This window comes from Barbus barbus (genome assembly GCF_936440315.1).
Source record: "Barbus barbus genome assembly, chromosome: 34".
NCBI lineage: Eukaryota > Metazoa > Chordata > Actinopteri > Cypriniformes > Cyprinidae > Barbus > Barbus barbus.
In genome coordinates this window covers 4,109,000-4,242,601 of record NC_136762.1, presented here as the reverse complement: position 1 = coordinate 4,242,601, position 133,602 = coordinate 4,109,000, and the positions used below count along the sequence as shown (strand labels likewise).

General features: G+C 37.7%; 6 protein-coding genes and 1 long non-coding RNA gene across 10 annotated transcripts; 2 read left to right on the top strand and 5 right to left on the bottom strand.

Annotated features, from left to right (window-relative positions):
• The first annotated feature begins 13,083 nt into the window (after nucleotides 1-13,083).
• On the top strand, nucleotides 13,084-75,291 carry LOC306854349 (calsyntenin-2-like). The gene is made up of 17 exons (XM_079392284.1): nucleotides 13,084-13,326; nucleotides 24,673-24,795; nucleotides 31,975-32,170; nucleotides 34,143-34,351; nucleotides 34,430-34,579; nucleotides 40,901-41,086; nucleotides 42,069-42,326; nucleotides 43,586-43,707; nucleotides 53,732-53,894; nucleotides 61,272-61,438; nucleotides 62,797-62,945; nucleotides 66,102-66,304; nucleotides 67,746-67,916; nucleotides 67,999-68,141; nucleotides 68,223-68,337; nucleotides 71,912-72,093; nucleotides 74,556-75,291. Exons 1-17 carry the CDS (start codon nucleotides 13,257-13,259, stop codon nucleotides 74,724-74,726), a joined length of 2,778 nt encoding a protein of 925 aa, XP_079248410.1. The 5' UTR covers nucleotides 13,084-13,256; the 3' UTR covers nucleotides 74,727-75,291.
• LOC306854366 lies at nucleotides 24,101-44,969 on the bottom strand. Its single transcript, XR_013782828.1, has 3 exons — nucleotides 44,372-44,969; nucleotides 42,066-42,314; nucleotides 24,101-24,792 (listed from the first exon to the last, which is right to left on the bottom strand). It is a non-coding gene; the product is annotated as an uncharacterized lncRNA (long non-coding RNA).
• A 2,132-nt stretch (nucleotides 75,292-77,423) lies between the features above and the next one.
• On the bottom strand, nucleotides 77,424-86,795 carry LOC306854361 (SPRY domain-containing SOCS box protein 4-like). Of its 2 annotated transcripts, XM_079392298.1 has the most exons (5): nucleotides 86,555-86,795; nucleotides 82,787-82,853; nucleotides 82,557-82,575; nucleotides 79,483-80,338; nucleotides 77,424-78,161 (listed from the first exon to the last, which is right to left on the bottom strand). In XM_079392298.1, exons 4-5 carry the CDS (start codon nucleotides 80,198-80,200, stop codon nucleotides 78,034-78,036), a joined length of 846 nt encoding a protein of 281 aa, XP_079248424.1. In that variant the 5' UTR covers nucleotides 80,201-80,338; nucleotides 82,557-82,575; nucleotides 82,787-82,853; nucleotides 86,555-86,795; the 3' UTR covers nucleotides 77,424-78,033. The 2 variants fall into 2 exon arrangements, with proteins under 2 accessions (XP_079248424.1, XP_079248423.1); XM_079392297.1 differs by lacking the exon at nucleotides 82,557-82,575.
• Nucleotides 86,796-87,641: 846 nt separating this feature from the next.
• Nucleotides 87,642-91,481, bottom strand: LOC306854354 (E3 ubiquitin/ISG15 ligase TRIM25-like). Of its 2 annotated transcripts, none has more exons than XM_079392288.1 (7): nucleotides 90,956-91,481; nucleotides 90,109-90,833; nucleotides 89,833-89,928; nucleotides 89,408-89,641; nucleotides 89,137-89,290; nucleotides 88,974-89,033; nucleotides 87,642-88,787 (listed from the first exon to the last, which is right to left on the bottom strand). In XM_079392288.1, exons 2-7 carry the CDS (start codon nucleotides 90,667-90,669, stop codon nucleotides 88,243-88,245), a joined length of 1,650 nt encoding a protein of 549 aa, XP_079248414.1. In that variant the 5' UTR covers nucleotides 90,670-90,833; nucleotides 90,956-91,481; the 3' UTR covers nucleotides 87,642-88,242. The 2 variants fall into 2 exon arrangements, with proteins under 2 accessions (XP_079248414.1, XP_079248415.1); XM_079392289.1 differs by having other exon boundaries at nucleotides 90,109-90,707; nucleotides 90,956-91,041.
• A 1,467-nt stretch (nucleotides 91,482-92,948) lies between these two features.
• LOC306854356 (tripartite motif-containing protein 16-like) lies at nucleotides 92,949-95,888 on the bottom strand. The gene is made up of 6 exons (XM_079392292.1): nucleotides 95,526-95,888; nucleotides 95,259-95,354; nucleotides 94,707-94,940; nucleotides 94,403-94,553; nucleotides 94,245-94,304; nucleotides 92,949-94,149 (listed from the first exon to the last, which is right to left on the bottom strand). The coding sequence occupies exons 1-6, from the start codon at nucleotides 95,859-95,861 to the stop codon at nucleotides 93,608-93,610; spliced, it is 1,419 nt and encodes a 472-aa protein (XP_079248418.1). The 5' UTR covers nucleotides 95,862-95,888; the 3' UTR covers nucleotides 92,949-93,607.
• A 1,244-nt stretch (nucleotides 95,889-97,132) lies between these two features.
• On the bottom strand, nucleotides 97,133-112,761 carry LOC306854360 (solute carrier family 25 member 36-A-like). Its single transcript, XM_079392296.1, has 7 exons — nucleotides 112,364-112,761; nucleotides 110,022-110,186; nucleotides 104,217-104,294; nucleotides 101,506-101,606; nucleotides 99,595-99,661; nucleotides 99,137-99,426; nucleotides 97,133-98,814 (listed from the first exon to the last, which is right to left on the bottom strand). The coding sequence occupies exons 1-7, from the start codon at nucleotides 112,402-112,404 to the stop codon at nucleotides 98,621-98,623; spliced, it is 936 nt and encodes a 311-aa protein (XP_079248422.1). The 5' UTR covers nucleotides 112,405-112,761; the 3' UTR covers nucleotides 97,133-98,620.
• Nucleotides 112,762-114,875: 2,114 nt separating this feature from the next.
• LOC306854355 (2-phosphoxylose phosphatase 1-like) lies at nucleotides 114,876-125,768 on the top strand. Of its 2 annotated transcripts, XM_079392290.1 has the most exons (6): nucleotides 114,876-115,041; nucleotides 116,449-116,590; nucleotides 119,791-119,952; nucleotides 120,033-120,159; nucleotides 122,957-123,096; nucleotides 123,662-125,768. In XM_079392290.1, exons 2-6 carry the CDS (start codon nucleotides 116,512-116,514, stop codon nucleotides 124,666-124,668), a joined length of 1,515 nt encoding a protein of 504 aa, XP_079248416.1. In that variant the 5' UTR covers nucleotides 114,876-115,041; nucleotides 116,449-116,511; the 3' UTR covers nucleotides 124,669-125,768. The 2 variants fall into 2 exon arrangements, with proteins under 2 accessions (XP_079248416.1, XP_079248417.1); XM_079392291.1 differs by lacking the exons at nucleotides 114,876-115,041; nucleotides 116,449-116,590 and adding an exon at nucleotides 118,836-118,914.
• Nucleotides 125,769-133,602: the final 7,834 nt, after the last annotated feature.

The following is a 133,602-nucleotide window of genomic DNA, read 5'->3' as shown; positions in this document are numbered from 1 at the left end:
CCAAAGGAAAGTAAAAGCAAACAAAACAATGAGCCAAGTTTTTTTTTTTTTTTATGAAATTTAGTATCTTCTATTGTCCATCTAGTCTCTTAAAAAAAAAAAAAATAATAATAATAATAGCGCAGTTATTCCTAATGGGTGTATGGAGTGAAGTAGTCCATAAAGTAACTTGAAAATCAAATGATTCAAGTGGATATTTTTATTTAAAAAAAAATAATAATTATCCACATTAAATATGTCAACCATCTGCCCAGTTTAATAGATCATTTAGATTGTCAAGTGTAAAATAGGTAAATAATATATTCTAGGCAAAAAATATATATTTCTCTTTAGTTGATGCTCTAATATAAAACTTGTCACCTTGCACTAAATTTAAACTTAAATGTTTAAAAATAAAGTGTTATTGTTAATCTCATTGTTCCAAAAACAAAGTTGTCTATAGTGCACAATACATCTCTCATATACAATGGCTTGTTGATTGAAATGTGTTTTACTTTTTTCACTTAAAGGGATAGTTCACACAAAATCTAAATTCTGAAAGAAAATAGGAATGAAAGTTTGGAACAAGTGGAGGATGAGTAAATGATAGGAATTTTCATTTTTTGATAAACTATTCCTTTAATGTTACATGCTTGTAGTGCGTATTGAGGATACAGCATCTGTATTGTAATCAATATCTAGCTAATTCAAAGCAATCCCAAACTGTACACGGTGGTTTTCAACACTCATGGGCAATCATATAAAAAAACTTTTGTATAAAGTATAAATATAAAGTCTTAAATTGTACAACAAGTTCAGGTCCTTTAAAGGCATAATTGTGGATATCTAATGACAACAGTACTTCAAAAGAACAGACCCACGAAATATAAAAACAATAAAGTGATGTGAAGTCAGTGTGTCTCTGTGTCTTGAGTCTCTGTTGATTGTGTGACGGTGTGTCTCTGTAGCAGCTCCTTATTCACCATCAGCTGATCCTGAGGAAACTGGACTGACCTCTTAATACTGAGAGTCCTACAATAAAACACACAGACAGTCATATGAGTATGAGACATTACTGCTGTCACATCACATCAGCAGATCCATTTCAGAAAAAGACACAGCCAGAGATATTAGGATATTCATATTACAAACAAAGATATGAATGAAAAACTGATTGTAGATTAATAACAGTAAATGATCAACAACTCTCTCTTCACCACTTACACACAGAGACACTGTACGAAATGAAAATATTCATAGATCAATAACATTACAGAAATAAACTCTTATTAAAATCTATTACATTATTTATAGACCATCCACTCTTCATAGACACACAGCTGGGCTCTGCTTCTGATCTCTTCTGATGAAATGAACTATACCAGAAAAGGTAATCCTTTATGATGACCATTTTATTATAAGGTCATTAAAGCATTAATCATCAAAATCGTGCAATCTTCAATCATTTAAAAGTGAATAAATGACCTGGAGCACAAAACCAGTCTTAAGTCGCTGGGGTATATTTGTAGCAATAGCCAAAAATACATTGTATGGGTCAAAATTATCCATTTTTATTTTATGCCAAAAATCATTATATTAAGTAAAGATCATGTTCCATAAAGATATTTTGTACATTTCTTAGCGTAAATATCAAAACTTAATTTTTGATTAGTAATATGCATTGCTAAGGACTTCATTTGAACAACTTTAAAAGCGATTTTCTCAATATTTAGATTTTTTTTTGCACCCTCAGATTCCAGATTTTCAAATAGTTGTATCTCAGCCAAATATTGTCCTATCCTAACAAACCATACATCAATGGAAAGATTAGTTATTCAGCTTTCAGATACTGTAGAAATCTCAATTTTGAAAAATTGACACTTAAGGCTGGTTTTGTGGTCCACGGTCATATATGGTGTTTATTCAATGTACCTGCATCCTGGAGTAAAATCTTCATCTCTGGATGTTTGTGTGTCATCCATGTTGAAGCAGAACAGTTGAAACAGTCTGATCTTCACCACTGAGGCTGGATTGAAATGACAAACAAACACAATCCAGCTGAATGGGTCCTGAGTGAGGAGAAACTGCACGGCGTCGCGTTTCGTGATCTTGAAAATCCTGTTTTTCTCGATCCATTCCTGAGATCCTGTTTTTCTCGTTTGCAGAAGTCACCTGTGAAGTGTCTCGAGTCTTGATTTAGGCCCACCTTGATTAATTTTCAATCAACAACATGCTCCACCTTTTCTAGAAGGCCTAGCTAATTCATGGCTTAGCTTTTATAAAGATTCATATGAATCGCTTTGATAATCAGTACCGTTCAGAAACAATTCTGACCGTTTAAACGGCGAAACATAAACCCTGAAGATTTAACTGCTTTTATTTTTGATTTCTGAAGCGGACGGCGATGACGTTAAGTCACGCTCGTGATCTCAAGGCATGCGCTCGGTAGACCTTTGTACACTTTTCAGAGTCAGAATGAGCTTTATTTCCAGGTATGTTTGCACTTACGAGGAATTTGTTTAGTGAGAGTAGCTCCACAGTGCGACAGAATGACAGCAACAGGACACAGATATTTAAAAAAATTAAAATGTACAAATATACAAAAATGGACAATGTGCCAAATAGCACAAACACAACATGCAAAACAGACAATTCAGGCATTCATTTCCTATCATTAATAGCAGATCAATTCTCACATGCGGCAAAGCCAAGGTTGTGTTAGTTGGATCTGATTCGCTGGATATTCGTCCATCATTCATTCAAATGACTTTATCCGAAAGCTGCGATTATTGGAGTCCAAACACCACTATTCAAATGCGTTATTAACTGTCTCTTTATAGAAACAGGCTACTATTAGTAGTAAAAGAAACAAATAGGCCTAAAGTTGTCTTCAGTTTAAAAGTGAACTTTTTGTGAAAAACACTACACAATATACAGCATCTGAACTGGTGTTTAATATACGATGAGGACCTAAACTCCTTGCCATATGCTTCTTATCACAACTGATATTTTTTTTAATTAGGGTAAGGCTCTCTAATTTTAATTTTCTTTTGTTAAATTTTTTGAGGGGTTGTTTCAATCTATTGTAAAGATGAGCTGCTGTTGGTCTGGAAATATGCAACTGGCTGAGCAGGGTGGAGTAATTAATGTCCATGCAAAAAAAGATATTTTTGTTCCAGTTTTCTAAACTCACCTTTGTCAATTTGATTGATATTGTTTCAAAAAGATTTATTCATTATTTATTCCAAGACAGATCTTCTCACTTCTTCTCTTCCTTCAGTGTGATAAATATGTTTTTGAACCCCCACTACAGTCTCCTTGAAACAGATTTCTGTCTTTTTTTATTTAGCTCATCTTTTTGTGTTGTCGTTTTTAGTTTGGTAGTTTAGTTTGAACATCATATTAATTATTATCAGACTAAAATTGAGTTAAGTTGCAAATGCAGATTTTTGTATTTCTTCATTAATGCATTAACAAGGCTTTTAAAAGCATGTTATTGAATACATGCAAGAATAAAAAAAAAAACACAAATGCTTGATTTAAGTAATGCGATGCTTTTGCTGTACCCCAAAATGCAAGGAAAAAAAACAACTCATAGCAACAACATTTCATAGCAATTTATTTGAACAACAATGTATATATAAAACAAAAAAAGCTTTCTTTGAACAACAGCTTAAAAGCATTTGCTGTATCAGAACTTCAGATTATTTGGTAGTGACCTATGTGTTTGTATGTGCTTGTTTAAATGGCTTTTTTGAGTGAAACTCCTTCCACACTGCAGACAGCTGAATGGTTTTTCTCCAGTGTGAATCCTGTGGTGCTGCTTCAGATGGCTAGCTGCAGTAAAGCTCTTCCCACACTCAAAACACAAGTGATCCCGCACAGCATTGTGTAGTTTTTGGTGCTGTTTCAAACCATCCGGTCGTGAAAAACTCTTTTCACACAAAGAGCACTTGTGAAGCCTCTCATCCGTGTGCACCGTCAGGTGGCTTTTTAGAAGTGATGATGATGTAAAATTTTTACCACACTGATCACAATTATATGGTTTTTCTCCAGAGTGACGATTCATATGATAACGGAGACCTGACAGTTGTATGAAGCTCTTCCCACACTGATGGCACGTGTGCGGCTTCTCTCCAGTGTGGATCCTCATGTGTTTGTTAAGGTGGATTTTCTCTCTGAAGCTATAACCACATTGAGAGCAGGTGAAAGGTCTTTCTGTAGCGTGAGTTTTCTGATGCTTTCGCAGATATTCAGGTGTAATGAAGGTCTTTCCACACTCAACACAAGCATGCTTTTTCACAGAAGAATGGATCTTCTGGTGCTTCTTGCAGTTGGCCAGCCGTGAAAAACTCTTTCCACACACCGGACACAAGTACGGCCTCTCAACTGCGTGAACTGTCAGGTGTTTGTTGAGATATGATGAGGATCTAAACTTCTTGCCACACTGATCACAGCTGAGTGTTTCATGACAGCGCAGATGACGACCGAGATGAATCTTTTGTGAAAAACTCTTTCCACACTGACGACATACGTAAGGTTTCTCTCCAGTGTGTATTCTTATGTGTCTGTTAAGGTGGCTTTTTAGTGTAAAACTCTTTCCACACTCAGGGCATTTGTGAAGCTGCTCACCATTATGAATTAGTTGGTGCTTTTTAAAGCTTCCTTTTAGTGCAAAACTCTTTCCACATTCAGGGCAAGTAAAAGACTTGTTGGTCTTCGTAGCTCTTCTGTTTTGTGATAATTTTTTTGTGATCATGGTTCTTGACTTCATTCAGCTCTTGACTGTGCACTCGGTCTAAAATAAACATTAAGTAGTTAGGTTCAGTTTAAAAAAATCAGGAGAAAGCAACAGAGTCAAGTATTTGTTTGTGAGCATCAAGGATCAGATCTGCCATTTTCCTGTTAATACAAAGTTACCTTAATATTTCTCAGTTATCAATAATAAAAAAATAAGAAAGGACAACAACCTCTTTGCTCTTCAGTATTTCATGCATCTTACTGCATGGATTAAAAAATAAATAAAAAATCATGTCCTTGCTCTCCTTTTTGAATCTTTTCCTTACTATCTCACACACATTTCATTTGTCGCACCTGGAGTTTGACGATCAAATATTCCCATCATCTACAGGTGAACTGATGCTGTTGGAGGCTGTGGCTTCACTCCAGGTGTGGACTGATGTGTGGCAAACAGGCTGTGAAATAAATAAATTAATTTAAAAAATACAGTATTTTTTGTAAGGTTATATATTAGTAGCATTTATAAGCCTATTTGGATAAATATGTCTGCAATAAATAAATAAATACATAAAATTATTATTATCCACATTGTGTTCCAAAAAGTTTAATACAATATAAACTGACGCTAGAACAGAACAGTTTAAAATCATTAGATAAATGTGTTAAGATAAATATCGATAGTAATAAATAAACAGATCAGATAATTAATGGTCTGCAGAAACACATTTTCGCTACATTTATCTTTCCTGTAAATGCAAAAGACTTTAAAAATCTACTGTTCTTATAAAAAACTATTATATTTATCCAACAACAAACATTTTATTAAAACGCATATTTTACTTTTACATTAAGATGTTTGGAGTTTTCTTACTGCTATGATAATCTTTTGTGAAATGGTAAAATGCATGACTTTAAATTCATAGTATTTATAGAATACAGAGTTAAATATAAGAGTTGCGTTGGTTAATGAATCTCTGGGTCCGTATATCACAACATGATGCGATAACAGAACTAGCGTGCTGTGGACACAATGGCATGTGATACTGCGACATTCACCATAAGATTTACCTGCATTTGGCGTTTTGGTTTTCTAGAAATCGACGACGTGTGTCTCCATACAGCATCCCTCGACGATGCTCCACACCTTTAACTCGATTCAGTCATAATATGCATACGATTTCAGTTACTATCAGCTTCCATCCGGTCAAACTCTCAGCACTGCACTCGCCTCGATGGGTTTGGGGCGTGGCTTTATGTGTCGCCCCGCCCACAACAATCTTCCACGTTTGTGTAGGTCAGTCATGGATTAATGTGCAACTGAGTTGCTTATATCGTTCAAAAAGCCTTTAAAGGCTTAGTTCACCCAAAAATGAAAATTCTGTCATTAATTACTGACCCTCATGTTGTTCCAATCCTGTCAGACCTTCGTTTATCTCCAGAACACAAATTAAGATATTTTTGATGAAATCTGAGAGCTCTCTGACCCCTCATAGACCGCAAAGATAGGCTACTACTACGATCAAGGCACAGACACGTAGCAAGGACATTGGTCAAATTGAGTCAATTATCATTGAGTCAAAATTACTTTCTGAAAACATCTTATGTAATTAGGAAAATTCATAAAAAATAGCACAATGAAAAAATAATGATGCATATGTATGATGCAAGTAATTAACTGTGTTCAAAGACAGAAACAAGTCTCTGAAAAAAAACAGTAAAATAATATAAAATATTTAGCTGTAAACTTTAATAGATCATCATAAAAGTAGCAAAATAATACAAATGTTTTAATTATTTGCATAATCTTTCTCTCCCTCTGCTGGTTGACACATTTACAACATCTATCTCTTCTTCAATCAGGCTCTTAAGTAAGACTTTTAAACCATTCTTGAGTTTACAGCTACATTCAATATCTAGTGAATCTAAAACGATTCTGACTCGCTAATGGTGCTATCAGCATGGGTCATTGCTGAGTCTTAAATGATGCATGAGTTTAGGTCCTCTAATAAATCATTGTGGAACCTGTAATTTAAAATAACAGACCCACTTAATGATAAAAACAAGATTGCAGTGTGTCTTGAGTCTCTGTTGATTGTGTGACGGTGTGTCTCTGTAGCAGCTCCTTATTCACCATCAGCTGATCCTGAGGAAACTGGACTGACATCTTAATACTGAGATTCCTACAATAAAACACACAGACAGTCGCATATGAGTATGAGACATTAGTATATTCATATTAGTAAATATTAGTATTAATAACAGTAAACGATCAACAGCTCTATCACTAACACACAGAGACACTGTAAGAGATTAAAATATTCACATATGCATAGATAAATCACATGACGGAATTAAACTCATTAATTAAACACAGATTAAAGTACAGAGACTGAAGTGGAGCTGAATTATCATCTTATATTCTCCAATTACAAACATATAAAACCTGTTACTAAACTTTAAATGTTTTAAATAAAAACTGTACTCAGTTTCTCCAGTTTATACTGTGGATTATCCCTTAGATTAGAGAGAAACTTCACTCCTGATTTTTGTAGTTCATTCCCAGACAGATTCACATATCTCAGGTGTGAGGGGTTTGATCTGAGAGCTGAAGCCAGAGCAGCACAACCTTCAACTGTGACGCCACAACACCTTAACCTGTAGGGAACAATGACACAATGTGAACGGTAGTTTGAGATATAATGACAAGCACTGCCACATACAAGAGGAAAAGGAAACTGCTGACGGAGAAGAAAGGCTGAAACTCTGTCGTTCCTGAAAACCAGTGTGTTGATTCTTACAGATATGTGTTTTTATATAAAAAAAATTCTTCATTCTATTAAATTTCAATGTCATTTAATAAACAACTTTCTTGTTTTAAAGGTTTTGAGGTTCTTTCATCAAGCGATTATAACCTTTATTCACTCATTAATTATAACCTTCATTATTACCTTCATTCACTCATTAATTAATGTCATTAACAAACACATTCATGTTTATCTTAAAGTTCAGTATTACAGAAGCAACTGAAGCTCCACTAAATGGTTAGTGGGTCAAAAACAGGAGAAGCAGATCATGTGATGTAATAAATGAAATTAACTTCACCCTAAAAAATACACTAAAGTACATGCCTTACACGTGTGACTACCAGTGATTAACTTACTCCAGTTTCTCCAGTTTACAGCGAGGATCTTCAAGTCCAGCAGAGAGAAGCTTCACACCCAAATCTCCCATTTTATTCCAAGACAGATCCAGTTCTTTCAGGTGTTCAGGGTTTGATTACAGAAATGCAGCCAGAGCAGCACAACCTTCATCTGTGACACCACAATTCCTCAACCTGCAAACATCGACATACTCGTCACTCTTTCAGATCAGATTATAAGTGAATCTGCTATTAAAGAGAAAGTATAAACTTAAAGGATATGTTTCAGATTAAAAAAAACAAAAACACCTGTCTTGTACTGAAGGGATTTAAATTGAAAGCATTGCCTGCAAAAATGCCTTGCAAAATTCACCTCTGAAAAATCCCTGCATGAGAGGTCTACGCTGTGGCATATTCAGCTCTATTACCAGAAACTCATCATTTTAAGATGCATTAACATTTATCCTTCCTTCTCTTTCAAAGGATTTGACTGCAGTGCATAATAATGCATTCATCTGTTTCCATCACTCCACAACAACAGCACTAATGTTGTAATGAGTTGTGTTTACCCATTAGAAACAATAATATATCATTAAGACCTGTATTTCTGAATCACAACCTGGAAAATGCTTATTGATCTACTAAAAACACGACTGGCTAAAATATTTGTTGCGGGTTTGTAATTTAAGGGTCGGGGAGTTTTGTCCTGTTTTTGAATTTGAATCATCTGAGTTGTTGTCAAGACTGATCTTTATCTTTCTTGTAAATATTTTTATAGTGTATTTGGAAGTTGTAGGGAGTGGGTGCCATTTTCTGTAGATTTAGTTGTTTTCACTTGTTTCAAGCATACAGTGAGGGAGACAGGGAACTATCTTTGTTGTCGATTTTGTTTTATTTTATTGAGTTAAGTTTAGAGTGACCCCTTTAGTAGGTAAGAGGTCATTTTGCTTGTTATTTTGCCTTACTCCTGAAGTCATTTGACACTTACATACTAATAATACTATATACGAATACATTTTACTGATACTAATACTAATACAATTTAATTATCTGTTTCATTTTTATAATTGCATTTAATAATATTAGGTGAAATTAGGTGATGCTTCTCTTTTTTGACATAATAATAATAATTATTATTAATAATAATAATATTAATAATAATTATAAATGTGAAACTTTTCAGTTCAATAGAATTATGTTGATATTTATTTGTTTAATTTGTATAATAACTTATTAATATTATTGTTGTTTTTCTTCGCTTTCAATTTTACAGAAAGCTGTGGGGAAGATTCTCTTTTGAAATGCTTCTCTTTTGTTGACAACAGATTTATAAACCTTAATCCATATTGTGTTCTCAGGCATTGTTAGAATTAATAATAGACAAAAGGGGAATAATACTGTTAAAATTAGGCCCTGTAACAAGTAAATAAGTGTGTGTGTGTGTGTGTGTGCGCGCGTGTTTACAATCAACACAACATTTTAAAAGAGTCTGCGGAAAGATGAATGTGATTAACAGTAAGAATGAAACTAGAATTTTTTTCTGACTTTGTTGAGTTCAAGTCTGTTTAAAGTCAAGAGACTGGAATGTTGATTGTGTGGAAAAGTGTATTTCAGTGTGACTCTCAGTCCTGCAGTATCATGTTACTGAGGAGCAGCTCATGTGTTCAATCATTTACAGCTCCATCAGCTGAACTCAAAAAGCAAATATACTTTACAACGTATTTCAGTTGTGAGATTCACATATGATCTTACTCTAGTTTCTCCAGTTTACAGTGAGAATCCTCGAGTACAGTAGACATCAGCGTGATTCCTGAATCTCCTAGTTTATTCCAAGATAGATCCAATTGTCTCAGGTGTGAAGGGTTTGATCTCAGAAATCGAGACTCATCAGACCAGGCAATGTTTTTCCAATCTTCTATTGTCCAATTTTGGTGAGCGAATTGTAGCCTGCGTTTCCTGTTCTTAGCTGACAGGAGCAGCACCCGGTGTGGTCTTCTGCTGCTGTAGCCCATCTGCTTCAGGGTTCAACGTGTTGTGCGTTCAGAGATGGTATTCTGCATACCTTGGTTGTAACGAGTGGTTATTTGAGTTACTGTTGCCTTTCTATCATCTCTAACCAGTCTGCCCATTCTCCTCTGATCTCTGACATCAACAAGGCATTTTCGTCCACACAACTGCCGATCACTGGATATTTTCTCTTTTTCGGACCATTCTCTGTAAACCCTAGAGAAGGTTGTGTGTGAAAATCCCAGTAGATCAGCAGTTTTTGAAATACTCAGACCAGCCCGTCTGGCACCAACAACCCTTCCACGTTCAAAGTCTCTTAAATCCCCTTTCTTCCCCAATCTGATGCTCGGTTTGAACTTCAGAAAGTCGTCTTCACCACATCTAGATGCCTAAATGCATTGAGTTGCTGCCATGTGATTGGTTGATTAGCAATTTGTGTTACCAAGCAATAAAGTGACCAGTGAGTGTATATATAAAAATGTTAATATCCATATAGTAGAGGATAGTACTGATAATATAAAATGCCATACTATAATCAAATTTGTATAATATCATTAAGTATCATAATATAATTTGCAGAAATGTTATACCTGAGATCAGTCAGTGCATCTCCAGTCTTAAATTGTACTAGCCTACCCATAGATCCATCACTCCTCACAGACACGCAGCTGGGCTCTTGTAACAATCTCTTCTGATGGACTAAACTATAACAGAAGAGGTAATGCTTTATGACATCAATTTAGTAAGGCCCTAAAAGCCTTTGTCACCAAACAATGTATTGCCATCTTCAATCATTTAAAGGCGATTAAATATAGTGTTTAATCAAAGTACCTGCATTCAGGAGAAAAAAATTCATCTCTAGATGTTTTATCCATGATGGAGCTGAACAGCTGAAACAGTATCGGATCTCCACCACTGACTCCGAAATGACAAACAAACACAATAATTCAGCTGAACGGATCCTGACAGCTGGAGAAACAGAAATGCCCCGTCTCATTGCTCCTGAGATCCTGTTTTTCTCGTTTGCAGAAGTCACCTGTAGAGTGTCTCGAGTCCTACGTACTCACCTTGATTGACTTTCGGCATACTCTGCCTCGCCATTTCTATAAGTAGCAGGTCAATTCATGGTTCCTATTAAGTCCTTTGCTAATACGTATTGTAAAGAAATAATTGTAATTGCTTTAATGGTGAAACATCACCATTTAGGCTACTTTCACTTTTTATTAGAGATGTGGGCGGCGATGACGTCAAGCCGATCCTGAAAGAGTCTTTTAGAAGAAACGGATCACGAGACGCCCGTTCTGTTCTTCCTGCAATTTTTTCCCATACTGATCACACTTAAATGTTTTTTCTTCAGATATGACAAGTGAGTCCTGATGACTGTATGAAGCTCTTCCCACACTGACGGCACATGTGTGGTTTCTCTCCAGTGTGAATTCTTTCATGTGTCACAAGGTGGCCTTTTCCTTTGAAACTCAGTCCACATTGAGAGCATGTGAACGGTCTTTCTGTAGCGTGAGTTTTCTGATGCTTTTGCAGATATTCAGATGTAATGAAGGTCTTTCCACACTCAACACAAGCATGCTTTTTCACAGAAGATTGAATCTTCTGGTGCTTCTTGCAGTTGGACAGCCGTGAAAAACTCTTTCCACACACCGGACACAAATAAGGGCTCTCTTGTACTTCCATCTAATCTAAAACAAACATATTCATAGTGATACTTAATCCTGCTATGATTTTATAACTGTGGCTAATGTTCCTCAGTATTCAATAACAAAGAATCAAATATAGACACCAACCTCTTTGCTCCTCAGTGTTTTCATGTACCTCGCTGCAAGGATTTGGACAATTCACTTCCTCGCTCTCCTCTTCAAATCGTTTTCATAGTATTTCACACAATTTCAATGCATCGTGCCAGCATTTACTGGAGAACTGATGTTGCTGAAATCTGTGGCTTCACTGCAGGCGTGAAAAGAGGCAAAAAGCACCAGACATGGCTAAATCAAAATATCTCAGAAACACAATGTATTTTTTAAGGTTATTAGCATTATTTGAATAAATACTGCGAAATAATAATAATAATGATACATTATTATTATTAGGTCCACATTATGTTCCAAAAAGTTTTAATATATAATTTGTATAATAGAAACTGCATATAATTAGTTCACAGTTTAAAATCATTAGATAATAGAGATAAATATACATTAAAAAAAATCACAATCTAAGTGTAAAGAAGTCGGAATATTCTGCAGGAACACATTTCACTCTTGAACACAGTTAATGCCATTTATATTTCCAGTAAATGAAAGAGACGCTTTATACATATATATTGGGTAGCCTACATCTGGTTGTTCAACAACCAATAGCCTATTTTATTAAAATACATATTTTTAAATAATTGCGCTGTCATTTTGACACGCATGCGCGCGCGGTTATTTGAAGTTTGCATTACTTTAAATTTATATAATATTCACAGAATATAGAGTAAATTATAAGTTATGCGTTGGTGAAAGAATCGGTAGAAGGGTCCGAATATCAAAACATGATAACGAGACTAACTTAGTGAGCTTTGGACACGGTGGCGTGTGAAATTCACAAGACGAACAGAAAATGCAGCTGCATTTGGCCTTTTGGTTTTCTGGGAATCTCCCACGTGTGTCTGCCTACGGCATCCGTCGACCATAATCCACAAATTAATGACAGCCTCGTCAGTTAATATTAATGACCATCTTCATGTTGAACCGGTGTAACTCTCAGCACAGCACTCTTTCTCGCTGCATGTACCGGGCCGCGCACAACTGCTGTCATTGGCTCATTAATGGATTGATGAGCAAATTAAAAAAGTCCAAAAAGACCATTAGTTCGAAAATCGGAAATCGCACTTGGGCCTCGATTTCATTTCTTTAAAATACCGAGGGACAGCAGGCATGAAATGTAGTGATGTAAAATATACCAGGCTGCAGTTCACGAAAAAGCCACCAGGTGAAGCCAAAATTCAACTTTTCAAGATCCATCACAACGTAAAAGTGATTCTTTTTTTTTTTTTTTTGCGGGCTAAGTTAAAATATTTTGATAATTAACAAACAGTTAATTCCTCAACAGAGAGTCGTTTTGGAAAACTGATGGATGGAGATTGGGTTAACCTTTCATTTGCCACATAGAGACACACACATAAAGGGTAGAGATGGTCTCTCTCTCTCTCGCTCTCTCTCTCTGAGTATCAAGCTCTTTCACGCAACTGAGCATCGTTCCTTACCTGAAATCTTTCAGCGACTCTTGTTGGTTCTGCTGTTTAATTTAGATGTATTTTTAAACATCCCAGTGAATGTTCTTATTGTGTTAGTGTGAGAGAGATCAGGAAGAACAGAAAGACCGGAGTTTTACTACAATGAACCGAATACTGGTCCTGATGCTGCTCGCGCTCGCGCTCGGGCTGTCCTGCGTGCGCGCGCACAGAGGTAAGTCAGCATCCAACATCAACATATCTTCATTAACACAAGATATGATGCATTTCTGAGACACTTAAACGTTTTAAACAAAACAAAGCAGTGGATAGAAATGCATCTGTAGTCTCAGAGAGCGTTCATTCCACGTGCACTTCTTCTTTCATCCTTTGGTTTCCAGATAACTTACTGATCAGAGTTTTGAGAAGTCGCAGGTCAAAATTGTATCCTCATTGAGTTTAAATGAGGAGCTTTGATTGTTGTCTTTAGATTGAAGGCTGAAGGTCTTTATTATGAAACACTAAAACTTACCGATCATGTGCTGGAACAAAATATATTACAGGCTATATGATGCTGTATGTGTGTTTTTGGGGCGCAATATTTATTTATTTTATATGATGCCATTATCAAAGTTTGAGAGTTTTCATTTGAGAGTAGTGGTTTGTTTTGTCTAATAGGTGTAAAACTATCTATAAAAGCATGTTTTCATTATGCAGAATAATGTAGTGAGGTAGATTAGTTTTAGTAAATTCAATACTCTGCAGCAAATCAGGCTTTAAAGGGTTTAATTTGAGACATCATGATTGCCTTTGTTTCATGCAAAGCCTTCTCATAAAATTAGTTTGGTAGTGTGTCGGCTCACGAAACTGACGAAAGATTATTGTTGTCCTGCCCTGTCCGGTGATGCATGTTCTTGTCTTTCTCTTTCCATTTTCAGTGTTTATCCATCCTGTGTTTCAATTTTGCTTGTTTGTGTATTTCATGACTCACTTCACTAGCTGTTTGTCCCGGTCACAGGAACAAATCTCCCTCCTTCTCCTCTTCAGACACATAAGATAGTAGGTTATGTCAAAATTTATTATGCACAAAGTGGTTATTTCAGCCTGGAATGATATGAAACATCTGGAAATGTATCGAATCAGTGTCAGCAGATGCTGGATAGATTGGTATTAGTAGTTAGACACCTTTGCACACAATGAGCAGCTGCTGAATTCTTAGGTCAGTCTATTGCATTACGTTTCCAAGCAACAAAGGGCAATGCATTGTTAAGAAGAGAAAGGAACCTATGCAGACCTTGGGTTTGCAAATCAATGATATTACGGACTTCTTTCACTTCATTGTTTATATAGCAAATAAAATATATTTCTTATAAACTCAAGGGTTCGGGTCTGATGCAATACAAATACAGTATATCCTACAAATATCTCTCTTTTGCACAGTGTTTTTATGTTTTTACTGGCATAAACTATAGATTTAAATATGGATTCACAATCATGTAGGCTGATATTAGGGATGTTTGTTAATGGCACACTCAGTTCCACTTTTTTACATTTAAATTAAATGAGCTTCATCTAGTGCTCACTTAAAGTTAATCTTTATTAAAAAATACTAACTTGGCACACTGTTAAAATAATATTTAGCAAATCTCAACATGAGTATCCATCTTTACTGTGATGTCTGAATTCTATTTAAAACTATCAGTGAAACTAATTTTAAACAATGGTAATGCTAGGTATTGTTTATAATCAATTTTGCTACTATCCTTTTTATTATTAGTCGCATTATTCTACTATTTGTGACCCTGGAGCACAAAACCAGTCTTAAGTAGCACAGGTATATTTAGCAATAGCCAAAAATACATTGTATGGGTCAAAATTATAAATTTTTCTTTTATGCCAAAAATCATTAGGATATTAAGATCATATTCCATGAAGATATTTTGTAAATTTCCTACTGTAAGTATAGGCCTATCAAAACTTAATTTTTGTTTAGTAATATGCATAGCTAAGGACTTCTTTAAAGGCGATTTTCTCAATATTTTGATTTTTTTGCACCCTCAGATTCCAGATTTTAAAATAGTTGCATCTCAGCCAAATATTGTCCTGTCATAACAAACCATACATTAATGGAAATCTTATTTATTCAGTTTTCAGATGTTGTAGAAATCTCAATTTTTTTTTTTTGACATTTATGTCTGGTTTTGTGGTCCAGGGTCACATTTGTTATTGTAATATATTCAAATAATGATCAGTGTTGACAGGTAACCTTGACTTTTAAACATCCATATGGATATTTAAGGGTGAAATGTGAATGAAACTGAATGGAATTGCAAAAATAATGACAAAAATATAGCTGCAAAGAGCAATTATCAGGGTTTAGATGCTGTAAGATGTTTAATTGTGTGCAAAAATATACATTATGAATTATTTACAAAGCCACTTAAATCAAAGAGGCAAATTACTATTTTCAGATTTTTTTTACAGCAGTTCTCAAATTGAGCCCATACATAAAGTTGCCAAGTTTGATCAAAATATCTCATTCCTTATAACCATAAAAGTGACCCATGCCTGAATGTTTTAATGTGCTGTTGCGAGGATAAATCAACAGTTTAACTTATATTTTTTTTTAAGTCTACAACAAATGGTTCAGGACTTACAGTCAAAAATGTCAACATTTCTAGTTTTTTTTTTGCACTGGAGTGCTCCTCTTGGGCCGATCGGAACGAGTCAATGCCATTGTGTACCCAAATTGAGCACTACGATTTCACCAAGTTTCAAGTCTCTAGGCCGTATGGTTTGGTCTAAATGGTAGAAATATTATAATGCTAAAATCCATTTGCAATAGGGTTTCAGAGTTTCATGCTTGAACCCCTATATTTTAGAAAGTATTTTTTACAGAAAAAATGCCTCACATCACCATTACACTTCTGGTTCATTGGGCGATAGCAGTGCTTGAACTAGAATCAGGATGGTTGAACAGACTTCGTTAGGCTCTTGGGTTGTCGACTCTTGGGCTTGGTTTCGCGGATGCAGCGTTCTACATACATTTGATTAATGTGCCGAGCATCTGAACCTGTGTGGGTTCTGACAGCCCTCTGATTGATTGTTAACAGTGTATCATATATATTCATTAGTGGAGTGAGTGTGTCATTATAATCATCATCATCATCACACAAAAGAAGCTGCATGTTCCTCTTCTCTCAAATGTGTGTGTGTGTGTGTGTTTGGCTGCTCATGGGAGGCTCACACCATATGTTCATCACTCATTTCTCCTTTAACTCTGTGTTCATGCATGCACACCTCTCCACACACCCCTCATGTAGGAGGTGCAGTGTGTGTTTTAGAATTTAGGAGCTCTTACATCAGGACGATGTAAGTATTACAGCAATATTGCAGAGCGATCATCATGTTCCTCTTATTTTATGGTGGTTACAGGCCTGATGTTTATTGAAACATACTGAAAACAGCATACTGTTATTATTGTAAATTCTCCATTAGATTAACAAAGTCATTCAATCCCACAGCTGCCTGAGCCACGGGCAGCATGGCATGTTTGTGTGTGTGTGTGTGTGTGTGTGAGTGTGTGTGTTCGGAGAGTCGGATGAACTCTGTCATGTCTCATCTCCAGTAATCTTTGCAGAATTAAGTTCAGCTCAGTCCATTAGTGCAGCCTAATGGAAGCATCTGAGAGTTTAGAGTCACTTGATCAGGCATCTTCACATTATGTGATAGGAGAGAAGTGATTTTGGGCGTTACTGACCCTACAATCTTAAAGAAGAGAGCATGATCCTGGAAAAACAAGACAAACGAGGGGAGAAATGGTTTTGGAGTGGATCTGGAAATCACAACTTTTGTACTCTGTCTTGTTCAGGGTTTCTGTGTGTCATGGCATTGAATGTTTCATGCACTGACAAATTCTTCCTCAGTGTCTTTGTATTGTTTTCCAATACAAATATACACTAAACATCCCTACAATAAGATTAATTTACGTGAGATGCAAAATGAAGGTATAAAGTCTTGTTTTCTGCAAAACTGAACAAAATTAATTGAGTTTATGCTTAAAGCATGCACAAATATCTGCCAGTGGGGTATGAAAAAACTATCACTTCAAACTAAGTATATATATTTTTTTTTTATTCATTTTGATTAGTCTGATGTGCTCTTGCTTTAATCACATATTCACTTTTGCTAGTAAATGTATCTTGATTTCAGAATCTTTAGACATTTTTACTGGAAAAAAGACAAAAAAAATACTAAAGAAAACGTCTTGGTTATGTATGTAACCCTCGTTCCCTGAAGGAGGGAACGGAGACGTCACGTCGGTGACCGACGAATTGGGATCTCGCTTAGAGAGACCAATCCACTACTAGTGTATCTAAACGAGCCAATGCACATTGGTATGCGATTATTGCATCCAGCTGCCGCTGATCACAGCGTGAGTATAAGTAGGCAGCAGGTGCAACGCATATTCAGGTTTTCGCTGAGGAGCCAACCCGGTGACCCGGCCGCTCAGCGGTGGTACAGCAGCCGTGGCGACGGGATGTGATGTCTCCGTTCCCTCCTTCAGGGAACGAGGGTTACATACGTAACCGAGTCACGTTGGTGACCGACAAATTGGGATCCCTACCAAAGGGCCACGGATACTGCCCCTTCCAGTGTCCTGTGGAAGCCTCCTGCGCCCCTATTTTTTGGCGTAGGTCAGGGCTTAGCACAGAAGACCAGTTACTGTTGCTATGGCACTACCCACTCAGTAAGACTGGATAACACTGGGAAAACGTACCCGTTCCACTTGGAACCGGACGCTGCGGATTCATCGAGTGAGGGCCTGGCGTCAGACGCTCCGCCACGTCTGACTGCCGAGGGAATGGAGGAGCTCGACAGGGTCTACAGTACAGACTCTCTAGAGCAGTTTTAGCAAGCCAACCCGAAACCGGAGCCTCTCAGTGCTTCTACCCGTTTGAGGTGAGAACACAGGAAACCGGTTCCACACGAAGGCTATAGAGCCTAGCGAACGTTTTAGGGGTCGCCCAGCCCGCAGCTCTACAAATATCTGCCAGCGAGGCGCCACGAGCCAACGCCCAGGAAGATGCAACACTTCAAGTAGAGTGGGCTCTCAACCTGAACGGGCAGGGCACACCCTGTGCCTGATAAGCCAGGGTGATGGCATCCACTATCCAGTGGGCTATCCTCTGCTTCCCCTTCTGCCGGCCTCCGTGACAAAGCAAAGCTAGGGCTGGGTCTGCCTCCTCCGAGGGCAGCCCTTGCAGGCTCACCACCTGGTTACTGAAGGGAGTAGTGGGAACCTTGGGCACATAGCCAGGCCAGGGCCTCAGGATTACCTGGAAGTCAGCCGGCCCAAACTCTAGGCATGAATCGTCGACCGAAAATGCGTGCAGGTCCCCTACCCTCTTGATGGAGGCCAATGCAATCAGGAGCAGAGTCTTCATTGAAAGAAACTTCAGCTCAACTGTCTGCAAAGGCTCAAATGGGCCCTGTTGTAGTGCTCTGAGCACTAGAGACAGGTCCCAAGAGGGTATAGAGGGGGGCCGTGGAGGATTTAACCTTCTAGCCCCCCTAAGGAACCTGATGACCAAGTCACGCTTACCCACCAACTTCCCTTCCACGGGGTCGTGTTTGGCAGCAAATCGCAGCAACATAGACTTTAAGGGTGAAGGGAGACAGCCTTCGCTCCAACCCCTGCTGCAAAAAGGACAGCACGACAACTCGGTGAGAAGAACACCACTCGACGAACAGGTTCCACTTCAAGGCGTAAGCATGTCTCGTAGACGGCGCTCTCGCCGAAGTGATGGTGTCAACTACCTCTTGGGGTAGGTCACCTAGAACCTCCGCGTCCTGTCCAGGGACCAGACATGAAGCGACATGCAACGGAAGCGTAGACCACCTTGTCGGTTGATGTACGCAACGGTCGCAGTGTTGTCCGTGCGGACCAGTACGTGCTTGCCTCGTAAGCACTTCCTGAGATGGATCAAGGCCAGGCGTACTGCTAGCAACTCTAGGCAATGGATGTGCCAGCGCAGTTGGGGGCCCGTCCAAACCCCCGACACTGCAAGCCCGTCGAACGTGGTGCCCCAGCCGGTGGTGGAGGCATCCGTGTAAACCACAGCATGCTTGGAGACCTGTTCCAGGGGCACCCCCGCCCGAAGAAATGAGAGGTCTGACCACGGGCTGAAGGTTCGGTGGCAGGCCGGTGTGACTTGGACCCCGTGAGTGCCGCGTTGCCACGCCCACCTCGGGACTCGGCCATGGAGCCAGTGTTAAAGCGGTCTCATATGAAGCAGCCCCAGTGGCGTGGCTGCCGCCGCAGCTGCCATATGCGCCTGGAGCCTCTGAAATTGTTTCAGTGGGACCGCTGTCCTGTTCTTGAACGTATTCAAGCAGTTCAACACCGACTGAGCACGTTCCTGCGTGAGGCGTGGTGTCTGATTGACCGAATCCAACTCCATACCGAGAAAAGAGATCCTCTGCGTCGGGGAGAGTTTGCTCTTTTCCCAGTTGACCCGAAGGCCCAACTGGCTGAGGTGTGAGAGCACCAAGTCCCTGTGTTCGCACAACTGGTCCTGAGACTGAGCCAGTATGAGACAGTCATCGAGGTAGTTGAGAATGCGAACGCCTTGTTCTCTCATGGGAACAAGGGCTGCTTCCACCACTTTCGTGAAGACACGGGGCGACAGGGACAGCCCGAAGGAGAGGACCTTGTACTGATATGCCCGTCCTTCGAATGCAAACCGCAGGAATCGCCTGTGGCGCGGAAGGATCAACACATGGAAGTGCGCGTCCTTCAGGTCAATCGCTGCAAGCCAATCTCGGGGACGGATGTACCCGAAGATGAGTTTCTGCGTGAGCATCTTGAACGGAAGCTTGTGAAGGGCCCGGTTCAAGATGCGCATATCCAAGATTGGTCTCAACCCACTGCCTTTCTTGGGTACAATGAAGTAGGGGCTGTAGAACCCCGTCCTCATATTGGCTGGAGTGACCGGCTCTATCGCATCCTTCGCCAGGAAGACTGCAATCTCTGCACGCAAGACAGGAGCATCTACCACCTTCACTGAAGTGAAGTGGACGCCCCTGAACTTGGGAGGACGCCAGGTGAACTGAATCGCATAGCCGAGTCTGATGGTCTGACGGAGCCAACGAGACGGACTGGGAAGCGCTAGCCAGGCTCCCTGAAACTGTAAAAGTGGCACCAGCAGAACCACCGTCGTACCCGCGGTGGGGCAGCGAGGGGGAATGCAGGGACCCTGCTCGGGCGTCTCCTTGCCGGGTCAGCGTGTGTGCAACACCAACCTGCGTTCTGGCAGAGGGCGCGTGAGTAGTACGATTGACCGCACTCCCGAACCGCCCACAGCTGCTCACTGGCGAGAGAGGAGGGTGAGTGTGAATCAAGACTGGCTCGTCCACAACTCCCCGTCCCCTCTGGGGACCCAGAGATAGAGGAAACTGCTCTTTTGTCGAGTTTTTTGCATCGCAACGGACCGCTCCACCGGTGGGATCCCCGTATACCCCCGCACTGCCCCACCGTTGAGGGTGGTAAGGGAGAAAGAGCCACCGGATCGGTTTCGGGCAGTGAAAGGTGCCGTCTATGATCCAGTGAGCTCATCATGCACCTCCGGGAAGAAAGGCACCGGGGTGGGGCCCTGAGAATCAGAGCGAGCCACCCCAAGAAACCAATCGTCCAACCTCGAGGGTTCGGGACGCTCTGAGGTTGGTTCCTCGGAGGGGAATTCCTCACCGTAAGACCAGTCCGGCTACTGTCAGAAGTAGCGCTCCCCCGGCTCCAGGTGGAGCCCTAGATCTAGGCACAGGCACGGATACCCCGCCTCTTTGCAGGAAACGGAGTCTGGTCCGCAGCTCTGCGACGGTCATTTTCCCGCAATGGGAGCATGACTCGTCCACAAAAGCTGCCTCAGCGTGATTAACGCCCAGACATGAGAGGCAGCGATCGTGACCATCACCCGGCGCCAGGTAACGACCGCATCCAGAAACGCATGGATGGAAGGGCATCTTTAAAAAGACATGTCTTTAAAAAGACGTTCCACCCGTGAATGCTCTTTTAGAGAAATTACTCTTTTAATGTGCTGAAGCACACAGGGGAGATGGCCGCTTGCAACACAATCAGGGGGTAGTGCAATCCAATGTGTGCAATCCACTTGAAAGGAAGGAACCGCCACCGCTGAAGCGCCGTGACACCAGCACAAGAGACCTCCGGAGAGCGCGCTTGACTCACAGACACCGTAGTCGAAAGGCTTTGTCAGGAGCAGAACGATGAACTGCTCGTCTCCGAAGCGAAAAGCTGAATATGCGCTGCACCTGCTGCCTACTTATACTCACGCTGTGATCAGCGGCAGCTGGATGCAATAATCGCATGCCAATGTGCATTGGCTCGTTTAGATACACTCGTAGTGGATTGGTCTCTCTAAGTGAGATCCCAATTCGTCGGTCACCGACGTGACTCGGAGTGACCGACTGATAGGGAACATAACTTTAAATATTTCCATAGTCTAGTGGTTATGAATAAGTATTGAATTAAAAGTATTGGAAATTGTATTTTTTGGAAGTTGTATTTTTAAACTTTTAAGTGTTGCTAATACAACTTTTTGTGTGCTCCCTATACTTTAGCATTTTGAACATGAGTAAATTTTGTTCCCTTCAATTTATTCATTTACGTTGTCTTAAAGTTCTTTAAGAAATCTTAAAATTTACCTTCACAAAACCTGCAGAAACCCTGTTATAGCTGACAGCATCTAGCAAAGTACATATTACCTGCATCCTTATTCCTTCACTTACATATAACACAAAAATCTTTATATGCTGAATGAATCCGTCACACAACCTCAATCATATCGGCATAGATGAAAACAACAATCATTTTCATACCTCACTAAAAATGATTATATTTTATTTATTAATTTCCTGTAACCTAGTTCTGTCATTCTCTCTGTGCTCTGGGCTCATTTCCCTCCATAAGCGATGAGATGAAAGGAACCATTTTGGCTCTAAATGCACAAGCCTGTAAAGGAGCCATTCTGGCTCTGCGCTCCCACAGCGCCTTTGTATCACAGACACAATGAAGCTGCAGGGGCACAGTCGCACTCCTTCAATGCCCACTGCCCTGCTGTTGTGGAAAATGCTGATCATCATGAGCGCTGTGGTTGGGAGTGAAGCCACGAGCCTCGTTTATTAGTACTAATGCTAACCGGATTCATGCTGAGGAAACCCTTCAGACAGAAATATGCTGTTAATACCATATCTCATAAAGCAGACCATTATGTTGTAGAAATAAAAGAAGCAGATTCTCAACTTTCAATCAGAAAATCACTTTTAGGTCACTGACCACAGTGAGCAACCGGCTATATCGTATATCTCAGGGTCCACCAATATAGCTTTTTGCTATATTTCATTTCATTTGATCCCAATTCTGATTAATTTTGGGCTAATTTTCATATATTTTAATATTTTAAAATGTAGTCATGTTTATTATTTTCCTTGCATTTAAATTCTCACAGATAATGCTAACTTGGTAAATAATACTTATAATAAAAAAAATAAAAAAACATTAATCTCATCAAATAAAGATATTAATTTTGAAAGTTAACAACAAGGCCCAAAATATGCAGTTCAAATACAAACTATATAACAGATATAATAATCAACACAATACCAGGTGAACCAACTGAAGTAAACTTATTTTATAAAACTTTGATATATTACAACTATATATTAAATGTATGCTATATTAAAACTATATATGTATACACACACACACACACACACACACATACATATGATTAATTGAAATAGTCTCAAATAGTCATTTGTCATGAATAGGACAGCAGTGGTTGCCAAGTGCATTTTTGATTCACAAAAAGAACCAGTTCATATTGCGGTCGCGTCATAGTTATGGCGTGCGAGAACAACTATACTTGTTTTTTTGTCATTATTTTGCTGTACACGCTGTTTTTTTAAATCATTACAGTCAATCCTGATTACATACTCTGTATAAAATATGACGTGTTTTGCCGTGGGGTTGTAGATTCGGCAGCAGATTCATAAACTGATAAAAAGCAGCGTGGGAAATCAATATCAAGCTGATTGAAATAAACATTGCGATTAATTGGGGAAAGAATACATTTATAATTATTATTAACATATTTTTAGATACATTAAAACTTAATTCTTGCTAGAAATACCCATTTTACAAAACACGATGGCATTGGTAAGAAGAGAAAGGAGATGAGAGAAAGAGAGAGCATGCATTTGGGTGGGAGATTGGACACTCGGGATGCAGGAAAACCCATAACAGCTGCCAGCGGATTAAAACAGCTTTAAAACAGATTAACACTTTATTTCCTCTGTTGTGTATGTGAGAAAAAGAGAGAAAGAGACTCTTTCGGTTGGTTCTGTGAGCTTTTTGTTTGACCCAGAATGAGAATCTATTACTGTGTTGATTTAGAGAGCATTTGTAATAGTTTTAATAAATATGTTTTCCTCTCTGCGGGGTATAAAGTGGACTGCTGTGTTTATCAGTCAATGAAAGTCCTTGTTTTCCATATCTTTCAAAAAGAAGTCGATTTTTTGTGATTTGGCCCCCATGCAATCTTACATTCCCCATTTCCTTCATCTTTCTTTCTGTCCTCCATTCTTTACTTCTCTCTCCTGTGCTTCTCTCAGCGTTGAGCGGCTTTAGTTGGTCTCTCTGGGACATAAAACAAGTAAATGATATGGCCCTGACCTTTAGAGGGCATGCTTTATTTCTTATAAGAAGAAAAATTGTGGATGGCGAGAAGAAGGTGAAAACAGATCAGGTGCACATGTGGGTTGACCTTTCCAAGGTGTAATTCACAAGAGACCATAAATTAATTACAAATTATTATATATTTTAATTTTCTGTCTCTATTCTCTCTCTATTCTTCTATTCTGTCTGGTTAGAAATAAAAAAATATAGTGTGTATATGGTCTTAAAGATAAAAAAATGTCTGACACATCTCATTGTCATTCATCTCAATTTGTTTATTGATTAAACAACATAATTCAATGTACAACGTAAAAAAAATATTGTCAGCTATAAGCTGCCAGCTCATTTTTAAATGGTTGGTTATAATATTTATGATTCAGACTGCAATATGGGCTCAGCAAAGTGTATCTGCTTCAATTATAGTCTTTCTTTACTGCATGCATGTAATTTGATTTCGAACATGAATTTTCTCCACAAGTGCCTACAGGGTCTTGAGGATTTGAAAAACTGCTGTATTTAAAGACAGATCGACTAAAGAACAATCCAGAAAGGTCGCAGTCCTAACATTGTTGTGTGATGTTTACAACAACCTGTCTCCTTAAATAAACACTGAAGAAAATTTGGCTTGCATTCTTTCCTTCTTTCATTTTTGATATGGAAAGAAAAGTCCAGTCAGCCTGATCAAGCACGGCGCAACTTGGGGTGACATACATAGCAGTGTGAATTGATTGGCAGTATTCTGAGAATCATGCCATTGTGAACATCAAAGAGGATGCAATGGTTTGCTTTTGAAGTAAATCGAAGATCATATCTCTCTCTTTCTCTTAGTGAATAAGCACAAGCCGTGGATCGAGAGCTCATACCACGGTGTCATCACAGAAAACACAGATGCGGTTCTGCTGGATCCTCCTTTAGTGGCTCTGGACAAAGATGCTCCAGTTCCGTATGCTGGTAAGAAAGCAAGAAATGAGCACTTTATAGGCTACTGGGTTTATAGTACAGCGCTGCACACACATCTTTCAAGAGGCCATCTCAGCTGATGTGTGTGTGTATGCATGTCCGTGTACTCCATCTGTTATTTCTGATTATTAGATGCTTTATGCTTTTCCAGATCCCCTGCTGGTTGCCAGATCACGCTGCCAATGTATCAGATACTCCAGCTGAACTGTATTTCTCTGATACACTTAAACTGAGTCACTGCTTAAGGACACACTCCTGGCCAGCATTGCATCCATCCATCCATCCATCCATCCATCTATCCTATCACCTATTGTTCTATCCATTTATTCATCCATCCATCGCCTGTTCTATCCATCCATCCATTGTAAAACTATCATTCAGTTTGTCTTGATAAACTTTGCTTCAAAGTTAAAAATACAGTCATATATATGCCTTTCTTTGAATTTTCATGCATTTCATTAGATATATAGTTAAATGTCAATTGTGCATCCTGTTTTCTGCCTCACTTCAATTGAAAATGCACTTCAGTTCAGTTCTGAATGGCGCACAACCCTGCAGTTTCAGACCGGAATCAATATCAACTTGGAATTATAAAGCGTCTCAAAGCAATTTAACAAGATACAGGTGGAATTAATTTTAAAATAACAATTAGCATAGTTCAAAAAGGAAGTCTTTCTTTTTACCCCCCCTCCCTCTTTTTACTTAATTTTCCATCTCTGATGATTTAGTGCCACTGGCGGTTTTCATTGTCTCTCCATAAAATACTATCAGATTTAACAATCTCTTCTCTTTCTTATTCCTCCTAAATAAATGAGTTCTTTGGGGAGTGTTAGTGGAGTTTCTACTGGCAGAATTCTTGTCAGACAGCTGCTGCTGAAAGACACCCAACCCTTCAGAAAGACACTGAGATCCCTGATATTACACACACGCTTCATTTTTTTCCCCCTAAAATTTAATCAAAATGAAGCCATGACATGTATCTTTGTATGAATAATCTATATACTTTACATACCACTCTTGGTATACTAAAATATTACAGAAAATAATAGTACAAAATATCACCCAACACTATTGCACTGTTCATTCAATTAACTTCCACTCTACATTAATTTGCATGTGAGTTTCTGCAGACATACAGCCCTAGAGCCCAAATTAAGCTGTGCTTCACTGTGATTCTGTAAAAGCATCATGAGTGCTTTTTGTATGCGAAAATGATGATTGCATTGGGTTTTCAGAACATTGCTAGACACCAAAACATTATTAATAAGAAAACACACACACATTTTACCATTTAAGTGGCATCTGTGCATCTCCACTGGTTGGAAGCACCAATATCACCACAGCCGAACAGATAATGAAGCTCAGATGCTTGTTTATGTTGTTTTAAAAATGCCACCTATTCACATCTTCCCCAACATATCCTTTCATGTGATTTATTGCCACATGTGACCTTTACACAAACATCCCTGACTGTATTCTGACAAGAAGATTAATTAACTAGTGTACATAACACATTCCCTTGAGAGGAACGGAAAGGGGAGAAAGAGAGAAACAAAGAAAGAAAGAAAGTATAAAGGGGTTCTAGGTTATAGTCTGATAAAAAATACAGAGCAAGAGTGTATTATTCTTCATATTAAACCACCAAAAACAAGCTATTGTTTAATTGTATAATTCTGTTGTTACAGTGACAAAAAATATATATATTAATTTATTTATGACACATATTTTAATTTGTTTAAATTAAAATTAAAATTTAATAAAAAATACATTCATACATTGTGACTCTTCATACTTGTAATATTTTGAAACAAATAATTTTGTAATATTTAGAAATATTACTATTTAATATTTGTAATCATTTACAAATAATAGTATAATATTTGTTCGATTTTATTATTTTGTATAATGTATTAATAATTTATACTTGTATTATTTATAAATAATTTGAAATAAATATATATATATTTTAATTCACCCATCACTGAAAATACATTAATACACGGTAACTTATTATGCATATATATTTATAATATTGATAAAGAAATTGTACTAAATATTATATATTTAAAAATATTATAAATTAATATTAATTTATAATTAATGTTAGATGTTAATGTTTATTAAAACAGACAGACAGACAGACAGACAGACAGACAGATAGATAGATCTTCAATGTGTGTTACAGGTAATGTACCTATAAAATGTAATGAAATATAAAGTGTGATTAATGGTTCTCCAGCAACCACCAATGAAGTGTAATTAATTAAGAGGGCGTAATTTATGTTGAAGCGAAATTGAGTTTGTTAAGAGGGTAATTGCTGGCAGGTTACAAAACAACATGCTGAATAATTGATGGGTGTAATGCTCCAGTGTGTTTTGAGCAGAACTGTAACGGAGCAGCGGTTTATAGAGAGTAGAGTGGATGAAAATAGCCAGAGGTTCTTAAAGTCAAAGGTTGCTATGAATGCAAGATCAAATACAAGATCCATCATGTAGTTGCTAAGCAATGCTTTGATAGGTTTTAGTCATAAATGCTTCAAAGAACTTTACCTTAAAATAAATAACAGTGTAGACAGTATAAACCAAAGTTACAGCCAGTTATGGTTATAAAAGAGGATAAATCCAGTTGTTTTGAAGTTTCAGAAGGAATACATCGATGGAAGTTATGTAATCCTTCTAAAATGTGTCTTAACCAATTTAAGACACCAGGATCTGAAAATACCATTTATTAAGTGCTAATTGAGAGCAAAAATGCTGCTACAGATGAAAAATAGACTATTTGCCAGTCGGTGCCCATAGGGACAATGTTTTAGTGACAGGTGCAATATGCAAGGAAAATGGCTAAAAATGGTCATAGGTTGAAAAAAAAGTGTTTTTTAAATTAAAATTATTATAAAACTATATATGAAATAAAATAATATTATTTTTATATTATAACATTTTTATAAAAAATAAATAATATATATATATATATATTATTTTAAAATTAAAAATTGACCATTTGCCAGGGCACAAAGGGAACTTTGTTTTTGTGATAGATGCAATATGCAATAAAAAAATAGTTAAGAAAATCCCATTGTTGTGAAAAATTAGATATATTTTATTTAAAAATATTGTAAAATTATATATTATAATAAATTCATATATGAAATAAAATAAATATAAAAGTAACATAATACAAATAATAAATAATATTTTATTATAATTTACATTATGGTATTTTAATATATCAAATGTAATATATATGAATGTATTATATTTGATATAATATATTATATTATATCAAATATAATATATTCATATATTATTTAAAATAGACCATTTGCCAGTAGGTAGGAACAAAAATCTTTATATTTAATGAACAAAAATATATTACAAAATTTTATATTATAATATATTTATATACAAGATATAATAATGTTTTATTATAATAATATTATTATTATTATATAACATTATTCTTATATAAAAGTATAAGTACAAATATATATATATATACCGTTGTTTTGTCTGTCAGATGAAGAACTAGAAATGGAGGAAACCTCACCTGTTGTTTTGCTTCAAATCAAAGGCGACAAGAGACTGAAGGGGAATGAGCGTGAGTGACAGAGGGAAGGAGAGAAAGCATGTCAACGCTCACTCGGCACTTGAATGATAAAAGACAGCTTTTGGTAATGTGTGTGCGGTGAGGGGTCAAGACGTATACGACTCACTCAAAGCCTATAACACACTCCGTCTCTAAGATGGACAATAACAGAGAGTATAAATCACAGCTGCCTGCGGCGGCCTGCAAACACTGATCAAACACATGGCGGTAAATGAGACACACTATAGTATAGCTGTGTCCAAATAACATACAGAGGTTTCAGTGTCAGTGTGCGTAACCTCATACGTTCATTTAGTCAGTTTTTGTAGACATATACGTGTCCTCTGCTAATAATGTTATCCTACAATCCTGTGCGTGCAATTCAGAAAGAATAATGGTGTCAAAGGAAGTGGTTTAATTAAATCTTTTTCCATTAAAAAACACAGATTGTAGTCCTGTGGCTATTTCAAAAGCTCATTCGAACTACAGCATTAGATGTGATATTATGGTCCATATCTGAAACTTCAATATAGGTGGCTTTAAATTCAACAAAGCTTTACTATCTTTAATAAGCTTCACACAAAAACATACATGACATTTAGAATTATACACAAACATAACAAATAGACACAAAAAAACATCTAGTCTGCTGATACCATTTTTTTTTTACACACTTTTTTCAATTTAACTGAGAAGCAAAGCTTGTAGTTTCATGCAGACACAGCTTTGGAGATTATTTCAACTGTTTTTGATTGTTTTAAAGGCCTATGCACCGATATTATGCCTTGGAAACAAAAGCATAATAAACAAAGCTCCAAATGTAAATGGGTCACAGGTCAGTATTGATTTAAAAAAGTAATAAGAAGCAACTAAAGCTAATAATCATAGCTAAATAGTAATGTGTTGTTAATGTCCCATCAAACTCAAAAACTCATCATTCACTAGTAGAAGCCAGTTAAATTAGACAGATGGCAACATATAAAATGAAATGCTCTTAACCTCAATAAAAAATGAAGGAAACATCAAAAGGTTAAAAAATACTAATTAGTTGCATTTTTAGTTGCATTAGATGCAATAATACACTAATTGCATTGTGTTGTGAATTTATTGATTGCGTGAGGATGTTTAGAAAGCAAAACCGACAATTTTCCAAGTTTCCTTTTCAGCATTTTTACATGAATCATTATTCATATTATTACAGTATATGCTATATCTAATTTAAATGTATATTTAATTAATAATAACCCCATTATTTGGTGTTGTGTTCAGTCACCATATATATAAACCAACACCAATTAATTAAAAAAGTATATAAAAATACAACATATTAAAACATATAAAACTTTTTGATTTTAATACTTATATATTACATTAAATTGGTATTGTATAAAAATAGTATTTTCTGAAGTGAAAATGGTTGAGAGACGCTGGTTTAAAGAATATCCTGATGGTAATGCAATGGGAGAAGAAACAGATTGACTGAGGAAGACTGGAGGAGAAGATATGGGCTGGAATTCTGTTGTTCAAGGGGTTTTTTCTCTCTCTCTCTCTCTCTCTCTCTCTCTCTCTCTGAGCCGTGTGTTCAGCTGACAGCTTATTGGAAATACTGGAGAGCATGTCAATCACAGACATACAATACAGTGTGTGTGTGTGTGTGTGTACCTACTTAACCATATTCTGGGGACAAATTTGTACCCAAAAGTGAGGTAAACCTGACAAAATCTACAAAAACCTCCCTTTGGGGACATCCTCATTTGTAAAACGGGTTTTAAAATAAACTAAAAGTTTTTTTTGAAATTGTAAAAATGCAGAAAGTCTCCTGTGAGGGCTAAGTTTAGGTGTAGTGTAGCTGTAGGGCAATAACACACACAGTTTGTTCAGTATAAAAACCATTACGCCTATGGGATGTCCCCATTTAGATAGCTAAGTAATCGTGTGTGTGTGTGTGTGTGTGTGTGTGTGTGTGTGTGAGTCCTTTTAGTGATCCAGCCTTCAATTCATGCACTCCATACTGATTTTTCATAACGAACACTGTCGCGTTCATCCCTAGCCATATTTATGACTATAGACCATATCATGAATATATATACATATCACAGATACTGAGCATCATGGGTCTGTTTATGTCCAAACTACACATCCTCTATACGTTTGTGCACAAACTATTGTGTGTTACTGCACAGCTCCCAGGAAAACATCATTCATATCCCTCATATCACTCCACAGTCTCTTTTGTCTCTCATAATAAAAAAAACAATTCAACTTAAATGAATACTTCATGTCCATTTACTAATTTAGATAATGTGGATTTTTCCATCAGTATTGCAAAATATACCCCCTCAGGATGATAAAGCGTGCGATATATAGTTAAAACATCCATCACTTACATTTAGATTCATGCATCTAGTAGACACTTTTATCCAAAGTGACTTTCAATAGAGGAAGCAATTTATTCCTGATGCACAGGTTGTATTAAAAAACAAGAGAATTAAAACAAAATTGCCATTTATAAAAACACGTAGTGCAAAATAAATGCAAGAACACATGCTGTGTGAATGCCCCATTGCTATACCAGTGTTAGTGGATTTGATAAAAGCAAAGCTGAAAAAACAAACAAAACCCACACATACTTCTGAATGCTTTCTTTTTTAATATATGAATGCACTATTATTCAGTTTTAGTCTTATGCATCCGCGCATGCACAAAGATAGCCAATGAAAGATTGTGAAATATTATTCAACAAAGGGATTGCTGCTTTTTGCTCCATCTCTCTGTTGTTTTGTATATGTGGGTTTATTCTGAAGATCGAAGAGAGGAGAGATAGAGAATACTCTTATCTGTGCCGGGCAGCAGCACTGCTTTACACAACACACAGAATCATTTTAATAACTAGATTTCATCAAAAGTGAGGATGTTCACTCATGCAAAACCCATCAGCTCTGTTAGGATCTCGCTGCTAATTTATTATGGTGTTCCATGGTTGCTAAGCTGTTGTAGGTGGTTGCTAGGCGGTTTCTTACTAGATGACCTCCATGTGAGGTTTGGTGATGTCATCTTGACTAACATTATAAGTGGACGTCAAATAGATATTTTATATTTTAGTCATTTAACAGACGGTTTTGTCCAAAGCAACTTACAAATGAGGACAATAGAAGCAATCAAAATCAACAAAAGAGCAATATAATATGTAAGTGCTGTGACGAGCCAAACGCAGAACATGTAGTAAGGTTTATAATACACTTTAAATATATTACAGTAAAAAAGAACTGTTACTTTAAATTGTAATAATGTTTCACAATATGACTGTTTTTACAGTAATCAAATAAATGCAGCCTTGGTGAGCAAAAGAGACTTTGTTCAAAAACATATTATAACAAACTTTTGCCCAGCAGTGTATGTCCATTTATTTTGGCATTTTAAAGGAGAAAAAAAAACAGTAAAAATCTATAAATAAAAAAAAATGTAAACAGTTTGCCCATCTTTAGAACTTCTCACTGAGAAGCTTTTTTGGGATTATAATGAGCAATAACCCTGAGGTTACAAAGAGCTTAAGTCTTAATCTGTCGTCTTCTCTCTTTCTGTAGGTGAAATCTGTGGCTTTCACGTGCAGGGTCTCAGCGCTCCGTTTGAGGCTGTGGCTCTGAACCGCACGTCAGGAGAGGGCCGTCTGCGAGCGCGTGGACCGATCGACTGCGAGCGACAGAGAGAGTTCACCTTCATCATTCAAGCTCACGACTGTGGCACGGGACCGGAGGGACACGCAGAGAAGAGATCACACAAGTCAGTGTGTTTGAATAAATGCATGCTCTCCACCTCAGTCTGATTCATGTTTGTGATGTTTTGAGCCGGAAGGAACTATTTTTAAAATGATTCACCCATGCTTGACTTTAAATAAAAAAGTTTGGCATCTGTAATTTATGTCTTTTGAGTAAGTCTCTCAACATGGCTGCATTTATTTGACTACGAAATACAGTAAAAATAGTAATATTGTGAAACTTTATTATAAAGTACCAATAATAACTGATAATAAATGAGCAAATCAGCATATTTCGAGCTGCATATGCGAGTGATTTCTGAAGGATCATGTGACACCAAAGAGTAATGATGCTGAAAATTAAGCTTTGCATCACAGGGATAAATTACATTTTAAAATATATTAAAATAGAAAAGTTATTTTACATTTTTTAAATATTTCACAATTTTCCTGTATAGAGAGAATAAGAAACTTCTTCTTACATTAGTGTATATACAGTTTTTCAAGTTTTTTTTTTTTTTTTATCTCAGTACTGACTATGAAAAGCAGGTGTCTGACCTTCAGTCATTAAAAGCTTTTAAGAGCTCTTGCTAATGAACACTGCATCTGTTTACCTGCAGACTGAGAGCTGCAAACAATCACCAAACCAAAGACGCTTCTCTTTCCCTGCAGATATCCACATAAAGATGCTTTAACAGAGTGAATGCAGTGAGCTGACTGAAACAAAAAGACATTTGTGAATGAGTGAGATAGAAATGAGGTTAGTGATGAAACTGTGGGAAAAAAAGAGAAAGAGGGACCTTCCTCATTATTCTGTATCTCTTTAATCCACACAGGATTACTGCATCCGGTTTTGACAGCTCGGATATATGATACTACACACACGCGCACGCACACACACACGCACACACACACACACACACACGGATAAAGGATTAAAGTGAGATATTAGACTCTAAAGGGCAGTAAAGCTTCAAAATCACACTGCTTTATAGAGATTTCATGCCTAATGCATATATAAATGTGTTTGCGTATGTTCTGGTTTTTAACATTATAACACAGATCAGCAGGGGTGTTTGAAATCCTGTCATTTGTCAGACGAGCTGTTGCCATTTGCAAAGTATTACTCACTTTTTATGCTGTCTTTGATATGAATGATGCAAGCTTGTTATTTTGGTATTTTCAGCTCGCAAAAGTGTCTCAAGACTGGCCGTGAGGTTACCTGGAGGCGCTTTTTTTTTTCGTTTTAAGACTTTATATATATATATATATATATATTTCTCTCCCTGAAGATTTTTCGAAGACTTTATAATGACCTGCAGGAGAGAGAAATCACAAACGAGATCTCTTTAGTATGTTCGCTGCTTCTCCTGGACGGTGATGGAGAACAAATAGAAACTTTTGAAGCGTTTTATCTTGGGGAAAAAGTCTCCTCTAATATAATTATAGATGCAAAAATCACAAGAAGACCTGCAGCACAGGTGACTGTATTGGCAAATGCAAAATTTAAAGTCTGATTTAGTCAAAATAAAATTAAAAATAAAAATCATCTCTTCTTGTCAGTTCTTTTTAAAGTTAGTTTAGTATTATTGCTAAAGCAGCAGGCTATCCATTAGGCCACGACTGCCTAATAGATAGAAGCAATATTATGCATAGAAGACTCACATTTATAGCATGAAGCAATGATTTGATGCTAAAAACATGTTAATGATGGCTTTGATTCCTACAAACATGCAGTTTCTCTCTTCATAAGATGGTTATTGATGGGCTGGAGTGGTGTGGATTATTGTGATGTTTTGATCAGCTGTTTGGACTCTCATTCTGACGGCACCCATTCACTGCATTGGTCAGCAAATGAAGTAATGCAAATTTCCTAAAATAAGTTCCAATGAAAAAACAAACTCATCTTCATCTTAGATGGCCTGAGGGTGAGGACATTTTCTCCATGAAGTCTCCCGGACAATGAAAAAGCTATAAAAACCTCTCTCTCATTCTCAGGGCTGTGGTGCATGTGCAGGTGGGAGATGTGAACGAGTTTTCTCCCGTGTTCGGTCAGTTGGAGTATCACGGCTCGGTGACGGAGGGCAAAGTGTATGACAGTATTCTGCAGGTGCAGGCGTCAGACCAGGACTGCTCTCCACAATACAGCCAGATCTGCAACTACCAGATCACCTCTCAGGACACAGCCTTCGCTATAGACCGCAACGGTTAGCGCACAAACATACAAGAAGCACATGCAAACAGCACTTTTCTCTCTGTATTTAAATGCGAGTGGTTGTGTGCAGGTAACATCAGGAACACAGAGAGCCTGAGCTTTGATAAGAAGTCCCATTATAAAATCCATGTGACGGCGTTCGACTGTGGCCAGAAGAGAGCGGCGCAGGACGCTGTCGTACACATCCACGTCAAACCCATCTGCAAGCCTGGATGGCAGGGTGAGATCTGGAAATGTTTTAGGCTCGGACACATTTGACACATGAAAATTGTCAGGCTTCAGAGTGGTCCACCAGGGAGCAAAGTCATATTTACAAGTTACCAATTTGTGCACTTTCGAGGAAGCTAATGCACTCAATTCTGCAGTGTTTTCTGTGCACTCTCGTGAAAAAAGGTACAACGCTGTCAGTGGGCCAGCACCCTAAAAGCTAAAACGTGCCTTATTTACTCCTAAATGGTACATTTTAGTACCTTAAAGGTACATATTAGTACTTTAAAAAATAACTTTTGAAAGTGTACTGCAACGATAACAGTTTTGTACCATATTTATGAGACTATAAAGCTGGACTGTAGTAAAGTTTTTAGAATATAAGTTTAAAATAATTGTCAGAGTTATTTTAGTTTAGTTTATTTATATACTGTTATAATATTTATTAATATATTTGTTAGTTAATTTTGGAATAATTGTTTCTTTTGTTTTTATTTATCATTGAATTATTTACTTATTTTATTAACAAATTATTATTATTATTATTTTAATATTATTATTTATTTTTAGTAATGTAGCTTTTGTCATTTTTACATTTTTCCGCTTTATATTTAAGTTTCAGTAATTTTGTATTTCAGCTTAAACTTATTTTAGTAGGTTACCAAGGCAGCATTTTCATTTATGTTTAAATTTCCATATAATAATTCTATTTTATTTGATTTCATCTTTAATTTCATTTTAATAAACCTGGCCTGATATTGTATAGTATGAATATTGTTGGCTCTTTGACATAAAATTGTCAAAGAGGTGCTTTGGATAAAAGTGTCTGCTAAATGTAAATGTAATTTTTAATAGTTTTCCTTTACTTAACAACACTCTATTGATTCTATTATTATTTAAACTATTTTGGATAAATCTACTCTTAAATTAGCTTGTTTAATAATAAACTTAAACTGAAATTGGTGAAGTTCAGTTTGAATCTGACAGACCATTCAGATTCAAATCTGCGAATCATTGAATTGAACCGGTTCACTGAAATGAATCATCCGAATAAACAGATTCACTGAAATGAATCAGACTTCCAAGAATTACTGGATTACTAAAATGAGGAGAGTTTAAGAAAGTGCCTCAGTTTGTAAGATTTTTACTACAATACAACATAACATAAAAACTATGACTTTTATGTAGTTACTCCCCAAAACTAGTGTGCATATTCCAAGCTAGTCTCATGGCATTTACGTACCTGGGTGCACTTCTTAGTGAGACATGAAATACGTACCAATAACTACATATTACAGTTTCCTAAAGAGACAAACACTAGAGACAGTAAAACTCAGACACCTTTTACTCCTTTTCACACAAATTTACAGAGTTTTGATTAATAAAGTGTATTTTTCGCACAGTTACATTAAGAATATCATGTTACAACTTCAAAACAATATTAATATGCTGGGAGATTTGAAAACTGATTCTTTTGAATGTTAGCATCGCACATATCCAGCCTCGTATCTATGGGTTTTCATAGATGGAAAGTTTGTTCGGTAGTACGGAGCTGTACTTAAAAAGCGAGGAGCTCCGGTTTGAATCCCGTGCAACTACGGTTCGACAAAACAGTTCAAATCTGCATAAAAGGAAGTTGAAATGGCACGGTTGCATCAACAAATACGTTTTATACCAGTTTTGCATTTGTTAACACTATCGGGTAGGTTTTGGGTTGGGTTAGGTGTAGGGCATATTTCCAACACGATAGAGCATTAACTTTTAGGGACAGACCCCGGATATTTGAATTCTGAACCGCCGCAATACGTACCTGTAGCAACATAATAAAAACACAGCAATACATACCTATATCAACATAATAAAAACGTGCCAGGGTTCACGTATTTAACCTGTGTTTTAGCGCCACTCAGTGGACATTTCTCTGCGCCGAAACGTGCAGTAAGGTACGTAAAACGGTGTCGCACAGAAAGTGCACAGAGGTACGTATTTTTATGAGACCAGGTTGGCATATTCACTTGTTTCATTGATATAATAAATCGATAAAATAAAACCTAGGTCAGTGTGGGAATTACATACATGTTCAATACTAAAATGCAGTAAACAATCAAAATGCAGTTCTGGTACAGTAATTCCAGACATTTCCTATGATCTGTGCATGACAGCTTCTCTGTCTAAAACCAGTGAGTTACACACACACACACACACACACACACACGGGCCGGTTCTGTGCTTTGAATTTCCTGTCACTTTCTGTTCATCTCTTTCTTTTCCCTTGAAGCTATTTTTTTTTGCTTTTAAACTCAATATAGTATTGACCCCCTCCCGTCTCTCTGCTTCTGTTTTTTTTTTTTTTTCTGTAGGTTTGTGCTTTTTTCTTGCTTTTGATTACCACGGGAGGCTTGCATCAGAATTAACACACACACTTTCATACGATAGCCAGCATGATGCATTATGCAGTTCTTTGAAGGCTCCTGGTATCAGTTTTACTAGCTAAAGAAGTGCCGCATCTAAAGCAGAGTTGCTCAACTGGTTGCAAAAAAAAGGTCTGTTATGATTTCAGACAGCAAGGAAAAACAAAATAAAATAACATGCAACATGTAAATGGGAAAAACTTCCCCGTTTTGTTGATTTTGAAGACTATGAATCCAATAACATTTTTATTTTAGCACAAATGTCCTCATCTTCGTAAACTGCATTTGCATTAAGTAATTGCTATTCTTTTCACTTTTTAGGTGAATTAATACTGAAAAAAGGTAACATCTAAGTAACTGGTTTCATAAAAAAAAAAAAAAACATTTATTTAGCATCACTGAATCAGCCTAAATATACCAAAAAACTATTTTTATGATTTAAATCAGGCAAAAATCACTTTATAAATGTAATTTCAGAAAACCTGCCTGGTGCAGTTAATATTTGCAATTAACTTTTGTTTAATTTCAAGTGCATTTCCTTAAAAACAGATCGTTTTTATTGATCACAGCTGCAATTATTCATGCAAAACTTGGTGTGTTTGCATTTTAAAACTTTTAGATGCCAGAAACTATGTTTGATTTTAGCATTTGATTCATTTAGATACATTCAGTCTTCACGCAAACTCCAATAAGCTTTGGTATAAAAGCAATCTGGCCTAGTTTGCAGAAGTCAGCTGCTATCAATATCATATCATTTGCCTAATACAGTATAATGCATTTCTCATTGCTGCTTGTCTCTGCAGAAGTTGCCTTTACTAAGCGGCTTTCCATCCCTTGCAGTCTCTGATATGAGAGCAAACAGGCACATTTCATTCTGCGCATGTTGAGAAGTAAAATGCAACAAAAGCATGAAATTATGTTAAAAAGCTTTCATTTTTAACATCTCCTCACGAGTTGTTTCCTAGCTACAGTGATGAACAGGCATTACTAGTTCTCAGCTGTAACCCAAGTTAAACCCAAGTTTCTCAAACAACTGAAGTGTAAAAACAACCTTAAATTTGATCAAAACTGTGAATATGAATCGTAAAAATTAAAGCTTTTGCAAGTCAACATTCAATAAAAAATTATCAATTAAACCTATTTATATTCTTAAAGTGATAGTGCACCCAAAAATTAACATTTTGTCATAATTTATTCAAACCTGTATGACTTTCTTTCTCCTGTCAAAACTAAAAAAAAATAATTAGAAAATTTGAAAATTAATATTATTTAAAATACTGCTTTAAAACTGTAATTGTTGCATTAACTGTCCTTTTAATGCATGTTTCTGGTCTTATTAACAAATCAGTTGTGCATGTTATTCCAAAAGCAAAAAAAGTTTATATTTTTAATTAAAATCGCCCTCAAACTTTCCTTGTCTGCTAATGTCATCAAACTCAAATTTTACTCCCCTTCAACTGCCTTTTCTTCATCCACTCAACTCACAATGGATAAAATCAAGTAAACTTTTGGTCTAGAGTAGTTTTTGTCTCCCAGAATGCACTTTGATGTGTCTCTGATGTGATTGTCCCTCAGGTGAGTTTGGAGACTAAAAACATGTTCCTCTTTACTCTCTCTCTCACACACACACACACACACACACACACACATGCACGCATCGAAGCATCAGGCCAATTTTGTTCCAGCCCACTGGATGATGACAACTTGAGTAAAGGCCATTTTTTCACATCTGACATAAAAGCATGAAGGAGGGAGAAAAGTAAACAGCTCCCCGTTGTGTCTCATAAGCAAGGGTGAATAATTCAGCAGGGGTGGACATGCACCATCCACACACACACACACATTTTGTCGTTACCTTTAGGCTCCCTCCATGCATAAAATAATCATTTTCAGCTCTAAATTCCCAAACCCGGCAGCTCAAAGTGTGTTTGTGTGTGAGCTAATATTTGTGTGCTCTGTGTGTGAATGCATGTTTACACAATTCATTTAATACTGTCCGCCGTTTTAATTTTTCACCCATAAATTCATGTTAAATAACCACTGGCTGCAGAATTCATTACAGCCACAATGTAGCATGAAAAATGTAATATTTCACCAGATGCACTAAGAGCTCTGGGTAACAAACCTCAAATATATTATAAATTATAACTGAAAACAAAAAAATAAATTATTCTTCTTCATTAAAAAACAAACAAATGGGCTTATTCATTTAGTTACATAAATAAAATGCTTCTTGTCATATTTGTACTGAATATACATTATTATATTTAATATACACTTAGGGTGAACATACTATATAGCAAGTTTATTTTTTATTAAAATGACAAATTTAAGTAAATATCATACATGGAATTACATAAACCCACTTTAACTAAATAAAATTGAAGTAAATAAGTACATACTTTTTGTTTTAGTCAATTATAAGGCAAGTGTTTATATGATTTTTTTTTTTATTCCATACATACATTTTTAGTTTGTCACTGCACTGATATTAGCACAGCTATGTTGATTAAATGACGTAACAAACACCAAAATCATTTTATAACCATCCTACAACCTAACCCAACTAATTGTAACCGTAAAAACTTCAACAACAACAACTCTAGTCCTTCCTGGCCTTTTAAAAAGGTTTTTCCCTGTACTCATAAATTCATAAAATAACTCTAAACTCCAACATTTACAACATTACCAATTCAGTCCTAGACAAAGCATGCTAGGAACTAATAGTTCAGCTTGCGATTTCAGCTCATGCATCAAACAACTGTTCATGTAGTCCCGACACAAATTAAGTAAACCGTAATTTTGCATAAGCAAACTAAACACAATTATGATAAAAAGTTCAGCAGTTGTGTTCATTTAGCTCAATTTAGTTTAAATGAAGGAGCATCAACTTATAAAGACCAGAATATCAATGTCTAGAGACTTGAGGGAGGTTTTTTGTTTGTTTTTTACCTGTTAAACGCAGCCTAGTATCATGACTGAGAGTTTTGCACATGCAAACATCACTCACATTTTCTCCAGAAGTTTAGTGCACTTAATGCATTAGATAATAATAATGCATTTCAGCAAATATGACAACGCAATGCTGAAATACCAAAACAAAGCTGTCAAGGGTGGAAATGCAGTTTCGTCAATATGTTTCAACCCTGACCTGTGCGCAGTTGTTTCAGTGTAAAATAGTGACATTTTTCTTGTTGAATATCCTGTTTCACTCTAAAATGCATCAGATTATGGAAGTAAAATTGGTTATGAACTGTGCTTCATGTTGACTCTAATACAGCTGTATATAATGATTTATCTTCAGCTAATAATGCAAAAATTACAAAAAGGTAGCATGCTTATACACTGTTAGAAAAGAAATGTGCAAAAATTTTACCTTTTGGGGTAAAACAGCTTATCACTGGGGGTCACCTTTGTACCTTCTTTTTCCCTAAAGGGTTAATAATAGTACCGTAAGAGTACATATTAATATTCCAAGGTACTAATGCACCATTTAGGGCTAAAGAAGATACAAAAGTGACCGTTTGAGCCCATGTTTAGCTTTAAAAAAAAAATTCTGAGACTTTTGGACACTATAGTATCCCACTTTGGAAATCTTTAATGGCGTACCATGATATTTCCATTTGATATCTTCACTATATATCATAATCCCGCGGCCGCCACAGTATTTACTTTGTGAATAGCAATCACTAAGTTTTAACTTCTTTTGTGAATGTTTTGGCTCATGCACAAAAGAAGGTTGCGTTTTCATCTAGGTGTATTTAAAATGCACATCATGTTGGGGAAAACTGACTTGTTAATTGTGTGGATGTCTGGAAAACACTGTGACCTCAATATCTTCATTTTCTGGCTCAGAGACATTATTGCTCTTTCTAATATTTAAGCTACTTATCAAAACAGTATGTAACTTTCTTTCTTCCCAGGCTGGAGTAAGCTTGTTGACTATGAACAAGGAACGGGCAGTAAGCTGTTATTTCCCAAGATGCACCTGGAGGCGTGTGAGGGATCAGTGTCGTGGATCAGGACCACAGTGGAGCTGGAGACGAGCGGTGCTGGGAGAGGATATGACAGACAGTCTTACTCTGAACGATCCTTACAGAAGCTCTGCGGTATGATTAACAGCTATTTATTCCATTGCACGCGTCCTCATTTCTCTCGGGTCGGTTTAATTACCAAATGTGCCTGAGGGCTAAACTAGTCTGACAAAACCTCCACCCTTGTCCTAGAATAGGTATGTGTCTCAGTGCAGAATCATTAGACGCGTAATTCATCCAAATCACAGGGATTGTTTTGAGAAACTACAAATGAAGCTATAAAATACAAATAATTACATTTAGTCATTTGGCAGATGCTTTTATCCAAAGCGACTTACAATTGGGGAATACAAGAAGTGATTCATCTTGAAGAGGCAATCAGACAGAGGAAGTGCTCGTAACACCAAGTCTCAGTCATTGTTCAAATAAGTACAAGCTAGTAAGGGAGGGAGAGAAAGATAGAGGGAAAGAGAGTTTTTTTTTTAATATGCAGCTCATCACAGATATTCAAGATCCTTTTATATGACGTGTCAGCATATGCTAATGCATTGGACTCTGTGGGGTGAAGAGTCATATTAATGGTGTATTATAAAGAGTTTAAAGTATAATTTAAGGTGAAGTTCATTATTCATTTTTATATATTTATAACAACATATAAAAATAAATAAATAAATGATTCTTAAAAAGATATGTGTATAAAAACATAAAAACATATCTATCCATATTTATACCATAAAACATTCAATTCAATAAATATTTAAAAATATATAATATATATATATATATATATATATATATATATATATACACATTATTTTAGTTTAAACAAAAGTATATTTTACATAAAATTAGTATGACGCATCAATGCATCATTACGTGCATTACTCACATTTTAATAACCCTATTTAATTCTGTACAAATTAATAAATATCAAAATCTGTATGGCTTTTCATTTGAACTTCAAAGTCAAAGTCCATTTAAACTTCCTCAGCTGTGATCTGTTTTTCAAATTATTATTTTATCTCTAAACTCGCTGGTCATGACGGCAACATACCAGGAGCTTCATCAGGCAGCACAGATCTTCTGCCGGCCCCCAGCGGTGTTTTTAATTGGACGGCGACTCTTGAGACGGATGGCGGCCGGGACAGTGACCTCACATACCGCTTTGATGGTCATCAAGCTGCCAAGATCCCAGACTGGGTCGTCCCTCAGAATCTAACCCATCAGTTCACCATAACCACATGGATGAAGCACGGGCCGAGTCCAGGACAGAGAGCCGAGAAAGAAACGCTGCTCTGCAACTCTGACAAAACAGGTGAGACAGAGAGAGAACTGGATGAGAAGAGGGGAGATGGAGGAGAAACCTGCTTAAAAAACAGCTTATAGATCTCTGCTGTGTCTGCTATACAGCATATATAGACTTTCCTACCTCCCTGATTTCCCCTACGGAATAAGGTCCAATAAACTCTGGAAATCTCACTAATTTACTTATTACTTATATAATATATAACAAAATAATTATAATAAATGAAATAATAAAATGTAACTAAATTCAAATTTAATTACATGAAAATTAAATGAATAAAAAAATAAAATTAAATATATGCAATATAATTATTGAAATTATTTTATATATAATTTTTAATTGTTAAAATAAAAATAATATATAATTCATTATTAAAATTACATGAACTAATTTCTCGTCAAATTCTTTTAAGACCAAATGATTTAAGCTGCTAGTCACATAAATTTTGCTATTTGCATTTACTTTTTCCAACTATTGACTCATTTGTGTCTAATTCTAATAGTCCTATGGAATTTGAGGAGAAATATCTGATACAGAATTATTTAAATACCCCATAATAATGCCAAAACAAATCTTCCATAACTTCCATAATGGCACGACTTGCTTGGTAACACTTTACTTAAAGCCTTTATATATAATGCATTGTGAAAGTAGTTTAATTATTCCTTGTAATTCACCTTATAATGCATTGTATGATGTTCTGAATTATTGTAACCAGTTATAATACATTAGAATATGTTATGCCTTTAGAAAGTATGATGCATTAAAACATGACAAGCAAGCCTTCAACTATTATAATGCATTTTAGCTTTGGTTACAATTATTTATGAACCGATATAATGCATTACAACGTTCATTATGAATACATTTATACATAAAGGCTTTAAGTAAAGTTTTGTATTTCACACAGGAAGTTTTAAAAAGTTGATGATAAGCCTTTATCAGATACTAGCACCAAACCAGAACTAACAAGCAAAAAGCAGCCAGGACATGGAGGTTCACGCTGGTCTTTTCAGCAGGATTGAAGAGGAAACAGTTAAGATCAGAATTTGATTGGTACTGGACGACTGGAGCTCTACTTCCAGCCCTGTTAGGTTGACTATCCTCTCCTGTCAGAATCTCTATATAGATAAACATACACCAAATGGTGCCGTTTCTTTTCTCTCAGGTTCAATTTAGCGATATTATCTTGTATGTCAAGAGGTAATTGTATTCTCTGTCTGTCTCTTGACCTCTCCGTTCTCTCTTTGTCTCTCTGTCTCTCTCAGAGATGGACCGACATCATTACTCTCTGTATGTGCATAACTGCAGGCTGGTTTTCCTGCTGAGGACGGACTACACACAGACAGACTCCTTCAGACCGGCTGAATTCCACTGGAAATTAGAGCAGGTATGAGAGACGTTTCACACTAGGAATTTAATTCCAGAGGAATAGAAAACATTATCATGTATGCATGTTTAGATAATATAAATTTGACAGACAGATAGATGAATGCAAGGGTGCAGAATGTAGTAGGGACACTATAGGCACATGTCCAATATCCAGCGACTACTAAATTGTCCCTAGCAATAATTTTGATAAAAAATGGAAATATGTGTATGTAACTACACATATTTACTAAGGGATAGTAGTAGCTTTTTATTTAATTTTTTCATTGATATGTTTATTATTGAAATGTTGTTGTTATATGCATGTGTTAATTTTATTTAATTTCTTTATTTTCTTAAATATGTGGGTAGATAGTATTTATAGAGTTGTAACTTTTTAGTTTTAGTTACTTTTTCTTATTTGTAAGTCGCTTTGGACAAAAGCGTCTGCTAAATGACAAAAGTAAGTAAGTAAGTAAAGTAACTATTGTTGTTGTAAATTCAGCCGCATCTAAAATAGTTCATAACATTGATATTAGCTGAGAATTTAAAGTAAATACACTAGAAAACTGCAAGTTTCAAGGACGCACATTTAATGCATGTGTGGACTAAAAATATACAAGATAGCCGACGTGTTTAAAGGGTTACTCCAATCCAAAATGAACATTTTGTCATTTATCACTTACCCCCATGTCGTTCCAAACCCGTAAAAGCTTCGTTCGTCTTCGGAACACACTTTAAGATATTTTGGATGAAAACCGGGAGGCTTGTAACTGTCCCATTGACTGCCAAACAATTACCACAGTCAAGGCCCAGAAAAGTATGAAAGACATCGTCAGAATAGTCCATCTGCCATCAGTGATTCAACCGTAACTTTATGAAGCCACGAGAATACTTTTTGTACGCAAATAACAACTTTATTCAACAATTCATCTCCTTTGCGTCACCGTAGCGCCATTTTGGAGAGGATCCACTGGATGCAAATAGTGTATGCTGTTCTTTTTCAGCGCATGTAACGCTCTGACCCGGATAACTCTTAAAATCCATCAAATGAAAGAGACGGAAAACGGAAACTTGGTGTCCCACACATTTTAATGGTTGGTACTCTTAAACGCGCTCCTCTCATACATGAGCGATTAACTCTTTCTTGGCGTTACAAACAAAAGTAAAGACAAAATAATAACAAGACGGCAAAGCGGAATTATCATCCGTGGTGGTTCTCATTTCAGTCACGTAGTCCTTCTACATCATCACCATATAGTGCACGTTATAAATGAAGTGATCAGTCTCTTAAAGGGCACACCGCACAATAATGTGATGCATTCAAATTTGGCCGTTACACGCACCACACGGATACGCTGTTTTCGTTCAAATCAAAGCGTAAATAAACGTTGAAAACCTATAAAATAGCACTAAGGTGACGTGGCGGAGACAAATAAGATAGATAGATAGATAGATAGATAGATAGATAGATAGATAGATAGATAGATAGATAGATAGATAGATAGATAGATAGATAGATAGATAGATAGATTCCCTTGTTCTTGCTCTCTCCTCACTTTAATGACAATAGAAACTTCTTCACAGAACTTTCTTTACTTTAAGCACAAAAACGGCCACTGTCTGACAAATATTAGTGATTAATTTCCTCTTAATGCATTGTGCGTGTTGTGTTTAGATTCACAGGTCTGCTGCAGGTTAATTGAATCCATCTCGTACATGCAACAATACTTGAGTTAGTCCATCATTAAGCGTATAATTATGCAAATATCCACTTTTTAGGGTGAAGATAAAGTCTTAGAATAAAGAAAGAGAGAGAAAACAGTGCAGTCATTAAGAGAGTGTTTGTTTAGCAACAAACTCTCCTCACTGCTGTGCCAGAGAACGGAGCCGCGGGAAGACTTAATTATCTGAGAGAACAAACACAGCACAACACAAAACTAGCAGTGTGCTGCGTGAACGTCCCTGCCAAAGACCACTTAAAAACCCATCAGAAAAAATGGCAGGGGGGGCTTTAAAACACAAACTCCTCCAACAGGATTGGGCACAGAGGACGAGCAAAGTTCTGTTGTCCAGAACAAACAAAGTGACGAAAGATCAACATAAACAGAGCATCAAACCACAAGCTATTCTGAAGAGCCAATTTAGCACAGATAGCATGGATCTGAAGCAGTGCAGTTGCATTCATTTTTCATTTGAGTCTGTTCCTTTGAAATCTTCATTACCATAACTGTACATTTGCTACCTACATGATCAGCATTAGAAGATGCAAAGATAGTTAAAGATTCTACGGAGATTTTAAGCATCAAAGAGCCTTTTTTCCCTGTGGACAACAAGCTCTTGAAGAACTTCACCCCACCTTAAAATGAATTTCATAATGTAGTTTCATGAATACATAAATGCATTTCATAAAATATATGGGGTTGAGGGTCCACTGGCCTGAGGGAGAAACATTTCGGTCTTTGCACATCTCAGACACTTCAAAGAACATGAGCGATCTTTTTTATATCTTTCCTAAAGGCTTTTTCCTCTACCCGCAGAGGAAAGAGATCTAATTAAATTAGCTTTTTTTAAGAATCTGAGTTTAATCTAATTAGTAAGTGGATGGTGTTGTGTTTCCATTATAAAAAGGGATATTAAAAGATGAATATTAATGCAAATGTGAAGTTTTGTTGGACGAGTGCTGGGTGTTGGCTCATAACATAAATGCAAATTCCAGTGCTTCACAAACATCATTTTTCCTCTGTTTGCTTTACGCATTTGTTAGCAAAACAAACCTTACACTTAGTATTGTCACGATGCACACAGCAGGGAGGAACAAGGAACACGCAGATGAGGATGTAACTCAAATAACAGACTTTAATGTCGACATCAGGACAAGGCAAGGCAGACACAGGCATCAAACACCGGGGGTAACGAGTAGACCAGACGACATCTCACAACACAGACAGGACTTAAATACTCAGGTAAATCAGACAATTAAACAAACACGGCTAGACAAGAATTAACCAATAATCACACTAGACGAGGACAGGAAACAAACCAAATATGGGCATGGAAACACAGGGAGCACGTGGAAACACAAGACACACACAACAGAGGTCTGACAAGTATATTTATGCAAAAAATTCCACCGGATTCACAACAGGATCATGCACATAAATTTGTCCTCACACTCATTCTCAAAACTCTTATTTACAGGCTGCATTTATAAGTAATTTCTCTTTTATTTATTGTTAGTCAGAAATAATTTATTATCACATAGTTTATATCTAAATTAAGCATGTTTGTGCTTAAAACAAGAAAAAAAACGGTCAATGGGTAAAAAACAAATACTAAAAAATCTCAGCGATGCCATAGAAGAACCATTCAGTCAAAGGTTCTTTAAAGAACCATCTCTTTCTTACCTTTTCATAATCTGAAGAACCTTCTTTCACCACAAATAACCTTTTGTGAAGCAGAAAGGTTCTTCAGATGTTAAAGGTTCTTTATGGAACCATTTAGACAAAAAGGTTCTTCTATGGCATCGTGAAGCACCTTTATTTTTAAGAGTGTAGAAGAAAAAAAACTTTTTCTAATTTAATGTTGTTTTTTTTAAGAATCTGAGAGTTTAATTTAAATAGTAAGTTAATTAAGTAATTATTAAGTAGTTATTAAGCAAGTTTAAGCATTAAACTAGAAAAATAAATCTACCAAAGGTGTAAGACAAATGTATTTAAATTGAAATTTATTTACAAATAATTTTTTTTTGTTTGTTTGTTTTGTATTTGTTAATGTTGGTTGATTTTCTTGATATGGCACTCACTCTTTGACAACAGTTATAAGACAGCATGTGTCTCTTAAGTGTTCAGAGACACACTTTGTAATGTCTGAAGACTCGAATTTGAGAGAAAAACTCTTTGAAACTGTACCTTCTCAAAGGCCTGAAAACAGATAATGGACAGTTGCTGAAATAGGTGCAAAATGGATAGAAAAAGACAAACAGGCGATTCACACAGATTTTACAAACACAATAGCACAGTAGTAAGTGTTAAAGTGCCCGTGTACTTGCAGCATCTGAGCAATTGAAACAAAGGCTTCTCTCTACCTCTTTCGCTCACTGTGTCTTTGATAAATTGCCTTGCCATCAAGTGGACTTTGGCTTAGTGCGGCTATAAGTCTTTTACCTACTCTATCGATTCAGCGCTGTGCATTTGAACACATACAGAGAAAACATCACAGTAAGGCGCTCTACTCCCCAGGGATAGCGTGAGTGCTTCCAAACTCGGACAAATTCTAGAACATACCTGTTTTCTGCATGCTTATAAAACTGAAAACCACAGTAACGTGTGCTAGATGTAAAATAACAGTCATTAAATAACTAAATCTGGATCCACATGATTGCATTCACACACATTCACACACACACCTACACCTCTGAAAAAAATCAATGCCTGGCCAGAGACACAGAGAAAGAGACAGAAAAGAGAGGCTGAAAAACTGAATGGAATACGAGACGAATACCAATAGAGTATAAAAGTGAAACTTAAAGAAAAATAAATCAATTTATTCATAATAAGAACACAGAGAGATGACCTGTGTGCACAGAGAGAAGGAATCGATTAAAGAAAAATACAGAAAAATAACACTCGCTCTGGCTGAATCTCTCAGTGCCTGTCAAGACCATATTTTGCATAAAGAAAACAAAGCCTGTTTTTGTGCATCAGTATTTTTTGCAGTATGACATTTTCATATTTTAGAATTTCATTATTACAGCCAATATGAATTATTATTTATTATTTTAACTATTATCAAAAATATTTCCATAGCAAAGTGTGCATATTTGTCATAATTAATTATATATATATATAGACAGACAATTAAGACAATGAATTTATACATTTATAATTTATTAATATACATATGTCAGCAGATAGACACAGGACACAGAGGTAAGTGCAATACAATCAACAGGTTTATTGAGTAGTTGCAGAGGGGAATGAGATGAGCAGAATGTCCAGGTAAGCAGGCGGTGAATGGGAATGTCTCTAGGGATTTAACAGAGTGTGAATGTCCTTTTTCCTTTTCCAGGGGATCTGGAGTTAACAGTGGAGTGTGGAGACGGTGGAGAACTGGAGCGGTGGAGAACAGGGATAGAAACACTGGAGCAACTGGTAAGTAGACAAAAGGTAAGTGGGTCAGGTTAGTCAACATGGAATGATTGAGACCAGACAGTGAGTGAACAGGAGGAGTGCAGGGATATAGTGCTCCTGATTAGCGCTGACAGGTGGCGGTGATCAGAAATCAGGGGATTGGGATCTGGTGAGTGTCGTGGGTGGAGACTGCGGTGACTGTGGGGACTCTCTGATAGTACCCCCTCCTCCAGGGGGGAGAGAGGGATCCAGCACATCGTCCCGGGCCACCCAGGATCTTTCCTCCGGCCCGTATCCCTCCCAGTCAATAAGATATTCCAGGCGACCACCCTGTCGCCGAGAGTCCAAGATGTCCTGCACCCTGTAGACTAGGGGCTCCTCGATGATCTCAGGAGGAGGAGGTACTTCAGGCTCGTAGGGTTCTGTGACAGAGGCAGAGACAGGCTTGAGGATTGAGACATAGAATGCTGGATGGATACGATACCGTGCAGGGAGTTGGAGACGGAAGGTGACCTCATTAATCTGCCTCTCTATGGTAAAGGGACCGATATAGCGGGGACTCAGCTTCCGGCAGGGCAGGCGGAGACGCAGATCCCGGGTGGAGAGCCAGACCTTATCTCCAGGACGATAGACGGGGATGGAAGACCGACGGGCATCTGCATAGGTCTTGTGTCTCTGCACTGCCTGCTGGAGTTGGACATGAACTGAGTCCCAAACTCTCTCGCTCGCTCGGAACCAGTGGTCGACAGCTGAAGCATCGGAGGGCTCTTCTGTCCAGGGAAACAGAGGGGGTTGGTAGCCGAGTATGCACTGGAAAGGGGTGAGGCCGGTGGTGGTTTGCTTGGGGGAATTTTGTGCATACTCGGCCCACAGGAGGAAGCAGTTCCAGCTGTGCTGGTTGTCATGACATTAGGCCCGGAGATAGTTAGTCTGGGGGTGATACCCTGAGGAGAGACTGACGGTGACATCAAGGAGTTTGAAGAAAGCCTTCCAGACACGGGAGACAAACTGTGGCCCACGGTCGGAGACGACATCTTCCGGGATGCCGAAGGTGTGGAAGAGATTATGGAAGAGGGCCTCTGCCGTTTCGAGGGCTGTGGGTAAACCCCGGAGGGGAATTAACTTGCAGGCTTTGGAGAATCTGTCAACTGCAACAAGTATGCAGGTATAACCTTCTGATTTGGGGAGATCTGTGATGAAGTCGACTCCGACGTGGGACCAGGGCCGATGTGGAATGGGTAATGGCACTAATTTTCCGGCGGGTAAGTGATGTGGGGTCTTGGAGATGGCACAGACTGAGCATCCACGAATGTACTGGGAGACATCCCGGGCCATACTGGGCCACCAGTACTGAGCTTGGAGGAGCGAGAGAGTACGCTGGCTGCCTGGGTGTCCAGAGCCCGGGGAAGCATGCAGGGAGCCCAGAAGGGAAGTCCTCCAGGAAGTGGGCACATAGGTTTTGCCCTCTGGGCCTCCCAGCGGAGCGGGTTCAGTGATGGAGGCGATGCGAATCTGTTCATCCAGGGCCCACCGGATGGGGCTCACAAGGACGGCTGGAGGGAATATGGGTTCAGGTGTGGAGGGTTCGTCAGGGGCATGGATTCGTGAGAGGGAATCCGCCTTGACATTCTTATCTCCGGGTCGATACGTGATGGAAAACTGGAACCGGGTGAAGAAGAGGGCCCAGTGAGCCTGCTGGGGGTTTAACCTCTTAGCACTTCAGAGATATTCCAGGTTTTTGTGGTCAGTGATGACCATAAAGGGGTGTTGAGCTCCCTCCAGCCAGTGTCTCCATTCCTCCAGTGACAGTTTAAGGGCGAGCAGCTCCCGATTTCCAATATCGTAGTTCCGCTCCGCTGGGGAAAGCTTCCTGGAGAAGTAAGCGCAAGGGTGGAGTCGGGGAGGCTCTCCTTGGTATTGAGACAGCACTGCTCCCACGCCGGTGGTGGAGGCATCCACTTCCACTATAAATGGGAGTTGAGGTTCGGGATGTGAGAGGATTGGAGCAGTGCAGAATGGCTTCCTGGAGATTCTTGTAGGCGGCTCGAGCTTCGGAGTTCCAGGACAGAGACTTGGGTTTCTGACGGAGCATGGAAGTGAGGAGGGCTGAGAGGAGACTGAAGTTCAGAATGAACCTCTGGTAGAAATTTGCAAAGCCGAGGAATCATTGGAGTTCCTTTACTGACTGAGGCTGGGGCCAGTCCCGGATGGCTTGGACCTTCCCCTGGTCCATCTGGATCCCATCCGCACTGAGGATGTAGCCGAGGAACTTGACCGTGGGGCGGTGGAACTCACACTTCTCGAGCTTCAGGTAGAGGTGGTGTTTCCTGAGTTGGCGTAGGACCTGCCTCACGTGATGGCGATGTTCAGCCAGGTTCCAGGAGTAGATCAGGATATCGTCTATATACACGATGAAAAACCGGTGGAGGAACTCCCGGAACACCTCGTTCATAAACCCCTGGAAGACGGACGAGGAGTTGGAAAGGCCATACAGCATGACCCGATATTCATAGTGGCCTGAGGGGGTAATGAACGAAGTTATAGGCGCTCCGCAGGTCCAGCTTTGAGAAGATGCGGGCCCCACGGAGTTCCTCGAGGGCGACCGGAACCAGGGGAAGAGGATAAGGGAGCTTGACAGTGTGATCATTGAGGGTCTGGTAGTCGATGCAGGGCTGCAAACTTACGTCCTTCTTGCCCATGATGAAGAAGCTTGAGGCCGTCGGAGAGCTGGAAAGACGAATGAACTGTTGTTGGAGAGCCTCCTTGATGTAATCCTCCATCACCTTGCGCTCCGGGATGGACAGGAGGTATACTCGACCCTTGGGGAGTATAGCTCCAGGCAGCAGGTCAATGGCACAATCCCATGGCCAGTGCGGTGGCAACTTCGTGGCTGCCTGTTTGCTGAACACATCCTGGAACGCCATGTAGTCTGATGGGATCGTAGGAACCTCACGAGGTTCGGGGTTCTCCACTAGGGTGGAATGAACTTGGAGCTTCGGGTTACTAACCAGGGGTACAGGGACATTGGAGAGACAGTTTTGGATGCAGGTTTTACTCCATCGTAGAATCTCGCTTGTATCCCATCTGACTTCGGGAGAATGTTGAGATAGCCAGGGGTGTCCCAGGATGAGATCGACGGTGGGTCCCTCCAGTACCAGAAAGGAAATTCTCTCCTGATGAAGACAGCCTACTTGCAGAGTGATTGGCGGAGACCGGAACTTGATGTGCCCACGCCCGAGCGTTTTTCCCTATATGGTCTCGATCTTCAGCTCGGCCTGTCTCTGGCGGGGTAAACCAAGGGAGGGCTTGTGAGATGAAATTGCCTGAGGATCCCGAGTCCACGAGGGCGGGTACTGAAATGAAATGACGTGGGGTGAGCAGTTGTACCGTTAGCAGTGGTAGGATAGAGATAGAAGGCTCCAGTTGGAGGGTACTCACCACTGAGGCGTGGGGGACGAGAGGGGCACACTTGAATGAAGTACCCCGGAACTCTGCAGTAGAGGCACAGCCCCGTGGCGAGATGTCGTGCACGCTCAGTGAGAGGCGATTAGTATCCATTTGTATAGGTTCTGGTACCGGAGGACAGGCAGCTGGTGAGGACGGAGAATGAGCGGTTATGTCTGGCTGACAAGCCGTGAGACGTTGGGAGATCTTAACATAGATGCATAAAGCTCTCCAGACCGACACTGTCATCATAGATCGCCATCTGGGCTCTGATCTGTGGATCCAAGCCCTGACGGTAAGCAGTGAGTAGTGCTGCCTCTTTCCATCCACACAAGGCCGCCAGCGTCCGGAACTGCAGGGTATAGTCACTGGCCGAAGAATCTCCCTGACGGAGGCAGATGAGTTGGCCAGCAATGGAGAGCGAGCCGGTGGATAGGCCGAAGACCTCCTTGAAGCGGGAAGAGAAAGCATCGAAAGAGTCAATTATAGTGGCCTGTGAGTTCCAGATGGCTCGTGCCCAGAGCAATGCCCGTCTGGATAGCAGGGAGATCAGGAACACAAACACACACTGTGTGTGACAGAGCGAGCAGAAACCATCTGCTGCCGTGTGCTTTTGACTGGCAGCGGTCCAAACGGACCAAATACAGACAGAGCTTTCCCTCATCAACAAACACACACTCACGCAACTTTACATTTAAACCTGTCTGTCTATTTTGTATGCCAAGAAGACAAGCATCTCTATAACTATACTACTGATCATAGTTAGAGTTAGTGATTTCAACAAGGCTGTTGTTGTTAACTTGTTGTAATTTTCTTTCATTGAAGTAATGCTGAAATAAAATATAAATATTACATTAAAAACTTAATCAACTTAAATGAAATTTATAAATGTTGCCTTTGCAACTTAACTGAAATAAAATACAGTAAGGTGTAGTCCTAAAACTACATAAATAAACTAATTAAATCTACATAGAAATGAAAAAAAAAACTGACAAAATCACATAAAATTACTAAAACTTAAAAATATTTTTTATATTTTTATTTAATTACAAACTTTAATCTGTTACTGATTACGAATGACATGATGACAGTTGTATTAAGTAATGTAATCTAGATTACTTATTTTAGGTAATGTATTCCATTTTGACCAGAGTAAAATTGAATTAAATCATAAACAATTTTAAAATTAAAATGAGTAAATTATTTAAAAATAAAACACCTGACAAAACAAATTTGAAATATTTTGTTTACCTGCATGTCATGTGTCCATACATTTAAGCCTAAATATATTTAAAAAGAACAAAATCTAATGACAACACCACAAAACAATGAAAACAAATGAAAACTATAAAAATAAAACAAAAAAGTATATAAATGATACTGAAATAACATATTGAAGCAAAAATGAAAACAACAGATCTAGAGAATGCAGAAATATTGTGAACTTCTCTCTCTCTCTCTTTCTCTCAGATCTGTGATAAGGAGTGGCATTATTACGTCATCAGCGTTGATTTCCCAGTGGTGACTCTGTATGTGGACGGCGTGACCTATGACCCGTACCTGGTGACAGATGACTGGCCCATCCACTCCTCTCAGATCGATGTGCAGCTCACTGTAGGAGCCTGCTGGCAAGGTGGGAGGAATGGGATGTGGGTGTGGCTAGAGTGTGTTGTGGGTGTGGTCAGTGTGCACGTGACTTGAAAATAGAAATGTGACATCTCACAGCATGAACAAATATCTCTTTACTTAACACATCATCTGTTCTTTTGCAATCCCTGTTTCACTTCTTTTCCTTTTCCTCAAGCACAGCTCCGGAAAACAAATGAGTTGACCTCTTGACCTGCCGTGTGTTTCCCAAAAGCAACTATGGTCGCAAGTTCCATCGTTACCAATAGAGTAAAATAGGACTTGCCACCATAGTTAGCTAACGAAGCTTTTTTGAAACGCACCCCTGCCTGTGCTCTCTCTTTGTGTCTCTGAGCTTCTGTGTTTCATAATGAAAGCAATACAAGAGTTAGACGAATAATATAAAGATCATGTTGTGTGGAAACAAATATAATGAGCACTGACTGGACATTCGCTCTTTTTAAGATATAAGATGAGCCTGAATAGTTTAATTATTTCTCATGATTCAGTCCAGTTCAGTTTACACCACTGATTATTGAAGATAGAACACTGTAATAAAAAAAAATTTCTTCAAAGAGCTAGTGTTATATTAATATAATTTATATACTATTAGTTGTTATTTATATTTTGAATGAGTTTTTATTTTTATAAAATAAAAATATACAACATATATTTTATGTTGTGTGTATGTCATTTTAGTGGGTTACTATATATGGAGGGCCAAATTACTCAAAATTAAATCATTAAATAAATGTTGAAATATATAATTAAATCGTTAAATACATAATGAAATAATTAAATGCATAAATAAATCGTTAAATACATAATGAAATAATTAAATACATAAATAAATGCAGAAATTAATGAATTTCTTTATGTATTTATTTATTTATTTATTTCCTCCCTCCACATTTTCAGGGTTATGGTTGTCGGCACATCACTCAGTGGGCGGCGTCACCTTTCAAACTCGATTTCTTTGGTCTTTCTAATTTAGGCGCCTTTTTCTTGTTTTTCGCATCACGAGCTATCAGGGCCGGCGCTAGCCATTTGGGTGCCCTAAGCACAAACGCTTGGCGGTGCCCCCCCCACCACCACCAAAGAAATAACTACCATTCAGAATTTCTTAGTTAGGTTCTCTTTACTTCCAAAATAACTGCTGCAAATAAATAATTGGAACAGAACAATGTAAACACAGAAAGTTAAAAGTGCAAAAAAAGTTTAAAGTGCAAATAACAGTATAAGTGTATGAATTTTATGAAGTATGAATTTTAAAGTGCACATTTTAAACTGCAAATAACCATACATAACTGCACAGTAGAATTTACTCAACAGAGGGACTACATCTCTATAAAGAGACCATTCTGCTATTCTATAGAACTATATTAAACATTTTCACTACCATCAGTTGTCAGAGGCCCTACAGAGGCACACGCCTACATTTCCTAGCTGCAAAATCAGCTATCAGGTCATCATATGACAGTTTCTGAGCCACGTCCCCATTGATGCTGATGACAGCCAGACCACTTAAACGTTCCTGCCCCATTGATGAACGCAGGTACGTTTTGATGAGTTTGAGCTTTGAAAAAAAAAATTGTATAATTATTTTGTATATATAATTTTGTATAATTATTTTGTATATATAATTTCTATATACAAAATAACTATACACAGTACACGCACATATATCATGTAGACACAAACTTTTATTTTGGATGCGATTAATCGAGATTAATCTTTTCCCAGCCCTAATAATTTGACAACTCTGTGAATATGAAAATATACAAACACTGAGATTGTGGGTTTTTTTTTTCTAATTTCAGTTTCACCAACAGATGTCGCCCTTGGCCGAACCTCTTGAAAATGACCGCATAGAACAACAACGAAAAAACTTTATCTAAGCGGTCTAATTTGGCAAAATCACATCACGTTCAGTTGCAGGGTTTTTCTAAAGTTCACCTTACCAAGAGGCAGATAGGCATTATATTGAAGCGAAGAAATTACAATAGGGAACGTTCTGCACTAATAGCTATATGCACACACATCTGTAACGTATAGCCTACCTAGGGGGAAAATTAGCTTTATTTGTCATTCAAATATGACAATGAGGACCCCAACGATTGGCCTTCCTTTCCTTCTCAAACAAACTGCATCTTTAACAGCCCAAGTTTCAAAATTTCCCGGGGGAGAAACCCCCGGACCCCGTTAAAATAAAAGACTCAACATGCAGGGCTAAAGCCCCGGATCTTTTGCACTACTAGCGACGCGGACGCGCCGACGCCCCTGGACATGCATACTACACGCACAAAACTAACATTTTTATTTAAAACATTGTCTTACCTGCAAGCGACGCGCGAGCATCATCCCGCTGTCTCTTCTTTTTTCTTTTTTCCGCCCCCGACTCTTGGTGCCTTTTCGAGGCCATGTCTGAGGTCGGTGTCGGCCAAATTTGAAATTGATTGAAGCATAATTGAACAGACCACTGGGAGGTGGGGAAGGGGGGGCACCAGAGGGAGACTGGCACAGAGATTCACCTTTTTCTCGACTAATTTGGTCTAGGCCTATATTACTTTTGTATTGCTTTTGTATATTAACATGCTAGAAATATTTTATTTGTTATTTATACTAGTAGCCTATATTGTGATGATATTTTCACGACCCAGATTTTTTGGTGCCCCCCCCAAGCACTTGGTGCCCTACGCGCAGTGCGTGATGTGCGTGTGCGGAGCGCCGGCCCTGCGAGCTATTGCTGACTATGGTACAGTAAAAGATCTGTTGTTGACTCTTGCAGATGAAGTTGTCAATCAAAACGTTGACTATGACATAATTTTAATTCAAGTAGAAAATATCTGGGAGATGTTGGCTGCACCTTAGTGATGCGCGGGTCGGGTATTTTTGAAAAGCGGGTCCCGCTTTTATGAAATTATTTGGCCCGCCCCAGCGCGCCCCGCACCACTGTATATATTTGCTTTGGATAAAAGCGTTTGCTAAATGACTAAATAAATAAATAAATATATTTTTACAACCCGCCCCGCCCAGCACCCGCGACCATTAAATAGACATACTAGGCACTGTAATTCAAATGAAAACAGCCTTTATTTCAGCCTGAAAGTGCTTGGAAACATCGCCCTGTAAACTGGCAACAACATATGATTATGAATATGAACGATAAATTAGGTCATATTAATAACAAGATAATGATACACATTTTAAACATTTACAAAGCAGCGTTTGTAATCTAGGCTAAACAATTTTTTATTTTAGATTTGTATAGGGCAGGCAGGCCTACAGTTTACAGCCTACGCTAAATAACCACTGACATTTTTTTTTTTTTCATTTATCACACGGAAATGTTCATTTAGCGTTTTTACGTTCGCTGTGCAAAAAAAGAATGGCATCCACTGTACCGGGGTTTAATCTATTTCGCGTGGACTCCAGCACCCGGCCAGCAGAGCTGAATGTGCGCTCGCTTGATGCGCTTGTGGCTGGGATACAATTTCTCCCGCACCTCGTCTTCCATATTCACTTTTATTTCTTTGTTTTTGTTGTGACTGGCAGCGGTAGCTGCTTGGCGCTTTCGTGACTTGTCACGTGACGTAACCTTATCAAAGAACTTAATAAAACATGAAAATAGATATTCCCAAATATTTAATATAGGCTATAGGGAATTGCACGCAACATACATGGATTTTTTTTTTTTCAATGACCCGCCCCAACCCGCCCCGCAAATAAAGTGACAATTTCTTTACCCGCCCCAACCCGACCCGCGGGTTACGAGACGACCCGCGCATCACTACTGCACGTGTAAATTTGGCCCACAGATTATTCACACCGCTCGCGGAGGCGGCACGGGATCGTTTCGGCGCCGATTCTATTTTTGCTGCACCGCTTACGCTGAATTAAAGCCACAGTGTATTGTTCTTGATCAAAATTGACCTGATTAACTTGAAAAATAACACATTTTTGTGTAATAAATACATTCGTGATGCACAATCACCATATGAAAAAATAATCACGAAAACACATCACTTCCACGAGGTTTAAATTAATAAAACTAGAGGCATTTGTTACTTGTACTTTTTATCATGTAAACTAATATATAGTATTTTTCCCAGCCATGTCCTTGCAAGGATTCGTTTTGGCTTTGTTTTCGTGCTTGCTGAAGGTAATGATGGAAAAGTAGTTTGACCAATAGCATGCAAGCATTGTACATAATGGACCAATCATGGTGCGTGTGAGAAGGTACATCTACAGTCAAAGCGATGCAAATACGCGTACATATATTAAAGTGTGTTTGACTTAAAGCGGCGCGGCTCAGACCGATCAGTGTTTGAGATCAGAGTAGCCTACCACGAGAGTGTTTCGAAAGCATAAGGAACCATTGATGTCATACACCGATCGGTCTGCACACACAAACAAAGCCAAAACCTAGATATTTTAGGCAATATAGAAATCCTGGCCAGGACACGTCTGGGGAAAATGGCAGGTATGGTCACCCTAAAGAGCCATATCATACATCTAAGCACATGGCACACATTGTTCAGAGGAGAACGCTGGAAAATACGACAGAATGATGATACTTGTCTGTATTTACAGTACACAAGCCGTGGTTCAGCTGCGCGCGACAACACTGCCAGTATTAAAGCACAAGAAAAAGGCACCTAAATTAGAAAGACCAAAGAAATCGAGTTTGAAAGGTGACGCCGCCCACTGAGTGACGTGCCGACAACCATAACCCTGAAAATGAAATGTGGAGGGAGGAAATAAATGAATAAATAAATGAATGAATGAATAAATAAAGAAAGAAATGAATTAATTAATTAACTTCTGCATTTATTTCTGTATTTAATTATTTCATTATGTATTTAACTATTTAATTATATATTTCAATATTTATTTAATAATAAAATTTTGAGTAATTTGGCCCTCCATAACTATATAACTTTTATGAATTTTATTTAACTTTTATTTTCAGGTATTTTAGTACATTAACTTAATAAAGTAAATAATATATTTTTATATGTTTTATATATCTTATTGTATTTCAGTTAAAGTTTGTTTTATTTCAAGTAACAGAATAATGGTTTTAGTTTCAGTTTTAGTTAACTATAATAACCCTTTTCACCAGTGTTATTGTTAACTCGATCATTTTTGTTAACTGCAATCAAGCAGAAATAAAAATATTAGCCAAACAATTATAAAATAGAAACAAACTAACTAGAAATGTTGCCTTGGCAACAAACTGAGATAAAAAATATGTTGAAGTTTAAGTACTAAAATTACTAAATTAATACAATTGTTAAATACAATTAAAAATAAAGCTGTAGAAATATATATTTTTTTTTTAATTAAAAATATAATAGTATGGTCCCACTTTATATTAAGTGTCCCTAATACCTGTGTACTTACATAGTAACTAGATGTGTATGTAGTATGTCACCACAGTGTAAGTACACATTGGTACATAGTATCTACAGCTCTAATGTTTGTGTAACTACACATATGTAACAACCCACTGAATGGTATGTGTAAGTACAAATGTGTAACAGGACATTGGTAACAACACTTTTTGGTAATGAAAGTACAAATGTGTAACAGGACTAACAGCACTTTTTTGTAAAGAAAGTGTTACACTTTATATTAAGTAGACAATTCCTATGGATTTACCATGTAATTACACTGGTATTACAGTGGAGCACCAACTCGAGATCCAACTCCTCCCACTTTACATACATACATACACATCTAGTTACTATGTAAGTACACAGGTATTAGGGACACTTAATATAAAGTTGGACCATAACACTGCTTTTGCATTAAAAAAGAGATAGTTAATGGAAAATAAAATTCTGTATTTATTTATATACTGTTTTTTTGTCAGTTGAACACAAAGGTTGAAACTTTTTTTGATCTGTATGCAACTCTTGACCACAAAAAAAAAGAAAAAACATAAAAGCACCATACTCGGTCTGAGAAGAAGAAGAGAAGGTAAGCAATTTCAGTCATAAACTTTGGCAGTATCAAACGGGTCGGGTCACAAGCTTTTTGTTCAGACTGAAATGCAAACCTCCATTTCTCTATATTATATCAACACATTGATCTGTTTGTTTGAGAAAAACTCTCTCCAAACTCTCTCTCAATCAATTGTTGTGACAATTTTGTCCCCAAACTATAGCCTTGTAACCCCCCCCCAAACACACACACACACACACAGCAGCCTGTATGCCATCGCCTGAGGCTCACAGATCACAAACACACTCAGAGAGGCTTTATTACACACAGACACGTCTCATACAGAGCAGATAGATGCAGCAGGTAATTGCTCATTATCTCTCACTTAGGTCACCATTAAGTTAAATCATGTTATCGGTTCATTTCAGTGCAGCTTCTGAAGACCTCTAGCTCAACTGAAGCTGAAATGTAATATGCGTGTATATGATGAATAACGTGTGATATGTAACTGTGGCTGTGTCTGAAACTAAAGGCAGCTGCCCAATCAGTCAGCAACTGGTGATTATAACACTTATTTCATGCTACAAATGTATATTTAAAAAAAAAAAAATTAAATACAGACCTTTACGAATTACTATTTGTGACCGCTTTATCGGATTCTTTAAAACAACCAAATATTTAATTCAGAAAATGATTGCACCATTAGAATTAAACAGTTATAATATGTAATATAGGTATACTTAAACATTCAAACGCTCCCTCACCAGTCTATCATGACCATTTATGGAAACTAGGCAGCAAAAATGGGCCAATCAGAAACCATCATACTATTGACATCATTTTTTTTTAGACTTTTAATGTTCTTGACAGTCTCTTCTGATCACTTAGGCTGCATTTAGTTGATCAAAAATACATTAAAACAGACATTTTGTGAAATATGCTTACAATTTAAAATAACTGTTTTCTATTTGAATACATGTTAAAATGTAATTTATTGCTGTGATCAAAGCTGTATCTTCAGTGTCACATGATCCTTCAGAAATCATTCTAATATGATGATTTGCTGCTTAAGAAACATGTATTACTATCAATATTTTTCTGGAAACTGCAATATTTTTTCAGGATTCTTTGATGAATAGAAAATTCAAAAGAACAGCATATATTTGAAATAGAAATCTTTTGTACCACTGTACATTTTTACAATCACTTGTGATCAGTATAATGCATATTTGCTTAATAAAAGTATGTATTTCTTTAAAATAAAATCTGACCCAAAAGAGCCTATTTAATTTTATAAGTCCGTGAATGCAAGGTCAGGAAAAATTAAATCATGACTGGATTTGGTGCGAGAAACATCATAAAATGGAATAATAAAATGCTACAGAAGCTTCTGATATGATAGGAATCCTATCACATGTCACGTGTTTGTGTGCAGGTGGTGAGGTCTCTAAAGCAAAGTTCACGCAGTATTTCAGAGGCAGTTTGTCTGGACTGGCGATACGACCAGGAAAGATCGAAAGCCAGAAGATCATCTCCTGCCTACAGGCCTGCAAAGAAGGACTGGACATCACCTCACTGGAGAGCCTCGGACAGAGGATAAAGGTTACACACACATGCACGGCTAACTTTATAAAACACTGTACAAACTCTAAATTACAAATCTGAATGAATGAGCTGTGCTTGAAGCCAATGTGCAATGCTCAACTATAGCTCAACTAGTTCAAGGTAACAGATTTGATTGCACAATCTGCTCATTTGTATACTGTAAGTCACATTGCATTAGTTCTGAAAAGGAGTTTGCCATGAATAAAACCATAGAAAAGAGATGAAACTCACTATTTTGTTGAAAAAGAATGAGGAAAAAGTGATGAAAAACCAGGAGACGAGACTTGAGGAGAGATATTTCTGTACGCACATTTTCCATTTTTTGCTTCTGTTCTGTTCTATTGTATTCGAGAAGCTCTAGGGAAGATTTGAGGATCAAATGAAAGCAGGTTTGACAGACAGAGAGTCAGAGTGTTAGTGAGAGACAGAAGACAGGTGTTCCTTCACTCAGGTGGTCTGATCGCTCATAAGCTCAAAGCAGGATTGTACTTCATTCAGAACCAAACTCATCATGCCTTTTAAATAACAACATGCAGAATTTGAAATTAGCATTAAGAAAATGTATTCATAAAGTTGCTGTAAGTGTAGTTTATCATAAAATTCGCAGCATAAGTTACCTAAAAACACCTGTTAACATACACAAAACAGTACATTATATTAATAATTCATTTCTGAAATGCCACAGGATTCTGATCCAGACTTGGATGTTGATAAAATAATTCAAAAATACCAATTTACTAATTAATTTGACCAATTCATTAATAAGAACTGACTATATAGTCTACTTACACAACACAACAATAATCACTGAAATATTGTAGAGCAAAATTACGCTTCAAAAAACAAATCCTGTAGTTTTACAAAAAATAACAATAGTAATTGACACTAATAAAATAATAGATTTAATAATAAATTATAAAAAATAATAAATTGTTTCAGTCATTTACAGTTAAAATTGCAATTTTTTTTACAGAATATAGCACTATAAAAAAAATTCAAAGTTGCAAATATTACAAAAGATATTTCAGTCTTTTTGCTTAAAATTTTCATTTAATTCAGTGTTACTTGCAGGTAATTTTCTATCAATTTCTAGGTGAAAATTGTTTCTACAACAATATTTTTCAGTGTAAAAATAAAATTCGAAATTTAAAAAATACGCATTATTAACCTTATTTTTAATGTAATTTTTTGTTACAATTCCTTTGTTGAATTTCCTCTTCCTGACATTCAAATTCAAATTTCAATTCATATTCACAGACATTTCTTCATTTCTGAATTTTGCACATCTCTGCCTCAAATGCTCACTCTCATAGACACTTTGATAATATAATATCTCACGTTTTTCTTTCTCTCAGTTTCATCTGAATCCCGCTCAGTCTCTGGTGGTGATGGAGGGAGAGGATCTGGAGCAGATGAACACCGCACTGAGAAAAGTTTCTTACATCAACTCTCGGCAGTTTCCCACCAAGGGATCGCGTCACCTCCGGATCTCGACGGCAGTGCAGTAAGATTATAAATATTCATGACATCCCCTTTCTGAACTACTATACTAGAATTTTAGCTCTGGAATATGGCAATGTGAATGATCAAACCATTTATATCTGGTTGCACAGTTCTGATATGCACCCCAGAATTTTTAACTGTGCTTAGACTCGAACGTTATTAAAACTGCAGTATATCCTACTGCATATAAAAAAATATTGAAGAATGTCTTACAAAAAAATACTATTTTAGTCTTTCTAGTTAAAAATATTGACATTTAATTCAATATGTTACTTGGCATTTCTTACATATAAAGGTGCTATATTTAATTTTTTTGACTGTACTGAAGCATAAAAATACCATAATATGTTTGTAGAGGTTTAGGAAACAAGTTTACATACTTGTTCTCCGAAAAACAATGCTACATTTATTCTACTTTGAAATGTGTGTTCCGTGTCGGAATGTCTGTTTTTGTTTTGGTTTGTGTGATTCCACCCACTGCCAATTTACCCAATGGTATTTTGACACCGTGGGTTGCCAGTTGGTGTAAAACACAGCATATTGCAGCTATGGAAGCCAGCAAATGAAATGGATCAGATATCACAGATTCTACCTGAATGCTTCAGCATCCATGTAAAGAGCTCTGTGACCAGACGAATATTAAAACATAGATAAAATCAACTCATCGACTTACAGTGTGAAGCTCATCACCTTCCAGTGTCCTGGCAACCTTTTTCCACTATAAAGAACATTGGAAAGGTTCCATTGATGTTAAACGTTCTTCATGGAACCATATGCCAACAAGAACCTTTATTGAGTGTTATTTGTAACTAGATTTGTACTGCTGGCTATTTCAAATCCCTAATCATACTATAAGCAATCCTAACACTTCTTCTAACCTTTACTCTTATTTTGTTTTATTCCATGCTTAGGGAGGTTTATTTTTTATGTACAGACAGGGAAATGGAAAGAGAATAACAGAGAGATTAAATTTTTTTTTTTGGAACAGAAATGCACCCACTGGCGCCCCATGATTATTCAAAGCATGAATATGCATAAGCCCCTAGTGGATTATGACCCGCCCCTCGGAGGCTTCAGCACAGCCAGTGGGCGGAGTCCTTCAGCAAAAGCAACAGGGAATTAGCATGAAAACACACACATGCACAACACTAAAACACACATAACAGACCAATTAAGTATTGTATTACTGTAAGACATATAACTGAACTCTATCTTCTCTTATTCTTAAAACTTACTGATCCCAGACTTATAATAATAAGCACAAACGTGTTGTGTTTTGCATAATTAGTAACTTTTCTAGAAGTAATTAAAATGATTCATTTACACTTTTGCAAAATAACAGATTGCTTGTCAAGGAGACAAACACTGTGCAAAAACTCTAAATTAAAGGAAACACAATATCACCTTGGCATAAAAAGAAATGATGTAAACATTGAAAAGCAAGACTGTAGTAGACCTATGGAGACAGAACTTGTTTTGCATGGAGACCTGAAGTCATTTCAACATTTACAGAAGCTAGTGATTATAAAATACCAGAAATTTAAGTTTTTCTCCCACCAGCCGAAATAAAATGTGTGGTCAAATCATCAGAGATGCACTGCAATTATTATGTAATTATCTTTATAATTCTGTTTATAACAATTCTCCCAGTAACAATAAGCTGATCATTATTTGTGTGTTATGAACAGATTAAATGCTATACTGTTTAAAGAAATAGAAACTAAACTAAAACTTGTTTTAAATGCTACAAGTGAATTTATGATGCAAGAAAAATCATTTATCGTTATTTTGGCCAATATTGAGATTTACTCACTTACTAATATCATTCATTTATTGAACGTATTAAATGGTTTTTCAATAGGAGATTTCCTTTCAAATAAATAAATGCATTTTAAAAATATTTTTGCAATACAATACAATATATTCCAATATTTAAATAAAAAAAAGGATTTTGAGACTTGCTAAAGATTACATTTAACACTATTAAATTAATATTGTTGTGAAAGTTTAATTTTAGGTGAACAATAAATTATAGCAAAAAAAAAAAAAAAAGCATATAAATGTAAAACTAGGAGAAAGTCATCATGCAAAATGAAATATTGAATACTGAACAGTAAAGTTTACACTTGGCTCCTTCAATGCCATGCTGGAATATGTTCATGTGTTTAAACAGATGTGAGGCAAACGGCCAGGTTTAGAGAATGGCAGAAGGCCTCATCCTTCATTATCCACTGCCATTCGAATGCATGAAAAATGCATCATGGAAAATCCAAGCATATGTTCGACACGCGTCACCCTGAGAAACAATTAACATCCAAACATAGATGTCAAATAGCATGCATCGTTTGGTCATCAGTCGATCGCCACAGATCGTAAAAGAACAACTTAAATCATATTTTAGTTTAAACCAAGTGTATCTTGTAGCAAACAGCTGTTTTCACAACGAAATATGAATGAATCTCTTCAAGCCTCAGCGTATGTAAACCTTCAGTCACAGATGGTTTCTTCCATTCATTTCTTGTCTGTTGATGAATGTAAGTTTTGTTTGCGTCAGGATTAAGAACAACATCTTTAATTAGAGAAGGCGGATCTGTGTTCATTTGTGGATAATGGACTTCCTACTTCCTGTCGTTCTGAGCTGCTGCTTCACAGTGGTTTGAGTTGTAAATTAATTCTAGTAAACACCATTTGTGTTTTGCTTTTAAGCTTATTAAGTCCAATTACTGTGACATTCAAGAAAGCTGAAGTGTTATTAATTCACTGCAGGCGTAGTTTTTCTCTTTGTGTGAAGTTATCAGCGCTGCGGTCTCCGTAATGAGTTGGGAACATCTCCAAGTCATTTGTTTACACTCTACACATCACTGTCGAATGCTTCTTATTATTTATATCCAAGTGGAGATACTTTAAAGGTGATTTTTTTCAAAATTTAGATTTTTTTTTTTTTTTGAATGCTCAGATTCCAGATTTTCAAATAGTTGTATCTCGGCCAAATATTGTCTTATCCTAACAAACCATACATCAATGGAAAGCTTAATTATTCATAAGCTTAAATATGAAATATGGCAGTTGAATTTGGTGCTTACGTTTGGACCCTGTATGTGTGTGTCTGTATCTAAAATAACAGTAAAAGAATGTGTTGTGTTTGTGATCTCTGCAGGTGTTTTGGAGAGGATGTGTGTATTTCTGTGCCTGATATTGAGGCAGTTGTCATGGTAATGCAGCCTAGTGAACCATGTATCACAATCACTGGGGCGGAGCACCTGACCGTTCCCGCCTCCAATCTTGCCCTCGGCCTATCCCTGTTCAGAGATTTGCATATCATTAGCACAGTAACAAAAAGCGACGGACAGACAAACACAGGTACAGAGAACCATCTCTAGAATCACCTTTCTTCTCTTAATGGGATAATTTGTTCAAAATGATTATTTACTCACCTTCATATCGTTCTAAACTTAACATTTAAGTTATATATTGTAGTGCTTATTCAAACCTGTTTGACCCATCATATTGAATATACAGTTGTGTTTTTACAAGTGCTTTACAATCATTTTTAGAGCTTGACAGGATCCATTCTATGCCAAAGCATCTTGCTCAACTTTCCTTGTTTGTTGAACAAAAGAAAAGTCAGAGACATGAAGTTGAGTAAATGATGACAGATTTTTCCTTTTTGGGTGAACTATTTCTGCAACAAAAACACTACTAATGAAAACAGCCCACAAAGAAAGTCCCCAAACGCTGCACAGAGCACATTATTCACTGACAGACCGCAGGTGTCATGCTGTTTTGGTGGGAAACAACAGTAAATGCAAAAAAAACATGTTAATAAATCATAAAAGACAAATGCTCACTGCACCCTCCACCCTCACAACACATGAGTCTTTCACGAGGATGCTTTTCTGAATCTGAAACGCCTCTCCCTCCGTTATTCTCAGGGCTAATTTGTTTACTTTAAATAAAACAAATCCTAGAAAACTACATTTGCTTGCTCTTTCCAATTAAAGTTTCCGTCACTATGTAGATATTCATTAGCATTCAAAAACTTTGGGGTGAATAAGATTTTTTTTTTTTTTAAGAAATTAATATCTAAATTCAGCAGAGATGCAATAAATTGATCAAAAGTGAAAGTAAAGACATGTAAAACAAAATATTAATATTTCTAATAAATGCTATTCATCAAAGTATCCTGAAAAAAAATGTATCAGAGTTTCCACAAAAACATGAAGAACTGTTTTCAGCAATGCTAATAATCAGAAATGTTTATTGAGCAGCAAATCAGTATATTAGATTGATTTCTGAAGGACCATGTGACGCTGAAGACTGGAGTAATGATGCTGAAAATTCAGCTTTGCATCACAGGAATAAATTACACTTCAAAATATGTTTAGGGTTATTTTAAATTGTAATAATATTTGATCATTAATAACATTTATTAATAAGATTTTTGATACTATTTTTACTGTATTTCAAACACATAAAATAAAAAAATAATTAATTTAAAATATCTTACTGACCCCAAAGCTTTGAAAAGTAGTATAAATTTATAAAAATTAAACTTCAACTAGTCCCACTGTATATAAACTACTCTGGTACATGATCAGAATAGAGGTCATTTGCATATAGAAACCTAATTGATATATTAAATATTATATAAGTGTTTAATGTAAAAAAAAAAAAAGGATATTATATTGCATATATTACATGGCTATTATATTTCTGAAACTGTGGGAATTATGGCAGAGAAAGAAAGATTTCTTTATTATTATTATTCATTAAAATTTCTTTCATCTTTGTATGTGTGCAGATCACAGGTCAGGTGCATTTAAGGAAATCACACATAATCTGGACTACTGTGACATCATGGTGTTGGGGGAGGAGTTAAGGGCGGGGCTAGAGAGTTTGGAACTGCACCACAGCGCCTTATTGGGCAAACACCTGGAATATGCCAACTCCAGCACTGGCATGTCCATATATGGTAAAAACACAAACTTGGCAACTAACTTTTGTCTTTCCCAACACAATTTCCTCACCTCTTTCATCTTCTACATCTGTTTTAGGTGTGGACTCCATCTCTCACTACACAGAGGTGATCAGACAGGTGCGTTATCAGAGCCGTCAGGCTGTCGACTCCATCCGCACCTTCAGACTCACCTGTTCTGAGCTCAACGGACGTTACACCAGCGATCAGTATACATTACAGGTGAGAACCAAACAAAGAAATGCACTAAGCCACGACTCTGATCTATGTCCTAAAGAGGCTCTCTATCACTCTTTCTCCAAGGTCAACATCCTTCACAGCGAGGAAGCTATTGAACATGTCAATCATGCGATGGCTCCGCCCACATACATGCAAATTACTCATCCTACAGTCATAGAATCCAACAGCTACAGCTTAGGTGAGTGAAAGTCATAAAGATTGTGTCGGACTGAATTAAGTCTGTTTGTGATTATTTTAAATTTTGTAAACATTAGCTGAGGTGATACCAAATACGAAACAAAACTCTCAAAATACAAAAATAGTAATAATTAGGTCATACACTACCACTCAAAGACTGGGATTGGCAAGATTTTTGGAAGAAGTCTCTTCTGCTAACCAAGGCTCCATTTATTTGATTAAAAATACAGTAAAAACAGTATGAAATATTATTACAATTTAACTGTTTTCTATTTCAATATATTGTAAGATGTCACTTATTCCTGTGATTAAAGCATAATGGTTGCTCCAGTTTTCAGTCACGTGATCCTTCAGAAATCTTTCTAATACGCTGATTTGATGCTCATGTATATTTCTGATTATAATCAGTGTTGGAAAGTCATGCTGCTTCATATGTTTGTGGAAACTGGTACAGAACAGAAAGTTCCAAAGAAACCACATTTATTTGAAATTTAAATCTTTTGTAACATTCTAAATGATTTACTGTCATTTTCAAGCAATTTAACGCATCATAGCAGAATATATACATTTCTTTAAAAAAAAAAAATCATACTAACCTCATTTTATAAAGGAAGAAGAATTAACAATAAACAATAATAAATCTATAAATGAAATGCTGTTTATAAAAAGTGTACTGTTTATTATTAGTTCATGAGACCTAATGCATTTGTCAGGATTGTGGACTGTTTTGTGTGTGTTTTGCTCCCCGTGTGACCCAGTTTCCCCATGTTAATTGTTAATTTGATCCCAGGTGTGTCTCCTTAGGTCCCTCGTTATCCTGTGTTTATAAGCCCCAGTCCTTTCAGTTAGTTTTGTCGGTCGTTGAATTGTCATCCCTGTCCGTGATGTGTTTCCTGTGCCTCCCATGCTCCTAGTTGGATTAAAGATTCTCGTGTTTGTGAATTCCTCGTCTCCTGGTCTCCGTGTCTTCGTGCTCCCGGGCAGAGATGTAACAGAACGACCGACCTCATACCGAAGACGAGTTCACCGCTCAGGATGCTTGAGCTTGTGCCCGTCGTTTGCGGGGGTTCACGCCGCCGTTCGCGGCTCGCCCCTGCCCGTTCTGCGTGGGCTGTTGGGCTGCCTGTCGCGGCTTACCCAGGCCACCCGTTTTGGGGAGAACGGGTCGCCATTCGCCGCTCGCCCTTACCCACCGCCCAAAAGAAATTCGTCCCGCCTGAGACGGCGATGAATGTTCCGCCCGCGGCGAGGAGGATTCCGCCGCAAGGGGCGATGAACGTTGCGCCGTCCGCGCTGAAGAGGATCCCGCCGCCATTAACGGTTCACCCCGAACCACCGAGGAAGGAAAGACAGGTGCCGGTAGGGATTTTGATTGAGTTTGAGGGCATGCCAGTCCCTCCAGTGCCTGCTCCTCGCCAGTGCCATCCAGTGCCAGCTCCTCGCCAGTGCCATCCAGTGCCTGCTCCTCGTCTGTGCCCTCCTATCCCTGCACCTCGCAAGAGGGTCCCGTCCAGCCCTCCTGAGTTCCCGCTGGTTCCGCCCAGCCGTCCTGAAGTCCCGCTGGTTCCGCCCAGCCGTCCTGAAGTCCCGCTGGCTCCGCCCAGCCGTCCTGAAGTCCCGCTGGCTCCGCCCAGCCGTCCTGAAGTCCCGCTGGTTCCGCCCAGCCCTCCTGAGTTCCCGCTGGTCCCGCCCAGCTCTCCTGAGTTCCCGCTGGTCCCGCCCAGCTCTCCTGAGTTCCCGCTGGTCCCGCCCAGCTCTCCTGCGTCTCCACTGGTCCCGTCCAGCTCAGCTCTTCCCGAGCGCCCCCAAGTGTCCGCGCTTCCAGAGCGCCCTCCAGTGCCGGCTCCACGCACGTGCCCTCCAGTGCCGGCTCCACGCACGTGCCCTCCAGTGCCGGCTCCACGCACGTGCCCTCCAGTGCCGGCTCCACGCACGTGCCCTCCAGTGCCGGCTCCACGCACGTGCCCTCCAGTGCCTGCTCCTCGAAGATCCCCACCCTCCCACCCACTCCTGCCTCCTCCACTGCTGTCGTCTGGCAGCCCCCCCGCTCGCCCTCAGCCCTCTATCGGTACGGTGCGAGCCCCGTGGGTCTGCCATCCTCCAGCGTTGCCGGGGCTGGAGTATCCCTTACCTCCGCCTCCAGCCTCCGAGGCCCGGACTCTGCCTCGGTCCGTAGACCCAGTGGCTCCACCTCGGCTCCTAGCTCCCTCGCCTCCACCGTCACTCCTCGATCCACCAGCTCCACCGGGCTCCCTCGTCCCTCCGGCTCCGCCTTGGTCGGGCGTCGACCCGCCATCGCCTCTGGACTCCTCTCCTCTGGCTGCGCCTCGTCGCTCCGTCCCACCGGCTCCGTTGGGCTCCTTCCTCCCTCCAGCTCCACCTTGGTCCTCAGTCGCTCCGGCTCCGCCGCGGATCTCCGGGTCTCCGCCTCCACCTCGGTCACCAGAGCCCTCGGCTCCACCCTGTCCCCCCGGATCCTCGGCATCACCCTGGCTCGTTGGCTCTCCGTCTCCGCCTCGGGCTCCTCCACCACCTGCTCCGCCGCCGTTGCTCGGCCCCCTGGAGTCGGCGGCCATCCCTCCTCCATGGCTCCTCCCTCCGTCGGCTCCACCTTGGGCCATTTTCACGGCTGTGGCCTGGGTCCAGCTGAGCGCCTCCTGCTCCGGGTCCCTCCTGTCTCTTCCCTGGCTCCTCCCTCCTTCGTCACCGCCTTGGCCTCTGTCTGCCGGCCCCCTCCCGGGTATCCGTCCTCCTCCTGAACCGCCTCCCTAGTTCCCACCCGCCCCTCCCCTTTGGATGTTTCTACGGTGCGAGGACGCACCTTCCGGGAGGGGGGCGATATGTCAGGATTGTGGACTGTTTTGTGTGTGTTTTGCTCCCCGTGTGACCCAGTTTCCCATGTTAATTGTTAATTTGATCCCAGGTGTGTCTCCTTAGGTCCCTCGTTATCCTGTGTTTATAAGCCCCAGTCCTTTCAGTTAGTTTTGTCGGTCGTTGAATTGTCATCCCTGTCCGTGATGTGTTTCCTGTGCCTCCCATGCTCCTAGTTGGATTAAAGATTCTCGTGTTTGTGAATTCCTCGTCTCCTGGTCTCCGTGTCTTCGTGCTCCCGGGCAGAGATGTAACAGCATTAACATGTCATTCAGACAGTATTTTTATTTAAGGTTGGGAAACAAAAAGAACTGGTTCCAGTTTAAAAAATATTGCCAGTGTAGTAAAAAATGATTTATTTTAAAAGATGAATAGATTTAAATCAGGTTAAGAATCACTGACTGAATCAGTTGGAACAGTTACTGATAGTTAACCACTAGTTATTACTTTCATAAACTCAAATAAACCAAGAACTGTAATGTTCTTAAAGATTCACATCCAATACAGTTCACTGAGGCTTCCTTAAAAGTACCAAAAGAATCATACATGCAATCATTAAGGAATCAACTGACAAAAAACTATGCAAAATATGGCAATTATTTACTACAGATGGGACTGTCATCCTCCCAGCTTCTTGTCAAATTATGACATATTCTAAAGTCTATAGGGTGTAAGATTTAGGTGCATTTATTGTTTTTCTCCAGTTGTACCTGCTGTTGCTACTGCTGTCATTGTGGTGTGTATCGCTGCCCTGCTGGTGGTGCTGCTGAGTGTTTACCGCCTCAACCAACCACAAAACCAAGAGCACATTCACACACACACACTGCCAGAGAAACAAGCAGACTGTGACAGATCCTCTCTCTCCATCACTGTCAACCCTCTGGAGGTACGACAAACCGTCTACATGCTCAAGCAACACAAGACACCATAATGTAAAGAAGCTGCTAGAATGTTGACGCCTGTCAAACGGTCACAGCATGCACAAGTCTCTGTGAAAATGAAAACTTGTCTTTATAGCTGACAGGACAGGACAGTACAGCAGTTACACAATCAGCTAGAGCTGAACAACTTATAAGAAATGAAAGCACCAAGATTATATGAGAGATCCTTGACCTAGTATTTTGCCATTAATTTGGACATGTTATACATCTCTGTTGATCCTTGGGATTTGAAGGTTAGTGCATCAACAACATTCTAACCAGCATATCCTTTCCCTCTCTGGTTTTTATAGGTAGTTATATGCTTTAGAATTGGGATTAGAACAAGGACTGTTATTGTTTGGAGGCATTGTTTTTTTTTTGTGTAAAAAAAAAAAAGGCAAAAATACCATGGTCACTTTCACAGACTATCATGCTATCAGACCAGGGTTGATCCCTTGTTTTTTTGGAGCTGTTGTGGTTGTTAAAGAAGTGTTCTGGGTATAGTTCAAGTTAAGCTCAATCGACAGCATTTGTGGCAAAAAATAAATTCCACTTATATATATATATATATATATATATACAATAATCTGGGTTACAGTGAGGCATTTACGTTGGATTACGTGCATCTCAAATATTGCATGTTTTAATAGAATTTAAAATGTGTTTTTCTACAATGAAAAGCTTCACATCTCTGCCTTTAAATCCCCACTAGTGCCTCACTGTAGCCTTGATTTGTGCTTTTTAAAGAAAATAATTTACTTTGATTTACTTTCTTCCTGAATGTTCACAATTGTATTGAATTTCCTTGTTAATAACTATCAATTACGAGTCCTCATCAGCACAAAATCCTGTGAAAAATTATGAAAACACTGTGACAAAGCAGAATTATAATCAACCAAGTTAATATTGATTATTACAGCCGAGCAAGATGTTTAAATGTTCAATAGCCAAAATTGAAGCATGTTCACATTCCTGTTTTCCTTACAATGAAAGTGGATGGAGACTGGGGTTTTCAAGCTCAAAAAACAGTAGTCCATATGATTTAATATGTTCACTTAAAGCTGCAGTCCGTAACTGTTTTTGGTTAAAATTATACAAATTCAATATTTGACGATTCAGAACAGTTAGCTTATAATAATGTTTTCTAACAACATGGTAGACTTGTTACTTACTTGTTCAGATGAAAATAATTTTTTGGCTCATATATTCCAAGACGTAGGCTAGAATCTGTGATTACTAAACGGTGCAGTGACTGACAGCTACACATACTCCTCAAAACATTAGATTCATCCGCGCTGGAGCCGTGCCGGAGCACAACCCCATGCAATGAAGATAATTCTGTTACTGCAATTCCAGGTTTTCAAACAGAGATGGCGACAAAGAGGCAAAACTTACGGACTTCAGCTTTAAGTTGTATGACAGCTGTATGTGTAGAAAAGACTGATATTAATCTGTAATTTACTAAAGGGAAACGAACAGCTTAGGCATTCAGCTATGTCCTCTTTTGTGTCCCTGGAAGAAAGAAGAGTAAATTTAGACATAAACGACATTTTTGGATGTACCAATTACTCGTTTAAAGCAACTTACAAGTTTTTTTTACCTTAAAATATAAGTTTCAAAATCATTCTGATGGCACACAAATTTGTAATAAGGCAAATGACTTGTGTTTATTAACCACAGCTATCTATGGAAGCCCGTTTCCGCCACTGAATAAAAAAATTGAAAAAAGGAAACTGCGAGTTTTAATTCTCACTATTCTGACTTTATTCTTACAATTCTGAGATATAAATTCACATTTGCGAGTTATAAAGTCAGAATTTCAGAATTGTGAGATATAAACTCGTAATTCTGAGAAATAAAGTCAGAATTGTGTTGCAATTACGAGTTATAAGGTCAGAAATGCGAGTTTATATCTCGCAATTCTGAGTTTATAAAACAATTGCAAGTTATTAAGTCAGAATTGTGAGATATAAACTCGCAATTCTGAGAACATATCAGTCTTTTTCCCCCTCAAATTTGGACTTTATAACTAGCAATTGCGAGTTTATGTCTCACAATTCTGAGGAAAAAAAACATAATTGCGAGAAAAAAAGTCAGAATTGTGAGATATAAACTCGCAATTGCGAGGAAAAAAAGTCAGAATGACCTTTTTCTTTTTTTTTCTTCAATGGCAGAAACAGGCTTCCATAGCTATCCACTGTAATTACGACAGTAATATATTTACGACAGTGAATTTCACCTGCTTGACTGTAGGGGGCTCCAAAGTCTCAAAAATACACAAAAACTACATTTGCTTTAAGATTCTTCATTCTTGTCTCATTTTTCAATACAGTAATTCATTGAAATGACTCTGAACGAGAGTAACCAGGTAAATGGAAAGAATTGGAATAATTTGTTTATCAAAGCAGATTCATTTGGTTCATTCTAGAGCTTTCCGGACCTTCAGTCAGCAGAAGAAGTAACTGAGGAGGAAGAGGAAGATGAAGAAGAGGACTGCGATATCTCTAGTACCAACTCAGACAGCGATGAAGAGGAAACTACCACGTCTTTCATGCATCATCAAACCAGGATGCAATGGGGAACATCAACATTACACTGATGAAAACACATTCACACGCTCGACAACACAACACTCTGCCTGTAGCATTCTATAATGACCTGCAATACAAGCGAGCTGACCTGCAAACACACTTAGAAACAGCTCTGATCTTTTGTGATACTGTTTTTGGTGTGAGGTGACAAACTAATAAAAGTCCTGCATCTCGTCTGATCCCTTTACACTCTCTGTCTCTACCGCTGGAGGACAATAACTAAATATGAGACAGTGAAGTCGCAGAAGAAACTCGAGCAGCCGCCTGTTCAGGCTTTTGATTAAAGTGAGTTTCTTTTCGAGGCCTCTACAGTGCATCTCGTTTTCTCTCAGACCCTTTTAATGTGAAATGATCTTCCTTTCATAACGATCCTGAAATTCTTCTCTAATAACTGGCGTCCTTGAATACATTTTTATAAATCCGAGTGTGCACCTTTTTAATGTAGTCTTTTTCTCAGTCGGTCTCTCTTCTGTGTAACATGCCAGTGTGTTTGTGTGAGTGGTTTTGTAAATGACTGTTCTTTCATTATAAAGTACAAATGAATGGGTTGTGTGTTTGTACATCTTACAGACTAAACAGAATTTGCTCCTTTTTGTGGTCGCTGCTGCACTTTCTTTACATGAGTCAGTAAAAAAAAAAAAAAATAGAAAATTAAAATCTCGTGAAAAAGTTGATTTTTTTTCTTGTAACTTATTTCAAAAAGTGAAACTTTCATATATTTTAGATTCATTACATGTAAAGTAAAACATTTCAAAAGGTTTTTTTGTTTTAATTTTGATGATTAGAGCTTACAGCTCATGAAAATCAAAAATCAGTATCTCAAAATATTAGAATATTTACATTTGAGTTTCAATAAATGACCATCTCTACAGTATAAATTCTGGGTATCTCTTGTTCTTTGAAACCACAATAATGGAGAAGACTGCTGACTTGGCAATGATCCAGAAGACGAACATTGACGCCCTCCACAAAGAGGGTAAGTCACAGAGGGTCATTACTGAAAGCTGTGGCTGTTCACAGAGTGCTGTATCAAAGCATATTAAATGCAAAGTTGACTGGAGAGAAGTAATTGGGTAGGAAAAGGTGCACAAGCAACAGGGATGACAGCAAGAATACTGAGAATACTGTCAAGCAAAGCCAATTCAAACACTCGTGAGAGCTTCACAAGGAGTGGACTGAAGCTGGAGTCAGTGCATCAAGAGTCTCCACGCTCAGATGTCTTCAGGAAAAGGGCTACCAAGCCACTTCTGAACCAGAGACAACATCAGAAGTGTCTTACCTGGGCTGTGGAGAAAAAGAACTGGACTGTTGCTCAGTGCTCTTTTCAGATGAAAGTAAATTTTGCATTTCATTTGGAAATCAAGGTCCCAGAGTCTGGAGGAAGAGTGGAGAGGCACAGAATCCATGTTGCTTGAAGTCCAGTGTGAAGTTTCCACAGTCAGTGGTGATTTGGGCTGCCATGTCATCTGCTGGTGTTGGTCCACTGTGTTTTCTGAAGTCCACAGTCAACGCAGCCATCTATCAGGAAATTTTAGAGCACTTCATGCTTCCTTCTGCTGACAAGCTTTATGGAGATGCTGATTTCATTTTCCAGCAGGACTTGGCACCTGTCCACACTGCCAAAAGTACCAAAAGCTGGTTCAATGACCATGGTGTTGTGCTTGATTGGCCAGCAAACTCTCCTGACCTGAACCCCATAGAGAATCTATGAGGAAGATGAGAGACACCAGACCCAACAATGCAGATGACCTGAAGGCCGCTATCAAACCTGGGCTTCCATTACACCTCACCAGTGCCACAGGCTGATCACCTCCATGCCACGCCGCATTGATGCAGTAATTCATAAAATATCCTTTTTTTTATTGATCTTATGTAATATTCTAATTTTCTGAGACATTGAATTTTGGGTTTTCATTATCTATAAGCCATAATCATCAAAATTTCAAGAAATAAAGGCTTGAAATATTTCACTCTGTGTAATGAATCTATATAATATATGGGTTTCACTTTCTGAAATGAGTGACCAAAAATATTGACCTTTTTCACGATATTCTCATTTTTTTAGATGTACCTGTATGTGCGTATATGCGACATCTAGTGGCGAGTCACATGTAGCACGTTGATAGTCACGACGACAATCACAAATTTCATAAATGTCAGCTAAGGCAAGTTGTCACATTTAAAATTACATTAAAAATAATTGTATAAGAAAACATTGATTTAATTATTTTTTAAATATATACATATGCTTTTAAAGACATCTTTGTTTTACTTAAGATCCTAACTTTAGGTCACTAAAACAGACTCCATAGGAGTATGTAGTAATAATTATGATGATGAATAATAATATTAATATCAATCTGATACATTAAAGTTCAAACTGAAGGTAACACACACACACACACACGATAAGTTAACAATGAATAGGTTATTTGAAAATATATTAAATTAATATTTTACTAATATATAAACATCTATTGATATAAAATATAGGGTCATTTATATTAAAATATGAACAGAGCAGATAACGGCATAATTCACAAGACGGCGTCATTGATGCGTAAACAAAATATAAAATTGAAACCTGATTAGGTAGAAAATTGTAAATAAAACCCTAAGTCAAAACTAATCTGAAAAATGTGTCAAACATTTGATTTTTAAAAGCAAGTGAGACTACAGAAGTAAAAGATGAGCAGACAGGGTTTGGCTTTGGAGTTTTATTTTTATTCACATTTCAAAGGTCACAAAAGAAGAAAGTTGCGTCTGCTGTCTTGCAGGTTTCCGTTTGATCCTTGAAAAAGACAAGCATCCATTTCATATAAAAATCAGATCGCGTTTATACGCTAAAAACACCTGAAAACCGATTTAATCAGCTTTGTCATGACCACAAACTAAATAATTAACTCATAATAAACACGGAAAAAGATTTTAAAAGATCTCAGGCACTGCGGATGTGTATTAGTTAAAGACTGGTGAAAGAATAAGGACCCGTTTTTCTGGAACGAAAAGCATAGTATAATATAATTATGTTGGATTTATGGCCAGAAAACTAGATCCTTAGTGTTTAGATAAAAGCAAAATCATCAGCTCTTAAAAAAATTATTTCCACGGAAGACATAAATTTGAGTCACACCTTCTCAGTCACCTCACAATCATGTATAAAACCAGATACTAGTTGTCCGGCTGGTCAAATCTGTCCATCCCTACGACACCTTATTAAAGTCTGTGCACAGCACAAAGCTTCTACAGCACCGCAGATCATTTCTGAGTGCATTTTCAGTGAACGCAGGTGCTTTTTTTGGCTGTGTGTGTCTCTCATTGGTACTGCAGGTAGTTCTTGAGCGTCTGTGGCAGTGGCAGAGACTGGATGTGATGGATTCGGTGGCGTCCCAGAGCCTGTCGTGCCGCCCTCCTGCACAGCTCCATCAGCGGCAGAGGTTCAGCTGCGGGACAGAGCAGAGGTCAGTTAGGGTCAAGGGTGAAAGACCTTAAGCGATCACGTGAAAACATTCGTTAGGACTTCAAAGACCAGCACTGATCCTAGATAAGCTGAACGATTCGGGTGGTGATGATGCAAAACAATCGTTAAAAAAAAAGAGCCAATCACAAGAGAGGCAAGTTGTATACAGAAGGAATGTAAAACGGTGGAAAATCAGTTTTAATAACATCTGTTTGAACTATAATTTACTTTTTAAATATAGAGTTGAAAACAGTGACAAAGCATTGTGAGGCATTAGTGGAACTTGAGAACTGACTGTAAACTTTCACTGAAAGTTTGGGGTCAGTATGATTTTTTTTTTTTTTAAGAAAATAACACTTATTCAGGAAGAATGCATTAAATTGTTCAAAAGAGACAGTAAAAACATTCATAATGTTTCAAAAGATTTCTGTTTCACATAAATGATGTTCTTTAAAACTGAAAAAAAGGATCCGTTTCCACAAAAATATTAAGCAGCAAAAACTGTTTTGTGGTAACTTATATTAATATAATAATATTATATGATAATAATAAGGAAATCAGCATATTAGAATGAATTCTAAAGAATCATGGGACACCAAAGATTGGAGTAATGAAAATGCATCTTTGCATGACAAAAATAAATTACATTTTAAAATATATTCAAACATAAAACAGTTCATTTAAATTGTAATGATATTTCATAATACTAGTGTTTTTATAGTATTTTCTGTCAAATAAATGCAGCCTTGGTGAGCATGACAGACTTATTCAAATACAGTTAAAAAATAAATAAATCATACCAACCCCAGACATTTTAACAGTAGTGTATACTGCCTTGGGGGGTGCTGTTAGTGAAAAAATCCTGCAGCACAGCAAGTGAATTTTATAAATTAGGTGTGACTTGCATATCCAATTATATTTAGATCAACTGTAAGTGGGCTTTTGGAGAAGAAAAAAAATGAATAAAATGCTACTTATTTCTTGCAACCATGCAAAACCCCCCATTAAATTGTCTTTTCAGAGAAGTTTGGAAATATGCTTATGTGCATCGTGCCAACAATTTGGGAATAATTTCTAACAACCGTTATTACAGAAAAGCACTAGATTTGCTGCACATAAACGTTGTTCCCAGTTACTACGAGTGGTTGCGCAATTACTCTCATCATGAAGCAACAGCAAAGCTATGACGAGCATCTCTAAAGAGCTGGATTGAAATCAACATACACTGCCCATGGATGGCGATTATGAAAAATATGAGACATGGAGGAAAAACAGAAGCAGGAAAACCTGAAAATGATACGTACGGTCTAATCCATTGACGTATGTCATGGTGACCTCGCAGTGACCCCACACGGCGCTGACGATCGGGTACAGCCTCTTCCCTTTCAGCCCGCGAAATGCTACGCCCAGGTAGTTCCCGTCGGCGCAGAATCCCAGCGTTCCCTCATCCATGTCCAGAACCACCAGAAACTCTTCAGGCACCAAGAACGTCCCTTCATCCTCCTCATCCTCGATAAACTCCGGGTACGATGGCGCCGGGCCGGTCCGGCTCTTCCTGTCGTGGTAAAGTTGACCTCGTCCCAAGTCCCAACCCCAGGATTCGGCATCGCTACCGACTAGCGCCGAATATCCGACGGCTCGCAAAGGGGATAAAGATGTAGCAACCCCGACTACGGCATGTGTGCCACGCTGCCGTAAAGGCCAGCGCAAAGTCCAGGCATGCAAACCACGAGTAAACCCGACTTTTCCCCGCACGCAGTCTGTGCTTTGGGCCACCGGGTGGCGATGGAACGTGAGCCGGTCGTCGTCTTTGATAAAGAGGTTGAGCGAGCGGTCGTCTGGGTTCCAGGCGTGCTGAAGCTGGATTTCTGGTCCCGCTGGCGGCATGTCCAACAGCAGCTCCAGACGGGCGGGTAACGGGACGCCACGGCTATGGAGCGACGCGCACACCGGCGGATATGCCAGCTCGCTCGTGTCCGGCTCATCCGCAGATTTCACCACACCCGACACCCTCTGCCCCATCACGGCCCAGCCACGGGCATCAACAACCACAACCGGGGTTACCTCATGAGCAGGATGGACCGGAGAGCAGCAGCCAATCAGAAGAGGCGACACGGTCCCATGCGCGAGAAGTCGTCGTCCAGAGCGGAGTGGGCAGCACTGTAGAGTAAAATGAAAGAGTAAGGAAGCCTGTTGTGGATTTTTTTAAAGACACAGTGTGTTGTTTTGTATTGCTGCACTTTAATCAAACAAATCATGAATCCAGAAATTTACATTTATGCATTTAGCAGACGCTTTTGTCCAAAGCGACTTACATTGCATTCAGACATGTCAATAAACAACAGAGAAGGCCTTATTTTTGCTGGTTTGCACAGAACAGGGAGAAAAAGAGGCACACAATTAGTATAAAGCTACTTAATATTGAAAGCAATTTCAAAATTCTTTTAAATACCGTATTTTCAAACATACACTACTGTTCAAAAGTGTTTTAATGTTTGAGAAGTTTCTTCTGTTCACATTTATTTGAATGAAAACAGTAAAAATGGTAATATGAAATATGCTGTTTTCTATTATAATATATTTTAAAATGTAATTTTTTCTCTGTGATCAAAGCTGAATTCTAATAACGATTTGCTGCTCTGTTTCTTATTATCAATGTTGAAAACAGCATTGCTTAATATTTTTGGGGAAATCATGAAACTTTTTTTGTTTTCAGGATTCTTTGATGAACGGAAAGTTTATTCAGCATTTATTTGAACCAGAAACCTTTTTTAACCATATAAAATTATTTACGGTCAAATATTATCAATTCAAAAACTTACGAGCCCCAATATTTTAAACTGTAGTTTAGCTATCAGATCATATAATATATATTATATAAGCTATATTTTTTCAATTTTCTTAAAAAAAAAAAAACACGGGGCTTACTGAAACAACTCAGTAAGGGTGAAAGAATTATCTCAGATAAACAAATGTACAAAAATTGTTAATTTATATCAATATGAATCTATATTATATATTGTGTTTTTGCTGTCTTTGTACATTGCCTATTTGGATATTTGTATTATTCTTTATTATCTGTGTCCTGTCCTGTCTTTCTGTTGCACTGTGGAGCTTCTGTCACTAAAACAAATTCCTCGTACGTGTAAACATACTTGACCAATAAAGTGAATTCTGATTCTGAATATTTCCACCGGAGCAAGAAAGAAAGAAACAATAAAACACAAACGTGCAGTCAGGGACAAAAAGCAATCTTGCACTGTCCAAAACCTACTCAAAAACTTATTTTCTCCAGAATATGAGTTAACATTTGTCACATCCTTTACAAATGAATCAGACTTATTCCAGCTAGTTCTGCTACTGAACAGAGATCCCAAGAGCCAAACCCTTCTCAGGAAATGAGCTGGACTGCTCTAAACCAAACAAACACTCACATCTTAATAAACTAAGAGAGCAAGATGAAATAAAGAAAAGAAGAAAGTGATGAGAAAACTTATTTCTATGACAATCAAAAGTTAAATTTTGCCCAAAATGCAGCAACTGCACATGCAAGTTTATAAAAGGATTGCTAGTAAAGAGAAAAGATGAGATGTCATTGCAAGGGGATGGGAAGTTAATGTTTGTAATTAAAGTTATGAAGGCACATAATAATAATTTAATAAAAAAAAAGAAAAAAAAAAAAAAAAAAGAATTGTCAATTTTTATATGATGGTAACTTTAACATTTAAATATTAAGAAATTAGGACAGCCATAAATATCTGTATTGCAACTTTACATTGCAAAATACTTTATATTAAAAATATTAATATTTTTTTTAACTATATCTTTATTTTAAAAAAAGTGTTACTACTACTAATTATATATTTTTTTATTTTAATTACAGTATTGATTATAATTATGGTTGTGATATTGATATACAAATAGTTTTAATTTAATAAACATTAATCAACAACAACAAATATATTATTTAAACAAACTTAAATATATTGTGGAAACTTAAATTCCTGTAGAGCTGCTTTGCAACGATTTGTATCGTAAATTATGATATTGGTATATAAATTACAAAATGTTTGGCCAGCCCTACAAACTAGCACAGCAAATAAATAAATACATACATAAACAAATCCAACTGCTTAGATAAGTAACAGCACACCTCTCCTCAACAAGACACTTTACTTGAGGAATCATTCATGTCTGGAGCACAAACAGAGCAGCTTGAGTTACTAAAGCTCAATACTAAGTTCTAGAGGTGTGTTCAGATCACTAACTATGAGCATAGTAATGAGAGAGGTATGAAGAATAAGAGATCTTATCATATAAACACCTCCACACAGTTAACAGAAGACAACACACACACAAGAACAAAGTCTGAGCTTACCCTCCATGCATTGCTGCCTCTGCGTCAGCATAGAGCAGGATAAAAGGGAGAAAATGAAAGAGAAATGAAAGGGGTAAAGCAGTTCACAGTGGAGCGATTCCAAAGCAGCTCTCCTCCCTCAACGAGCACCAAACACGTGCCTGACTTTCCGCTGCTCGCTCTCTCTCTACTCCCTCATGACGATGGTGATTCACTGGAATAAACTGTGGTGTAAGTGAGCAAACACTCACCTTCCGGATCACTGCGGGACTGAAGGAGGATCCACGTCAGCCGAAGGACTTATTAGGCCTCGAACTCCTGCACAGAGACAAAGAAGGGTTCTGTTAGGAGAAACGCTACCTGTGCCCAGTCAGAACCAGGATGTGAGAATTTCATCAGTCAGCACACACACATACACAAACTTTCATCTCACACAGAAAAATAAGGTTATCATTTTCCATTTTTATGTAAGCTAGGAGTTGAAAAATTAACTGATTTTTTATTTTCCTTTTTGTGAACAATGTTTGCTATATTATAATGTGTCCTGAGCAAGCCGTGTACCCAACATCCTCCCAATTGCAGCGTTTGTGAGTCACTTTGATAAGGCAAACATTGACACACTGGCTAGTCAGCTAGTAAGAGTGAGCAGTCGTGCATGTCTTAGTGGACACTCCAGCAGCTGGTCAAGCCTGACTACAGCACAGCCTCCATATGTCACACCTGCATTATTCATGGTTGTAGTGTCCTACATTAAAAACATATAGAAAACACTCAAATCTACATTGATGTCATGCATCTGAGACACAAAAGAGTTTATAGATCACTGACCCAGATTTGAGTACAGCCTCGGTCATGACAGATCTCATCCCAACTTTAAATAAATAAATAGTAAATTAAATAAAATGACAAATGCATGAATTCTTATTCCATAAATTATAGTAATAAAAAAAATAAATGTTCCCCTCTCATTTATGTCAGTACCAAAAACAAGAAAGCTTAAAATGCAATGAAATACAATAAATAAAAACTCTGTTTGTGCTTAAAAGCAGTCATATACAATAAAAATGTTGTATTAGTGAAGCTACTGTGCAATGGGGTGCACAATGAATAAAAATAAAACCAAAATCATAATATGGCTTTGTGTTTAATTAAATAAATGAGCTGCATCTTTCTAAAATTAAGCACATAAAAAACGGATGGTTTAACATTTGAAGAGGAAATTAAGACAGCCATAAACATTATATTTTTAAAAGCTGTAAAGCTGTAATATGCAAAAAAAAAAATTCTTAAATATTTATTTTACAGTAACATTACAATAGTAATGTTTCTTATTGTTTTATTTAATACTAATAATTATTATTAGAATACTTAACAGCAACAATACTAATAATCCTTAATAATACTAACACTATTATTATTATTAGCCATTGATATATCACAAAACTGACTAAATTACGCAGAAAATCTAGAATTTATGTCCTTTTGCACTTTAAATCTGCCATTTTTATTTTTACCTTTTCTGCATAGCACTGATTTAGCAAAATTGTCAGTACTAATAACTTCTTTAGATGTTAAAACTCATGTACAAGAGCATCACGTGGTCAGTGACTCCACCAGTGTGACTTCCACAGCTAGTCACAATAAAGTTCAAAGGTCAGGCAGAGTTCAACATCAGGTCAATGAAGACCCCTAAAGCATTAAGCGAGATGTTTTTGTGTGTGTGTGTGTTTCCGTGACGGACTCACCCTCCGTTTGACCCCAATGCAGAGAACACGTCTTTGCATGAACCATAAAAAAGTTGAAAATAGAATGAGATGAAAGAAAGAGGAAGCAGAAGAGACTTCCTGCTTCCCTCTCTCGTTCTGAGCATGCTCAAGAAGTGTTTGAGCTTGACCTCAGCTGGAAGGAGAAATCAACAGCGCTGGAGTTTTACAGCAGAAGAAAGGCTAAGAAAATTAAAAGTGGTCTCTTCATGAGGCGATTCGGCTGAGTGGACGGTCAAAACTTTAACAGCAACAGGCGAAAGCAGGCGTCTACTGATTTTTCACTATTAAGAGTGAAAGTTGCTGCATCTAAACACACACATTATTGTATTTGAAAACAGTAACAGATCAGTGTTTACACATTAACTGTTTTCATTACCATTAACACAAGCCCAGGTGACCAAACGCTTGAATTCAGTGAATGGATTTCACAATGCATGTCAAAAAAATATATTTTCTGGAAATATTTCAACCTCAAAATATTAACTGTATTTTAAAAAAATAAAAACTAAGCCTATTATTTAGATTTTTTTTTGCCAGTGCTGTAATTATTTTCATTCAAATTAAATATTTTGATAAATGCAATAAATTTAAAATGATATAAAATAGTATTACTACTATTAATCTGGATTCCTGAAAATATTATTTTACTATTATAAATAATTAAAGTAATATGTAGGGCTGTAACGATTCACAATTTTTTTTTTTTTTACAAAATGATATTTAAGACAAATTATAAATTAAATGTCATTTTATTATTGCTTGGACAAAACGCTGCCCATTTCTTTGTGAAATTGAAATATAACACTATAAGAATATATTAATATAGCACTTGCATATTATTGCTCTTTTGTTGGTTTTGATAGCCTCTATTCTCCTCATTTGTAAGTCGCTTTTAGTGCGGTTAAACGATTAATCGCAATTAATCACATCCAAAATAATAGTTTTTGTTTACATATTATGTGTGTACTGTGTATATTTATTATTTATATATAAATACACACACACGCATGTATATATTTCAGAAAATTGTTATGTTTGTATGTTGAATATAATTATATATAAAAGAAATTAATATATATACACATGCAAACATTTTCAAAATATATACTGTATGTGTGTGTATTCAGATAGACATGATAAACATACACAGTACAAATATTATGCAAACAAAAACTTTTATTTTGGATGCGATTAATCGTTTGCGTGCACTAGTTGTACGCTTTAAAAAGAGACTGTCATTATTTTTCTGCATTGTGACATTTGCACTTTTCATGACTAGCACATTCAGTTATTTATGTTATATTTATTTAAACACATTACAACTCTTTTAAGCAAAACGACCATAACAATACCATCAACGCTTTCCAAACTTCTTGTGTTGCATAGAAGAAAATAAGTCATACAGGTTTATAGTGACATGAGGATGAGATTACAGAATATACATTACTCCTTTAAAAGTCTGATGCTACTTTTGATTGACATATGCCAAGTCTTTATTTGATAAACTTACCTTTTGATCATTAAAAGGACACAAAGCTCGAACCCTTTGTTTAAACTCAAACACATGCACACACATCTCAGAGCTTGTTTGCATAAGGTATCCATAATGAATAACGAACATATGCAAATTCTATAGGGAATAGGAAGTGGGCACGAGCTTAAAGACAAAAACAGATGAGACAAAGAGAATGGAAAGAAGTTTGCAGAAGGCCCCAAACTAGGAAACAACATCATTCCGTGTCTGAATCACTGCTGACATACAGAAAAGATGAAATCAAAAGCTTTTAATAGTCTCCCCCTCACTGTTTACCTCGGATTAGTTCATGCATTTCACAATATTCAGACTCTGATGCAGATAAAGGGCAACTAACGGGAAGGAAAACGCGTGATTAGATCATGTCTGAACCCACATTTGCACGTAAACACTGAAGATGACACACAAACCTATTTTCAAAACACATTATTTCATGTACACTGCATGACAGACAACGTTTGTTCATTTTCTTTCCTCCTGAATAACCTTTAAACTGCGTATAAACATGTCTGTGCAAGCGAAACAAAGGTACAACAAACAAACAAAGGCGTTTTAAAGGTACATAAGGCCATATATGTATTTGATATGAATATTTTCATCATAAAATCATGTGTATGTGGTGTAGAAGCAGAATGCACAATCGCAATACGACTCAATACTGCTTTGAAACAATCTAAAGCACAAACACAAACAAACCAGCCACGCGCTGCTCTACTTACTCTCGCGAGAATCCCTCGGAGCTCCAGGCGCAGACAAAAACACTCGCCGCGAGTGTCGAGACTTGCGCTTTTACACCGTATTCGTGTGTGTATAACACGGGGAATTCCTATAAAACAAACTTTAAAGCTAAAAATGAACGGGTCTGCGTGTTGTCGGTCGCATCCGGCGGGGCGCGCAGACGGCTTTTGTTCCGCGAGCTAGCTGGTGCGTGGCATCACGCAAGGCCAGAGTGAGCTGATTGGTCGCGAGGGCGGTGACGACAGTAAGAACGGCCCGCTAGTGAATCTTTTCGAAACTCTGAATCATTTGAATCAAATGATTCATTCACACGCAAAATGACTCAAAGCCATCGAAACAGCTCAGACTGGCGGCACCTGATGGTCAAAACGGTGCAAATACAACAAAAACTCAACTCTAATCTACAAATAAATACATTAAATTTGAAGGTTCTGTAAAACGTGTTCTTTTATTAATATCTAACGCTTGTTTTGTGTTATTAGACATGGATCGGAAAACTCAATTAGAAGAAAATCTAAAAAAAGCCTCCTTTTTGTATTAAACACCAAGTATTAAAGTTCATTAACACGATTAAAAATTAACCTACATAAGAAAACGGATCCCAAATTTTGACATGTTCTTTTTTAGTATAGTCACAAACATTTAACACAATATCTTACAATATTACTTTTAGCCATCCGATCTAAAATAAACATTAAATAGTTAAAATCAGTGAACTTGATTTAAGAGCAGAAAGCAACAGTAAGTATCAGACTTGTGTAGTGCCAAAGGGTAGTTCTGACATTTCCTTCATAATACAGTCAAAATGTTGATGACAACTGCTATGATGCATTTTCTGTATCATTTATCATTGATATATTCCCACTTCGTGCTTCAAGACCCAGTCATTCGTTTTCACAATTAAACGTTTTTTGTCATTGTGTGAGGTGTAGGCTACTGGACAAAAGAATTAAATGATTTTCACCAAGGCAGTCAACTTTGGAAATGTTAGTTATATACAAATTAAATTATTGTTCTACTTTTTTGTTGACACAACTACTTACTACTATCCAAGAATGCCAGTTTTGTCTAGTTGCATGCTGTTGTTTATCACTTTTAGATACAGATACAGCAGGTAAACTGAGACAAGTCAATACACAGACAGTATTTTTAGTACAGAGAAAAATAATATGCACAATTACATGGATGCAATACTTTTTTATAGCAATGTGTTGCATGTAAACAGAAAATGTACTTTTGCATGTCCATTTATGCACATTTAATACATATAAAGCAAAATACAGGGAAAAGAAAATTGCCACAAAATAACATCCATATTCCATAACTGCATCTCATTTGAGAACACAGTGAAACCATTTTAATTATACTGTATTAATTGCTTCCCATAAGGCGGCAGAATGCAAATAATATGGTCATGCAGGGTATAATACAAACATATAAAGACAACACACGGTTATATTTGTTTATATGAACTCTCACCAAACATCAAATCATGATTCAGAACTACAACAGCAAAGCCACGGCAGAAGGCTTTACTTTGAGAATCAGTTCACACAAAAATGAAAACGAATTGACAAGCTAAAGTTGACAACATTTGTCTTAAATGTGAACTACAATCTTGCGTTTAATCGTACAGAACATAGTGAGTTTAGGAAATTTTGCTTGTCTTTTATTTGTGGGATTTGAGAATTCCCCTCTGCTCTATGATCCTGATAAATCCTTCTCCAATCCCAAAAGCAGGGTAGAGGGGTTCAGTGAAAGTGGTCTGGAATGTGTAAAGAAGAGTCATTGTGTCAGAGATGCTGTAGAAGGACAGAGTTCCTGCTCTGTGATCCAGATACACTCCTATTCTAGAGGAATGGAAAGGAGAGAGATGCACTTGTTTATGATCATGTCTGACATAGAAATCCTGATCACAGTAAGTCAGTCTCCAGGACTTGTTATTAAACCCAAGTCTACAGTCATTACTTTGTCCTTTACGACCAATTCCTCTGTAGGAAACTGCTACAGACCAGTCGTCCCCACTGCACTCAACCTCCCAGTAACAGCGACCACACAAACCCTCTCTACACAGGACATTAGGAAACCTATCAAATCGCTCTGGAAGATCATTTGATCTCCGGACTACATGTGAAAATAATGCTTTTCTGTTCTTTTCTGACAGGATAAGGCATCCGTGTGCAGTGTTTGGATCCAGGCGAATGTCACAGAAATCTAATAAAGATGGAGAGACAAATTAATATTCAAATTAAGTACGGTCCACTATAACCCTCAGCTCAAAATTATACATTTAATGATAACCATAACCTGACACATTTAGTTTATATTTTTCAAAAGATAATAGAAAGTTAAAATATAAATTCTGTGAGGAATTATTGTATAAAAATAAAATTAACTTACACTGCAAAAAATCATTTGGAGTTTTAGGTTCTGGAGACTCTGAGATTTGAACATTTGACACTAAAAAGGGGGTAAGAAACAATCAAATGGCTAATTCTTAAATTAATTCTAAAATATTATGAAATCAACACCTTTTAAACTAAAAACTGCTTAAAAAAAATACCATCTTGAGATACTTTGGCTGTTTGCTGTTGACAGACGTCCTCCAAAACCTCTCTGAATGCTGAGATTGAAATGTCTTTAAAAGACAGAGGAGTGTGTCGAGTGAAGCTAGGAATGTCTTCGATTTCTGGTAAAACACCCACAGACCGACAGCTCTGAAATGAGACAAATAATTTAGACATGTTTCAGTTCAATAAAAGTGAGAACAAACATGCATCTATGATAATTTCTTGTGTCATGGAAGGTTCACACACAAACATAAACATTATTACCGTCAGAAAATGGACCTGATCATCAGTAATCAGAAGTTCCTCAATCTCTGTTTGTCTTTTTCTGAGTTCTGTCAGCTCTTGATCCAGATGTCTGTGAAGTTTCTCTGCTCGATCTATCTCAGTCTTCTCCTGAGCTCTGATCTGCTCTTTAATCTCAGAGCGTTTCTTCTCCAGAGAGCAGATGAGCTCAGTGAACACCTTCTCGATGTTCTCCACGGCCTCTTCTGATGAACTCTGTTGGAGACAGAAATCTGTGATCATGTAGATCATTGTTGTGACATTTTTAGTAAATCCTTAAATCCCCAGTCAAATTAATCTGCTTCTTTTCCAAACAATTTATTTTTAAATTTTTGGAGCTTGAAATCCTCAGGTCACCATCTAACTTTAATATCTTTAGTTTAATGTTTTAGTTTAAAGAAACATACTTTAAGGAGCTTCACAGCTTCCCTGAGTTCCCGCTGACCTCTCTCACGTTCCTCGATAAACTCTTGACACGCCACCTTTATCTCTTTTAACTGTTTCTGAGGATGTTAAACCATAAAAAAAAAAACTAAAGGTAAAAATAGACATTCCTGTTTGATAAAGAAGTTTAACAAGGTGAATCGAAATTACAGCCTATACATTTATGTAATATACAATTAATAATTATTACTATTACTACAATATTTATATTCTTTAATAATTGATAGATAAATGTATACCTTTTTACTAGTCCATTCTGAATCCACAGACACCGCACTGTGGCCATTATGGTTATCAATCATACACAAATAACAAATGCACTGACGGTCATCCTGACAGTAAATGTCCAGAGGTTTTTTATGACTGAGGCAGATGTTCTCCTGAATGTTTTTGGAGGCATCGATTAGTTTGTGCTTCATAAACACAGGAGATTGATAGTGAGGCTGCAGGTGAGTTTGACAGAAGGAGGCCAAGCACTGCAGACAGGACTTTACAGCTCTGTTCTTCTCTGTAGTGCAAACATCACACTCCACAGCAGCTGTTTGTAGAGACGTCTTCTGCAGCGTCTCCATCATCTCAGCTATCAGAGTGTTCTTCTTCAGTAGAGGTCTCTGACTGAAGCCCTCTCTGCATTGGGGACAGCGGTACGGAGGCTCCTGCTCTTTCTGCTCCCAGCAGTCAGTAATACAGCTCATACAGTAACTGTGTCCACAGGGAATCGTCACCGGCTCCTTCAGCCGATCCAAACAGACTGAACAGATGAATTTATCCTCATTCTGACTCGCTGCAGATTCGGCCATTTCTTTGCAGATAGTTTATACACCTCTAACAGAAACTGCTCTACCAGACGTAAATCATTAAAGAGCGTAAGACCACATGTAAATCATTAATGAAAGAGCACATCTACAAATCTACATTCTGCTTACAGTTTTTATGTATTAAACAATAATCCGAAATGCTTCACCTGTAACCAAAAAGAATACACCATCCAGATTAACATATAATTATCAAGCACATCCAATAACTGAATGCTCTCTTTTTTTACCACAAACTAAAATTATTATTTAAGGATCATGAAGTTCTTACCTGCTTTGACAGAAAACAAAAATCAAATATTCACTTCTTTACAGCTTTAGCCCAACTAGAACAGCTTAGATCTCTTGAATCCACACACTTCCTGGTTTTCAGGGTGCAGACTTTGCAGTTTCGTTGCCCTTCCCTCTGTAGCCTACTTCGCACAGAGTCATATCAGCTCTCCACACTGATAATCAGGGCTGCCTTTCCCAAAAGCATCGTAAACCAAAGTTGATCATAGCTCCATTGGTGATAACGGTTCAATGATCAAACAAGGCTTACGATGCTTTTGAGAAACGCAGCCCAGACCAGTCAAATTGTCACGGTTCACAGTGTATATAAATGCAAAAGAAGAAGATTCCAGGGGCCTGTTCCATAAAAGACGCTAAGAAAAGCGGGGATTAAAGTCCAAAACCTGACTTGAAATAACCTAACAAATCAATCGGAACTAAAGCGGTTCCATAATATAAACGACAATTCAAGTTCACGCAATCTGACTAATGCTATCCAGGTTCAGTGAGTCAGGATAATGTGACGTACACGCTTATTCTGAAGCAGCCCTTAATGTCGATCATGGATCAAATCGATCCACCATAGCAAACAGCGAATATTTGTGCTGTTTAACGCATTTGAAACATTGTGTTTTCCTCAGTGCATAACTGATATGTCACAGGTATATTTTTTACATCTGTAAATGTCAGAAAGCCATGCAAATATATCCATTTAGCTGTCAGGAGTGGGCGAGGCTTATGCGAGAGAACGAGCGCTGCGGCGCGCATGCGCGCTACACAGACAGAGCAGAATAGAATACTAGCGCAAGAATTCTGAATAAAATATACATTCTGCTCAAATATTTGTTGTTGGACATTAAATGTGACACATATAATTTTACTACATATAAGTGTATTTTTATGATAGCAGCAACTGTTAATCACTAGCTCAAATGAGTTAAATGTGTGTTCCTCTTATCAGTTAAAATGTACTCTGATTTCTATTATAAATTTACATTTTTAATTCAGTGATTTTAACTTTTGATTGTGTTTTTATGCTCTAATGCTTTAAAGAGCCATTTTAGATTGTAATGTTTTAATGTTCTAATAACCATAAAAGGTACAGCTGTCATAAATTCAGAGAGAAAGGCTGCATGGCTAGACACTTCTGATCAACTTCTGATTTAACTATGTTAAAATGTCATTCGCCTACATTTTGGGCACAATACATTAAATACAGTTGGTTGTAGCCTATTTTTTATTTATTTGATTATTTAAGGTGTATTTTCTGTATACTTTTATTTTTGGACCGATAATAAATTAAACTGACTGTATGTGAGAGAGTGAGTGGTAATATGGATGCGTTCCTATTGGTCAGTGTTAGAGGAGCTCAGCTTAGCCTGACACTTAGCCTGCTCCGGACCAGGTTAGTTTGCCAGCATAAGTCGTGGCCTAATGGTTAGAGAGTCGGACTCGTAATCGAAAGGTTGCGGGTTCGAGTCTCGGGCCGACAGGGATTGTAGGTGGGGGGAGTGAATGTACAGCGCTCTCTCCACCCTCAATACCACGACTGAGGTGCCCTTGAGCAAGGCACCGAACCCCCAATTGCTCCCCGGGCGCCGCAGCATGGCTGCCCACTGCTCCGGGTGTGTGTTCACGGTGTGTGTGTGTGTGTGTGCATTTGTTCACTACTCACTGCTGTGTGTGTGCACTTGGATGGGTTAAACGCAGAGCACCAATTTCAAGTATGGGTCACCATACTTGACAATACGTCACGAAAAAAAAAAAAAAAGTTGCCGGGGTAACTGAGTTTGAACTTTTTTAAGTTTGATTTATGAAACTGAATCTACCAAAAATAAGCCTGACTAACCGAAATAAGCCTGTCTTATACTCTAATCTTGGTTTATGGAACAGCCCCCAGGTTAGTTTGCCAGCATAAGTTGCCACAGTGACTGAGCTTGAGCTATGGTAATTTTGCTTTCAGAAACCAAATCAAGTGAAAATAAGTCAGAATTACTGAAATAAGCCTGGCTTATTTGGTAAACTTGTTTTATGGAACAGGCCCCAGAAGTCTTTAATCCAACACACATGTAATACAAACACACACAGTAGCATTACCGTTAATGTTGACAAGACCGGACAAACTAGAACTGCAGAGAGAAACATACAAAATGTGCAGAGCGAGGACTGGAGTTGAAAACCGCTGGGCTAGACAAGGATAATTAACTACACACACCTGAACAGAATACCACAATTAAGTCAATGAAGGGGAACAGTGCGAAAGGAAAAGTCCAAACTAGGTGGTTTTGTGACACAAAAAGTAACATAAATGTTTTCTTTGTTTTATCTGCTACTAATATACTTGTACATGTAATTAACATAATTTATGTAGTATGTGTGACATATACTGTAGGCGGTACATGTTCCGCTGGCAATCATCTTCCAAACTAACTCATGAATTAAGCCATTGATTATTATGAGCTACAAGTAAAGAAATCTTGCTGAAGATGAATATGCAAAGATTATGTAATACAAAAACGTCCTTGTAGCATATGATAATGAACTATAGATTTTTTTATACAATATCTATGTTGAGAGTAGCTCAAGTATATTCATTGTTTGTTTAAGAACTTTTGTTCAACCAAACTACAAACTACATTTTAAGCAGTCATATTTATTTCTGGTCTTTATGAACTCTCCTCTGCTCTGTCATCCTGACAGAAGAACCCATTCCAGTTAGAAAAGCAGGGTAGAGTGGTTCAGTGAATGTGGTCTGGACGCTGTGTAGTAGAGTCATTGTGTCAGAGACGCTGTAGAAAGACAGAGTTCCTGCTCTGTGATCCAGATACACTCCTATTCTAGAGGCAGGAGGGATACGGACCTGTGATTTACCATGCATGAAACAGAAATTCTGCAGAAAATAGCCCAATCTCCAGGATATTTTGTTCAAGCCAAGTTTGCAGTCATCAGTTTCTCCTTTACGACCAATTCCTCTGTAGGAAACTGCCACAGCCCATGCCTTCCCACTGCACTCAACCTCCCAGTAACAGCGACTGTACAAACCCTCTCTACACAAGATGTAATGAAACCAATCAAATCGCTCTGGGTGATCAGGATATTGCAGGACTTTATAGGAATATGACACTTTCCTCTTGTCTTCTGACAGCTGAAGTTCTTTATTTGCAGTGTTTGGATCCAGTTCTAGTTGACAGAAATCTGAGGAAGATGGGTGCACAAATTCTTATTTTGTACTTTTGATAATATTGACCAATTAGTACTTGCATTTGTGATCAAAAAATAACTTGACTTACATTGCCAAAATGTATCTGGAGTTTTTGGCTCCGGAGTCTGTGCAACATGAACATTTGACACTAAGACAAAAAGAAACACAATTGTAAAGCCAATGTATGTGTAATCATACATAGTATGAATGAGACATTTTATATTCCAAGAAAAGAAGCATTCAGACCTCGAGATATTCTGGCTGTTTGCTGTTGACAGACGTCCTCCAAAACCTCCTTAAATGCTGAGATTGAAATGTCTTTAAAAGACAGATGAGTGTGTTGAGTGAAGCTAGGAATGTCTTTAAATGTGGGTAAAACACAGACAGACCGAAAACTCTGAAATGAGAATTATAATTCAGACATAGCTTGTAAAGCAGTGGGCACCTCTTGCATTACATAAGAGAGAGAGAACAAACATATATCTATGGTGATATGATGTCATATGGAAGGTTCTCACACACACATAATCATAAAAATTATTTGTATTACCTTCAGACAATGGATCTGATCATCAGTAATCAGAAGTTCCTCAATCTCTGATTGTCTTTTTCTGAGTTCTGTCAGCTCTTGATCCAGATGTTTGTGAAGTTCCTCTGCTCGATCCATCTCAGTCTTCTCCTGAGCTCTGATCTGCTCTTTAATCTCAGAGCGTTTCTTCTCCAGAGAGCAGATGAGCTCAGTGAAGACCTTCTCAATGTTCTCCACGGCCTCTTCTGCTGAACTCTGTTGGAGACAGAAAGATTTGATCATGCAGATCATTTTTGAGAACAGCCAAAAATGCAATTTTTGTGAGCAATTATTTTTAATTAAATTTTTAATTTAAGCCTCAGTCAAATTGAAATGTTTCTGTTTCAAACAGTGACAGACTACGAAACTAGTGGCTATCCAGCTCCAAAAAGGACTAAAGAAAAAAAAAACAGTTTGTGATTACTTTTATAGCACTTTATGGAGCATGAAAGCCACCTGAAAGCACTTGCATTTAAAATATCTGTTACAAACAAACTTTAGTCTTTAATAAAAATAACTCTTGGAGAAACATACTTTGAGGAGCTTCACAGCTTCATTGAGATCTTGCTGACCTCTCTCACACTCCTTGATCAGCTTTTGACACTTTGCGTTTAACTCCTTTAATGCTTTCTGAAGATGTCACCATAAAAAGGAAATTAATAAAACAGAAGGCAAAAAAATAGACAAAACACCCTTCCAGTCTGGTAAAGGGGTGTAACAAGGTGAACTGAAATTACAGTAATTACTAATATTATCATTACAATATTTATATTCTTTAATAATTGATAGATAAATGTATACCTTTTTACTAGTCCATTCTGAATCCACAGACACTGCACTGTGGCCATTATGGTTATCAATCATACACAAATAACAAATGCACTGACGGTCATCCTGACAGTAAATATCCAGAGGTTTTTTATGACTGAGGCAGATGTTCTCCTGAATGTTTTTGGAGGCTTCCACTAGTTTGTGCTTCATAAACACAGGAGATTGATGGTGAGGCTGCAGGTGAGTTTGACAGAAGGAGGCCAAGCACTGCAGACAGGACTTTACAGCTCTGTTCTTCTCTGTAATGCAAACATCACACTCCACAGCAGCTGTTTGTAGAGACGTCTTCTGCAGCGTCTCCATCATCTCAGCTATCAGAGTGTTCTTCAGTAGAAGTGCCTTCCGAAGTTGTAAAAAAAAAAAAAAAAAAAAAAAGCTTTTGTTTTACAACAAAATACTAGTACTAGCCTTCCTATTTACTTCAAAATTTCACGTTTTTTCACGTCAGCATGAAGCTAAAATTGCGACGGTCTTGTCTTACTCGTAGACCAGTCAAGGTAGCACCAAATGTAATTTTTATGTCTGAAGACTGCATTCAGTGGATTGTACGGTTGTTTAACCACATTCCTATTGTTAGGCTGATGAAACATTTTTCTCAAAACACTTTCTGTAGACAAAAACTCACTGAAAGTGTTATGAAAGGTGCTTAACGTACCATTGTAAACCTATCCTCACATCCTCGTTTCCATTCGTTTTAAATTCATCTAACCTGGTTTAAAGTCGGTTTAATCCAGGTTAGATGAATTGACATAGGCCTGTATCTGGGTGAAATTGGAGAAAAACAAAACCAAAAAAAAAAAAAAGTATGGCGGGACTTGATTGACTCGTTTCCACTTGTTAACAGTTTGCTGTGATATCACGCGGGTGACTCACGCTCTCGCGCCAGTGAACAGCTCGTCAGAGATGTCTTTTAAAGGGAATTAGTTATTTAATTAAAAATGATAAGGGCATAATGGCAAAGAAAATGTATAACTTAATTATATGCACGGAAAAATAATTTATAACAAACACCATTATAATAGGTATCCCATAAAAAAAGTGCAATGAAACTCACTGATTCTTTGTATTAATTATCTGCTAATTTTACCAGTAATTGAGTTAATTTATTTTTTTGTACAAAAACGCGTAACCTTTTTATTTAAATAAAAGTATAACTTTGTTACCAAAAGGAATTGATAAGCACCCGTTTACATTTAAGCATTCTTCAGCTGATTAAGACATTTTCAACATTACAATTACCTCCATATTCAATGAATCATTACCTGCTTAGACAACTAAACTAGTTTCCTCTTGTGTAGATCTGACCCAAACTATAGCAGTTTGGACCTGTGAATGTTGAGAACTCGTGCAACAAGTTAAAAGCAAGTTTTGTGTCACTGGAATTCACGTACACATTTCCTGATTTTCCAGGTGTCAAACAAAATGTCAAAACAAAATGCATGTGAGAAAGTAAAAATAAAGCAGTGTAAAACAGACATATCAGAAATTTCTAACTTTTGTTTAGGGAGTCATCTTTAAAGAGAAAAACCCAGAATCTCCATCAAAACCAAAATATGCATGCCCATCTGTGTTTTCTTATATGCATTTATTTTTCCATAATCAACTGCTGAATATTAACGTCCTAATGAACAGTGAGAACAGAGCAGGTCACACCAAACTGACTGTAAACAAAACCAAACATTGGAGGATATATATATAAAAAAACACCTGACTCGTGACATATCATAAAGGCATAAGTGTGAGTACACGTGATAAAAACATGAATTTTAACAGCTTGACAATATTTGATATTTTAATAACTTTTTCTGTCTACACTGCAATAAACCTTTAGCAGTATTTTAGTCTTGTTTTCATGAAAATAACTAAAACATTCTTATAAAATAAGATCATTTCACTTGAAATTGAGACAAAAATATAAATATACATAGCGACGTTCTATAAATATACACTGCATTTTATTCTTAAAATTAAAAATAAATATGAAATATTATAATGATAATCATAATTATTTAGTAATAATAATAATAGTTTAAGATATAGTTTCTAATGTTTTAATATCTAATGAAATTTTGCTTCTCAAGCAAAGTGATCTTTTTCAAAGGATGTCTTTGTATATTTTACTGCAAAAAGACAAAAATGCTGTTTTCTTTTGTAGCATGAAACTCATTTCTACGGCCACAAACTTTGTGTGCTCATTGTGAGTTTTTGGGATGGGGGTGCAACATGTCCACCAAAAAAATTTACTTATTTTGAGTTACAGTGCAATGTCTTTCTTGCATAATATTTGCTTTTTTTTAAACTTTCATTAGTAATTTTGCTGCCGACTATATATTTATTAAAGGTTTTTGGTGCTAACAACCTATTTTGGCTGCAATGATTGTTACATTCATGTATTAAGGTCAAATATGGGCAGCAAACACACGAATATGAATATGAGATATCACACAATCACCTGTACAGTGTCCAAACAACTAAATGCGCTCTTAGACATCTTTTTTTTGCACACGTGTGCACATAGTCTCAGGTATAAGCATCCATGTAAGATCTTTTTGCTTTTGCATTGCATGGTGTAAGTGCACCCTGATTCGCTGTTCCTAGACAGGAAGCAAGCCTCAGTTTGAATCCTCTTCAATTCCTTTCCAGCTCAAAGCTCGAGAAAATCCAGTGAAGCTTTGATTGCCATTACAGCACAGCAATGGGCCGGACAAAATCCTCAATGACCTGCCAACATAAGAACAGCTTCTCTGACAGAAATAACCTTCTGAATCCACATACAAGAGCTATCTGACGTGAGGTGCTGTTTGAGAGGGAAAAAACTAACTCTGAGGAGGCTAAAGGTGAACTGACTGTCAAGGCTTTTTAAAAGCAGCATCATTTTGAGGAACATTAAAAGACAGAAAGTTAAGAAAAACCAAGAAACAAGAACGTTGCTTTCTAGACACCACCTTTTTTTTGTAATTTCCCCTTTTTTCTCCCAACACCATCCTATCAGAAGACACTACCGAATTGTGAATGAAACCACAGAACATTTCGTCCATGAGTACTCGGGCACCTCAAGTCCAAGTTTAGCCTTCGAGCAGGTAGACGACCAACTCGTAGGTGCACATCATGATGGCCGTATTGGGGATCTGTCTGACCAGATGTGTGGTGAGTCCTCGGTAAAGAGCTCGATAGCCTTCCTCTCTAATCACCAGGTTGAGACTCTGGAAGAACGAGCGGTACTTGGTACCTTCTTCCCTTAGCCGTGTACGGATTACCTCTGCAGAACCAAACAGAGAAAAACAAATGTTTTTCAAAACAAGTCTCTTATGCTCACCAAGGCTGCATTTATTTGATTACAAATGTTATTGAAAATTAAATGTTATTGCCATTTAAAGAACTGTTCCCAGTCACAAGAATATTGAAATAACTTCTACTCTACTTTCTGATCATACTGCAAAAAATGTGTTCTTAATTAAAAGTATTAAAATTTTTTGAACGGTAATGCATGTCACATTATGGAAGTAAAATAAGTTGTGAATGAAGTCTCAAGCTTATTTTATGATGATATGATGCTCTGATGGGAAAATACACATGCTCACCGTGTGGATAGGCTATGGAGGTGGCGCAGGTCTTGGAAGTGGCGGCTGCCAGCATCATGCCCACGAAGTCCGACGCATCCTTGGCTGTGTCCTCGGCCCCATCCATGTGCGTTGCTGCTTTGGCCTCTAAAAGACGCCGTTTTATGCTCTCATAGATCACAAAGTGAATCACCGTCTCTGAGATGCCCGCATAAGAGGCAGACATGCCCCGGTAAAACCCGCGTAGCCCATCCACCTGATACACACGTCGCACACACTCGAAAGCATTCATGTGACGCTCCCCACGTTTCCTGTGAAAAATCACACTTTAGTGAGTCAAATACAAAACTTAGTCTGGAATCATGAATAATGAGCACTAGATCATGTTAAAACTATAATCTTGAATGAAGGAATCAGTCACAAAGGATATTAATCAAACAATCTACTTCCATAAAGTCACATATCTGTAGCCACTTTACCTGGCGTCCAATTGTAGACGTGTCTTAATCAACCAAATTGGGTTGGTTGCTGTTATGGCCGTGAACCCTAAATGAAGTAGAAGAGGAAAAATTAAGACTCAAGTTTACTAAACTGACATGAGCGCTAACCTTCGCACACTAATAGTTGGGCTGGGCGATATGGCCTAAGAAAAAAATTCCAGATTTTTTAACAAAAAATCAGATTTACGATTTAAACCGATTTTTTCCCCCCTGCTTAAAATCAATCTGCCGATGACAAAGAAATTGTTCAAACAAAGTTCATTTTGTTTTGATTTTCCCTTCTGGGATTTAATCTGGGTTAAAGTGCAATCAGAAACAACAAGCCAAAAAGACAAGATGGCAGGCCCTGCCATTGTAAAAAGTGAATATGTAACTTAACATAAAACATAACATTACGTGACCCTTTTTGATAAGTTCTTTAAACAAAAGTTTTAACATCTTGCTATTGCTTTTATAGATAGGAGATACACTGAACAAAATTATAAAACACTTGTTTTTGTTCCCATTTTTCATGAGCTGAACTCAAAGATCTAAGACTTGTACACAAAAGGCCTATTTCTCTCAAATATTGTTCACAAATCTGTCTAAATCTGTGTTAGTGAGCACTTCTCCTTTGCCGAGATAATCCATCCACCTCACAGGTGTGGCATATCAAGATGCTGATTAGACAGCGTGATTATTGCACATGTGTGCCTTAGGCTGGCCACAATAAAAGGCCACTTTTATTTATTTTTGAGTTTGAACAGATATTTTGGATAATTAGCTACTTTCATAAAAAAAAAAAAAAAAAAAAAAAAAAAAAAACTCCCTTTCAAAAGTTTGCACTAAATTGATCAAAAGTGACAGTAAAGACTTTTTCATTGCTACAAAAGATTCGCATTTCTAATAAATGCCGTTCTTTTGAACTTTTTATTCATCAAAGAATCCTGAAAAAATGTTTAGTGGTTTCCACAAAAATATGAAGCAGTGAACTTCAACATTGATAATAAATGTTTCTTGTGCTGCATATCAGCATATTAGAATGATTTCTGAAGGGTCATGTGATATGTAAAAATAGAAAACATTTTAAATACAATATTTCAGTTTTTACTGTATTTCTGATTAAGTAAATGCAGTGTTAGTAAATAAGATACTCGTTTTAAAAACACCAATAAACCTTACCAATTTCAACCTTTTAAACATTAAAAAATACATCTGATAGCATCGCCATTATACAACAGAATGCAGAGCAATAATTTTGACTAAAATCATCCAAATTACTTTGATAAAATATTCGTTGGACATTGCATTTAGGTTTCAAATTGTCCATATTTACTTGAAATCCTAATTAATATTTTGTGTGCTTGATCATCATTCGAAAATTGATTCAAAGTGTCCAGCTGCTTTAAAACTGGACAAAACATTTGTGTTTGTTTACATCTTTGCACAATGTGAGCACAATTTATATATTTTTATAGCACTGAATTTGCACATTGTTTGGAGGAAAACATTGCAGCTCAGAGTTGCAGTCCTAGATCTCAAACAATATTGCATAATCTCACTCCATTTTCTTCTGAATGACTTTGTCTACCAAAAGGTGCAAGAAAACCCTAGCATAGTACAACAAGTGTCAAATCTAAACCCTCTTTGGCAAAAGTCCAAGTGACAGGTGAGAAGAGACACACACTCTCCTCTGGCCATGTGCCGGATCTTTATTGAGTGCTTGAGCGCTGTGACATTTACTGTTACTCAGAGATACAGCATGGAGCAAAAATAACAGTTGTAATTCCAATTCACTAGACACATCTACACATGCAATTAAGCCATAACTGTTTTTTTATTTTATGAGCCCATCAAAACCGAGGAAACAGGATGTAGTAAGACTGCATGGTCATATATTAAGGAAGTTACCTGCAATCCCAGCAGACGTCATGTGCACCTGCGTGGAGTCTGGTTCAAACACACAGTTCAGTCTCTCCTTTGAGCTGGAATAGGCGGCAAAGTAGATGGCCCTGAAAACACAGCAGGACACATGAATAACACACAATTCTATTACACCCAACTGAACTACATCAGACTTGTCATGGTCAGGCCGGTTTTGGTCAGTGTGGGATGCCAACCAGATAAACCAGCTGAACACCACATCAGCAAAGAGGAGAACACCATTTACCAATTACCCGATTACTCTGATTAACATCATCTAGGCCAAACTTACTGGGAGACTTACTAAACCAGCTGAGCAAACCATTTACCAATGATCTGGTTAATCTGATTAACATCGAGGTTTGGAGACTTTTACTAAACCATAAACCAGCCAGGACAAGCAAATCACCAATTAAGCTGATTTAAATGGTTCTTTTCAGGAGGAAATCTGGTCATTAGCTGGTCCAGGTCGTTTGTTATCTGCAACAAACCAACCTCATACTAGTTTAAGGTAGGTTTTGGAACAAGCTGGCTGGCTGACCAGTCAATGACCAGCTAGAAACCATCTACCATGTTTCAAACAAATACCAAAGTGAAGTTTGATTAATTGACTAGATCTTAATATATACATTAATTGACTAAATCTTAAAATAATGCAAATAATATATATTTTTAAAAAAAGATTAAAATAAATTAAATAATTTTTTGTACAACATACAGCATAGTTTACATTGTTTTTCATAGCCTTGAATTTGCACATTCTTTAAAGAATTTGTTTATAATTATTAAAAATACAGAAATTATCTGATTAACATCATATTGGCCAGACTGGAAGACTTACTAAACCAAGCATGCCAATTACAATTTAGGCCGGTTTAATAGGTTCTTTGCGGCAGGAAAATTAGTCATTAGCTGGTTCAAATTCTTCATTATCTGTTACAATCTAACCTCATACTAGTTCCTGGTGGGTTTTTGGAACAAGCTGGTTGGTGACCAGCTAATTTCCACCTTAGACCACCCAGAACTTAAGCCATCAACCATCTTCTAAGCACAACTAGTAAATCTTAGCCAAGCTGGGAGATTACTAAACTATTTAGGTTGGTTTAAGATGTTCTTTTCAGCAGGTAAACTGGTCATTAGCTGGTCCAAGACATTATCTGCAACAAACCAACCTGATACTAGTTTAAGGTGGGTTTTGGAACAAGTTGGCTTGTCGACCAGTCAATAACCAGCTAATTTCCAGCTCAGACCAGCAAGAAAGAAACCACCTACCATGTTCCCAAAACAAATCTAAGCTTGATTTTTCCAAAGGATAAACGCAATGCTGCCAAATACAACATCATTTTGCTCCCCACCTTCTGAACCACCCATTGGATCATTATGATGCCTACGTAAGCAGCTCACAAGGACAACATGTTCTTCACAAACCCTCGTATGTAACCACAAATGTTTGCACATGTAGTATCCTGAAGCTCTTAACTAATGGACGGTGAGCACTCCAACAGGAAAACAGTCTCCACACACTCTGCAACTAATCTCAGGTTTGATCTCACCTCCCTGTCTATATAACACACACACACGTTTATATAAGCTGCCCTTTAAGTAACAGGTCCAGTGCCGATTTATCATGTGTGCATCACTGGACAAGCGCTTTATCCTGAATGCATGCATGTAAAACCTCTGTTTATACAGACACTAAATGTTAAAACCACCATTTATCGTGCCCATTCAGCTCACAGGTTTAATCGACAGGTGTTAAAGGAGCTCCTCAGACACTTTTAATGGCCTGGAAAACACATGTCATCAACATCTCATCTTTATGTTGATTATAAATTCAGTGGTAAATGTTTATTGGAAATTGCATTGTATTATTTAGAACTAAAATTCTATACTTTGCAAGTCTTAAAGTCCGCCCAGAACTGACTAACTTTCTTATGTGGAGCACAAAAGATGATTAGAAAGTCTTTCATTGTTTGGACAGCAAAAAACATCGGCCGTTTCTCAATACCAAGTTCGCAGAGTCTGGACTTCCGTCCTTTCGAGTTTGGACTTGCCAAGTTAGACTCAGAAGAACGAACTCTCGAGGACGGGAGGACGAACTGAATTCTGGGTTATGGCCCGTATCAAGTCCGCACAAGTCACCTCTCGATGCATCCTCGGTAAAAGGGGCGGATCAAGAACACATCCGGGGATTTGAACTGGACTTGGCTAGATGTGAACTTTGAATTGGAACAGTACTTCGGCAGCGACTGATGACGTTTCACAAGTCCACAAGAACACAAGTACAGACAAGTACGCATATTGAGAAACGGCCATCGTCATTTCTCAAAATATATTTTGTGTTCTAACGATGAAGGCAAGTCATACAGGATTTGAACAACACGTAGGTGATTAAATAATAACAGAATTGTCATTTTTGGGTAAACCTTTCTTTTTAATTGGTGGGCAGATTCCCCGAAATTTGCACCCTGCATGTCTGATGTCTGATCTGTAAAATAACCCTAAACTGAAAGCTGAATACAGATTTGTGTCTACGTGTTTTTCCAAGTCCTGTAAACTTGCAGCTTTACCAGTTGAGCAGGGATTGCATCAGTTTCACTTCAGAATACACAGTTCAGGACTACGTTCCTACTGTAAATGCTTGGTGAGACAGATGTATTGATCAGCCTGTTTAACTGTATGAATGGACAAACACTCACCGTGAAGGAGCCACTCCGATTAGATTGGGCCCCAGGCCCCGAAATAAAGAGCGAGGCCCTTCCTTCTCAAGAATTAATCTGAGAAAGACAGAGAAACATATCAACAGAAGTGCAAGACATATTACATTTTGATTCTGAATGGCTTTATGAATATAATAAACACACTCTGGAGTTGGTAAAACAATAATGTTGTTCCTGGGAAATGTTTGGGGAGAAATACATGTCTTATTTCACTCCAAAAATCAATGGTTAAAAAATATAAAATTGTATTGAGCATGAAAAAGATTTCTCATTGTGACTTCATTTTCATACCAATTCAAGAAAACTGATAATTAAACAAATTCTTGCTTGTTGAAATATATAGATAAAAATGGGTACCAAATAAAATTATGGCCATGTTTTGATTATGAAAACATATTTATTTATACATTTTTTATTCTTTGTAAAGCTGTTATTTAAAATTTATTGTTTTGGAATGAAATATTGAAAACATTTCCTTGTGAGAATCAAAGTATTTTTTTTAATCCTTTGATCAGCCAATAAGACACAACATGTTCAAACAAAGAAATACCTGAGACATGAGTAAAAAAAGCCTCGTGTGTGAGGTGTGAGAGGTTATTGTCATCATAAACATACAGTATAAAATAAATTCCTAAAGAAAAGTTAAATAAACATGAAATCAAATGAATGGTGGCCTTACAGCAGGTCAAGCAAAAGTGATTTATATTCTATCATGGACTTCATTAATACAATCTTAATACTCCATGTAATCTTTTACCCCAGTGGTTCTCAACTGGAGGGTTGTGACTGAAAAATGGGTCACATAAGGCCAGCGACATCAGGCAAGAGAACAATGCTAAATGGAAATAATAAAATGCGACTACCCACGTAATTGGACTTAACTTTCAAATGGCGAAAACACTTCCTATACCTTTTGTTGCTGACGTCAAAGGATATGCGATCAATCAAAGTCTACAATACTTAGATACAACTTCAGGTGTCAAAAAGCCAAAATAGACTTAAGTTACTTTCAAAAAGTAATTAATTACATCATCGATTTTGTATTTAAATTACTTTACTAGTTACTCTGTCTGAAAAGTAACTTAGTTACTCAATAAGTAACTTAATTATTCAAATCGCTACATCTTAAAATCCCTATAAACTTTAATAGAAATTAAACTCTTTATTTTTTCAATTTGAGTCAAACATAGAATATTTAAGCCTTTTAGCTTTAAAACAACTGTAATACTTATAAAAAAATGTAACCTTCTTTGGTTAACAAATAGAAATACTCTGCAAAATATCTGTATAAGGAAAAAGCTTAAGAAAAGTGAGAATACATTTTAGTTTGGCAAGATGTTCAGGAAAAGCCCAACTAGTAAAATCCGTACAGGTTTATGTAAAAATAACACGTTAACTAATGTAGGTAAGAATAAATTACAGAAATGATCTTCTCTGCTGAATAAAGCCGTGTCAGATCGCGCTGTTCTTCTGAGGTAAATTCCTCATAGCAGGTCTTCTTTCAAAAATGACGAAAATTCGATTTTTTTATCTATTTTTTGTATCTAGGTGAGGGCGTTTGCATGCAGGTGACTGCATATAATGAGCATATAATGAGGGGAAAGACTGTACCTCGCTTTAGTTTCATTCGGATTACATAATCATAGAATATTCGTTTTCGATTTGAATGCATTCATTTAAAAGTAGACATTTCTAAGAAGAGTAGCTTTCTAAAGACAGATTTCTCATGTCTCTGTGTCAAGTATTCGTTGAGTTTGTGATGCATAGAAAGTTGCTCACGGCAGAAAGCGCACCCGGTTTGTTTTCTTTATTTTACAAAAGCACAATGTTTTGTTGTTATTGTCAGTGTACACAAAAGTAGGCCCATTTTAGATTTGATTGATTTGAGTCTTATCTGTATCTGAGTATAAGGTTTCTCTGTGAATCAGGAAAACCTGAAAGTGAACGCGCCAGCTCGCAGAGGGTTAAAGACGCTGCATTAAATTTTATCTTTAGATTTTACATTTACATTTATTCATTTAGCTGACGCTTTTATCCAAAGCGACTTACAATTGCTATACATGTCAGAGGTCGCACGCCTCTGGAGCAACTAGGGGTTAAGTGTCTTGCTCAGGGACACATTGGTGTCACAGTGGATTCGAACCCGGGTCTCTCACACCAAAGGCATACGTCTTATCCACTGCGCCATCACCACCCCCTTTAGATGGTACATTTAGCTTTCAAATTAAATATTGATTTTAGAACTTTTGAAATTATTTGCTGCATGTAATGCAAGTACTAATTAAATTACCTAAAAATGAACAGTAATCCCTTACTTTTTCAGTGGATAAATAATTTACAGTAACGTGTTACACCCAACACTGTTTACACCAACATGGACAAGTTGCATAACAAGCCATAAACTATGAAGGTGTGTATATGATGTTAGAATCAATTACTCACTGTATTACATTGATAAACGAGACCAAAGTCGATATAAATGTCTTTGTGTTTAGTATTGTGGTACCTTTCTGTGATGTATAACCCGAGTTAAACTAAGAGGACAAGGGGCCCGTTTTGAGAACCAGTGATTCAGACACAGACACACACACCAACACAGAGCCAAGCACCAGGACACAGTGTTTTAGTGTGAGGGCAGCGATTGGTTGGGTAAGGGGGAGTGTAAACCACTGTGAACAGTCTCTTTATAAAGAAAACAGAAAGAAAGAGACAGAGAGAGGAAATTATAGACTTTATGCAATATGTGTAGTATAAATACTCAAGATCTGTTTTGGTAATGTATATATTATATGTGTGGAACCAACGAGAACTAAAATTATTAGATTGCAAACCAACGTTCCTTATTTTGTCTTCTGATTTTATTTAGTCACATTTGGTGGTGTAAGTGAAGAAATATGACCACATTTTTGGAACGAGTCGACAGAAAGGGGGCGTTTCCTCTGGCAGGGAAGATGGACACTTGGTTTTAGGCCCACAAACCATAGAACAAATGTTTACAAACACTGAGCCACTGCAACACAGACTCAACGTTCTCACAATGTGGATGTAACATTTGCACTGTTCCAGTAAAGGGTGTTGCCTGTAACCAGAACTAAAACCGACATGTTCAGATGAGTAAATATTATAGTCTTTAGTAAAATTCATAGAGTACAACACTCCTGTACATAATTATAAACCTGTCTTTGCGCAATTTAATATATCATATAAAAAAATTATGTGTGTGTGTGCATACTTTCAAAATATATGCTGTGTGTATTTACATATACATAATAAATATACACCGTACACATATATATTATGTAAACAAAAACTTATTTTGGATGCGATTAATCGTTTGACATACATACATACCATACATATAGTGCCCCCTCCATAAGTATTGGAACAGTAAAGACAAAATTGCTCTGTTGGCTGTGGAGTCAAGACATTTGCAAATATGATTAAATGATGAATATGAGACAAAACTACAGAATGTCACATTTTATTATCAGCCGTTTCAACACATACGTTTTACCAAATAAAAAGAACAGCACTTTTAGAGTTCATCCCACTGATTGATGTGAGCATAAGTATTCGGACAGTTGAACATAAGGCAGATATAAAAGATTAAAAGCTATTATTTAGTTACAGATCCCTTGAGCACAATCACAGCAGTGAGTCTGTGACCCATAGACATCACCAGACTCTTGCTCTCATCCTTTGAAATACTTTTCCCAGCCTTTAATGCAGCCAATTCCAATTGTTGCTTGTTTTGGGGAGTTTCTGCCTTTACTCTCCTCTTCAGCTGGTGAAATTCATGTTCAATCAGATTTATATCTGGAGATTGACTTGGGCAATCTAAGACTTTCCATTTCTTTGCCCTTATAAATTCCTTGACTGAACTGGCAGGGTGTTTTGGGTCATTGTCCTGATGCAATATGAAGCACTTCCCAATGAATCTGGTGGCATTTTCTTGAATATTAGTAGGCAAGATGGTTTAGTACCCTTCCAAATTCATTCTGCTACTGTCATCATACATTAAGTCATCAGTAAAGTTGAGAGGGCCTGTTCCAGAGACAGCCATGCATGCCCATGCCATGACAACACCTCCACCATGCTTTACAGATGAGGCTGTATGCTTGGGATCATTGCGGTTCCCTTTTTTTCTCCACATTTTTGCTTTCCCATCACTTAGATAAAGGTTCATCTTTGTCTCATCGGTCCATAAACACAGTTCCAAAACTCTCCTGGCTCACCTTTGTGCTTTTTTGCAAACTCTAATCTTGCCTTTCTATGTTTGGTGCTGGTCAGAGGTTTGCATCTTGCTGTGTAGCATCTGTAATTCTGTGTCAAAGTCTCCTGAGGACAGTAGATTGTCAGAGCATCACCCCAGCTTTCTGGAAGTTGTTGGTGATTTTACAGTCGTTTAGTATTCATTTTCACAGCTTTTATGATTTGTCTGTCATCAACTACTGTTGTTTTCTCAGCCGATCAGGTCGTTGTTGGTTGCTGGTGTCGCAGGTGGTTTCCAAACTCTTGATTTCTCCATGCCCTTTGTTTTTGCTAGAGCTCTAACTGACTTCCTCTTTTGTTTTAGCATCCAAATTGCTTGCTTTTCTCTCAAAGTCAGCTCCCTCGTCTTCATCCTGGTTTGTGTGTCATCATCGAATGCAAGATTCAGAATACAGAAGTAATGGATATAACTGATACGACACATTCCCTGCTTTTAATATCTGAAGAATTAATGCAACAGGAAACAGCTGATCACTTAGAAAGACCTGTGAGGCAACTGCTCCAATACTTATGCTCACATCAGATAGAGGGATGAACTCTAAAAGTGCTGAACTTCTTAGCTGGTAAAACATCTGTGTGTTGAATCACCCAATAATAAAATGTGACATTCTGTAGTTTTGTCTCATATTCATCTTTTAATCATATTTGTAAATGTCTTGACTCCACAGCCAACAGAGCAATTTTGTCTTTACTGTTCCAATACTTTTGGAGGGCACTGTATATACACACACACATACAGTGCTATGCATAAGTTTAGGCACCCATGCTAAAGTTGACTAAAAAGAGGAATAAATCTTTTGGAAATTGAACTTAATGCCTTAATTTAAAAAATTGTGAAAAATCCTACCTTTAAGGACACCAATTTTCTTTGTGAATGAATAATGTATCGTAAATAAATAAATGTTCTTCCTTAAAATACAGGGTGCATAAGTTTGGGCACCCCTATGTTAAATTCCCATAGAGGCAGGCAGATTTTTATTTTTAAAGGCCAGTTACTTCATGGATCCAGGATACTATGCATCCTGATAAAGTTCCCTTGGCTTTTGGAATTAAAATAGCCCCACATCATCACATAGCCTTCACCAGACCTAGAGATTGGCATGGAGTACTTTCCATAAAATCACCTCTCAATGCAAATCAAACCAGCTATTAGGCTAACTGAAATAAAACCATGCCAATCTCTAGGTATGGTGAAGGCTATGTGATGATGTGGGGCTAACTGGCCTTTAAAAATAAAAATCTGCCTGCCTCTATGGGAATTTAAAATAGGGGTGCCCAAACTTATGCACCCTGTATTTTAAGGAAGAACATTTATTTATTTACGATACATTATTCATTCACAAAGAAAATTGGTGTCCTTAAAGGTAGGATTTTCCCCAATTTTTTTAAATTAAGGCATTAAGTTCAATTTCCAAAAGATGATTTTTTATTCCTCTTTTTAGTCAACTTTAGCATGGGTGCCTAAACTTATGCATAGCACTGTATATACATGTGTAACTTGTTTAAACATACCTGAGGCAGTGAAGGGGCCCCGGAGGAGCCACACGTGCCACGCTGGCTCCATTAACTGTGCTCAGATGCACCTCAGAGATGCAAAGCGTTATTGAGGAAGACTGAAGTCTCGTCTTCACCACCTCTAACGGACAGGTCAGGATCGCACCCACCGTGCCTCCACATCTGACAGAAACGAAAAAATAAAAATAAAAATTGAGGGACCGTACAATTTAACTTAAGAATCGATTAAAAGAAATCAAGCTGAAAATATGGTCAAATTCTGTCAATATGTGTCACAATGTGGGTCAGTCATCCAATGATTTCTTATCTGAAAGACACAAGACTTAAGTCAAACATCACAACATAGATTTAGAGGAAATGAAAGCAATATAATTTCAAGCCTAATGTGAAAGGTGAGTTTCTCTTCCAACACTTCCACTCGTGCCACGAGATGTGGGTCAGCAAACACAGTAACCCAAACCACCCTCCACGTGCTACAAACAACCCGATATCAGTGTTTTCCAATGGAAAAACAGCATCTGAAATCTGAGGTGTGATACAAATCTAAAGCTACAGAAAGGAACTGCTTATTAGACAAAGATGATAAACTAAACAAAGGTGTCATTCACTGCATGTAAAAAACAGTATCATATAGCGTTACTTTCATATATGAAAACACGAAGATAAAAATGGTTTGCAATACTGTGCGGTTCCTAATAACAGGAGTAGATGGGATAAAAAGCCAGTTTTGAGAGTGTCATGTAGACGGAGTTCATGAAAGTGCCAGTCAATAGTTCTATTTTAAACACCGTGCTGGTTTATTTGAGTACAGTTATTCAGAGCACAGGCTATCTTCACTATGGGCAGAGAATATCAATACCAGGCATGATGATTCCCTCGTGCAAGTTCAGGAAAGCAGACTACCATAACAGATCAGTTCCAGAAAACTAGGACTGACATTTAGAAGAACATATACTCGCTGTTAAAGTATTACTGTTTTGATTAAAGTAAAGAAAGCTTTAAACCTTCCATTTAATTTGCTTTTATGTCTAGAAATATTTAAAAAAAAAGAACACAAATATCCTGAGGTTTCTCTCTCTATATAGACTGTAGACTGTTATATAAACATCAGTGCAGCTGAATTCAAGCTCTCAAATTATGTACAATCATACTGCAAACCACAATGCTTTGTTTATATTTAGATTTGTTTTTACTTGTTGATTTTCAGAATCAAGTCTGTGTCAGTGATTAACTGAGTGAAGATAGTGTTGAAAGTCACATCATAAGTTATTGTCAGCGCTGAATGACTTTATAAAAGCTATCAGTTCCTGTGTTACACCAGATTTATTCATTCTTGGAAATGCAAACTTATTGGATGTGTGGTGCAATCAGACCTCATTTACTCTGTGCATGTACAGTAGGTTTATATACAGTGGGAATGTAAATATATTATTAATGTAAACTCTATTGCATGAAACATGTTGAAATACTCATCATCACGTGTACTGAAAAAATCTTTCATCACAGCTTTGATCGAGATTCAAGTGGACTTTGGTATATTGTGCGTTACTGTAATGACATTTTCAGATTTTGGAGAAACATTAGCATACACTGTAAAAAAAAAAAAAAGGAAAGTTGAGCCAACTTAAAATTTAAAGGCAACAAACTTAAGCAAGTTCTCAAATTGTTGTTTTAAGTTTATACAACAAAAAGTTGAGAATCTCCTACAAAAATAAATTGAGAGAACTGTAAACCCAACAAGTTACGTAGCACCTAATTAACTTTAATATTACATAAATAAATAGAAATATATAGTTTTTCAATTAAAATTCTGAATTTTGTAATGACACCTAGGCTGATAAAGCTACTCGAAGTATATCCAAAACCTGAAAGCATCTCTCGTTCTGACGGATCAAACAAATGCAGAATTGTCTAAAATGGTTTATGTGATAACAGTAGCATGGGGTACAGTTTTTATTAAAATAAATAAATAAATAAAAATACACATACATAAAGGAGCTGAAAATATGTTTATAAGAAAATTGCAAACTTTCACTAACTTTAACACCAAAATGCAAAGGGGAAGTTAAGTTAACTCCAACAAACTCCAGTAAATGCAACCTTTTAAACATGAGTAAAAGTTATCAATAAAGATAAAAACACAATTAAGTTAAAAAATGTATTTTTTATTTTTTAAACTAATATGGCTGTGTTTCACGTTATATATATAAATATACATACAGTAACATAAAAAATAGCTGATATAATAAATTATAATAATAACAGTTCGCTATTATTAGTATTTTTGTAAGTAGTAGTAGTAATAGACCCTAGACTCTGCTTATGTAAAGCTGTCTTACCCTCCAGCAAACAGATGCACCAGTGTGTCTCTGTGGCTCATCTCGGCTCATGCTCTCCGGGATGCACCGGACCGGGCAGCAGTGTTAGTGTCCGTGTGCGGCTCATGCGGAGGGTGCGAGTCGCGCTCGTTTCTAGTGACTTTATGCGACCTCAAAGCGGCGTGGCGCGGCTTCGCCTCCGACAAACCCCCGCTGATCGATCCACGGTCACTGCTTCAATAGTCGGTCTGAAAGTGAGTGTTCGGTGAAGAGGAGATTACATATCTCTGTTCTGGGTCAAAGTCCAAGTGGCAGGTCAAATCAGGGAGTTAAAACCGTGCACGTTTACCCCGCGTGGATTTCACCTTCTGCGTGTACTCTTACATACACTCTGCTACGTAACCGTTACAGTTCACTCTGTCGATGGACCAATCAGAGGACGCAAAACAAAAGCGTCTATTGGTCGATTTCAGTTCAGAGCCCGCCTCCATCTTTCACGTGATCACTGCCCTTTCACACAAATTACCGTCATGGGTTACATACTCAGATATAATAAAATTAAAATTAAAATAAAAAAATTACAAACTTGGCCAGAAACAACTAACAACTTTATGCATAATACACACACAAAAAAAAAACGTTTAAAAAACAAATATAAAATTGCTAGTAAATATTTACACATATTTACAAAGAAAGACATTTAATTAAACATTAAATTTTGTTAGGAAGCATATTCTTGCAAAACTTACTCTTTGTTTTATTTGCAACTTTTTATAACTGGCTGCTGCACTCTTTGGTCCAAGAAAGTGTTTCTTTTTCTTTATAAATAATTATTGTTTTTCTTTTAATTAACTATTTTTAATATATATATATATTTCCCCTGGAGGATCTAGTATTTGTCATAAATTAGATATATTTATTTTACTATTTAGATTTTTTTTTCTAAATAGAGAGAACTTATTTGGCAGGAACCATTTTAAGTTGATTTTCTGTCATTGTGATTTTTAGCCCTTTATTTATTTTGGCATTTGCACATGGGAGGAGAAGAAAATGATGTCAAATTCAGAACGGAAAATCTTAAGCTGCACTTTGACAGCAAACAATAACTTTGTGCACAAAACACACTCTTTTATTGACACTGTATGTCTCCCAAAACAAATTAAAAGCACAGTTAACTCTTTCCCTGGGTGTCTTACTGAAAATGGACCATAAATCATAACATACTTCCAAGTTTCTTTTGTCTGACTGTAGAATTGTACTTGAATTGTATTATAAGTAATAGTATACAGACATATAAAGCAGAATTATTCGGGCTTTGGTTTACCTGGAGATTGTAGGTCATCGTTTTATTAATGATCAGTGATGAGCAGTAAAGTCTTTGCACGTCTTGTAAAACCTGCTGTTTGTTTATACCCCTAAATCAAATTAGTACAAAAGTCTATCCACTAACAATTATCAGATATGCAAAATGCAATTACCAAACATTCAACAAATATAATTAATAGTATAATTAACAGAGACACTTGCAGCTCTGTTTCTGTATGTTCAAGAGCGATAGAGATACAAAAGCTGAGATGAAGACAGCATATCTCACATATATCACATCTGTCAGTAATAGGGTTTATTAAATTCTGTGTAAACAGGCAGATCTATATTTAAAGTGAATATCTTCTGTTCATTCAGGTTGTGGCTGTATGGCTTTAATTATATAAGTCGCACGAGTCATATACAGTCGATGTGTGGGTATGCAAATCACTAATTCTCTTTTTCTTCTGTTTGAGGAAGAATGGTAATTATTAGTGTAGTTGTCTTATTGGTATCCAAATGGTCTCTCTGTTGCATAGCTCCTCATTCCCTTCTGTAATACACAAAATTAATAATCCAAAGGGGATGGTAAGAGGGGATGCTTTTTGACATTTTTGGCCATCCCCCCTCAATTCGAGCCCTGGATGAAACTGAATAAAGAAGGAAAAGAAACAACAACAAACAAACACGCAACAAAATACCAAAAACATACAAATGCATCGCCAAAGAGTAATTTAGTACTGTAATGGATCAGTCGCTGATACTTGAACTGGCTACCAGTTCAAATAATGTAAAATCAGTACACACACACACTGGCAAGTAAAGAAAACTGGCCTGTTAAATGCATTTAACACCAGTGCAACTAGCCATATAATTGTGCATACTTACCAAATAAATAAGCTTGCTATAATTACTAGTATACTTCAAAAGGAGTAAATATAGTCTGCAATAAGGGTAAACATTGTTTGTAGGTCACACTCCCAGACAAATTCAAGAGATATTTTTTGGACAATCTGTGTTCTGAAGCAAAACCAGAACACCTCTGGTGGATCATTAATAGTTTTCAGGTCAAAGTGCATGAGGGCACAACAAACACATGCCTACACACAGATCTGACTAGTGAGGACATCTCATAGACTTGTACTGTTTCCATAGCAGGCTAAAGTAAGGCTGTAATATACAGTATCACCATCACATATCGCCTATCCATCTGTGACCAGCAGAGGGAGCAATGACGCTCAACAATAATATGTCTGACACACACACACACACACACTCTGAATTTATATTGTTAGAGGCTCACAGCAGGGCTGAGTCTGGTCATTCTTCAGGGCAGATGGCTCACGGCTCGGATCGACTCCTCTGAACGGAATATCTCGGCTCTGTTCGCTCAGGTAAAGCGGGTTTCCCTCTTGACGTGTCTTTAGCTGCCTTTGATCTGCTGATCTGACTCAGCGCGCTGCTCCCTGTTCAGAATTCCATGCACTTCTCCTGCTTTCCAGAAGAATTCTTATCATTTTCCTTCCGCACGATTTCCCGAAGACGCCGATGTTGCGCTTTTGAGATCGTAAACTGATCTTCACTCGCAAAGCTCGAAATTAACAATATTTGCAGGAAAACAGCGGGGTTCCAGCATTGCCGGAGTTTGAAGATTAACTCTTTCAGACAGAGACATTTATTGTGCACGCGAGCTGTCATTTGCAACTTCTCCATATGGCCTATAAAGAAATACAATCATGCAAAGAAATCCTGTAAACAAAATAGTAAAAATATAGAAACGCATTCAAATCTGGGGAAAATAAATACAGTAAAAACAAAGTATACAGTCCTTGGAATATAGGTATGTGTGTGTGTGTGTGTGTGTGTGTGTGTGTGTGTGTATATATATATATATATATATATATATATATATATATATATGTATTGTGCATATACACACACACACATTTTGTTTTGCAAAACATGCCTTTTTATATAAAAAAGGTCCAATATGTGAAATATATGAACTTGAGCCACTGTAACCTAAAACATGTTCATTATAGAAGAGTGTATATTCAAGTCATTGTATGAATTGCATTTCTGAATTGTTTTATCCTTCATTAATTCATTTAAATAATCCTGCTGTGTGACAAATGTGAAAACCATTAATATTTCATAGCGTCTCTCCTTTAAAATAAGGCCATAAAACAGCACGAATAATAATTACACAAAAAGTTAAACTAGTTTTAGAGTAAAGCATGTCACACAGCAAGAGACCACTGATATTACAGCTACAGGGGATATATTTAAACTATACCAACAGCGAAAAAGGTGATGAACTCTAACCGCAACGGAATAATTGGTGTGGAGTCACATTTGGCAAATTCCAATGCATATCTGTATATACTTTTATGCAGAGGAGTGAGGGTGTAGCCTAGGAAGTGGTTTAATATGCTCTGGCGGCTTTCAACATCTGCTCAGTTCATCAGCTGTGCATGTTTCAGATCCGCTCAAAAAGCTTACTGTAGGAATTTAAAGACACAGCTATTATCTGTATTTAGAGTAATAGCAGTTTCTGCTTCTGTGCAACCAGGGTAAATTACACGTTGCCTCTTGGTGCAGTGTGTAGGTTTGTCAGTTTGTGTTTCATCAGAATTTGGTGTATTTTGCTGCAATATGCCTATAAAAGGGAAACCAGCACTGTGGGGTTTTCATTACAGTCTTTGTGTTGAGCATTGTGTCCTTGTAGCATCTCATCATTTGTAAAGCATTGCATGCATGTCGTGTGCAATATTAAGTTTCCGTTGCTCTTAATTTCCCAGGTGACAGTACAGGTGCTGTGCATGTATGGCTGATGGACAGGCGTCCGATCCAATCACAGGACAATGCTGGCACGGAGCCGTTTCATGCTGGTGCTGGTGGTAGGTGGGCTGCTGGCGGTGCTGAGTTTCAGCCTGCAGTATTGTAAGTGTGAGAAACAATGTATAATTTCAGTCACATTTCCTCTATGAACTTAGCTATTCATGCATACTCAAGGTTTCTCCAGGGACTGCTGTGTATGTGTGTTTAGTCTGTCAGGTGGGAATATTACTATAATACTAATAGAGTATTTACATTCTTAGTATGTGCATGAGTGTGGGTTTTGTGTCCAGTGGGAATATTGTCTCAATTAGACTCCATTCAGCACACTAAACAAAGGCATTTCCCTTGAAGACATGCTATATATATCATGGATTGTTCCCTGTTTCGGTACCCTGGTACTTTTTGGGGTGTTTTTGTAAGCATAATGGCAAGTCATTTTATTCTCTTGCATTTTAAGAGAGCGTGATCTAAAGATCTATAAAAGAAATCAACAGATCTCACGTATGAAATGCTTTCTGCTTGATACACTGCTCAGAAATACGTCAAACAATATAAAGATGCGATTTCTTATGTATTGTGAGAAAAGTCTTGTTTTCACGAGAAGGTCCATTTATGACTTTTTGATTAAGGTCAAAACAAAAAAATTAAACATATGCATGAATGAATTGTCTATAATAAGAAATATCTATAACATGAATTAGATTAATTAGAAAATCTCTATCTGTTTAGAATTACGAGGTCAAAATTAAAAAATGTAAAAATACATAAATGTACAAACAGATCTATAATATGCATTTGAAAAATAGATAGGGTGAATTTTCGTTTTGTGCTGACTTTAAGAAGAAAAGTACAGAATCTCTGATTTCTGCGATTGTTTACTTGAGCTTGTGAACTGGTAGAAGTTGGGGGCTGCCAGCTGACACATGGATGATACTTCACCGCCGGTTGGTTTGACAGTCTTAAAGCAGTCTCTAAAATCAGTAAATGAAGATTTGTTTCAGAAGTGAAACCAAGCAGTTTCAAAAACCCTGGAAGCCTTGAATTCATCTACTGCATCCTCGCTGATGACTGTTTATGTATTTTTTTTAATGCGATGGTCAGTCAGATTGGCTTCTGAGACGGATTATTCCCTTATGTCCCATGTCCTTGACTGAAAATTCTCTTTCGCCGAGGACTGGGATCTGAGAAATCAGCCCTGTATTTTTCAGCAGATTAAGTGTTTCATGTCACAGTGACAGCTACAGGACAATCCTGCTAATTTAGTCGTTTAAAAGCACAGATGGCACAGATTTGCAAAGCCAGCTCGAATGAAACCAAACATGACAAGGTGAGCAGGGATTGGTCAACGATCCTCTTAATACCCGCCCTCTGCATCCCACAGCCAATCACAGCTCATGATTGAGAACTGTCCAAAACAACAGTAACAGGGCAACATAAGAGAACCAAATTTTTGTTGTGTTCAGATATGCATGTGCTTGTTAATAGTGACGAGTTGACCTTTGACCTGGTTTACAGTATCTTTCTGTTCTTAAAGCATTCCACTGCCTTTGGGCCTATGTTATACATCCACCTTGAGACCAGCTGCAATAGCTCTGAAAAGTGTTAGTTCAGAAAATAGCATCTGTCTACACACTTGCTTTATTTTGTATGATTTTAAGTGTCTTAAATGCCTGAATGCATGTGTATTTTTGCAGAATCTTGTTTGCTATCCTTACTGTCTTCCTCACGTTGCCTGTTTCTTTTGCCCTGTGTGAGGTCATTACTAATTTATTCCTTCCTTTGTGGTGTCTCCAACAAGAACTGAAAGCTGTCTGAATGTAGGACAGAACCGCATCTTAAATTAGCCGACCTCTCTTCCTCTCTCTTCACTTCAGTTCACTCAAGCATGACTGATGTAGTTTTAAAGAAAGAGACGCCAGGTCTGTAGAGATGGAGAGAAAGAGGCCATACATTGAGAACGGGAAAAAGAGAAGTGACGAATGAAAGACGACCGGTTCACATCCCAGTGAATTGTGGGTTTCTGTCAGCGTTGCTTCATCGCTGAAGTACACACTGCCAACAACACACACAATATCAGCCTGACGGCCTTGTACGGCAGAGCAAACACTGTCTGTCCTGTTAGATTTGCATCTATTGTATTTGTGTTTAGGTGTGTGTGATTCTCTTGTACACTATACTCAGAATTTCAGCTACAAAGGGCTCTTTGTGTGGCCGGCCTCTGCACAGAGCTGAGCTGTGATTGGCTGAGAGCTCCGAGCTTACACGTGATTGGTCAGACAGCTTTTACAGGAGTCAAATGGGGTTCGATGCTGAATTAAAACCAGTATGAGGTGCAAACACGCACACACCTGCACATGCTCCCTTTAACATCTCCAGAATGTCCGTCGCTGTGCGTATAAACCAGCTAACCGTTATACTTCTGTCTGGTGAGTTTAACTCTGGTTGGTTAGGGTTTGGTGTTTATCATTTAGCCCGTTCCCGTTTATTCATTCATTTGTTCTGTGTGTAGCTTTACTGAACAGTATTTTTCATAATGTTGCATAAATATTTCCAATGTGAATGGAATAAAAGAAACCCGTTCCTAGAAGTGACTATGCTCAAATTTATGCCAAATTGTTATATAAAAGGAACAATGAAAAATGTTAGCAATGCCTGGCTTACCTTGATGCATTGAAGTTATAATAAAACATACTTTAAGATGAGTTAGAGGACGTTGTTTCTTTTATTAAAACGGTTCATGTTATTTAAGGGTCATATCATACATTATTTTAACATTTTATATTATTTATTTTTGAGATCCACTTAATGTTTTTGTGCCAAAACAGTCATCATTTAGTTTTTTTTAATGGTCGTTTTGTTAAAGCGTCTTAGTTTCTATAAATGCTGGTTTTGGACAGTTCTTAATGTTAGAGTATGGTTTTATAGTGCAATTTACTCTTTTATTCCAAGAAAATCTGATTTATCATAATTATGAGCTCTTTTATGAGTTGCTGCCATTATTTATTTGTACTTAAAATGCATGTATGCAGCTTAAATGTTTAGTAAAATCCAGATGTTGGTCTTGTTTTATCTGTCACACTGAAGGATTGTAGCTACCTACTTTCTAGTAGCTGTCAGTCACTGGTTAATAAATATCCTGTCAGGCTCCTCCCTCTGCCCACACCATGGCAATTCCCCAAATTTAACAATCCCCAGCACTGTGCAGTCTCAGTGTTTGTTTTATGAGGTCAGGACTGAGGAAGCTAGAAAAAGCATGGGCTTGTGCTTAATCACTCTCATACTTTCTTTCTTTCTTTCCCCAGTGCACCTCATTCCAACCAATCCGGTGGCAGAGCAAAGATCACTTGGTAAAAGCAGAAAGCGTGTGAATCCGGTCCTCCACACGGATCCTCCCGCCCCAGACCCCATCCGAGACACTCACCAGTACTGCAATTACCCCAACCTCACTGAGCATGGCTGGGAGGGTAAGAAACTCACTCATTTACCTGCTCACTCACCTGAAGACTCTCTCAGACGTGTGCTGATGTATTTGCGTCTGTCGTAGGTCACAGTCCAGCTGACTACAGGCTGCTGTCAGTACATGTGATGATCCGGCATGGAGACCGTTTCCCTCTGTACTCCATCCCCAAAACCAAGAAACCCGCCATTGACTGTGTCCTATCAGACAAGAGGTACATGTTCATTTGTAAATCATCTGACGATGAACCCCACTTCATGAGTTCACACTTACATATAATAAACAGAGTAAAGGGTTATGCGTATTTGGCGTGTTGTCCATGGGGAGGACTCCGAGCTCGGAATTTTGTCCCGAACCTACATAACCCCCCCCCCCCCCACAGCAGGTCTGCTGTGTATATATATACACCTCTTATCTTGTTAATTAGGTTGATTACTGATTGTCCTCCTCTCGTGTTAATAAGGTTAATTATCTGAACGTGCTCCTCCCGAACTTTGTTAATAAAACATCATATCTGTAAACTAACATCCATATGATGATGCTCATGATCACTACAGTTTCAGAACGAGAGATGACACTCTGCTAGTCTATCTGTTTGTCTGTCTGTCTATCTATCTATATAGTATCTGTCTATTACAGTATCTTTGTCTATCTATCTGTCTGTCTGTCTGTCTGCCTGCAGTATCTCACAGAAGTGAGTACACCCCTCACATTTTTGTAAATATTTTACATCTTTTCATGTGACAACACTGAAGATATGACACTTTGCTACAATGTAAAGTAGTGAGTGTACAGCTTGTATAACAGTGTAAATTTGCTGTCCCCTCAAAATAACTCAACACACAGCCATTAATGTCTAAACCGCTGGCCACAAAAGTCAGTACACCCCTAAGTGAACATGTCCAAATTGGGCCCAAAGTGTCAATATTTTGTGTGGCCACCATTATTTTCCAGCACTGACTTAACCCTCTTGGGCATGGAGTTCACCAGAGCTTCACAGGTTGCCACTGGAGTCCTCTTCCACTCCTCCATGACGACATAACAGAGCTGGTGGATGTTAGAGACCTTGCGCTCCTCCACCTTCCGTTTGAGGATGCCCCACAGATGCTCAATAGGGTTTAGGTCTGGAGACATGCTTGGCCAGTCCATCACCTTTACCCTTAGCTTCTTTAGCAAGGCAGTGGTCGTCTTGGAGGTGTGTTTGGGGTCGTTATCATGTTGGAATAATGCCCTGCGATCTCTGCTTCAGTATGTCACAGTACATGTTGGCATTCATGGTTCCCTCAATGAACTGTAGCTCCCCAGTGCCGGCAGCACTCATGCAGTCCCAGACCATGATAGTCCCACCGCCATGCTTGACTGTAAGACACACTTGTCTTTGTACTCCTCACCTGGTTGCCGCCACACACTCTTGACACCATCTGAACCAAATAAGTTTATCTTGGTCTCAACAGACCACAGGACATGGTTCCAGTAATCCATGTCTTTAGTCTGCTTGTCTTCAGCAAACTGTTTGCGGGCTTTCTTGTGCATCATCTTTAGAAGAGGCTTCCTTCTGGGACGACAGCCATGCAGACCAACTTGATGCAGTGTGCGGCGTATGGTCTGAGCACTGACAGGCTGACCCCCCCACCCCTTCAACCTCTGTAGCAATGCTGGCAGCACTCATTCGTCTATTTCCCAAACACAACCTCTGGATATGATGCTGAGCACGTGCACTCAACGTCTTTGGTCGACCATGGCGAGGCCTGTTCTGAGTGGAAGCTATCCTGTTAAACTGCTGTATTTTGTAACCGCTGTACAACCGTTGTATTTTCAAGGAATCAAAACTGATTTGACTTATCTCTCACTTTAGAGGATTGATTTTTTTTCTGTGAGCTTACAGCTGATAACCACCAGTGACTGGTGTGTTAATGTGGGCTTATGTTTGCATGTTTAGTGTGTGTGTGTGTGTTTATCAGGTTTAGGGCATGCAGTTTACGAATCATTATCAGATTAATATTTCATTCCCGCCTCAGTCTTTTATCTGTCCCTGAGCCATGTCTCCGTGGTTACAGCATCAGTGTTGTGTTTCCATGGTTTCATCGTAGTATTCTTTCCAATGGCATAACAAATGTTTTGTCCAGAGTATTCCAAGAATTATTAATCACGCAGAGCAAATCATAATATTCCCATGATGGCTGAGATTTATGTATTACAAAGTAATCCTCAGCCACAAATCCTTCTTTTTCTTTCTCTTTAACATGCTCTGGTTCTTCTCATACACTCAAATATGCTCTGACCCAACTCTGTGACCTGACCCAACTGGACGCGATGATCTGATGGGTTTTGACTCAGAAATGAAGATGCATTATAATAAAACATTGTGATCCGACATCTCTTACTCTCAGAAATGTCCTGAGTGTTTAAAACTGCCTACAAAGGGAAATAATACCCAGTGCCTTAGATATAGAGTTGTTACTTACCAGTTTTATTCCTCGGTTGCATTAGACCTGCATTAAATCTATGCAGTAATTATTAACATGATGCATGTTTCATGTAATTATAATTCCATTATGTAGTAATTCAGTGTAGAGAATTTTGTATCAGTGCTCACGCATTTGTTTTTGACACATGCTGTTGTCATCATCAACCGACGAGCATTAGTTTTCACGAACAAGGCAGATAGCACATCTCTGCCCTTGACTTTTGTTTTTAAACTATGTTAAATATTTTACTACAGACTAACCCAAAATGTACTTTTAAAATAAAGTATTTGTGGTTTTATAATTAATCAAAAGGCTAACCAACTTCTTTATGAATATACATATTGAATTGAATATGTAAGATAGCTTGTTCAAATTCATATCATTAGTATCATCATTCCTCCCCCTTGTGGATACATCTAGTAAGGACATGCCATTATGATACCTGCTGTGTTATTTTGATAGGTAACGTTTCACAATTGTGTTTCACAAAAATATTCCTGATTTAAAGTTCTGAAACACATTTTTATGGTTGTAATTTTGCAGAAAGCCCTCTCACCCTCTCTTGGCCTCCTTCATTAGTCACATGGCTCTCGGTGGACGTGGTCACTGGGACGCATCACTGGGATCTCTGCCCCGGTTACCCAATCACAGCACCTGTGAAATGGGAGAGCTTACACAGACAGGTAAATAAATTTATATATTAAAAAATTAAATGTATACAAACTTAATTATTTATCATTTTATTGCAGGTGTGAAACTGGGTTATTAAAATGAACTAAAACTGAAACCATAACAAAACATACTTGAAATAAATGTTAACTGAAATAAGATTAAACGTAATTAACCTACTTTATTTCAGTTAGTTGTTAACATTTAGTTAAGTTGAAGAAATTAACTAAAACTAAATCTGAAATAAAAATAAAGTATAAAAATATATATATTTTTTTAACTAATAAAAATGACCTATAATAGTACATCAATGACAATGATGCTAAATTAACATTGGTTGCAATTTATTTGACAGTACGTTCAACATGTACTTAGTGTGCTCACAGTACCTACCTAAGAAAGCACCGGTAATATAAGGTAACTATATGGGGTAGGTTCAGGGTTACTACCTAGTTATTGTAATTACTATAAAAAGTATATAGTATGCACATGAGTAACAGGACTGTAAAATAAAGTGCTACCATAACATTGGTGTGAAATGTTATTCCACATTCTTACTAATATTTCTCTCTTTATCAGGAGTCGTACAGCACTTGAAAAACGGCGATCATCTTCGCCAGGCCTACATCAAGCGTCACAATCTGCTCACTGCTGATTGGTCGCCGCGGCAGTTGTGGGTGGAGACTACAGGTAAAAGCCGCACCCTTCAGAGTGCATTGGCCTTCCTCTTCGGCTTCCTGCCACGTTTCGATTGGTCACGGCTGACGGTAAAACAGCAGTGGAGTACGCTGTTCTGCGGTTCCTCGTGCGACTGTCCCGCGCGCAACCGGTACCTGGACCAGGAGCAGCGCAGGCAGTATCGGCAGAGGATTGCAGACACGGAACTAGAACGCACATATGTCACAATGGCGAAGATGCTGGGAGTGGCCACAAAAATTCTGAGGGCGGCCAATCCGGTGGATGCATTGTTGTGTCACTTTTGTCATGGTCTTCCTTTTCCATGCTCTAGCACACAGACTACAGCAAACGCTCCGGATGAGGGGGCGTGTCTTACACTACAGCACTTTGCTGTGATTCGACGGCAGCAGAAACATGATGAACTGGAGCGGCGGGAGGCGGGGCTTTACCGCCGATATGCCGTGCTCGCAGCGCATCCGTACCTCAACCGTACCGCAACGCAGATGGAGAGGATCGCCAAGACACGCAAAGGCAAGGAAGAGGCGGTCTTCGCTTTAGCATCTGCTCATGATGTAACAATGGCACCTTTGCTCAGCGCACTTGGTCTGGAAGGGGCGGGATTTCCAAAGTTTGCAGCACGGCTGGTGTTTGAGCTGTGGAACGGACCAGAGGCGAAAGAGAGAAAGAGTGATAGAAAGCAAGGAAAGTGGTTGGAGAATATGTTCATTCGTGTTCTCTATAATGGAGAGGACTTGACCTTTGACACAGCCTTCTGCCGTGACCACAATCGACACTCTGCTCAGCCGCTGTGCCCTCTGGGTAATTTCCTGTCGTTTGTGAGAAATGATATGTTTAATATTGTCGACGCGACGAGTTACCAACAGGCCTGCCACCAAACTGTACTGTAATATGTGAACGTGAATGAGCGAACGTCAAGGAAAGATGAGGAGCAGGTATGGTTTACCCAAATATTCTGTACAATTCTGTCATACTTCAAGTCGTTCCAAAACCATATGACTTTTAGTGGAATGCAAACGACAAAATTTTGATGAATATTTAATGAATGCGAGACTTTCGAGCTCAAAAAGAAAGTTCCATAAAAGCTCATATGAATTCTGCACTATATTCCAATGAGTTTGCAGGTGCTTTCACTGAATGCTTTCATTGTGTGAATATCAAGAGCAGCAAATTTCTTCTTTTGTGTCCGGCTGAAGAATCTGAGTTGGAATAACATGAAGGAAAAAAAAATGACAGAATTTTCATTTTTGGGTGAACTGTTCCTTTAAGACTGAGTACTACTAATAAAGTTCTTGATCCAAATAATTGTCCCTGCACAACATTGTTTTTGGTACATTTTACTAATCACACTGACTAAATTTGAAGTTGTTTACAGTAATCTTTTTAAGTTGTAGGCTGTGACTGAATATGCACATCTGATTGACGACATGATGTGATGTAAAGGACCCTTCAAGAGCACCTGTATCCAGACAAACACACAACAGTCAGTTGTTGAAACACCTCTTGCCTTCATTTTGAGTCAGTGATTTAGGAATGCTGCACAGTCATTATGACAATCCCAGTGGTTTTGCTAAATATAAAAAGAAATGTTTCTGAACTGCCATTTTTAGACCACGTTTCTTAAACGCTTGTATTAGATTTAGGGCACTTCGCCACTTTATTGCAGCGTTCCTGCAGTGACCGGGAATCTGATGTTATTTCAGTTTTACATCTCTTCCATTGGATTTCCCGGATGAGTTCTCACTTGAATAGTATTAGCAGAATTACTTGTTTTTAGCACAATCATGTTGGCCTGACACATTCCTCAAAGATTTTGTGTGCTTTCCCTTTGCTTACACATAATGTAAATGTAAAACAAAAGAGTGCTAGTATTTTTTGAGTACTGTTAAACTGATTCAATCAACTTTTCATCATGGTGTTCTTATGATCAGTCTGTACTGCCACTTTCCAAACCTCAAAGCCCATTTTTCAATAAAAGAATCATTTTGTCAAAAAAAATCACTGTGGTTTGTCTGAAAATACACATCTTTTTGACTCTCAGCCACTTTGTAGCCCATTCTGTCCAAGATCCACCCACTTAAACAAAAAGAGATCATCTGACTGACATCCAACCACAGTTTGTTTTTGATTTGCATGCCATTTATCTAAACTAGCTAATAAAAAAATTACAGTCCAGCATGGAAAGATTAATTCACATTCATTGCTCAACAGTGCTGGTATGAGACCAGCTGTACGGAAAAAACCCCAGAAATTCTGTCTGTCCGAGTTTACACATTTACACAACATTTTCGAAGATCTGATGCCACTAACATCACAAATCGATGAAACTTTGTTTCCAGGAAGGCTGATGAATTCATCCTGAAGTTGTGTAAAGCCTGTAAATCTAATTGAAACTGGCAAATTCAGTCACACTTTTTACTCACATGAGCATATATTTAGCTAAACAACTAGATTGAACTAGCTAAATAACTAGTCTACTTTTTATGTGTTTCATAAAATCACCACTAGGTGACAGGAGACTTTCATCTGTGGCTCAGAGTAAGAATTCAGTCAAATTACCTCAGATTGAGTCAGCACTATAGAAATAGAACAAGCAAGCATCAGTTCATTGGTCAGCATTATACATATACAATGCAGATAGCCTCTTTGGTTTTGAGTCATTATTGTTAAATATGAGATTGCAAATCATGCTGACTTGTTTTTAGCCTCGCCTTTTGAACAACTCAATCGCAGCCAAAAATCTGTCAAGGAATAATCTCCAGAATGTCCCCAAGAGTGTGTATTGGGATGTAAGTAAAGGAATCTGAGGCCTTGTGATCTCTACGAGATGATTTTAATTAGCCGCTGCCTTCCTCGCCAAAGAAAAGATCATTCATTTACTGACTTGGACAGAGAAATCGATCTTAATTAAAGTGAGTTAGTGTGTGTGTTTCAGATGGTATTTGTGTGCCTGCGAGCATTTAGAGAGAAATAAAATTAATTTAGCAAATTAAACATGATACAGAAATGATTAGCAGCTTCAATTTAAAACCTTGACGTAATGTGATGTTTAATGCACTCTGTGTTGTTAATAACAAATGCAATATATGTGCTCCCTCTGTATTTTTATAGCAATATGGTATTTTATTTTATAGCAAGATTATCCAATTTAAATCAATATGATAAATGAATTAGTTTAAAAGTCATCAAAAAGTAGTCCGATTATATTACCTAAAATGTGTGGTGTTATGAATTACATTACTAACTACAATTTTTGTCATGCAATTTGGAATCAGTCATGGACTACAATTTGTCAAATCTAACCAGCACTGATAGTATGCAAAAAGCAGTATGTTAAATGAATATGATATCAAAACCATATACTAATATGGCCATAATTGTGTTGCATTCACATTCATTGTGGATCTTTTTTGCCTAAATGGTACAGGAAACTTGTGGTTAAAACCAAGACAAACCAAATATTTAAGTTTAGGGTGGTCCAAATGTAAAAGTACAAATGAAATGCATGAAAACCCCCTTTTAATCTACCAAAAATCAAAATAATGTATCTATTGGCAATGTCTATGTAGGTTTTTGCCCTTAATTGTTAAAACTGATAATCTCTCAGCAAGAGAGATAATGTAAAAAGTAGAAACAGAATAGCAAACTGAATCAGTGCAATAAATTAATTGGGGTCCAAATTAAACGTTCAACCCTATAGAGCAACACCATCGAGGTCTCCATCATGTCTACTGTAAGATTAATAAACGACTGGCCTCAGACACACATACACATGAGCGTGTCTTCATAAAAGTTTTTCTCAGTGCTGTGAATGTGTGTGTGTGTGGTCACATCTGTGATGCTTCACTCACTGCTCTGTCATAACATTTTCTTCAACCTGATGTTTCCTCCCTCAAAAACAGATCTTACAACAAGAATATGTCTCCACACACACACTTAAAGGGTGCAGAAAGCTACGGGACATTAACACAGCGTGAGTTTTTCCGTGTGTGTGTGTGTGTGTGTCAGAGTGAGTGATTGAGCGAGGAAAAGAATGACGAGTGAATGCTGGTGCTGAGTGATCATGAAGTGTTTCAGAAATCCTGACCTCCACATGCCAGACGCAGTTCATCAGCCCAGGCTAAAGCGGTGTGTTTTCTCTGCAATCGTCCCTCAACACACTGACAGAGTGACTTAACATTTTAGACCAGACCAATGAGTAAACAAATGTGTGTGCATGGGTTTCTATAAACATGTTGTTCTTATTACAAAACACAGAAAAAAGACTTTCAGTTCTAACAATTAATATGTAACATGTCTTGTACCATTTGTACTATGGACACGAATGACACAAACCACAACACACTAGCAACCAAACAAATCACCTTAGCAATAATTTAGACCAATCTATTAATTGCCTAGCAACACCCTAACAACTACCTAGCAATAGTATAGAACAGGGGTAGGCAACGTCGGTCCTGGAGGAGTGCCGATGTCCTGCAGAGTTTAGTTCCAACCCTGAAAAAACCTCCCTTGCCTGTAGCCTTAGTAATTCTGAAGACCTTGATTAGCTTCTTCAGGTGTGTTTGATTAGGGTTGGAGCTAAACTCTACAGGACAGAGGCACTCCAGGACCGACGTTGCCTACCCCTGGTTTAGAACATAGTAACCAAACATGTAACAATGAACCTCCAGTGGGTTTGAAAATCAATACAAATTAAAAAAGTGATGATTCAAGTCGGTTGAGATGTTTAATGAATCGTGATACAGTTCAGGGTGTTGGTTTATATGAATGCTTCTCTGTCTGAGGGGAACTGATTGTCTTCAGAAGAGTCAAGATGGTATTTTCTTTTCATCTTGCCTCTGCATATATTAAAATAGTAGTATTTATAAGTGCAGTGCTGCTTTGTTTACAGCAGTAACCAAGGAATTGCTGTATTGCTGCTGTTCCATAAGCGCCACCTGCTGTCAGAGAGTAAATTTGCATTTTCATTCAGTCCATCTGCTATTTTTGTCCCATTCAGATGTTTTGTTTATATGAAGAGATTTCTTTTATTTGTAGTATTTATTTATTTGATTTGGGATTTTACTTTTTTTTTTTTTAGTTATTAGACATTTCAATTTCCCAGAGAAATGTGCAGCATTTTGTCTGAGAAATAATAAAAGGATGCCTTTTCAGTCTTTTTGATAAAAAAAAACGTATTGTGAAATCAGTAGCTGTCGTGAATCATATTGCATTGTGAGTTGAGTGAATTGTTACATCCCTAAAGAACAACCTCCTGACAGTACCACATCAACCATCTGAACACCCTAGCAACTACCTAGCAATGACCAAAACACCCTAGCAACCACTCAGAACACTGCAACATTTTAGCAGTGAGTTTTGCATAAGAAAACACTATTCACATTTTCCTCATTAAATATAGGTGTAGTTCTCTTTTTGTTCTCCTCTACATGAATACGAGCAGGTCAAAGCTTTCTGTTTGTCTGCATGACTGCGTTTGGACAGAAGAGAGTGAAAGAGACTCAATTCATGCTGTTCTCACAGGTATGACATGGTTGAGCCCAAACACCCCCGTGTCAGTCTCTGTGGTGTCTTCCATCTCCACCTGTTCCTCAACAGCACACTGAGCTGCAGGTCGTACCAGCTCGCCTCCCGCAGGGAAACACACACACATACATAAAGAAGAGTCTCTGTGTATTTTTCCTCTGATCTCCTTATAAATCTACTTCCTTTTGTGTCTTAATGACATCTGTAGTATTTGTTTAGATGTTCATTATAAAACTCATACCTAAACTGTTAATCTTTGCTGTATAACAACAGAGACTTTAGACCAGTTATCAGCCACCTAGAAACCAGCCAGAACAATAATAATGCACTTAAAAACACCCAGAATGGCTTAAAAAAGAATTGTTTGTAAGTTCCACTTGTAGTAAAAACTGAGACAATTTAATTGTGAATAATAAATAAATAACACTCATATAATAGAAATAGTTTGTTGATTAATTTAGGTTCTAATTGTTGAGCTTTGCTCTGTTTCTTCATTGTATGTGTGAGCCAGTGAAATATTTCTGGCTGGGTCTGATCCTCTCAGTTTTGTGCTCCAAAACCAGATGGGTGAAACAGATCCGAGCCAAAACGACACAGAACCCCCAGGGCAGAACAAATCCACACACATATCGCAATACAATAACACAATCACTAACTGAGCCGCTCAAGACCCACAAACACTCAAACAAACAGTCCGTCAGTCAGTCGGTACATTTGTATCTCACTCATTATTCAGTGTTTTGGAAGAAATCTGTGGATATAAGCGTGTGTGTATGAGAAGCGTGGGTTAAAACTGTGGGGTGGTTGAGTTCAGTTATGATGGACTTAACGCAGACACAAAACCAATGACCTGAAAATCTCTCAAGGTCAAATATCCCTCATTCTGTGTGTATAATTCTACAGTGAAAGGTGCAGGATCTATGACTTCCCAAACTGCACTAAATCTGTCTGAAAGGATCCAGAGGTAGCGGCGAAATTCTTCCTCCATGTAATTTTTTTCCCTTTTCATTTCTGGATTACTTTGGGTGGATGAATTAATATTTTAGATCAAATAAATCAGACTGCTATATGTTTTAAATAGTTTTAAATCATGCATTTATGTTTGTTAGAATTCCATTCGGTGCCATTAGATGCACATTAATTACACACTTCATCCAAGGAACTGATTATGCAGTCTGGTTCTTTATTTTATTATCCAGTGTAGTGATATATTAGTCAAGACATGGTCCCATTGTCACGCTGCTCTGGGAGCAAGGAGACACAGAGATATTCCAATAACAAGGTTTACTTCAATCCAACACACAGACCGTGGAACTTGGGGATTTGACGAACAATACAGGACATGGGAGACAGGGAGACACAGGGCTTAAGAACACTGGGAAATCAACGAGGAAGAACAGAAACAGGTGCGGAGTAATAAAACACAGGGCTGGGGACTAATAAACTAATGATTACAGGGAACGAGGACAGGAACAGGAAGGCCAAATATGGACACGAGAGGAGGGGAAACAGAGACACAGTCTGACACCCATGGTCATATACAAATTTTATTTTAATTATTAAAATCATGGGAAAAATTGATATTTTATATTTGTTACCATTTCACTGGAAAATGGACTGCATTTGGATTAGTTTGGAAATTTGTCAGATTTTCTTTACCAGTAAGTGGCACTATTTCTAAACTGCTCAAGTTTCCCTAAAGGCATGGTGGAAATGAAGAAGGTCAAGATTTAGTTTCATTGCACAAAAATGTTGCCAATACAGTTTCAACTTCAGTGCTTGGCCCCTAATTAGTACAGCAGACGAAGTCCAGGGTTTAAGCTGTGTTTGACTGAATGTACAACATTATCTCATGGATATAATATTTACAAACTGTGAAAATACTTTAACACGCCTCTCACACACTGAGAATAATAAATCCCACATGATGAGAATACTTGACTTGATAAACACACTTCCACCGCTTGCAGAACATGCACACACGCACACACATACACACACACACACACACTCTCAAAGCATGCATAACACACTATAAAAAACACATTCTTCACACACATCAATTTAACACGCACTGCACATGTACGGGGAATACCTTGGCACAAACACACTTCTCACACAATATTGTTTTTATACTGTAACACACATGCGTCACATACTAAGAATATTTTGCAGTATCAGATTTAAAATATGTTACAAAAGCAAATATCAAAAAATGCTTTTCTTACCTAGATTTTTTGTCTTGTTTCCAGCCAAAATATCAAAAAAATCTTAAATTAAGGAGGATTTTCTAGAAAAGTAAAAATTATTGTCTTGTTTTCAGAAAAAACAAGTCAAAATTAAGCGAGTTTTTGCTTAGAACAAGCGAAATAATCTGCCAATTGTTTCAAGCAAAAGGTCACTTAATTGTGATATTTTTCTGAAAACAAGACAATAATTTTTACTTTTCTAGAAAATCCTCCTTGATTTAAGAATTTCTAGATATTTTGGCTGGAAACAAGACAAAAAATGTAAGTAAGAAAAGCATTTTTTTTGCAGTGTACGTCTTAATCGTCTTTGAAGAGTTTAAATATGAATTAACTAGTTAGTTTTGCTCGCCTTCTGAGCTCATGACTCAGAGGTTGAAGGTTTAATTGCATGTTTGGGTTCCCATGAGATTGTGCTCAACCAGAACAGTCTGACAGAATTAATTTACCATGTTACTATCATGGACTTGGTAATTATAAAGATGAATTTAGTATGGGACTGGTGGTATCCTCAGTGTTAAGGCAGTGTTGATTCTCTGTGGAAAACTGACCTACACACTGATCTACTTTGAATTTTTTTTATGAGCCAACAAAAACAAAAGAATAGGAATCAAAATGTCAGTCACCATAAGAAAAGCTGTCATGCTGTCTGTCATCTTTGACTTCAAATACCTCACCCTGGAAAAAATGCTACAGTTAGACATTGACGAGGCAGCCCTTTCACTGCCAAGTTTCTAGAAAAGCCTTGAAAAGAAGTCTGTGTGTAGGTCATTTAAAGTGCCTCCGTATCTCATTGGTAGTGCTCTATAACTCAGAGAAATGTGACAGAAAACACATCCACAATCTTAAAACCCCTCAGAGGAGCATTTGTCACTGATATTTATCTTCCGGTGTGTTTTATTGAGCAGAATAATGCATGTTGTTTGAAATATTATTGCTGAGATCATGGGCATGCACATATTAGAGCGACCTACTTTACAGCCTTGAATGTACAGCACACATATGTTTAACAATTTAGCACAACACAAATTTAAAGGTTTAATATTTATATTATCAAAACGCACCAACCAGCAAATGTGCGTCCGTTGTTTAAATCCTTGCTTACAGAAATCACAGTCTTAATCACTGAACAATGCCAGAGGAAGAAAGACAGATGTGTGTTTATATGCATTATAGTTAGGGATTGTTGAATTAAACAGGCAGGTACTGCCAAAAGAACATGGGATGTTCCAGCCTGTCCTCTCTTTCTATCGTCTGTCTAATCAGTGCTTTCAATCATGCAAGTGTGTGCAGTGTTTATATCCAATTCAGCTTTATATATTTTAATATCATGAAGCTGAAGGCAAGTGGGAGGAAAACAAAAAAGATTGATGGAATGGACAAACAAACAGCTCAAGCTAACAAGATATACACAGAACAAAAGAACGATAGACAGAACGAAATATAAACACAATTATAGATAGATAGATAGATAGATAGATAGATAGATAGATAGATAGATAGATAGATAGATAGATAGATAGATAGATAGATATAGAACGACAGCTAGATAGAATGATGGATAGATAGATAACGATAGAATGATAGAGCAAAAGAATGATAGATAGATACAACAACAAAATAGATACGCATCATGTTGAGATCCAAAGAAATTCAGGAACAAATGAGAAAGAAAGTAATTGAGATCTATCAGTCTGGAAAAGGTTATAAAGCCATTTCTAAAGCTTTGGGACTCAGTGAGAGCCATTATCCACAAATGGAGAAAACATGGAACAGTGGTGAACCTTCCCAGGAGTGGCCGGCCGACCAAAATTACCCCAAGAGCGCAGAGACGACACATCCAAGAGGTCACAAAAGACCCCACAACATCATCTAAAGAACTGCAGGCCTCACTTTCCTCAGTTAAGGTCAGTGTTCATGACTCCACCATAAGAAAGAGACTGGGCAAAAATGGCCTGCATGGCAGAGAAAACCGCTGCTGAGCAAAAAGAACATAAAGGCTCGTCTCAGTTTTGCCAGAAAACATCTTGATGATAGATGGAACGATAG

Excerpts from the sequence above, each read along its gene's own strand:
- LOC306854349 (XM_079392284.1), top strand. The coding sequence starts at position 13,257 with ATGAACCGAATACTGGTCCTGATGCTGCTCGCGCTCGCGCTCGGGCTG. Across the intron at positions 34,580-40,900 it reads CTGCAAGCCTGGATGGCAGG|GCTGGAGTAAGCTTGTTGAC; the intron begins GTGAGATCTGGA and ends CTTTCTTCCCAG. Across the intron at positions 72,094-74,555 it reads TCACTGTCAACCCTCTGGAG|AGCTTTCCGGACCTTCAGTC; the intron begins GTACGACAAACC and ends GGTTCATTCTAG.
- LOC306854361 (XM_079392298.1), bottom strand. The coding sequence starts at position 80,200 with ATGGGGCAGAGGGTGTCGGGTGTGGTGAAATCTGCGGATGAGCCGGAC. Across the intron at positions 78,162-79,482 it reads ATACGTCAATGGATTAGACC|CTGAACCTCTGCCGCTGATG; the intron begins GTACGTATCATT and ends TCTGTCCCGCAG.
- LOC306854354 (XM_079392288.1), bottom strand. The coding sequence starts at position 90,669 with ATGGCCGAATCTGCAGCGAGTCAGAATGAGGATAAATTCATCTGTTCA. Across the intron at positions 89,929-90,108 it reads CAGAATGGACTAGTAAAAAG|AAACAGTTAAAAGAGATAAA; the intron begins GTATACATTTAT and ends TAACATCCTCAG. Across the intron at positions 88,788-88,973 it reads TCCAAATGATTTTTTGCAGT|ATTTCTGTGACATTCGCCTG; the intron begins GTAAGTTAATTT and ends CATCTTTATTAG.
- LOC306854356 (XM_079392292.1), bottom strand. The coding sequence starts at position 95,861 with ATGATGGAGACGCTGCAGAAGACGTCTCTACAAACAGCTGCTGTGGAG. Across the intron at positions 94,941-95,258 it reads AAGCTGTGAAGCTCCTCAAA|AGTTCAGCAGAAGAGGCCGT; the intron begins GTATGTTTCTCC and ends TGTCTCCAACAG. Across the intron at positions 94,305-94,402 it reads AACAGCCAGAATATCTCGAG|TGTCAAATGTTCATGTTGCA; the intron begins GTCTGAATGCTT and ends TTTTTGTCTTAG.
- LOC306854360 (XM_079392296.1), bottom strand. The coding sequence starts at position 112,404 with ATGAGCCACAGAGACACACTGGTGCATCTGTTTGCTGGAGG. Across the intron at positions 110,187-112,363 it reads GTGCATCTGTTTGCTGGAGG|ATGTGGAGGCACGGTGGGTG; the intron begins GTAAGACAGCTT and ends CGTTTCTGTCAG. Across the intron at positions 99,427-99,594 it reads CGTCTACAATTGGACGCCAG|GAAACGTGGGGAGCGTCACA; the intron begins GTAAAGTGGCTA and ends GATTTTTCACAG.
- LOC306854355 (XM_079392290.1), top strand. The coding sequence starts at position 116,512 with ATGCTGGCACGGAGCCGTTTCATGCTGGTGCTGGTGGTAGGTGGGCTG. Across the intron at positions 116,591-119,790 it reads GAGTTTCAGCCTGCAGTATT|TGCACCTCATTCCAACCAAT; the intron begins GTAAGTGTGAGA and ends TTCTTTCCCCAG. Across the intron at positions 123,097-123,661 it reads GGGAGAGCTTACACAGACAG|GAGTCGTACAGCACTTGAAA; the intron begins GTAAATAAATTT and ends TCTCTTTATCAG.